Below are 120,838 nucleotides of genomic sequence, written 5' to 3'. Positions count from 1 at the left end.
ATCTGAAAACCAAGTCACTACAGAAAAAATTAGCTGGGATGGTGGTATCTGGACTCGTTTCACAGAAGAAATGCAAATTCAGGTAACTTTTGGTTTTTTGGGTGTAGTTTTATCTTCCATGTTTTCCACAAGACTAACCAATACAAAACATCACTATATAAAATAATGCAGTGAGTTCTTGCATTTAGAAAGATACACGATCAGACTCCGCATACGAATATCACCAAGTGAAATATGCACCTTTTTCATTCCTGGATAAGGAACAAGGAATAGGAGAGAACACAGGTTAAGAACCAGAAAGAGTAAAAAATCCCTCAGAGTCCAAATCCTCCGTCCTCATTTCAAATTCATGGGGCCCCTTAAACAAGATACTTTAGTTCCCATTTTACATCTTGTTTTCTTTCATAAAGAATATCATATGTCTACTTACCTCAATTACATAAGCAAATGCATGGAAGTTTTATTTCCTTCTTTCCTACTATCCTTCCTTTACTCCCTTCTTCTTTCCTTCCTTTCTGCCTCAAGAACTTATTGACTGTACACTCTATGTAATATATCATGCTGTGTTTAGGTAAACAGAGGAAGAATGTTCTAGAAGGGATCCATTCATTATTTATGACAAGATTAAGTATTACTCAGAATATCATTCTATTTTAGAGAATTTTGGTTTGAATTAATGAATAATTTCTAGTTGTTACTTATTGCTCTTTGTTTTCATGGCATCGTTTGAAAAAGAATTTTATATCAGTATGGGTACAGAATAAGAGCCAATTTATAAAGCACAGCATTAGTCTCCTCTCTATTATAACATAGTAGGGGCAGCAGTAGGGTGCAAATAGTTGATGCAAGTCTCTATGGTGGTACTGGGCAGGAGGGGAGAGTTTTGCCAGTAAAGAAATGACAACTGTGTCCCTAGGTGTAATTTTTCCACAGTTACTCCTTGATGTCGCTTATAGTTTTTGAAAATTAGTGAACACATGTCAATAATATGGGTGTGGGGTGTTGGATGAAGGGAGACATTTAATCAGACCAGGGAGAGTGATCCCAGTTTTTTTTTAAAGTGTCTGATGTCTTTTGACACAATCTGAAACTAGGTTCCCGGAACAACAAGGCTAGGTCATATCCAACACCATTGGAAAGCGTGGAACAAAAGCTCCTGGGCAAGGCACGGAGCAAAGGTGAGCACTAGCTACCATGGGCAGGCAAGCCTAGAAGGTGCCGTTGTCAGGTGCCTTGCTACAGTGAACAAGTGGCCCTTATTTGCAAAATTTAGCAAAAGTTCAATTAAGACTCATGTCTTAATTGCCCCTGGACTCCATTTGTCATCCTAAACCATTAGGTCATAGCCCGTGATAACTAATGAACAATGAAGTATTGTGGCAATATTCAGTTTGTGTCAAGATTGCATTTGAAAACTTATGAGGTTGAACCAGATAAAAATTGCTGCTATGCAATCATTTTTTGACCTACAAAAATGGCAATTTCTTACGGTTCAAGCTATTAGTTTGCTAGTCAATTCCTTGGAAATTAGGAAAGATGTTTCCCACATAAATATGTCATACATAGGGGCTGGCCCCGTGGCTGAGTGGTTGGGTTCACGCGCTCTGCTGCAGGCGGCCCAGTGTTTCATTGGTTCGAATCCTGGGCGCGGACATGGCACTGCTCATCAAGCCACGCTGAGGCGGTGTCCCACATGCCACAGCTAGAAGGACTCACAACGAAGAACATACAACTATGTACCGGAGGGGCTTTGGGGAGAAAAAGGAAAAAATAAAATCTTAAAAAAAAAATATGTCATACATAGTAAGACAGCCTTCAGGCCAGCTTACAGGAGCATATTAACCCATGATGTTGCTGAAATATTGTACATTTATCATGTAAAATATTAGGAAACAAACTGTTATAATGCCAGCAACTTACTGAAAACTAACAAAGAAGGCAATTTAATAAGAACCAGCTTTGACTGTATTGTCAGTGCTTGAGGAAAAGCAGATTTTAATGGAAGCATAAGAAAGTACATGGAACTAGTAAAAGGAATTTGTAGACACTCTGAAGACATTTAAAGGACATTAATCCTAGCTAACTAAAAATTAAGTCTACAGTATATTCACTGTCTTGGCTTCACCACCATCTACTTACTTCTCAACTCTTTGCATTCTGGTTTCCATTCCCATAACCCTGAGGAAACTGCTCCCTCGAAGGTCACTAGTGAATTTCTGGTTGCCAAGACCACAGCTTCTTTGTCCTCCCCCTCCTGAATCTCTTTGATTCATTTTACAGTATAGGGCACCCTGCCCCCCCTCTTTGATACACTTTCCCTTCTTGACTTTTCTGTGATATGGCCCTATCCATTTACTCCTCCTCTCTGTTTAACCATTCGTAAAGAAACCAGAGACGAAGGTGAAAGAGAAATAAATAAACAGGTGAAAACTGAATTATTTTGTGTAAAATTTAGTTGGCCTCTCAGTAGTGAAAGAAAGAAGAGAATTGCATCTTGTGCATAATGAAGGCAATGGAGAAAATACTTGGGGTTAATGGTTCTCTCTGCTGACCACCACCAAGTTGATTGCTATCCAGAGAAGCCTTGGCGTAAGACAGAAAAGGTGTGCAAGCAGTCATCGTGTAATAACTGATTAGTTGCTTCACACAGTGGTGGAGAACACCAGGGCTAGAGGAATACGTGTTCACAGTCCCTTATCTGCAACTCTAAATCCAAAATCTCTAAAAACCATTGGCAGCAACACCTGACCTGAACAGATACAATGCTCTTTATGATCTTATTTATCATACTTAATGGTCTTTATTTATTATACTTAATATTATTGAATGCAAAAATATTCAAGTGTTTAGTGATAGAATGCTGCCCCAGATCCCACTGGGGGTAGGTTGATATATGTTGTATACACAGTATTACCCATATTGCCTGAGTTCTAATCCCAACACCACAACTTACTAACTGGGTGGCCCCAGGCAGTCAGGGATTCATAAAAGTGGGGAGACAATCCGGTGAAATAACTTGTCTCCATTTGATGTAGATAGAGTAGTTTTAAGAAGGAACGAATACTTGCCCTATCTGCTCAAAGGGTTATTGTGAGAATAGAATGAAATGAATAACAAAAACCAGTAAAGTTAAGAAAGAAAATGTGCTCTGTGAATGAAATTTTTATTTATTAAAATTGATATTGAAACTACTCAACTTGAGGCTGTAATGAGGAATAGAAGAATTTAAGGCAGATATTTTACTATATGAACAATTCATAACTACAATGGCTGAATCTCAGAAGTAGATAACCTGCCCATTTGGAAAGACACAACCACACATAGATCTGGTGGGGAGACAGTGGGTGGGAATATAGATAGAGTATCTATTTGAATTTTCAACATAAAGAAATTTTTAAAAACCCTAGGACACTGTGCTAGTGTAATTGCAAAGAAAAAACTTCTAAGTACACATTACTTCTAACCTCAACAATACCCTCATTTTCCCCTGGAGGAAACAATCCTATATAATTCCTGAAGAAAGAGACAGAGATAGAGATGGAGAAAGACAGAGACAGAGAGAAACTTGTGGTAACTCAGCTAATTATCCCAGTATTATCTTCAACTCAATTAGGTGATGATGATCATGTTTTTAAGTAATTACTCCTTTTTAAACTCTATCACCAAAGCAGTTGATATTTGTTGAATCAACTGGCCTCCCAACCAATTCAGTTAAAAAATTCTATGTGACTGGACGGACACGCTGTTTTGTTGAATTAACTAATGAATATAGTAGAACTTTGTGCATCCGGTCAAATTCTAACGATGCTTCGACTCTTTTACATTGAAGATTGGTGCCTGTGACTTGTCTGCCAGGTATGTGGGGATGAGTCACTTATTTGTTCATTTCTTGGGACTCTTAAAGGCAAAGAGTCAAAGGTTCCTGGGAGGACAGGGCCACAAGCCAGCAGTGGAACAATTCATTCACATGATAAACCTTTTGGCTTTTATTTAGCACAATTCCAGGTAATCTAACATGTTCTTTGAAGAACTAAGGAAAATTTAAACCAATGGACATAAGAACTAAAACCTACTTGCTCAAAAGTGACAGAAGCTTGCCGATGTTAGTATCTTTGCCCTCCTTTCAAGGATGATTGAGGCTCATATTAAATTCCCATCACATATTGCAGTAGTTACTTGCTAGATTATCATTGGCTTAGCTATAAAGGGGGAATACCAAGGTTCATTTTAGTAATACAATAGTTGCAGAAAGCCTCAGGTTACAGTTTCAAATGCAGTGCTTTGACACAGCACATTCCAATAGATCAGCAAATAAAACGCCACTTAGAAAACCTCCCCAGCGATTATGCTGGAGTCCTTTGAGAAGAATTGAGGGTGTTGTGGGGTCTGGAAACCAGTGTACTTAGCAGTTTTTCACAGAGTTTTCTAGTTCTTTTTTCCTTTGTGTCGAGAATCCAAATACATGCCTTACACATCTATGTATTCCCTTTCACCACCTCTCTGCCAGATCTGTTTCTTTCCGGATAGATAGATAGTCTTACTTCTAAGATTCAGTCATTACGGATATGAATATTTGGCCATACAGTAAAATATTTTCCCTAAATAAATCTTTTTTTTCATTCCTTTGTGGACTCAAGTTGAATAGTTTCAATATCACTTTTTATAAACAATATGAAAGTTTTATTCACAGGTTCTTTTTTTTTTCACTAATTTTTACTTCTTTTCCTTATTTATTTCATTCAATAGCAAGTAGTACTAATCCTACTTAACAAAAGAAAAAATGGAGGCTAAGTGAATTTAAATATTTTACCTGAAATCATACAGCATTTAAAAATGTTCCCACATTATGTAGCGACTGATTCTTTTAGTTTTCATTATTATTATTCTACTTTTGGCTTATTTCCATTTAAGAAGCACTTTGCTATCGACTCTTCTTCCTGGAATAACTTGAACATGTCGTCTATGCCATGCCAGATGTGGACTCATTAGAGGACAAGAACTGGGATTACAGTGTCTGGAACCCCCTAACTCAGTAATGTGCAGAGCGGTTGCTAGGATTATTCTTGGTCCAAACCGACTGCAATGCTATGGGCGGTGGCATAGAGAGAAATAAGCATCTCAAACAGATTGGATATATTTCACAACTGGAAAAATCTTTCAATGAGGAATGTATTTTTGCTTCAGCATTTATATAGCACTGTAGATTATTGTTGGCCATTTCTGTGCTATACTTGATTCAGGTCATTTGCTATTATGCTTTACTTGTGGGTAAGGCAGGGCATGTTTTAGAGGCTATGGTGAAACTGCACCCAGAACTGCAACTTTCCTCATCCTACATCGAGTCAGATTTAAATGAAGGAAGAGCACTCTGGCACATCCTGTTAAAACAGAAAGTCAGGCCACAGCATTCCCTTACTCAAATCTCTCTGTGCCTACCCGTCTCTTTCACGGTCGGCCCCAAAGTCTCTAAATGGTGACAAGACCCTACACAATCTGCTTTCTGCCCCTGTAAACACCACACTACTTTTATTATAAAAACTGTCATACATAAATTGGAAGAATAATATAATGAACACCGTATATCTACCACCTAGATCTAACCATTCAAAACTGAAATTATAAAGGCCTGGGAGAGATGAGGTCCTGAGAGGATTGGAAACAAAAGGAGAGAGGATCCAATGGATCAGGCTGTTAGACATGCAACGGAGGGTGGGCTAGGCTGCCTATCAAACGGAGGTTCTTACATAGGGAGAGGAGTAGGGGTGGACAAGGGACGGGGGAAGAGGCCACAGTTGGGCTGTGGTTGGGGCTCATTCCCTGAGCAGCATTTGGTTTTGTTTATTTGTTTGTTTTCCAGCTGGAGATATAACTGATATATAACATTGCATAAGTTTAAGGTGTATGATGTAATGATTTGGTATATGTATACTTGCAAAATAATTACCACAATAAGGTTACTTAACACATCCATCACCTCATGTGGTTACAATTTTTCTTTTTGTGGTGAGAACTTATAAAATGTACTCTCTTAGCAACTTTCAAATATACGATACAGACTGTTAACTATAGTCACCATACTGTACAGTACATTCCCAGCACTTACAGCACATCTTCTTTATCCATTCATCCGTTGACAGGCACTTAGGTTGTTTCATATCCAGGCTATTGTGAGTAATGCTGCAATGAACACAGAAGTACAGATATCTCTTCAAGATCCTGTTTTCACTTCCTTTGGCTGTTTACCCGGAAGTGGGATTGCTGGATCCTATGGTGGTTTTATTTTTTAATTTTTTGAGAAAATTCCATACTGATTTCCATAGTGGCTGTACCAATTTACATTCCCACCAACAGTGGACAGGGTTCCCTTTTCTCTAGAGCCTTACCAACACTTGTTATCTCTTGTCGTTCTGATCCTAACAGGTGTGAGGTGATATCTCATTGTCATTTTGATTTGCATTTCCCTGATGATTAGTGATGCTGGACATCTTTTCATGTACCAATTGGCCATCTGTATGTCTTCTTTGGAAAAATTTCTTTAAAAAGAGTAGTATTTTGTGTTTCCATTTTCATTTGTTTCAAGATTTTTTTCTTTTTGGTGTGGAAGATTGGCCCTGAGCTAACATCTGTTGCCAATCTTCCTCTTTTTGCTTGAGGAAGATTGTCCCTGAGCTAACATTTGTGCCAATCTCCATGTACTTTGTATATGGGTTGCCGAGATTAATGAGCTTCAGGAGCAGGGTAGGTTCATGCCCAGGATCCGAACCTGTGAACCCCGGGCTGCTGAAGTGGAGCATGTGAACTTAACCACTACACCACCAGGCCAGCCCCACAAGATATTTTTTTATTTCCCTTTGGATTTCTTCTTTGATGTATTGGTTGTTCAGGAGTGTATTGTTTAATTTCCACACATTTGTGAATTTTTCAGCTTTCCTCCTGTTATTGATTTCTAATTTCATACCATTGTGGTTGGAAAAGATCCTTGGTACCATTTCAGTCTTTTAAAATTTGCTAAGGCTTATTTTGTGACCTATCATATGATCTATCCTGGAGAATGTTCTATGTACACTTGAGAAGAATGTGTATTCTGCTTCTGTTGGATGGAATGTTCTGTATATGTCTATTAGGTCTATTTGATCTAAAATATGATTCAAGTCCAACATTTCCTTGTTGATTTTCTGTGTGGATGATCTCTCCATTGTTGAAAGTGAGGTACTGAAGTCCCCTACTGTTATTGTATTGTTTATTTCTCCTTTCAGATCTGTTAGTATCTGCTTAATTATATGTAGGTGCTCCAATGTTGGGTGCATACATATTTACAATTGTCATATCTTCTTAATGAATTGATTACTTTATCATTATATAATGACTTTCTTTGTCTCTTGTTACCATTTTTGGCTTAAAGTCTATTTTGTCTTATATAAGTATAGCTACCTCTGCTCTCTTTTGATTTCCACTTGCACGCAGTATCTTTTTCCATCCCTTCACTTTGAGCCTATGTGTGTCCTTAAAGCTGAAGTGAGTCTCTTGTAGGCAGCATATACTTGGGTCTTGGTTTTTAGCTACACTATGTCTTTTGTTGGAGAATTCAATGTATTTACATTTAGAGTAATTATTGATAGGTAAGACTTACTAATGCCATCTCGTTAATTGTTTTCTGACTGTTTCATAGTTCCCTTGTTCTTTTCTCCCTCTCTTGCTGCCTTCCTTGTGAATTGATGGTTTTCCATAGTAGTAGATTTTCCATAGAGTATTTCCACAGAAAAAGAGAAGACTCTTCTCTTTTTCTTTTGTAAATCTACTGTAGGCTTTTGCTTTGTGGTTACCATGAGGCTTATGTAAAACATCTTATCATTATAACAGTCTATTTTACATGGATAATAATTTAACTTTGACCACATACAAAAACTCTACCCTTTTACTCTTTTTATGTTTTTGATGTCAGAATTTACGTCTTTTTATATTGTGTATCCATTACCAAGTTATTGTAGCTATAGCTGTTTTTTATAATGTTGTACTTTACCCTTTATACTAGAGTTAAGAAGTTAACACCCCACCATATTACAGTATTAGAGTATTCTGAATCTGACTATATACTTACCTTTATCAGTGTGTTATATATTTTAATGTTACTAATTAGCACTCTTGCATTTCAGCTTGAAGAACTTCTTTCAGCATTTCCTGTAGGGCAGGTCTAGTGGTGATGAACTCCCTCAGCTTTTGTTTGTTAGGGAAAGTCTTTATCTCACCTTCATTTCTGAAGGACAGGTTTGCTGGGTAAAGTATTCTTGGCTGGCAGTTTTTTTCATCCCATTCTCTCCTGGCTTGCAAGGTTTCTGCTGAAAAATATGCTTATAGCCTTATGGGGGTTCCCTTATATGAGAGAAATTTTTTTCTCCTGCTGTTTTTGAAAGTATCCATGTCTTTGATTTTAGACAGTTTTATTTTAATGTGTCTTGGAGAAGATCATTTTGGATTGAAATTTTGGAGTGACCTTTTAGCTTCATTAATTGGATGTCTAAATCTCTCCCCAGGAGTGGGAAGTTCTCAGTCATTTTTTCTTTAAATAGGCTTTCTATCCCTTTCTCCTTCTCTTCTCCTTCTTGGACACCAGTGATGCGTACATTGTTTCTCTTAGTTATGTCCCATAAGTCCCATAGGATTTCTTCATTCCTTTTCATTTTTTTCCTTTTTCCCAAAGCAGCATTTGACTGGAGCTCTGGCCATCCATGTCCTCCCCTTCAGTCAAGGCCACTTTCAAATCCTCTTTAGCCTATGAAGCCCTCCAGAGACAAAGATTGTACACAACACTGTTCAGTAGTCTGTGTCACTGTTTACAACTGTCAAGTGATTCTCCCTTAGGACTAAACATGAGCTTTTGCCATGTCCTTTCAGCCCATTTCTTCCTGTTCTTTTCTTGGGAGAGATGGCACTGTCTGGATAATATCTCCTACATATTGACATCAAAAAATTTCAAGGCAGAAGTGTTATATCATTTTCATCTATTTTTAAAAATCATAATTATTTTCTTCTTCAACAGTCTTACTAATTCTTTTTAACCTTTACCACATCCCATGGAAAGAGGCAGGGGTTGAAATGGAAGTCACACTAACGGGTTAAGCCTCAGTTCTCTTACCGGTTGACATAGAGCTAGTTAATAACCTTGCTGAGCCTTTGAAAAGTAACAACTTCCAGAAAGGTGGTTATGAACACTCAGCAAGGTGATATACATTGGTGCCCTGAACACAGTAAATACTTTTAGTGTTGGTTCTCCCCACTGTGATGTTCAAGTCAGGGCTAATTATTTGGGCTGGTATTTTATGTTTTATTTTTTCCTGCATTCTTCTACTTGTTATTGAGACCAGTGCATATATACACAAATGCACATCTAAACAAGATCAGATACTTTGTACTCCAATGCCTTGGCAGCTGGGAGTAGGTAATTTACTATTCTGCTTGGCCCTAATTGAGATGTGGAGCAGTGGAATCATGCACACACATTAGTTCTTGAGACAACTATGTTCATAGCATTATCTAGATCTGGATCCCTTAACCTCAGCACTTGATATATGAGGCCAAATAATTCTCGTTTGTGAGGAGCTGTCCTGTGTGTCGTACAACTTTTAGCAGCATCCCTGACCTCTACCCACTAGATACAGTAGCACCCTCGCCCAACTTGTGACAACCAAAAATGTCTCCAGACGTTGCCAATTGTCCCCTTGGGGGAAAAATCACTCTGATTGAGAACTACTGCTCTATATCACTGATATAGATTTGCTTTGAAGAGAAAATTAGTGCCATGCCATCTGAGGTTGTCATCTGTGAATCTATGATCTCTAATTACTCTCTATTCCTGAACATTCTCAGCCCACTGAGAAAACCATAGCTTTTTACCAAGAGAGGGTAGATGGTCTTCCCTCAGTGAAAACTATGAAGATAAATGCAGGAAAAGAAGTTCAAGGAGAAACTATGTTTGTAACTCATGCAAGTTTGATGTCATCCTGGGACCATTTTTTGAGCTGTCCAGCCACACCCTTTATGCTTCTTCATGCCTTGACTATCCCTCTCTTCCATGCCTGCCATAAAAATTCTTTCAAAAAGCCCTTTCTTACCACAAAGAGTCTGGGCTTGAAGGCAGACTGCTGAGGTTCGAATCCCAGATCCATTGTTTTCCAGCTTTGTGATCTTGATTCCATGCCTCGATTTCCTCATCTGGAAAATGAGGATGGTGCTATTGCTTACCTCATAGGGTTGTTGTGAGGATTAAATGAGGGAGCACAAGTAAACCAGTTAAACTCTGCATGGCACATAATAAGCACTCAACAAGGTTTGGGTATTATTATTGTTACTGTTATTAGTAATATTAGTCTCTATGATTCAGAGTCTAATCTCTTTCAGAAAGACTACTTAACTCTTTGAACCCACTCTAACCTCATATTTCTCTGAAATCATGAAAAGTTTTATAATCTTACAAATCAGTTTATTCACATCATCTTTTATCTGTGTCGTTTGAGTAAATTTTCCCAACAACACAGGATGTATGAGTCAGAGATTGTGTTCTATGTGACTTGCATTCTCTCATTCATCTCATTTATTGGGTAAGTAGTTGTTAACACTGTTGCAGCGGTGGCGGGGCAGGGATCTGTATCCCTGAAAAAATTGGGTAGTGGTTTGGGGAAGTATCTTCCCTCTCCTCTTAGGAATGTCTCCTCCTCTTTCCCGCTCTTATCTGGTTATATCATATATAGTCAGTGGGTAGCGATAGTAGCATGATATTAATACTAAATGGAAACTCCTTCCAGACCAAGGCACAATTCAAGAAGATCTTGGAAGTTCTGTCCTCTGTGTCTGAAATTCATAGGAACCCAAACTCAGGGTTGGAATGCTATCTCTACAGAAAATGTAGAAATAGCCCTTTCTACAGCAGATGGAACAAGCACTACCTATATTACCTGTATGAAAGACATTTTCTCCTTCCTCCTTATGGCAGAGCCAATTAGTTGGATGTCTGCCATTCTCCAACGTCAATCAGATTTAAATCTTGATTAGTCTAAGCCAAGGAGCCTAGTCCCCTGGGAAAGCGTCCCTTGTTTTTAAAAAAATTCATTAAAAAAGAGAGAGATTCACAGGAAGAAGCAGTTCTTCTTTTTCTGCATTGTGACTTCTAGATGTGATGCCTGAAATGAATGTAGCCATCTTGTGACCAGAAGGGGAGCTTTAATCATAGCAGAGGTCAATACGCTGAGAGTGACACAGTGGAAAGATGGAAGAAACCTGGGTCTTTGATGATATCATTAAGCCACTAAATTAACCAACGCTGGATTTAATGTATCGTGGTCTTTTTTGTGTGTGAGTTATTATGTTTTCCTTATTGTTTAAGCCAGTTTAGTAAGAGTATCTTCTTACTTGCAGCCCAGAAGCACCCTAACTGAATAGATAATTTGGAAATACCTTGGTGAAATTATTAAGAGAATGTATCAGTTAGCTTTTCCTACATAAAAAGCCACCCCAAAACTCCATGGCTTGAAACAACAGTCATTTATTTAGTTCGGCTTCTATGAGTTGACAATTTTGTCTGGGCTCACCTGAGAAGTTCTGGTCTTAGCTGTTCTCACTCATGCATCCACAGTCAGCCGCCAGGGAGGCTTGGGGCTGGCTGGTCTAGCATGGCCTCAGCCTTGTTGTCTCATCATTGCTCCAGTGGTCTCTCACTCTCCAGGAGTTTGGCTCAGTCTTGTTCACTTGGTAGATACTCAGGCTTCAGAGAGAGAGAGAGAGAGAGACAGAGAGTGAGAGACACAAAGAGAGAGAGAGAGAGAGCGGGAGGGAGGGAGGGAGGGAGCAAGCATGGACTCTTGAGGCCTAGATTCAGAACTAGCCCACTATCACTTCTGCCACATTCTATTGGCCAAAGCAGATACAAGAAGAGGGGAAATAGACAATATCTCTTGATAGAAGAGACTGCAAAGTCACCTTATAAAGGGTATTAATACAAGGTGGAGTGAAGAAGTAGTTCTGCAATGTACTACAGATGTCTTATAGTAAATATTTACAAAGCCCTCTCCCTAATTAGTTGAGCATCATGGTAAATAAATAAGTTAGAATCTAGGCACCTCCACTTGTTAATTAGACTTGGGCTTTTTAGTTAACCTCTTTAAGTCCTTTTTTTTTTAAGATTTTACTTTTTCTTTTTCTCCCCAAAGCCCCCCGGTACACAGTTGTGTATTTTTAGTTGTGGGTCCTCCTAGTTGTGGCATGTGGGATGCTGCCTCAGCCTGGCTTGACGAGTGGTGCTATGTCCGCACCCAGGATTTGAATCAGGGAAACCCTGGGCTGCCGAAGCGGAGCACGTGAACTCAGCCACTCGGCCACGGGGCTGGCCCCTGTAAGGTTTCATTTATACTCCTATTAAGTGGAAATTATAATAGTTCCTTACTCATAGGGTGACAGGAGGATTCAAGAAGACAATGCTTGCAAAGTGCTTAACACAGTCCCTGGCATATAAATATTAACCATTATTTGTAATTTATAAAGACAGGCCCATACTCTCTAGTTAAAGCCCTAGAATTCTCTCTCTCTCTCACTCTTTCTCATTCTCCTCTCTTCTCTTTGTTAAACAAAACTTAAGTAATTTCTTATCTGTTCTGCCACAACCCCTCACCCCATTACTGTTCTAGCTGGCACCTTGACTACAGCATCTCCATACCTGCCAGAGGCTCTGTGCCCGCAGTGGAGCTCCCCAAGTTTCTGGATTGCCAATGCCTAATGTTTGCTGATGGTTGTCTTGGGGCCTGACGTAATGCTTTGCCTTGTCTTGGGCCTTGTTAGCTCTGGTTTTTGATTGCCAGCAGCTGTTTCCCTAGAAGACTGTCAGGATTGAAATCTCAACTGAGTAAGAGATGGGTTTTTGCCCTCGGCCCCTGTCTCCGGGTTTCCAATGGAATAATACTATTAGGAATGAATCCAGACTACCGAAAGCGTCTCTAGTGTACCCCATGTTCTCAAGCATCATAGGTCTTCCAGAAACATCCTACGGAAGTGTTTGAGCTATCCCTGAATTTCAGGTTCATATTGAATTTGTGTGGAACGTGGACCTAAGGACTTCTTGACCAAATAAATTCAAAGAGGATTCTGAATCAGCTCCCAAGGATGATCAAGCTGCCCGGTGAGTTGTAACTGACTTCTGCTCCCCAGCTAATTTTTGGGAGATTCCAGTGTTATAACAGGAGATTCCAGTGTACAATAGTTATGATAGGCAACAAAGCTTTGGATAATACCAACCACAAAATCCAGTGAAAAGGCTGAGCAGAGAAAGACACTCAATATGAGAGTTCCTTCAAGTGTGTAGTCACATTTTCACTTGTCACAATTGTTTAGTGACTTTATCCTTGCAGAGGTTGCTGAGGCTTTGCCTAAACTTATGTAAACCAATGTTAAAACATTGGGAATCACTGAGATCCAGAAATAACATCTTGTAGCATGATGGCCTTATCCAAATTTGAAAGCCATAGAGATTTGATTCCTTTCGGGATGAAATCCAAATTAATATTACTAATACCTACCACATTCTGACTGTTCCCAGAAAAGATACAATGCTGCTTTGGGATTTATGTTGTATAGTTTCTAGGTAGTGAACATATTTCTCAGCCAAAGAGGGTTCCTGACAAGGCTGAAGACAGGCTGGTAAATCTTAGGAGGGTCTTTAGTGGCAAAGAGTGAAGTAATAGTAAGGCTCTTACCCAACTTACCTTCTAGTTTTTATATATTGGTGGTGACATTACATCTCCTGTGTCATCAAAAGCCGAGAGTTTTTTAATTTAAAATATGGTAGATTCTGAAGCCTCAGAAAAGTTCTTATAATTTCAAGTGCGTGTATCCACGTGGGCATGAGATTGAAGGTTTTACTCTTCAACTTTTGACTTCCAGACTGGTCTGCCTTGGCTCTCAGATGTTAGGCACCGGAGGATTTACAATGTGATTTATCTACTCCCCATCTCTCTGATTTTGGGAACTGGAGCCATTATATAACCTCTCATACTTTCCTCCACATCTCCCACTTGCTTAGGTTCCAGAGAGAGAGAGAACGAAGGAGCCCTGCAACCAAATAAACATTAGCATCCTTAGGCAGAGTACCACTCTTAAAGGATAACCTAGAGGAAAACTTCAAAGCTCCAATTAAGCTCCTTTCTCTGGTCCTATAGACCAGACCAGCAAGCTTACCTCTGAGCCTCACCCTGGTCCTTCCAACTCTCTAGAGCTCTGACGTCTCCAAAGAAGAAGGCTTCCCCAGCCTTGAAGCTTACAGCCTTTCCAGCACCATTGGTGTTAATCAGCTCTTATCTGGGACATTGTGTGTCAGAGAAGGGCACACACAGAAAAGAGAATTCTATACATTGTAGAATTGTTACCGTACACTCTGCCGTGCCATTCTGTTTCTACAACAAGCATTTTTCTCTATCTGGACTTTAGGAATATTTGTCTTGTGATGTACCAAACTATAACATAGTCAAGTATCTTGACTTTATTTCTGGGTCCTCACCATCACATTAATCATGTATTCTATTGTTGAATTGGCCACTCAACCATAAGTTATGAATAAAAATGTTACATAGAAATCGGGGGCAACATTATTATCCCATTGGGCATGGAAATAAAGCCTCAAAGGTTCAGCAGAGTTCTGGGTCATACTTGCCAGATAATCCTAAGGGTCTATGATTCAGAGTTACCTTACTTTTCTATAACCGATGTTGCCTAATTCATTCTGAAATTAGCACACCCATTCCAGTACCAGACTTCTTGTTAACAGATGTGGCACCTCTGAGAACTCCAGGTCATAATGATCTCAACCTAATTCTGACACATTGTCTCATGGGAGCAAATGTGTCTAACATGGCTACCAGAGCAGCTTTTCAGTTTAGCCAGTATTCTAGCTTCTGTGGTTACTTGGCTATCTCATCTTTGCTGAAGTTAATGGCTGGTTATGAGGGCCATCTTTAAGAACAGGAACTCCTCAAGTAATGTCATGGACTTTTTTTTTCTTTCCTTTTTTTGGTGAGGAAGATTGTCCCTGAGCTAACGTCTGTGCCAATCTTCCTCTATTTTGTGTGTGGGATGCTGCCACAGCATGGCCTGATGAGCAGTGTGTAGGTACGCACCCAGGATCCGAACCTGCGAACCCTGGGCCAGTGAAGTGGAGCGCTCAAACTTAACCACTACACCATCAGGCCAGCCCCTAGGAATGACGTAGCTTTTGATGGCGCTCTAAGCTTTTGAATTCAGAGCACCCCTAGATGGTGGAATAAGTTAGCAATGCTAGAATAACTAGCCTCATATTTTGCTGACTCAGTTTAAAGAGTGTGTACACCTCCTGACTTGGTCTAGAATATTTATTTTTATAGATAATTTCCTATTTGTGTTCTAGAATAGTTTTTTATGGAACACTTTATTTTCATATCCCAGTTAGAGTAATGTCTTTTATCTGGTTATCCAGGAATTCTGATGACCACAGCTGTGGGGAAATGAATGCTAGCTTATGGCCACAGATGAGACAACACTGGGTAGGAGCAAAAAATCAATGTAGTATTAAAAATTAAAAAGTAGATAAATGAATTTGATAATAAATGTTTTAAAAGATAAAAATTATTAATGAAATCAACTGGAGGGATTTCCATTACTTTTATCTCACTCCCTGACACCCAGCTTCATAGTCATCAATGAGTTTTTTCACCATGGTAGACATAAAGATGGTTCATCTCATACAATGCCAGAGTGTCCTCTCTTCTCTTGTTGCCTAAAACATTGATGGTGGGCTGAGATACTTGGCTCGGGGGAAAGATTGACCCACGTTCAACCCTTGCCTTTCTACTTAGTAATAGCATGGCCTTGGAAGAAGTGGCTTGATGGAGGAAGACTTCATTTTCTTCGTCTATAAAAAGGTAGTAACAATATCTTTCTTACATGGTCATTTGGTGGATTCAGTGACTTAATACATGGAAAGCATTTAGCCCAGTGCCTGGATTATAGTAATCATGCTATTTTTCTTCCATGTTTCCACCATATTAACTCAAAGCATAGCTTCCAAATCACATCTTGTTCCAGAAATTTTTTCCACCTTTTCTCAGCTGATACTAATTTCTGTCCATCACATCCTGTGGATGAACAAACGAACAGAAAACATATGCATTATTAAAAATGGATTATGCCACATACAGGGCCTACCCTCTTCCTCCTCCCCCTACTGAGTATATATACAATGTCTTCATTCAACAACCATTTATTTGGTACCTATTATATGCTAGGCATTTTTCTAAGCAGCTGGGGATATGGTAGTGAACAAAACAGAGAAAAATCTCTGTCCTTTTGGAGCATATGTTATAGTGGGGGGAGATATAAACAATAAATAAATAAATTTGAAAAATATGCAGTTATCAATATAGTGTAGCTGATGGAGGTAAGTGCCATAGAGGAAAATAATGGATGGAAGTTGTCGAAATAGTGTCAATACATGTTTCTGTGGTGGTAGTGGGAGGGGAGATCAATTTTAGTAAGACGATCAGGTAGCTTGAGCTCCACTCCTTGACTCATTAAAAAGAGAATCATAATATTTTTTTAAAATTCTGAGCTTTCAGATTGGCAGGAGGCAAAACAGCGTTTAGTAAAATTGAGAGGTTATAGTCTTGATCAGCGTTCCCAGAACCAACCTTAGAGTTAGTACAACTGGCTCTATCTGGGTATTGTTCCATTAGCTCTCTGGGAGGTCTTCTTTTCCTTGGTGGGAGGGACTCTGAGTGATAGAGAGGTTGGGGATTGAGTCAGTATCTAGCCTTGGCCAAGCCTCACTGATGGCACAGACCAGGCAAATCCCTTAGAAGATGAGAAGGGGAGGCTACAATGTCTCCAAGATGAGCCTGCTAGACCTCAAGAAGACAACTACTGTTGGACATTTCTAGTTGGATCAGAAAACATGGCTCTTATACTCAATCTGAAGACTGAGATAGAGGCCAATAGGGATGAAGGTTTATTCTAAGATATTTAGAGCCAATTAGGAAGTATTAACCACATTGTAAAAGTTTTCAGTCACCCTCAGACTCTAGCTGAAAGGCAGGAGCTGGCTCCAAAATGAATCATCTATGCTTTGAATGCTGTCAACATTTCAGCCTTGACCTAGACTGGGTCTAAGCCACTTGACTTTGACTCTCTCTCATGTCAACTGCCTTTTCTGAACCTGCACCTTGTTTCAGCTCAATCATCCTGTGTTCCTAAGATGTGTCTACTGTGCTATCAACCACTGAAGAAATGTGATGCTCTGGCCAAGTTCCTGAAACCCCCTTTTATCATTTCCCTGTTCAGTCCACAGATGGATCCTCTAGGGTGGGTTGTTGCAAGTAACTTTTTTCCCTATTTATCCATCCCATTTTCCTCCTGAGGGCTGGACTAATACTTTCTAGCACACTGGGATCCTGAAGAAGTATGATTTTTTTCTCTTGGTCTTAACTGAAAAGACATATTTGAGTAACCATCTCCAGATGAAAACTCTCAAATTTCCATCTTCATCCCTGACCTCTCTGCCAAACTGCAGATTTGTATATCTGCCTACCTTCTCAACACCTCCCCTTGGATTTCTAACAGATATCGCAAACTCCACTGAATTCCTAGTCTTCCCTCCAAAATGCAACCTCTGCCATCTAAATTGATGTCAACCTTGTCCTTTCAGTTGTTCAGTCCAAAAACCCTGGAGTGATCCTTGATGCTGTCTTTCTTTCAAAGACTACATCCAATTCACCAGCAAATCCTATTGGCTTTACTTTTAAAATGTATTCAAAACCCAGTCACCTTCTCACAAACTCTACTGCTACCACCAAGCCACCATCTTATCTCACCTGGATTATTGCAATAGCTTCCTCACTGGGCTCTTTGCCTATAGTCTTGCCCCTAAGTAGTCTGTTCTCCATACGCAGCCAGAGTGATTCTTTCCAAATGCAAGTGAGGTCATGTCACTCCTCTGTTCAAACTCTACCATGGATTACCATTTTACTTGGGATAAAGGCTCAAGTTTTGCTTTTAAGGCCTTAGATGTAAATTTATACTGGTGGCTCTAGTGTTACCTGATATTTTGTATAGTCTGGGTGTGGAAATAAATTAGGGTTACATGGCAAGCACTGTACTGTCATAAATTAAGACCAGTAATACTCAGCACAACCTCCCTGGAATCTACAGTTTGGCCTCACAAATTTGAACTCTGTCTGTTGAAAATATTTGTCAATTTGGTTAATGAAGATTATCTTTGCTCTATCTGTAGGGAAAAGGGACTGCTATGCAACTAGAAATGTAAACAGGAAAGAGCTTTAGCTTTTCCTTTGGGCTCAAAAGTCAACTTGTTATTTATTTTCTGTAAAGTACTTATAAATTCACTTTGTGTGATAAATATGTGGTCAAAACTAATTGTACTAAATGCAAATAGTTCTCGGCCACGTAAAGTTTTAAATTCTCTATGCTGTGTCTTCCTGATATCCTTTCTTATTTCTGTCAGAAGCATGACTCTATCCATTTTAAGATAAGAAATTGCACAAAACCTCCTTTTTTCTTTAAAGTTTCCCAAAGTTATCCTCTCAACTTAGGGAACTAGAGAAAGCTTCTGCTGAAGCTCTTTGGCAAAATCACCACTTCTGACTCAGTTTGAAGTATATGAAAAGTTGAGTGGTAAGGGAAATGTGGATCTCAAAGTCTATGCACTTTGTTCGAGCAGAGTGAAGATGCCCCCTGAGCTTCTGAAGAGGGAGCTTTCTGATTGAACTTTATGGTTATCTGGTTTCCATTTCAGTTTTAACAGATAGCAAATCAGAAACAGGGAGGGGATTTGTGGTGAGCAGGCTTACTAGAAGTAGAGTCTTCAAGAAGTGACAGGGAATTCAGAACCTGCAGAGACAGCAGAGTGAATAGCAATAAAGCAGTTTGGAGCCACTTAATGTAAAGCCCTGAAGACATTGTCACCTTATAGCCTAGTCAGTCAACAACGTTCAAGATGATGACACTGAGTCATCAGGAAAAAAAAGGCACAAAATAATGTTCAGGCAACATCCTGATTAGGATGGAATATATTTTTAGAAAATTTTTTTTACCGTAAATGGTTTAAAAATGCAAAATTGGTGTAATCAAAGCAGTCCATTTTAGTTTTGCTTATGTGGGCCTGCTTATTCTCAGAATATGGCAGTTTTCATTACAGAACTACTACAGACAATTCTCCCATTTCCCTCGCTTCTCAAAGTCCCCTAATTATTACACAGCTCCCCTCATTTTGAGTGGCTGTTATTACTAGACTCCCAGCATTCTTCTCTCTGTTCTCATGTATTAATTCATATAATGCTTACATCATCCTTATGAGATGGGTACAATATCGTCATCAGTTTTGAAATAAGGAAATTAGGTGTGGGGGGAATATTACCTGCCTAAAGCCACACAGCTAGTAAGTGGCAGAGTAAATCTGTTATGCTACCTAAGTCTTCTTCTAAATGACAGCCCCGTGATGGAGGAGAGTTGTACACCCTACATCTTCTCGTCCGTGTCTGAACTGTGCTTCAAATGACATTATTTTAGACCCATTTATTCTCTTATTTATTTTCCTCTGGATACTCTTCTGTGTCTCTCTAAAATTGTGGTCCTCAGAAATGAGCGTGAAGCTCTAAATTATTTTGTATCTAATACTTCTATTAACAAAGTCTAAGAGAGTCTACAATGGATTTCCCTTTTTTTGGACAGTCAAGTTGGATTTACAACTCCTACGAAGCTTTGACTCAACCCACTTGACTGGGCTGCTCTAGTAGCCCCCTGACTGTTCTCCCTGCTTCTACCCTTACCCCCTTAGTGTCTGTTCTCTAGCCAGCAGGGAGAATGATCCTGTTAGAACTTTTGCCAGATTACTTCTCTGCTTGAAGTCCTCTAATGTTTTCCCATATTACTCAGAGTAAAAGCCAAAGTCCTACAATTATCTGTAAGGACCTCCTGGTGTGACCTCCAGCTTCCTCTCCATCTTCTCTTCCTGCCATTTTCCCCTACTCACTGGTCTCCAGCCACAAAGACCTCTGATGTTCTTAAGACCTGCCTGCACCCTTTGCCCTTGCTATTCCTTCTGCCTGGAACAGTCTTCCCTCAGAATACACATGGCTTTCATCCCTCCCTTCAGGTTTTTGCTCAAATGTCACCCTCTCATTCCCACCCCATCATTCACCATCCTCCTTTCCTGCTCATTGTAAAGTCATAGCATTTATCATCAGCTGTTTGTTTCTTCCCTCTATCCTACCTCATATAACACGATATCCACAGGAGCTTTTTTTGTCTTATTCATTAGTGTATATCCAATATGTAGAATAGCGCCTGGCATATAGTATGTAGCCAATAAACAATTGTTGGATCAAGATTCTTGTTGTTTTGGACATGAACTGTTTTTGGTCAGAGAACTGCTTAATCCTATACTGTGTGGTTGTTTCAGGAACGTTTAGATCTAGTCGTAGAACTGTACATTTTGGTAAATCCCTTATTGAGATGGAAGATACACTGTGTCTTTGGATTTTTTTAATATTCTATTCTTTTATGAGAAAGAAAATAAGTCAGACAGCATCTGACTTTTTCCATTGAATCCCTATATATATATTTAGGACAAGAGAGATGTATTTTCCAAATGCAAACCACATTCTAAAAACTATGTTTTATAGTTCTGACAGGTGTCAACCTCAAACTCTTCCCTCTACCACTTACGAAATTCACCCTTCCACCCTTTCGAAAAGTAGGACAGCTTTCCTGCATCTCCAGTCTCCTAATTTTCCCTGGTTCTCCATTCTTTCTCAAAGACAGTCTGTACCTTTAGGCCAAATGTTTTTCTGGGTCCCCTCCCCTGGGTCTTTAGTGGATGATTTCCGTTTTCAGAATGGGCTCAGAGAGAACCTTCTGGGTAGCTATCAGAACATCAGCATCTTCTTAGTGGAGAGTGAACAAAAACTCCAACAATCCAGTCACTGCTTGCAGTTGGCCATTGTGAGCCAGCTTTCCTGCAGAATTATTGTGACAGTTCTCCCAGTTCCCTTGCTTCTCAAAGTTCCTTGGCTTCCAGAATTTTCCTGCTTCACTGTTATCTCAGGTTCCTTGTCCATCTATTTTTAGCTTTCAGATTTCCTATTTCACTTTCTCCATTTCTATTTGATCACGGTAATCTTATTTTCTGCCTCAGTGAATTGAAGTTGGACTACTCTCCCTTTTTTTTCCTAAACCTAGAGCTTCATTCAGGAAGTGACCTGAGTAGAGTTTTGTTTCGGCTTTTATTAAAGTAACATTCCAACTCTTTGTTCAGACCCTCACGTGCCACTCGCCCTTCTCTTGCCTGGTTTTTCCCTTAATGCCTGTAAGAAGCGAGTGGATCTCAGCTTCCTGGAATGTAGGAGGAGTCTTACTGAAACTTCACTGATTTTTCTGGCATCTCACTTTCTTTTAACATTCCTTATCATAATTACTTAAATTTGTCAACCACTTTATTTCTTAGAAGGGTTGCATGTTTTGATTCACACCCAGGGTACTAAGAATCCGCCTCTTTTTGATGTGGCAGAACCAAATCCATCGTCTTCGCTGAAGGCATGCATCCCTCTGAGGCTCTTTATCTACACCTCCATTATCGCTCTTAGATCCCTGACTACAACTTGAAGGCCTGTCCTCTAGAATCAAACTGCCTTCTTTCCTGTTCTTGCTCTATCACTTGCTAGCTGAGTGAGGTTTCGCAATTTAAGTTCTCTGAGCCTCAGTTTCACAATCTCTATGATGGTGATAAAAAAAATATTTACCTCAAGGTTTTTAGTAATGCTCAAATGAGATCTCACAATGCAAAGCACTTTGAACAGTCACTTATAATTATTTTTCCTATTTTACAGTAATACGTGCAACTTTGGAATGAGGGGAAGAAGCGGGAGCTTTTTTAAAAGGTTTGGTTGCTGCCATTTCACCTGGGCCTGGAAGACTTGTTTTTCTGGGTGAAGAAATGTTTTCCCTGTGCGAAGCTTTCGTAATCACAGTCAAGCAAGCCCATGAGTCCTGCCATTTAAAGTGGCTTCTGTCTTTTATCTAAGATGCTCACACCTCCACCCTGGGAATGAGAAAACTGATCCAGCACCTGAGATTCAACAGAATAACCACTCAAGTCCCTTTGAATTCTATGTTGCCATGATCCCATGGCGATGGGTGACCAGAAGTTGACATGAACACTTTTTGAATATCATGCCACGTGGAGGCATTCTTACTTCCTTGTGAACGTGACTGAGTTTTGAATGGGTAAGTGAAAGGGAAGAAGGGACACAATGAAGGCAGTCATAGAACCAGTGTTTAACATGGTTATATGAGAAATAGAAAATGAACCTTTTTAAGTTTTCCCAAGCCAGATCAGGAGCATTAACCTGTGGAGTGGAGGGTGGTCTTATAATCTAAAAAAATGGCCGTGGAAATTAAAATTTATCAGAAAAAAATGAATTCCACAAAGGCAAAGTCATTTACTTAGGAGGAGAAAATGTTACCAATGTAGAGAATTTCTGTGAATATGAACTTGAAATAAAAAGAAAGGAGGGATAACTGACTATTAATGGAATTGTCTGGAAAACATGTTATGTACCAGTATTATCCCCACGATCCCTAATTCTAGGCTTTTTTGGTCACTGTAAAATTATAACACCTTCAGTGTATCTTTAACAGTTTTTTAGGAACATATTAACCAAATGTACAAGTTTTGATTTGGCCGTAAAATGCTAGGAGAGCTATGATTCTCTAGGATTAATGAATAACATTTGTTTATTTGATTTACTTTTAAAATCATGCTAAAATCTGTTTACATATCTGTTCTCTCCAGGATGAACTTTATGTTGGTTCAGCAGATTGTTTACTGTTTTTTCTTCTTCTTCTTTTTTTTTTTTTCTCATCTTCCCTGCTCAGTGCCCAACCCGAGTTCAAAGGCTGATGAGAGAAAAAAACTCATGAGGAGGTTTTACTCTCGGGAAAGTTGTTCAGTGGATGTGATCTTGGCGCAGAGGGAAAGATGTCAGGCTCTTCCTGGCTCCTTCTCAGCCTCGTTGCTGTAACTGCTGCTCAATCCACCACTGAGGACCTAGCCAAGACATTTTTGGAGAAGTTTAACTCTGAAGCTGAAGAGCTGTCTCATCAAAGTTCACTTGCTTCTTGGAGTTATAACACCAATATTACTGACGAGAATGTCCAAAAGATGGTGAGTTCTCATGGCTACACAGGGATATTTGTTGCTTCTTACAGATTAGAATCCTGCCCATAAAATTGAGAAGGGAAATCAGAGAAATGCTCTGAGCTATGAGGCTGATGCTTTCCTCGGTATTTCTGATTCTGGAGTCCCAGATGTCTAAACTTAATTGACCTTGGGGTTGATTTGGAAAATTGTTACAAAATAATTCACTGGTCTCAGGTCCAGATTCTTGGAAACCAGTGAACATGCTTTATAAAGTTGCCACCATAATTCTCATCATAGTTCAGGGTTTCAAAGCATTTCATGGAAATGCCATTGGTTATTCAGCTAATTTCCTCAAGCATACAATGTCAGTAGGAATATCTAAAGACCCTCTACAAATGATATAGTAACTGAAAAATGCAGCTGGAGGCTTAGTGAAAGAGCAGGCTTGTAATTAAGCTAACCTTGGGTCGGGTGAGGCTGGACTTGGGAATTCCTTCCTTAATTGTTATGGAGCTCTGAGGGACTTCCAAAGGTCACAGAATCCATCCAGAGCCCTCCAAGAAAAACCATAATTAAACCAGTTCTGACAAATCTCAGAATACTCTGGGAAAGCAAGATGCTTTGTTTGACAAGTGCAAGGATTTAGGAATTTCTCTCTCACAGATCCCAAAGCAGTATTCTTACACATTTAGTGCTAGAAATTGAACAACGTTATTTAAGAAAAGATTTTTGTCGCACTTGTACAGCAATACGTTCCTTCAAAAATGTAGTTCAGAAGCTTATTTTTTCAAATGATTAATGGTTGTGTGTTTAAATTAAACTACTGCCATTCACTGGACAGATCAAATATGAGAACTATTGCCTCCTTTGAAATCCCACAAGAGATTTTTTTCTATTTTTTTAAAGCTCAAAGAAATCCAGGAGATTTTGACAGCACAGTGCTATCATAGGAGATCATTTTTTTTCTTGTCTCATGTTTTAGTCTTACCTCTCTTCATCTCTTCATTGTTGCTTTTTTTTCTCACCTTTTATTTGCTCTCTGTCGTAGGTACCTGTAGTGTATCATGTATTTGTTTTCATTCTCAGCTGAATGGTCCTGTGGGTGGTGGTGAAGATATACCAGCATCGTGCCTAAGAGCTCTGGAGCCAGACCGCCAAGGTCCAAAGCCTGGCTCTACCACTTTCTAGCTGGGTGAACTTGAGCTAGCTAATTAACCTCTCTGCACCTTAGTTTTTTTCATCTGTGAAAAAGAACATTCATATCTGCCTCAGAGGGTCACTGCGAAGACTGAATTAACACACAAAACAGCTAGAATAGTGCTCGATGCTTGTGAGCATGGTAGGACAATAAGATATCATTGCTATTAGTGTGTGAAGGAGTTATAATTGCTGAAGAGATGTGTAACAGTTCTGTGAAGCGCTCAGATGCTGAGAAGGCATGTTATAGGATGAGATGTAGTGATGTTGTTGAAATCGTCTTTGGATCATTAAGTGCTATCACTTTTGAATTGCACCAGTTGATTAGAGCAAAGGCCAGAAATGAAAGGGCATAAGTCACAAAGTGTGGCCAAATTGCAAGAACTATGGGCTCTTTAAAGGAAAGTGAAAACATTTGAATGCAGGAAGCAAGCAGGAGGCCCAATATCTCCTTCCACAAGCAGTGGTGAAGTGTAAATTAATGCATTTAGGTGCGTCTGTGAGGGTTTACCTGGGGCGGGGGGCAATGGGCAGGGAGGGAATTGACTCTTCCTTCTATTCTCTTATTACATGTACTGAGATCTCCTAATAAAATGGGCACTGTGGTAGGTGCTACAAGAGGTACCAAGGGCCGGCCCTGTGGCTGAGTGATTAAGTTCACACGCTCCGCTTCAGCGGCCCAGGGCTTCGCCGGTTCGGATCCTGGGTTCAGACATGGCACCGCTCATCAGGCCATGCTGAGGTGGCGTCCCACATAGCACAACCAGAGGCATTCACAGCTATAATATACAACTATGTAGTGGGGGGCTTTGGGGAGAAGACGAAGGAAAAAAAGAAAAAAGTAGATTGGCAACAGTTGTTAGCTCAGGTGCCAATCTTTAAGAAAAAAAAGATGTACCAAGATGAGCAGGATGCTGAGATAATGGTATGCTGTTGGTGGTCATGCTTAAAGAAAGAACTTTAGAAATGACAAATTTTCCCCTCAAAAGAGCAACTGGAATGATTTAAGGGGATCAGAGAGAGTTATGAGGGAAAGCAGAATTAGATGCACAAAGCCTGTCTCAAAAAGAAAAAAATATTAGTCTGAGATGGAACAAGAAAGGATAGAGTGTTCACAGTTGTATTGGCCAAATCTCTTCATACTAGAAAGGTGATGCCTTTGAAAGCTCAGAAGAGAGAAATTTACCGTAAATAGGAGGAGGTGCTATTTACCTTACAGGTGGTAAAACTGGTAAGACTTGTAAAACTGGGCCATTCTTTAATATAAAAAATGAGACATTAAAAACTCTAAATAGGTTTTTGAAGTATTTAAGCAAATGTAAGGACAGTAGATCCACCGTGGGTAAGGAAGTATGGTCAAGTGCATTGATGGACCCAGTTATTTACCCTTCTCTGTAGCAATGCCTTAGGTTATGTCACTTTGCAGTGCCATCCCACTGAAAATGATGTGACCTTGTCCTTGGCCATGTGACTTACTTTGACCAATGGGGTGTTAGTAGACACGATGCAAGCAGAGGCTTGAAACGGGCTTGAATAATGGGGCTCGTCCTTTGCGCTGTTGCCTTTACCGTGAGGACATGCGTGGGCTAGCTAGCTTAAGAACGAGAGACATTAGGAGTAGTTGTCCCAGCAGAAACCAACCACCTAAAGTTGTAAGTAAAACTTGCTGGCAACCCCCAGTGATTCTAGTCTCATAAACAATAAAGACTTATCCCGTTGAGGTTTTTGGTTGTTTGTTATATAGCATTATTGTAACAATGGATAACTAACACAGGAAAGGAAATTTGGGCTATATGACACCTGTATGTTCATATCTTATCAGGGTGACATTGTTGAGGACAATCTGCCATTTCCTAATTGTCCCTTGGTGTAAATTTCAGAGTCAGAATATTGAGCTTGTCAGCCTATGGATCTGACCTAATATGGCGATTCTTAGATCAAGTTGTGAGAATATACCTTAAAATAATAGAAGGCATCAAAACTTGGTCAGTGTAGTGTCCCCAAAGCTCCCTACTTGGGAGAGGTCCATCAGATAGAGATAGGAGAAAAACTTGGTTCACAACAGGTTTCTAAATAGTTCAGAAATTAAGTGAAAATTAATTACCACTTATCATATGCTATACAATAAATTGCCCCCTTGCTTTTCAGCAAATATACCTCTCATGTTTGAGATCTAATAGTCACCAATTAAGCTCTAATTATCGTCTCAGTAAAATGATATTACTTTTTTCTCATTGTCTCTTCTTTGCAAGTTTAATGTTGGTTTGAGTTTTGAAATGGAGTCCTTTGTAAATCAAAAGGATTATTTTTTTTGCAAAGTCAGAAGCTCTCTAACAATATGGTAGGTTCATGGGCAATTTTTATCCCTGAAAGAGAGTAAAAGGATCTTATTGCTGGCAGAGACACCCTGGTTCACTCTTCCAGGATTTGGCAGTTACTACTACAGCTGCCCCGAACTCCTGTCCACGCAGCTGAAGTGGGTGTTGAAGACTGCCCTGCTGGAGCCCCAAAGGTCTCTGAGAACATATCATAAATATTTCTTGATGAGTCATCAGAAGCTGTGAAGGGAGAGCAGGAGGCCCAGACTTACCCTTTGGGTGGTCTCTAGGGCTTCCTCTCCCCAGTTGCCAGGGCCCCTATTGTCCTTGGGCATGCCTGATTCCTGAACTTGTTTGTTACTCTATCTTTAGGACTGGGGTCACAGTGAACTCAGAGCAGGATAATTTTAAACTGCCATTCAATACCCAAGGGAAGAATGTAGATTTCATCCCTGTCCCCAATGAGTTTGTCCCACACTCCTCAGCACAAACAAATACTTACACACGGGTACAAGGATGCGGAAAGATCGCTGTGCTGCAAATACAGTGGAATTCAGGAAATCCAATGCTGTCTTGACTCTCCTGAGCTGGCTGTGATACCTTGGGCAAGTCACTCATTTCTTTGTCTCTTGAAACGTAAGGGAGTAGATGGGCATAGCCAAGATTTTTCAGTAGATAACAATTGTGAATGGGTAAGTTCCACGTGTGGAGGATTAACATGAGTCAAGTGCATTCATACTAGTTTTCCTTTGCCGTGAAAACTTGATAATGTCCCAGTTTAGTCATGTAATTTTGGTGAAATTAAACTTGAACAACTCAAAGTGGTAATGTTTAATTACATCCAAATTTGGCACAATTATTGATTTGAGCACTCTGGCAGGGCACCAGGCGGCCACCAGCTACACCCAAGGAGGGCAGTCTGGTGGTCAGGAGCTGCCACTGTTTCTTGATGTACGCCAGGTAACTGGGTAAAATTTTGGCTAAATCCTTTGGTTTGGAGCAATTCCATGGCATTTCAGATCCAGATATAGGATCTAGGGAATAAGGTGATTTTTTTCTTTGCTTTTACTATTGAGGGCTTTTAACAACAGCTTTGTTGAGATATAACTTACTAACCATAAAATTCACCTATTTAAAGTATACAATTCAATGTTTTTTAGTATATTTGCAGAATTGTACAACCATTGTCTAATTTTAGAACAGTTTCATCACTCCAGAAAGAAAACTGCATGCCCATTAGCAATCTCTACTCTTCCCCCCGACCTCCAGCTCTAAGCAGCTACTAATCTAATTTCTGTCTCTATACATCTGCCTATTCTGAACATTTCATATAAACGAATTATACACTGTGGTCTTTTGTGACTGGCTTCTTTCACTTTGCACGTTGTAGCATGTATCATTACTTTGTTCCTTTTTATTGCCAAATAGTATTCCATTGTATGAATTTTTCTTTACTTTTTAACATAAAAATTTTCAATCATGTATAAAAGAAGAGAGACTAGTATATTGAATCTCTTTATACCCATTGCCCAGATTCACCAATTATCAACACTTTGGCCAATCCTGTTTTATTTTTCTACCTAATCCCACATTTATTGGATTATTTTGAAGGAAATCCAAAATGTCAGGTAGTTTTATGTGTAAATATTTCAACTTGTAGCTCTCAAAGTAAGAATTTTTAGAACAACCTTAATCATAGTACCATGTCAAAAACTTAACAATAATTTCTCAGTATCGTCAAATATCTAGCCAATATTGAAATGCACCCTACTATCTCATCTATATTTTTAAATTTCAGCTGGTTTGTTTGAATCAGGGTCTAACAAGGTCCTCTCCTTCCAATTGTTTTGATGGATTTACTTTAAGTCTCTTTTAATCTATAGGGTCCTTCCCTCACTTTTTTTTTTTCTTTTTGCAATTCATTTGCAGAAGAATTGAATTGCTGGTCCTAAAGATACTCCTACTTTCTGGATTTGCTGATTGTGACACATAATGTTACTCAACATGCTCTTTTGCCCCCTGTATTTCCTATAAATATCTATAGATGTAGGGCAGAGGTCAGCACATGTTTTCTGTAAAAGGCAAGATTGTAAACATTTAAGGCTTTGTGGGCCCTATGGCCTCAGTTCAACACCACCATTGTCGACTGTTCAGCTCTGCCGTGGTAGCTCGTAAGTAGCCACAGACAATACGTAAATGGGTGTGACTATGTTCCAATAAAACTTCATTTACAAAAACAGATGGTGGGGCGGAGTCCTGATCTAGAGACTTGATCAAAATCAGCTTTCACTTGTGAGTTTTTTAATAGGTGTGGAAATTAAATTTACACTACTAGCGTGGTGCAGGAATATTGAGCCAAGAAATTAACAAAAAACTAGTTCAGGTCCCTAGAGCTCTGGAAAAAGGAAGCAAGTTAAAAAATCTGTAGGGTCCCTTTTATAACCCAAAGCTCAAGGCATTCCTCCTTTGTACAATAGACACAAATAAATTTAAAGGTTAAATAGAAAAAGGAAGACTTGAAATTTTATATGAAAATGTAGGTGACTTTTGGTTAGGAGTGAGTTATTAAATGACTTAGGAATGGTTTATTAAATAAGAGACAAAGGATCATGCTATAAAGGAAAAGATTGATCAAATCAATTGCATTAGAATTAAAAACAAACTTCTGTGCATTAAAAGACATCATAAACACACACACGCACACACACAAAGGACAAGAAGGAGAGCTCGAGAAAACATTTGTGATGCATATAATTAAGAAAGGATTAACAGCCAGAATATATACAAAATTTTACTAAGTTATAAGAAAAAGATAAAATCCACTGGAAAAATGGGGAAAAGATATGAGCAGTAAGTTCATGGAGGAGGAGATTTGAATATATATATTTACATCTCTTATATATCTCTCTAATTTCACTAATAATCAGGCAGATAACATTATAATAATAACGAAATGCAGAGTTGACATAAAATCAGATTTACCAAAATTTGGCAATATCTATTGAAGTTGAAAATTGCTTTAACTCATCAGTTCAACTTCTAGGAATCCCAACTGGAGAGCCTCACCTGTGTGCTCAGGAAACTTGGACTTGGCTGGAATCCTCTGAGATTTCCATATTTGAAGGTTAAAATTGAATGTTAGCAACTTCATATGGTTTAGCTTAATACAAGGATGGATACAATACAATATGGAAAAGAAAAGGTAATACTTAAAAACAGGAAACAATAAAATCCACAGAAGAGAAATTACAAATAAACTTGGACTTGGTCGTATACTTAAATGTTAGACAGCAGTTAAAATGAATAAATTACATATGCTTGAAAAATGGGACAAAATAGAATTTTGAGTGAAAAGAGCAAAGGGGTTTTATTTCATTTTTTCCAAACTTTATTGAGATATAATTGACATCTAACATTGTGTAAGTTTAAGGTGTACAGGGTGTTGATTTGATACACTTATATATTGCAAGATGATTACCATGGTGGCATTGCCAACACCTTCATCTCGTCACGTAATTACCATTCTTCTTTTTGTGATGAGAACATTTAAGATCTACTCTCTTAGCAACTTTCAAGTATATAATACAGTATTAATGACTATAATCACCAAATAAAAATATCTGAAACAAATATTTCAAAACATCAACATTTGCTAAATCTGAGTAGAGGTTTTCATGGTATTTGCTATGTTACTTATGCTATATTATATTTTTTTATTATGAAATATCTCAAATACATATGTAGTGGGCCACTTTCTGGCAGGACCCAATTTCAGGGGTGTTTTTTTCCCTATGAGATAAAATTCAGAAAAAATTAAAATGTCTATAAGCCATATCCCTTCCTTCCATCTAACATAAAGAAAAAATAAATTTTTGATCCCCAAAGCAGAGCAATGGAATTCATATTCTTATAATTTAGATTACCTACTCTGTGGAATAGAATAAGTGTTTTTTAAATTTGTATCTGGGCATATTTGAAAAGTAACTAAGGCAGCTTTTGTCTTTGAACCTGGTGTGGTTTTGAGGGCTATATCTGGAAACTGGGCCAGCATATGGGACCTGAGGGTGGAGGGTTTCCTGGGAGCTTGTTGGGCTCCATTTTACTGGGTGGATGCTAAGGTTCCAGTCAGTTTTTCGTCTTTTGTCTTCAGGGAACTCTCACACCTGTAGGAGAAGCAGTGGTTTAGAGGTTGCTGAAAGTATAACCTGGTTCAGGGGATAAAAATCTATAGAAAAGGAGAAAAGGAGATGTCAATACTTTAAATCTCAAACAACTTATCACAAGAGCATTTTAATTGTTTAAATAAAACTATCACAATTTGGGTAGAGACCACCAGACCTATGGCTTAAGGCAAAGCTCATATGAAAACATTTAAAACCATAATGAAACCGTTGTATTTAATTTGCATAGAATTGGGGCCAAAAAGAGCAGGATATCTTTTTGAATGTTTCAAAATATAATTTAGGATTTACACTTTCAGTCCTCGAAATTAGAAAGGATGTTTCACAGGATGAGAATATGGTATCCGCTACAGTTATAGGTAGGGGGTCAGAGAGGGTTTTAATGTCCTGTAATTGTACTCAACAACGTATGTCTTGACCCCAAACCCATATCTATGGCTGCAGGAACTTTTGCTGTTTCAGTTGCTGCTCTCCTACCTTTGCACAGAGGTAGTATGGGATGCAACCTATTTGATCTGTCATGGTGTCTCTGGGACTCCGTAGCTATGTAAATGACTGTACATGTTTCATTTCATTCATCATTCTGGTCCAAAAATTACGCATAGCTATCGACCACTGTCTAAGGTATCTAGTCGTTGTGTATGAACTGACTTTGATCCTCAGCATAACTGCTAAGCTGTCCGCTTTACTTAGGCTTGGGAGCCTTAGAGCGAGGGTATGGAATAAATTGTAAATAATATTAAAAAGAATAGCTTGGGGCAGAACAGTATGTCCTCAGGGGCCAAAGTTCAAGGCAACATAAAGTAACAGTTTTTTGTGCTATAAAGTATATTCGTAGTATGGTTGTAATAAATAAAATAAAAAAGACGTCTTTAATGTTCCCATAGGCAGTATAATAAAAAAAAAGTTCTAAGACTAAGACCTTTGAGGGATTGTGAGTAGTTTTCAAAGTAGATGGAGAATAAAATTATTTCTATAGTTTGGTATCAAAGTTTTACCAGAAATTTTGATTGACAGTAAAATCATCCTTGACTGGGTGAAGAAAGGTAAGGATTGAGAGGGGAGTGGTGGGTCACATAGATGAGTCTGTGCTGTAGATCAAACTCCTCTTTCCATAGCTCACTCTTTCCCACTCATGCATGTTAGAGAGAAGACTAGAATGTGTCGAATATGATCTATAGTCAATGGTTAAGAGCATTAACTTTGGAGGTAAACATATCTGGGTTGACACCCTGGTTCTCCCAATTACTAGCTGTGTGACCTAGGGAAAGTTATTTACCTGCACTGTGCCTCATCTCCCTCGTTTGTGAAGTGGAGACAAACACAACTACCTCACAAGATTGTTTGTGAAGGTTAATCGAGAGGTAGTCCCTGAGGGGTTGTGTGTGCCAATAAAGAGAGAAATCATTTTCCATTTTGCTGCCACTATTCTCTTTATCTCTTGTCTGATCCATTACTGTCACTTCCATGCACCGTTTCCATCATGTCACATGCCTGCTTGCAACCCCTAAGTGACTCTGTGGTATTCACGGGATAAGAGTAAAATTCCTGGGTCTAGAAAGTGCAATCATGCCTGGAGTCCTGCCTTTGGAGTCTGCACTAGTTATCTATTGGGTAAAAATTACCACAAGCTTACCAGCTTAAAACAACACACATGACCTCACAGTTTCTGTGGGTCAGGAGTCCAGGCATAGCTTAGCTAGATGTGCTTCTGAGTCTCATAAGGTTGCAGTCAAGGTCCTGGCTAGAGCTGTGGTCTCATCTGAGGCTCACCTGGGGATGAGTCCACTTCCAAACTAATGTGGTTAGTGGCAGCATTCAGATCCTTGTATGCTGCTGGACTGAGGTCCTTCAGATGTCAGTCAGAGGCTATCCTCATCATGTGGCCCTATCCATAGGGTAGCTCACGACATGGCATCTTACTGCAAGAAAGTCAGCAAGGGAGAGAGAGTCTTCCAGCAAGATAAAAGTCACAGTCTCATGTAACATAAACATATACATCCTGTCACCTTTGCTATATTCTACTGGTTCGAAGTGAGTCACAGGTCCTGTTTACACTCAAAGGGAGGGAAACGCACAAGGGTGTACCACTAGGAAGCAGGGATCATGGGAGCCATCTTAGAGTCTGTCTTCCACAGGATCCAGGATCCAAATACTGGCAATTGATTGCCAACTCCTCTGTTTATTTCTCTCAGCTCCTTTCTGCACATAAGAAAAATGGAGCTAGAATGATTTTCTATCTCATGGGGTTGTTAAGAAGATCAAATGAGGTAAATTATTTTGCAAAATGTTCTACATCCATCCAATTCCTACCTACTTTAAGGTCTGTCTTAAGTCCCACCTCTTCCATCAGGGCCTGGCTAAATCTGGTCACTTGCATAAGTCTCTCTTTTCCTATAACAGAAACTGATTGACCCACTCATAGTTTATACATTATCATATGCTCCTATGTTTCATTAATGAAACAGTCATGATGCATATCTTATCTGTCTGATAAAACTGTAAGCAACTTAAGGACAAGGACTTTTTTCCTATAACTAATAAAATAGGTAACATTTTGAATGCTTAGGATATATTTTTTATATTTTATTATTTGTTAATTCTTCTTGTCCTTACAACAATCCTTTGAAGTATGTGCTATTATTACTCTCATTTTACAGATAAGGTAATTCTGGCTCAGAAAGGCTAAGCAATTTGCCCAAGGTCACACAGCTAGTCAGCAGTGTCTGACTCCAGAAATGGAGCTCTTACTTGCCTCATATGCTACTTCTTTTGTCTGTATGGTCTAGAGAAGTACAATGTACAAAGCAGTCACTCGTCTTAGTGTTTGATAAATGGAAATAAGTTTGTGCATTGAGAGAAGACTGCATAAAGAAGTCTGGAGAAGTTCACTTGCCTACTGATGTTCAAGATGGGGAGCAAGTGAATCCTGGCATCATCACCTGCTTGTTGGTTTCTTTTGCTGGTAGAAAATCACCATGGCTACCAAATGGCCATATTCAAGGCAACCTTGTTTGGGGATCATAATTTAAGATCAGAATCTCTGGTAAGCCATGGCACCATGGAGCTTACTGCAATCTGGTTCTCATTTCTCATGGTCATGAGGCACTTTATCCCCATTAAGTCCACTCTGAGCTCTACTGGACTCTCCCTTTAGAGTATTAATCCTTAAATCCTTGATCCATTCACCCACATCACAGAGCTAAGGCCATAAATTCCAGAGCTCCACAATGTGAATCATCTGTGAGAATTCTCTTCCAGTTCTGGGGACAGGACCCTAGGGAAAACTAGGCACTGGGCCAGAAAGAGAGAGTGATAAAGAGTGGCCTGGTCGCTCTTAGCTTGAGCCTTGACCTTCAGCAAAGTAGAGAACTAAACCACTCAGGAAATATGAGACGTTGCAAGAGATGTTCTTTGGACTATATTTTCTGTTCTATCTGTTCAAGCAGTGCCATTCTGACTTCATTTTTTGTCATTTCAGAATGAAGCCGGGGCCAGATGGTCTGCCTTTTATGAAGAACAGTGCAAGCTTGCCAAAACTTATCCACTAGAAGAAATTCAGAATCTCACAGTCAAGCGTCAGTTGCAGGCCCTTCAGCAGAGTGGGTCATCAGTGCTCTCAGCAGACAAGAGCAAACGCGTATGTGAACATTCTAGCACTAATCCCAAGATTTGAAATATTTGGGAAATATTAAACATTAGTATCACCCATGGCTGCTTCTTTTATCTGCAAAGACAGTAATGCTGACATTAGAAAGAGCTCTGTACCTAAGGTAGGACGACCGCATAATTTATCATCCAAATTGGAATCCTTTTGAGAGTGAAAAAAGACACTGGTAATAATTATGTTAGGACACAGCGTTAAGGTGGGATTGTCAGGGCACTGTGGTGTATATGGGCACCCAATACGGAGGTCACCTTCCCGAGGATCAGGAAGCCTGAAGAATACACTTAGTCTATGTCAGTGATTCTCAAGTCGGGGTGATTTTGCCCCCCAGGAACATTTGATAATGTCCGGAGACCTTTTTGGTTGTTACAACTGGGAGTTGCTATTGGCATCTAATGGGTAGTGGTGCTGCTAAACACTCTACAATACACAAGGAAACCCCCAACAATAAAGAATTATCTGGTGCGAAATGTCCATAGTGCTAAGCTTGAGAAGCCCTGTATGTACCCTGATCCTACTCCCCTTTCATTCTTGACTCTCCTCTGCAACTTCAATAAGTGGCTAACAACCTCAGCTCAAACTGCTTTAGGGATGGGTGACTCACCTCTTTCCAAGATTCATATGAGGGTCCCTCTAGTTGATGGAAAAGATACTCCCTCCTTTGAGTGTTAAGTGCTTTACCCTGACTTTGTTCTGCCTTCTAGAGCCAAATTGCTCTTTTCTATAATGGTGTTTAAATAATGAAGGCAGCTAATTTTAAAAAACTAGTTGAGTCTTTTCTTCTCTAGGCTAAACCTCCTTCGCTCTGTCATTTTTCCCCTATACAATGGGTTTGAGTTTCCTAACCTCTCCTAGTTGCTGTCTTAATTTTGTCAGTATCCTTGAACTGAACACAGCACTCTGAGTTGGCTGTGGTCTGCATGGAGGTGAGCAGGAATATGACATTCTGCACCCTATGCTCTACATGTACTAAGACAGTCTAGAATGATAGTAGGTTTTTGTTTGTTTGGTTTTGGTTTTTTGACAGTCAGATTTCATGGTTGCTTCGTATCAACATCACTGTCATTGCAGTCTTCAAATCTCTTCCGCCAATGTTGTTCTAAAATGATACCTTTTAAAATTCTATTCTTAGGTAGGTAGTTTTTCCAAATTCAAGAAAGCCTATATTCACTCCTGTTAAAATAACATCTCTCGGGGCTGGCCCCGTGGCCGAGTGGTTAAGTTCGCGCGCTCCGCTGCAGGCGGCCCAGTGTTTCGTTGGTTCGAATCCTGGGCGCGGACATGGCATTGCTCATCAAACCACGCTGAGGCAGCGTCCCACATGCCACAACTAGGAGGACCCACAACTTGGAATATACAACTATGTACTGGGGGGCTTTGAGGAGAAAAAGGAAAAAAATAAACTCTTAAAAAAAAATAACATCTCTCATCCCGTCTCTCTAGCCCAGAAGTCAGCAAACTTTTTTCTGTAAAGGGAAAGATAGTACTTTAGGTTTTGTGGGCCATTTTGTCTCTGTCACAGTGAGTCAACTCTGCTGTTATAGTGGGAAATCAGCCATATCTAATACGTAAACAAGTGTTCCAATAAAACTTTACAAAAACAGGCAGCAGATAGGATTTGGTCTGCAGATCATAGTTTACATACCCTTGATCTAACCTATTGAAATATTTTTATCTAAAATATTTGGCTATTTAACATCAAAGTCTTCTTTCCCAGTTGCTTGTTCTCTGGAACTCTGTGTTCTCATCTGCATCTATAAAAAGAAAAAATGCATGATAAGGACAAGGATGAAACCATATGGCACATATCTTCCTACAAGTTGATATTTATTGCTCTGCATTCTTTGGATCCAGTTATGCAAGTAGTTACTAATCCACTTTATCTTATGCATTCCATGCTTCCCCATCTTTTTCACAGACACTGTGTGAAACTTTGCCCATTGGTCTTTTAGAGTCTAGGCAGTCTGATTTAGCCTAGGTGGAACCTGGACATTGTATTTTTAAAAGATCCCAGATAATTTTAATGGAATGAAACCTGCTGAAATGCATATATAAGAGCTTGAAGTGTTTGGGAAGAGGGGAGACTCAAGGATGCATGAATTCAGTGGAGAAGAAGGAGGGGAGATTGAAAAAGCAGCTACAGAAAGAGACCATGAGGGTTTTTGGCCATGGTAAGGAATTTGGGTTGATTCCTTTGGAGTATGAGATTTTGTTGAAGTTTTAAGCATAGGATCTCTTTCATCTTTTGAAATAATGACTCTTGCAGCAGAGTGAAAGAATAATGGAAGAAGGAAATAGGAGAAAGGAAAACAGTCTTTCAGCCAGTGCTTCTTAAATCATCTGTGGTTCTCTCCTTTCTCCCTCCTTTCCCCCCGCCCCCTTCTTTCCTTCCTTCCTCCTTTGCTCCCTCTCTTCTTCCCTTTTCTCCTTTATTACCAATCTTCTGCAGATCAGTACTTGGTTGAGTTCATTGATCACATGCTTGGATGTTACAGAAATATCAAATTGTTTTTAAAAGTTTATGAACATTTATACCCTCAATTCAGGTACTTATCACAGAATGGGAACAAACCCTTTGCTGACTTGCACTGGTCCATGAACCATACTTTGAGTAGCTCTGCTTTACTCTATTACCTTCCTTTCCTTTACCTACAGGGTAAAGTTTAAACTCTTTAGTATGGCATAGAAGGTCCCTTGTGATGTGATCCTTGCTTACCTCTCTGTTCTCACATCCTCCACCTCCCTCAATCAGCACCGCTACTCCAGTTTCCTTCAACATGTCACCACTCCCTGAAAATTCCTTGTCTGTCCCAACCTCCTTCCAGCTTTTAGGCTCTACCCTCCATGTCCCTTCTCTACTTGACCAATTCCTACTTCTCTTCCAAGGCACAACTCTAATGTCCCCTTCTCTTTGAAGCCATTCTTAAATCTCCAAGTCATTAACTTACCTACTCCTCCCTCATACTGCCACATCACTTTTTGGTGGCAGTTATAGCACTTGTCACATTGTCATGTAATTATTGGTTTCATGGCTGCCTCACTGTCCCATGACTGTAGAGTCCTTGAGGACCAGTGACTTGTTCGTGTCAGAATTGTCAGAGTGTAGGACATAGTAGATGTTCAATAAATATATACTCAATGAATGCTGAATGAAACAACAAATGCACTTCTCTGTGCATGTGCAGGTGGGAAACATTCTTGGGATTTTGGTAGATCTGTTTATTTCAATCACTCCACATATATCTATTATGTGTTTATAAGGCTCTATGCTAGTTGATAGTGAGGAAATTTAACTGAGATATTCCTACTCTACATAAAGGAAGATACTTGGCAAAGAAGATGTGAACTGCTGTATTTTGAGGCAAGAAAATCACATGGTCAAAAGGATATCTTTACATTAGCATTCTCTTTAGCGTATTTTCCATTTTTAACATAGTTTATTGCCTTTAACTTGCAGTTGAACGAAATTCTAAATACAATGAGCACCATCTACAGTACTGGAAAAGTTTGTAACCCAAGTAATCCACAGGAGTGCTTATTACTTGAACCAGGTAGGCTATTAATTTTGAGCAGGGATTATGAAATTTACTTTTTTTGTTGTTCCAAGTTTTAAAAATGAGATTGACATTAGATGATGACATTGTGCCTTTCATATGAATAATAACCAAAGGTGAGAAGATTCCAAATATGAGTGTTTCAACATGTAGATGAACTTTCAGCTTCTAACAAAACTTCATTGTAAATTCTGTCACATTCAAGTAATTTAATTATGTTAGTAGTTAAATGATTTATATGGTTTGTTTTCTCTGCAGAAATATTTTGGAACTTTAATAAGGATGAGGAAATTAATGAATCATGATATTTCATTTAATAACTTTAAGACCTTGATGTCTGTCAGCCTTGCTTTTAATTCTTTAAAGTTCATATAATTATTTACAAATAAAAATTTTACAAATGCATGTTTATTTCCCTTTGGGTGCTTTGCATTAACAGGTTTAGATGCCATAATGGAAAACAGCAAAGACTACAATCAGAGGCTCTGGGCTTGGGAAGGCTGGAGGTCTGAGGTTGGCAAGCAGCTGAGGCCATTGTATGAAGAGTATGTGGTCCTGAAAAATGAGATGGCAAGAGCAAACAGTAAGTTTGCTGGTTTGTAGAAGTCCTGAAGCTCTCTATGAGGCCATAGGACTATTTCTCATGAATTATCAAGGCTTCCCTTTGATATAAGAGGCATCCATAAATTAATGACTGTCTGCTGAACAATTCAGGTTACCTGTCTCAAATAAGAAACTTCTAGGAAATAAGGCAAGGCGCATTGACATTCTACAGTTTAAAGAGCTCAGGAGTGAGATTCAATTAGAGGGCGTCAAATAAATCAGTTATCTGGGAAGGTCTTCATCTCCTGGGGTTCCTGAAGTAGTCTGGGGATTGAATAGGGATTCTATTTCTCAGAAAGGATGAGGGACAGAGACACTGTCTGTCGCCCGCTCCCATCTGGCCACAGTTCATTCTCAAAGGTTGTGTGTTTACCTCAGGGTGATGTCCCAGAAAGAAAAAAATCAGATTCATTTAGGCTGGAAACCCATAATTTTCTGCAGCTGTAATTATAACTCAAATCACGTGATCATAAAAATCTTCACATGGGGGTGAATTTCCGTATCTCCTAACTTATTCTCCTGCCTTAACAATGAGCTGAAGTTACGGCATTATGAATAACTCTATGCTTTGATGATTCACTGCCTCCTGGGGTTGAGTAAGGAAGAATTGTTTTAACCTGTTGTTTTTAAATGTCTTTCTCTGCCACTTGAACTCGTATTCTCAAGCCATAGGCAAGATGGAGACAGAACTCTTCACCACATCCTTCCATCCAAATATTTGTTTCTCTTCTCATCTTCCTGATCATCCACTGCAAAAGTGGCTGTAAAAATAAAAATTATTAAAATACATTTGCAAATGTTATTAGCTAACACCCTAACACAAGCTCGTGTTTCTTGGTGATGAGACACTACACGAAGCACACAGAGATGTGCTGTGTATACATATAGTTTGCAAACAAACACAGACCCAGTGTGGCAACGTCTAAGATGAATTAGGTTCTATTTGAAATTATAAGGCCCTGAACAAAATGAGAATTTAAAAACTCAGATCCAATCACATGTTTTAAAGCTAAAGATGCGAATTGAACTACGGAGAGAGTAGACACCCAGGGTTAGGAGACTAGCAGTGTGTCTCAGCCCCTTACCAGTTGTGTGACCTGGGACAAATGATTTAACCAGCTAAGAGCAGACTGTTAATCTGCACAGTGGGGATTATAATAATATCAATCTTGTAGAGTTTTTGTGCTTATTAAGTGAGATAATGCATTTAAATTTCTGGCACAGAGCAAGTTCTTAACAGACATTAGCTAGTGCTGTTGTTCATTTGCATCCCTTTGAGTTGATATTTAGAAGGGCAATGAAAATGTGACAGATCTTTGGATTTTTTTCTAACCTCTCAGCAAGGCTAATATGTGTATACTGTGCTTTATCTCTTTATTTCCTTTACGTTCTCCTCTTTCAAAAACAGATTATGAGGACTATGGGGATTATTGGAGAGGAGATTATGAAGCAGAGGGGCCGAGTGGCTATGACTATAGCCGCGACCAGTTGATTGAAGATGTGGAACGCACCTTTGCAGAGGTAACTGAGGAAGTGTACCCAGACACAGATGTAGGGCAGTGTGTGGGAAGAAGGGACAGTGACCAAAGACGTTCTGGTTTGTCCTGAATACATTGGTCAGCCATTTCCAGGCCTCAGAGTTATGGAATATTAGAACTTGAAAAGATTTTAAAGAATCATAGGGCAACTCCAGCAGATGATCAGAATTGCTCTGCTTGTCTCCCCTTTTCATCCACTGACCAGGAATTACCAATAGCAAGATTATAAGAAGGAAAGATTATAGGAAGAAAAGGTCTTTTAGATTATAATAAGGAATGGCCTTCAGGAGCTACCTGGGGCTGGCACTGTCTTGTTTTGTTAGCAGAGTGGTAGGCTTTGCCTCCTTCCTCAGGACAATCGATACTATTTTTTCCTTGCCTTTGACTAAGGAAGGCTTTATAGGGAAGGGAGAGTCTTATGAGTAGAAGTGTTCCATGGACACTTCTCAATGTCTCCCTCTTCCTTCACTTTGACCCCTACATCTCCCCCTTACCCCTGTGGCTTCAGACTTCTTATGTGAAGCTACTCTGTCATAGCTATAGTTGAGCAGAGCTATCAAAAATGGAAGTAGGACAAACAACCCTGAAAAAAAGGATCGAAGGATTTGAACAAGTACCTCATCAAAGAAATTATACAACAGGCAAATAAGCAAGTAAAAAATTATTGGGGAAACTCAAATTAAAACCATGATTAAAAACCACTACACACTCACCAGAATGGCTTTGATTAAAGGGACTGACAATACCAAGTGTTGGTGAGGATGTGGAGACACTGGAGCCCTCCATACACTGCTAACAGAAATGTCAAATGGTACCGACACTTTGGAAAATAGTTTGGCAATTTTTTAAAAAGTTAAACACACACTTACCATGACTAAGGTATTCCACTCTTAGGTATCTATATGAGAGAAGTGAAAACATATATCCATGCAAAGACATTAATGCTTCATAGAAGCATTATCCACAATAGGCTCAAACTGGAAACAACCTAGTTGTCCTTCAACTGATGAATTTTACCCATGGGATATTAAATGAAGCAAACTCTGATGTATTCATACAATGAAATGCTACTCAGTAACAAAAAGGAATAAACTACTGATACATGCAATAACATGGATGAACCTAAAAAACATTATGCTAAGTGAAAGAAGCCAGGCATAAAAGGTCATATATTGTATGATTTCATTGATATGAAATGTCCACAATAGGCAAAACTATAGAGACAGAAATCAGTTCAGTGATTACCTGAGGATAGAAGTGGGAGTGGAATTGACTGCAAATGGGTACAAGGAAAGTTTTTGGGGTGATGGAAATATTCTAAAACTGGATGGTGGTGATGGTTGCCCAGCAGTATAAATTTACTAAAACTCATTAAACTATACACTTAAAAATGGATGGATTTTATGGTATATAAATGGTACTTCAATTTAAAAATAAAGGAAGTAGGGCCAGCCCTGGTGGCCTACTGGTTAAGTTCACCACACTCCACTTCAGCTGCCCGGGTTTGGTTCCCGGGCACAGATTTACACCATTCATCTATCAGTGGCCATGCTGTGGTGACAGCTCACATAAAAAATAGAGGAAGATTGGCAACAGATGCTAGCTCAGGGCAAATCTTCCTCAGTAAAACAAAATAAAACAAAAACAAAGGAAGTAGGCAGCACCTTAAAAATGAATATTTTGGGGGCCGGCCCGGTGGCACAGCAGTTCAGTGCGTGCATCGCGCTTCAGCGGCCTGGGGTTCACTGGTTGGGATCCCAGGTGTGGACATGGCACTGCTTGGCAAGCCATGCTGTGGTAGGCGTCCCATATATAGAGTAGAGGAAGATAGGCACAGATGTGAGCTCAGGGCCAGTCGTCCTTAGCAAAAAGAGGAGGATTGGCAGCAGATGTTAGCTCAGGGCTGATCTTCCTCAAAAAAAAAAAAGAATATTTTTTGCAGCTGCTTTCATTTTGGGACCTGTATTCCTCCAGATATGTTTACTGCTTAAGTGGTGGGGCTAGTCATCATCAATATCTGGGAAGAGGGAATGCTTTTAAACTCGTCAGAATATTTGAGAGGAAAAGAAATTAGAATTTAAAGAAATTCCACTTGTCTAAGGAAGCTCTTGTTCTCAGTGTTGGGGGTTAGAAATCGGAGTAGGCTACTCTTGGTCTTAAACTTTCTTCCCGGGCTTTTCAGATTAAACCATTATATGAACATCTTCATGCTTATGTGAGGGCAAAGTTGATGGATACTTACCCTTCCCATATCAATCCGACTGGATGCCTCCCTGCCCATTTGCTTGGTAAGAAACTCCGGGAATTCTTTGTGTACCCTGTTCTTTATTCTTTCCACCAATAAAGCTGTTTTTTAGAACGAGACCCAACATAAAACTTTTGAAAAATTCTGTGAATGAAGTGAGTAACATTATAGAAATCACATTTTGAAGGCACTTTCTTCAACAGAAAGCCATTTTAAATCGTTCTGTATTGCGTTACTTTATTTTATACATAAAGAGTTATTATGTTGGCAACAATCTAAAGGATAAAGGGGTATTTAAGATAACTAGAGAAAGAACACCAAGTTCAAATGAGAGTGGAAATGAGGAAAATAAGTTTTATCATTCAAGTTGGTTGGCTAAACTCTTGAGGTGGAGTTTAGGATTTTAGTTATATCGTCAGAGAAAAGAAACTTGGTAGGCTGGAGGTGGTCAGGGGCGAGAGAAAAGCTTTCTAGAATTAACGTATAGCCTGAGTGAAAGCTTCATTCTAAACTTCACCAATTACTTTTGCTGAAAAGTACTTGGTTTGGGATCATATGAATAATGAATGAAATCTTCATCATGAAGGAAGATGCCTAGTTTAAGAGGAGAATTAATCTTCCAAGAACTTTGGATTCTGCCACGGAGCCTCGTCGACCATGCAAGACCTGGGGCCCTTTATTAAACCTCTTAATTCCCCTCCAGAGAATAGCCATCCTCCCCTCCCTGCCTCCCCACCCCAGAAGCTGAGGCCAAATAAAATATATGTGTTTGAAAAGCTCATGTCATGCATACGTAGCATTCTGGATTAAATCTAGAATACCATATGGCACATGTGTGTGGTGATAGATTATAATTAGTCTTTGGGTGGTGAACATGATGTAATCTACACAGGAATCAAAATATAATGATGTACACCTGAAATTTATATAATGTTGTAAACCAATGTTACCACAAAAAATTAAAAAGTTTATTTAAACTAGGCATCTTCCCTCAAGATTATTTTTTATGGCCCATTTACCAATCCCACCTCTTTCACTATGTAAAATCAGGTCTATACTTCTGCTGTCTTTGTCATGTATTAATGAATCTTTTTTTAAAATAGGTGATATGTGGGGTAGATTTTGGACAAATCTATACTCTTTGACAGTCCCCTTTGGACAGAAACCAAACATAGATGTTACCGATGCAATGGTGGACCAGGTAGGAAGAAGAGGCCTTGAAAACCAAGTCTGAATTCTCAAATTCTTTTTATGCCATCCTTCTCTTCTTATCTTTTGCATATAAAACCATATAAATAAAAAAAATTCAAGCTAATTTAAACTTTTTTTTATGTAGCTATCTTTTCATGGAAAAGTGGTTTACAATGTCAGTGACACCAAGTACCTTGAATAACAGGTATGGTATTGATCTTGCTAAGAGATATTAAAAATGGAGATACCCTGAGTTTTCCATTAAGCAGCAAGATGTGGAATTATCAACTGATTGGCATCACTCTTTCCAAAGTTACTCATTGCTAAGCAATTAGTCAGTAATCTCTATGAATAGTAAAATAAAGGATATCATTAGATTTTTGCATATTTAAAAAATCATTGCTGTTAGAAATATTAGAAGAGTCTCTAAAATAATTTTTAAATCATGTTTTTGTTACCATCTTGGTAAAATTATTTAAATTCTCTGTGTTCCCTTCCATTGATGGAATCACATTATAGTTGTATATTTTCCTTTATTCAGCTAATAGTCTACATTTCTGGGTAGAATTCATAATCATACTTCTATTGGCTGTATAAAATCTCTTCAGATAGTTGCACCATAATTTATTTACTTTACTATTTATGCATTCCTGGACTTTTGCTTGCTAACAGTTTTAAATCTGTAAGCAGCAATGCAATGAACACCCTCACATACGTAACATACTCCTGGGAAAAGTCCACAGCAGAATAAAAATGTAAAGCTGCAGGGGCCTCAAAATTCTACAGCTATTCTAGCCTTATTTTGTAGCTGAGCAGCAGCAGAAGCCCATCTTTATGTCGCTCCTTAGCCTATCCACAGTGGTTTTATACCCACTACCTCTCCTAAGTTTATCTTTACAACAAACCTATGAGACTGCCAGGACAGATATTGTGATAGTTCCATGTTGTAGGTGAGGAAACTGAGGCTCGGGGAAATGACTTGCCCGAAGGCACAAAGACAGTCAGTGGCAACTGAGGTTTGAACTCAGAACTCCTAATACTTCCAGTCTGGTTTTCTATTCACTCATTCTTCACTCAACAGATGTTAACTGTGCTTACTAGTCTACGTTGCTTTGGTATACGTTCTCTCTGTATAATAATAAATACTAATTAATAATACTAATATTGCATGAAATTAAGCCTTTAAAGGTTAATAATAAAAAAATCCATAGCGTCATATCCTGTTTCAAATCCCCAAGGCTGACATAGGAGAAAAACCAGACTTCACTGATCTTTGAGATCAGAGGAAGTTTTCTGTGTCACTAAAAGTGATTCATGAAGTATCTGCAATTACATAAATGAAACTTAGTTTGCCTGATGTGGGCCTTATCTCCAAAGAGGTCTTGGTCAGCTCCAGGGACAGTAGCTCCCAGAGAGTTTGCTGAATGGCAGACACCTACTGCTGCCCCTCTCAAGTTCCAGAACATTCTGAAAGTTTAGATTCCCATACAGACTATGAAGCCAAGGCCCAAGTACTCATTGGCTGCTGGGTCACATGCAGGCCTTTTTGGTTCTGAAAGCCCACTTCTTCATGTCCACATTATTGTTTGTGTCTTCCACTGAGCCTAATACCAGGGCCTTGCCCCTGGAAGGGCCTCAATCAATGATGCTTGGCTTGAGGTGAATAGTTTTTAGCAAGGAGAAGGTCATTGTTGTTTATCTTTATACTTGAATATAAAGAATAAAGACAAAAAACATCACACATAATCTCACTCAGTCTACCGTTAATATTTTGTGTTTTTCCTCATTAAGATTATACTATATAAGTGGTTTGTATATTGTATTTTCTCTCTTACTATTAAATTTTTTTAAAAATCAATAAAAATTCTTTAAAAATCTAATTTATTTAGATTTTCCATTCCACAAAGGCATCACTTATTTAACCATTCTGGTGGTTGTTTCCACTTTTTTCCGTATTAAAAGTCATTTTACATGTTGTACACCTTAAATTTACACAATGTTATATATCAAATGTATTTCAATTAAAAATAATAAACAAAAAAACACATTTTTTTATTTTTCAAAAAAACATTTAAATGTAATTCTTGGACCTAATTTCTGAGAATTTCCTAGGTTAGTTCCCTAGAGACAGGATTACTGAGACAAAGGGCATAAACACTTTGAAAGCTGTCCATACATTTCACCAAATCACCTTATAGAAATGTTATGCTTATGCACATATCTAACAGAAACAATGCTTTTATTTTAATTCTAGAATGAAGTGCTGTTCTTTTTTTTCCAGAGCTGGGATGCAAAGAGGATATTCGAGGAGGCTGAGAAGTTCTTTGTGTCTGTTGGCCTTCCTAATATGACTCAAGGATTCTGGGAAAACTCCATGCTAACTGAGCCAGGCGATGGCCGGAAAGTTGTCTGCCACCCCACAGCCTGGGACCTGGGGAAGGGTGACTTCAGGTAGCGAGGCTGATACTCACATGGCTGGTACTAAAGTGGGAGACAATGGTGGCAGGGATGAGGATGAATTTGGATTACTTCTCTGCTTCTCTGAGCACAGAAGAGTTGAATGAACTCTCCTTGAACGAAGGCTGGGAGTCCGTGAGAGCACATCTTGGCTTTCCCAGGAAAAGGGGATTGTCAGCAAAATTGAACCCTTAGACAATTTACCTCACTTGAAATAATATGCACACATTAGAGTTGTATGGTCATGGGTATGGTGGGGCCCCCATTAGGAAAGGTTTGGTGCTAAGATTTATGGAACATGGATGTGTGAATCAGGAATTGATCTTCCCCTCCGTTTCCCTGTTGTGAGTGAGACAGGAGAGGATAAAAGAGAGAAAGTGGTATGCGTCATAAGAGAAACATAGAGAACATTCTATAGGGAACTGGAAGAGAACTGACCATACCTGGAATAGGGAGTAGGCTCAGACAGGGCTTTTCAGGTGGCATTTGAATTGGGCTTGAAAGACGAGAGGGGCTTGGGTAGATGGTGCTGGGAGGCAGACACTGGGCTGGGACAACAGCAGAATCAAATGCGGAGAGGGAGGACCTGACGTTGTTTTCTGGAGTCAGCAAGTTAGGCTAGTATAAAAGGCATGTGAAGAAGGGTCTGGGTGATATGGCAGAAGGAACATAGGCTTTCAAATTCCAGGTGTGTCACTTAATGACTAGGCAACCTTGGGCAAAGTATTTAACCTTCTTGGGTTTCAGTGTCTTAATCTATAAAGTGGAATAGTAATTTCTAGGTTGCAGGTTTGTGAGTGTCTTAGGTTGGGTTCCCTAGGCTGAGAGGGAGATTCTTGTACAAGTGCTTCACTGAGGGAGAGCTTTCAGGCCAAGGGGAGCGAGGGAAGCAGAATGGCGCAGGGGAAAAAGTTCAGTGAAGATGCGGTCTCTGCTGGAGACTTGGCCTCAGCCTGATCTCACAGGGCTCTCGGGAGCATGATTTGTACCACAGAGTTGGTCACACTTTTGAGACAAGAGGACTGGCCTTTTGTACCCCTCTATTAGTCAGTCATTGGCTGTGGACTGCCCCGGAGGGTGGGGGCACTTAACCTCCTGGCTGAGGCACCTCCCATTTAGCCAAAGGTGGTGAAGAAGGAAGCGGCCGTTGGTCTTTAACGACTATGACTGAGGCAACTGGGAGATGGGTGGATCTGCCTGATAAAGCAGATCTGGGTAGAGACCCAGCAGCATCCGCTAGAGTAGGGGTTGGCAATCCTTTTCTGTAAAGGGTCTAACAATAAATAGTTTAGGGTTTGCGGGTCTCTGTTGCAACTACTCAGCTCTGCCATTGTGGCATGAAAGCAGCCATAGATAATACATAAACAAATTAGTGTGGCTGTGTTCTAATAAAACCTTATTTATCAAAACAGGTGGTCAGCCACAGGCCATACTTTACTGACTCCAGTACTAGAGTGAGGCTTAAAAATGAGTAAGTATACGTAAGTTTCCTAGCACAGGATCGTACATACAGTAGACATTAAATATATAGTAGCTATTCTTATAATTGTTTCAAAAGAGAATAGAGAAAAACCAAGTTAGAAAAGCAAGTCCTATGGGGGTGTATAAAGGAGGTTGAGTTTATTCTTGAGCAGTGGGGAGTCCTTATAGGGTGTTTTTCAGAGGGATGACATGGTCAGAGTGGTAGGAAAATTAATTTGGGAACCTAGTGAAATGTGAGCCCTACACTCACCTGAATGAAACTGCTCTTGCCAAGTTGAAAAAGACCACCACCTAATCGCCAAACGCAGACCTTATTTCTTTGGGCCACAGCAGCATTAGACAGCATTTATGAGTTGTCTTTGAAATGCCATTTCTCACTGGCTTCTGCACTGTCATCTTCTTCTGGACGTCTTTGACTTCTCTCTCTGTCATGTCCTCTGAATGATCTTCCTCTCTCCACTCTGTAAGTACTGGGATCTCTTAAGGCTTTGTCTTGGCCCTCTTTTCTTGCCACTCTTTGCCTGCATCGTGGGCCGTCACATCCACTCCTTGACTTACATGAAATGATTCCCGAATATCAATTTCCAGCCTCTCCTCCTCCTCCTTCTCTATCCTGGCTATACCAAATTTCCTGCAGTGTCCAGAATGCCACATTCTTTTCTCAAGACTTTCTCATTGAGCACTTCCAGGAATGTCAACCACTTGTCCCTCCCTGCCATCTACCTGGCAAACTCCCGAATGTTGATCAAGATCCAGATCGCTTATTTTATCCTCAGCTATGCCCTTCTCGGTGCTTCTAGGAAACTGTGCCTGCATTCACTCATTTTTATGCCCAAGGTCAGGTCTACTCATCACTTACAGAGTACCTGCCTCAGAGTTTTTGTAGTAGAAGACTCTGCTTATTTCCATTAGTCTGTGAGCAGGAGAACAGGATTCACCCGCCCGTAACTTTATATTGAGCACCTAGTACAGTTTCTAGGACATAAAAGGTAGGTCCTCAAAATTCATTGGTGAATAAATCTTGGAAAGATGATCCATGCTACCCAAATCCCATACAACTCTACTGTGATGACTAAATGAAATTCAGTGAGCTTCATTTTAATCTTGCCCATTTTTGTGCAGGATCAAGATGTGCACAAAGGTGACAATGGATGACTTCCTGACAGCCCACCATGAGATGGGACACATCCAGTATGACATGGCATATGCTGTACAACCCTACCTGCTAAGAAATGGAGCTAATGAAGGGTTCCATGAAGCTGTTGGGGAAATCATGTCACTTTCTGCAGCTACACCTAACCATCTGAAAGCCATTGGTCTTCTGCCACCTGATTTTTATGAAGACAGTGGTATGGACATTTTTTCAGGGCTTGTTTTTGGGATTCTTTAGTCAAATGTGGGCCAAGGTATTTATTTTCACGCGTAGGATATATATTAATTTTTTCCACATATAGTATAAGGTATATATGGGTAACTGGGAATTGCTACTGGTAAAAAAATTTTAAGTATGTATCACAACACGCCAACTTGTGGTTCTGTATCTTTGAAAAGGGCATAAGAGAGGTAACTGAATGAATGGCCTTGGGACTCCAAGAAACATCTAACAGAAGCTTTTTCAAAAGATGCTAAAACGAGCCCACAGAACTGAAATGGCTTTTTCAAGGTCACCTAGCTAATTAGTGTCAAGAGTTCTGACTAGATCCCTCTGGTTCTAGGTAAAAACGTTCCAAAATGTTAGACCTGGAACAGAATCTAAAAACTGTTCTGCAGAGGAAGAAAACTAAAGACAGGAGAGGGAAAGTAACTAGCTTGAGGTCAAAAAGCAATGTGAGAGAACCAGAACCAGAGCCCTGATCTAAAGCTTTCCCATAATATTATGCAAAGCAAAGTGTAAGTCAAAATTTGGGAATTCTTAAAGAACAGGTGGAAGAATATTAAGATTGGAAGGGACTGAAACATTTTGTTCATACAGCTGAATCATGAAGTTGCCCCTCCAACGCCCCCTCAGATCCATCTTTGCCTGAGGCAGCCTGTTTCTCTTTGGATGGCTTGGACTTGATGGAACACAATAAATGTTCAAGAGATCTAGAGTCTTCAGTGAGGATGCCATGGCTTTTGGTTCTTTTTTGTAAAAGGAGGACACTTAGAGTCAAATATGTTTTTCTCTTTCGTGTGTTTCTCTCCACTCATTTCAACTATTTGGGCCATAAACATCAGCTCTGCTGGCTGGAACGTTTGGTCAATGAGGTCAAGGTCATGAGCTCCATCCTCTTGTGGGCAATTCACTTTACCTTGATTTCTGGCTTCAGACCTTGGTAATCTCACAAGGATCTGGGAATAGGTCAGTGTAAACCTATCATCATTGCTGAAAAAGTTAGCATAGGCTCAGACCCAGTGGGGAATAGACAAGTAGTGCCATCCTCCCATGAAGGGAGCAACAAAGGAAAGGGAGTTCACGGTAATCACACCTGTTTCCTAATTTTAAAATATCATTCTCAAGTCAATTAACAGACAGTTATTTGTTTTTATCATTTTTGATATTCCCTGACAGCAGGCAAAGATAGTTGAATCACTAAGACAGTACTGTACTAGACATGGTTAAACCATTGGTTTAAAAAACTCCTACCTCTTTCCTTGGCTCTGCCTCTGATGTGCAAATAAGGTTAAACAAATAAGTTCCTTCGTTCCTTCTCTCCCTCCCTCCCTCTCTCTCTGTTCCTTTCTTCTTCCAAAAATATTTATTGAGCACATAGTACGTGCAAGACATTTTTCTAGACACTAGAGATAGGGTGGCGTGCCAAGCAGATAATATCCCCCGATTACATTTCAGTGAGCTTCATTTGCACACTAGAGATGAGCTCTACTGCCTTTTTATGTCACTAATAAAGGATAATGGGATAACACAATTTGTTAAAGCATTTTAAACCCAGGTAAGGAGGATGCCAGTACGTTTAAAGTACATTGTACTTCTTTTTTTATTGAAGTATAATTGACATACAATATCCTATTAGTTTCAGGTGTACATCACAGTGATTTAATATTTATATGCACTGTGAAATGATCAACATGTTAAGTCTAGTTACCATGTGTCACCATGCAGAGTTATTACAGTATTATTGACTATATTCCCCATGCTGTACGTGACATCCCCATGACATAATGATTTTATAACTGGAAGTTGTACCTCTTCATTCCCTCCACCTATTTTGCTCCCCCCTCATGACCACGAGTTTGTTTCCTGTACCTATGAGTCTGTTTCTATTTTGTCTTGTTTGCTCATTTGTTATGTTTTTTAGATTCCACATATGAGGGAAGTCATACAGTATTTGTCTTTCCCTGTCTGACTTATTTCACTTAGCGTAATAGCCTCTAGGTCCCTCTGTGTTGTTGTAAATGGCAAGATTCCATTATTTTTGTGGCTGAGTAATATTCCAGTGTGTGTGTGTGTATGTCACATCTCTTTATCCATTCACCTATCTATGAACAATTAGGTTGCTTCCATATCTTGGCTATTATAAATAATGCTGCAATGAACATATGGAGGTGCTTGTATCTCTTCAAATTAGTGTTTTCATTTTCTTTGGGTAAATACCCAGAAGTGGTTGCTGGATCATATGATAGTTCTATTTTTCTTTTTTTTTTTTAAAAAGATTTTTTTTATTTTTTCCTTTTTCTCCCCAAAGCCCCCGGGTACATAGTTGTATATTCTTTGTTGTGGGTCCTTCTAGTTGTGGCATGTGGGACGCTGCCTCAGTGTGGTTTGATGAGCAGTGCCATGTCCACGCCCGGGATTCGAACCAACGAAACACTGAGCCGCCTGCAGCGGAGCGCGCGAACTTAACCACTAGGCCACGGGGCCAGCCCCAGTTCTATTTTTAATTTTTAAAGGAACCTCCATACTGTTTTTCCTAGTGGCTGCACCAGTTTATATTCCCACCAGCAGTGTACGAGGGTTCTCTTTTCTTCACATCCTCACCAACACTTGTTATTTTTTGTCTTTTTGATAATAGCTTTCTGACAGGTGAGAAGTGGTATCTCATTGTGGTTTTGATTTGAATTTCCCTGATGATTAGTGATGTTGAGCACCTTTTCATGTGTCTGTTGGCCATCCGTATGTCTTCTTTGGCAAAATGTCTATTCAAGTCCTCTGCCCATGTTTTAATCGGGTTGGTTTTTTATTGTACTTGTGATTATCCAGTGGATGGTTGCCTCCAGGGAGGCTTTTTTTCGTTTGCTTTTTTCCTCCCTGGTTTACTGGCTTTTGGCCACATCTGTTTAGTATTTGCTTATTTGACAAAGACTCACAGAGGGAATCATGAAGCACACACCGGGCTAGATATACAGTCTTGAATGAGACATGATCACTCACTGCCTTCATGGCGCTTACAAGAATAAACAGCATGACTGGGAAAGTAGATGAAATAGCCCTAATCAGCTCTGATGAGAAGTATAAGGAATGCAATTGAAACTAGTGAAAAAAATGAGGATTAGGAGTTACTTGTGGATTTATTCACCTGTTCTATCCAAGGCTTCACCCTACTCCAAAGCCCTTGGCTGAGAAAGTGAATATGTACATATTATTATGTCCACTGTCAATATTTCTCATGGAATCATCCTTATAGTAAGTATATTTGGGGAATAATATCTTGAGATTAGGAAATTTTCTGACACAAACATCCAATGTCATCCTCATCTTAATATTTATCCTTTTCCATTTTACTTTCAGAAACAGAAATAAACTTCCTCCTCAAACAAGCACTTACAATTGTTGGAACTCTACCGTTTACTTACATGTTAGAAAAGTGGAGGTGGATGGTCTTTAAGGGTGAAATTCCCAAAGAGGAGTGGATGAAAAAGTGGTGGGAGATGAAGTAAGTCAATGAACACGAAATCTGTAAACGTTTTCTCACGAGTTTGCTGTTTATTTAAAAGCATTTGGCTGGCCTGTATATATATACACACACATACATCACATCACGTATATAGTACCAGTATATGTATTTTATTGCCTGCAGGCTTCCTCTGACCCTTAGAACCCTCATGTGGCAGGAAGGACTGAGGAAATAATGCCACCCCATCAGCTCTTAACCAATACCTGATGGGAATGGGTGGATAAGTAATAAAATCAGCTTCCTTACCCTTTGCCGGGAGAATTCTGAGGTAGTGACTTGCTTGAAAACACCCTTTTTGGGGGCTGCTTTCCTTTCCCTGTGTCACTTCCTCATTCCTTTGCTAATGTGTCCTGGGATCATTTCCCAGGACCTTGTGTCAGGGTCTGCTTCTGTGAGAACTCAGTCTAAGACAACCGGGATTGGAGTTCTCAGAGAATTCTTCACAGTCAGAATAACTGGGATTTCAACAGCTAAATCTTGAAATCTGGTGATGTGGGGTTAAATATGGGAAAATGAGAGAGAAGTACGTTAGGCCAGGGGAATGCCATCACGCCACACACACGCACACACATACAGACACACACATATTAACAGCATCTTTTTAACTTAAGTCTCCATTTGGGTGCCTTCTCAGGTAACATTTCCTTGGCTCTGCCTCCTACCCAAGCAGGATTAGGTGACACTTCTTCTTATGCTCTATCTTCTTAAGTGTTGGGTCACCCGTTAAACTGTGATATTATTTAGGAAGTGAACAATTTATTCATTTTTATTTATCCTTTTATCCTCTCTTTTAAACAAAAATACTAATCTACATTTTAGGCACAGCACTGGGGAGCCAATGCTGATGATTTTAGACCTTCTCCTTGACTTCAAAGAATTTTTAGTCCATGGAGGGATATGGAAAATGAAACTACTGCAATGTGTTGTGTTGCGATGAGAGGGTATAGGGATCCATGAGCATCCACAGGGAGATCCAAGGCCCAATCTCGTGGGTCAGATGAGGGGAGGCATCTAAGTTGAGCTCTGAGAAAGATGTGGGAGATACCTAGGTATATGTAGAGGGGAACGGAGAGAATTCCAAGCCAGAGAGAGCCTGGAACATTTGGACAACAGATAGAGATCCCTTTCAATAGTTTCAGTACTACATTATTCATCACTGTATCCCAAGTGCCTTGCACAGTGTGCCTGGCACATGCAGATATGAAATAAATAGGTTTGGGATGGAAGAATTACAAAAGAAGACAGAAAGGAAGGAAGAAAGAGAGAGAGAGATAGAAAAGAAATCTTCTCCCTACCATGTATTAGTCAGACTCCTGCCAATTATTTTTCTTTGTTTTTCTTATTTTTCCTTTTCGTAGTGAAGATCTACCTACGTAACATTCAGCCTCATATCCGTAAGTTTAAGTCAGTGCCACTCTTCTGCCAAGATTCTCTGTTAACTTAAATCCTACTTGGGAGGAAGGAGGCAGCATCTGTAATAACTGTTTCTAGCGTTTGAGTGTTACTGAAATTGTGTCTATAATGATCCCACAATCAGAAAGGACAAATGTATTAAGTTTAAACAATGCCAAATAAATGGTTTCTCTACCTTTTTTTCTTATCGAATTACTTTTTGATCCCTTTTAGTTTATCTTTAAAGGTACATGGAATCAGACCCTTAAAATGATTCACTAATGCATTAATTACTCCATTCATTCAACAAATATACATGAAGTCTTTCCTTAGCATTAAGCACTGTTTGGCACTGGAACTATAAAGAAGAGCAAGACACAGCCTTGCTCTCTAGGACCTCAGGTCTACAGGGCAAGAAGGAGCTGTATGAGAATCATTATAAAATGGAGAGAGAAGTGGGAAGGAAGGCGCAGCTAGAGAAGCCGAAGGAGCTGGAGGGCTTCACTTGCTGGCAGGTGGGTGGGATCAGGGGGAGGCCTCACAGAGCAGGGGACATTTGAGCTAGCCTTGAAGAATAAGTAAAGTTTCCACTTTAGAAAATTCTGTCTGCCAGGAGCACATCAAGTGTAGTGCCAGAGAGAAATTGTGAGCACTTTCACTGTACATTTTTGGCCATGCAATGCACTTTATTAAATTAGTGTTTTGAAGACATAACTATTTTTCCAATAGTATATTCTAGCTGAATTTAAAAAGGAAGAGAGAACCACATAATGGGCTTTGTTCTGTAATTTTTTACACTGTTTCTATTTCACCTGACAACCAATTCCAGTATAAATGCCACTGGCTGATAAAGCTGCACTTAACCATGCCTTCTCATGATGCGTGACCCACGGCTGATGTATCTGCTTTTTTTCCCAAAGGCGAGAGATAGTCGGGGTAGTGGAACCTGTGCCCCATGATGAAACATACTGTGACCCCGCAGCTCTGTTCCATGTTGCTAATGATTACTCATTTATCCGGTAAATGACAGTTTTCTTTTTACTGTTTAGTTTCTATGGTTTGTAGACAGCTGTGCTAATGGCAAAGAAATAGGGATCTATGAAGTGAAGACTGAAATTTCTCTATCTCCACCCACCTCCCCCCAGAACCTCAAAATAGATGATCAATTTCAATTCAGTTTACCTCAACACGATTTATTGGGTTAAATAAAACTTGTGCAAAATCTCTTCTCCACTATCAAGGAGTCTATAGTATCCTTGAGAGAAATAAAGTATTTTTGTTTGTCTCCTTGTTACTGTCAGAGTTCAGAGTGATTGTAGTAGAAAGAGCATTTTTTACTTGAAGTCCAAAAACCTATGTTCTTTACCTATTAGTTCCAGATCTTGAATTTGCTGAGCCTCAGTCTCCTTATTGATAAAGTGGAAATAATATTATTGACCTGCCATAAGGATTGCTTGGCATCATTTATATGAAAGGGCTCTAAATCTGTAAAACACAATGCAAATGTAAGCTAAAATTTAACAAAATACTGCCGTTTCATCAGCTGATACAAAAATGCATGTGGGTTATGATGAGTCTGCAGGGTTCATGTTTGGGTCTTTCTGGAGAAAGAAATTTAACTAGTATCTCTTTGGTTACTAGGGCCTCAGAATTTAAATATATGCCCCAATCTATGACTCTACCACAGTAACTAAACATGGGACTGCTTTTCTGTTTCTTTATCTCTTTTACAGATATTACACAAGGACCATCTATCAATTCCAGTTTCAAGAAGCCCTTTGTCAAACAGCTAAACATGAAGGTCCCCTGCACAAATGTGATATCTCCAATTCCACTGAAGCTGGGCAGAAGCTGCTGTAAGAAATGCTTCAAAACAGTTGAAACTCTCCTATTATCATTTAATATCACTCCTCTCCATGCCTGTTTGAATTTGATTTCTTTGTTCTAAAAAGAAAATTTTTGGTCTCAAAGGGTCCTCATCCACAAGTTAAATGCTTATTTTGTGGTCACTCAGGAACCTAGACCATGTGAAGCCTGGACAGGGCACCTCCTCTCTCCATGCCATAACTACAGAGCTCCCTTTGTAGTAATTGGAAGGGAAGAGAGATTGAAGGATTAATCCATCCGTTAACACACCTTATTTTCTTATCTGCCAGGAGCAAACTTAGCCAAGCCAAAGAGGAGAAACTATAGATCATACATGTAAATATATGTACATCTGTAATTCCTCAAAAGGCCCTGAACCCGCCCTCCCCTTTTCTCATGTAGCCAAATGCTGAGCCTTGGAAAATCAGAACCCTGGACCTTAGCATTGGAACGTATTGTAGGAGTGAAGAATATGGATGTAAGACCACTGCTCAATTACTTTGAGCCCTTGTTTACCTGGCTGAAAGACCAGAACAAGAATTCTTTTGTGGGATGGAGCACCAACTGGAGTCCATGTGGGTACATCGAGTTGACACACTTTGAATCCCTCCCTTTCTGCTTCTCCTGGTCTTCTCTGGCCCCAGTGTTATGGGGCTGTGACATAGTATGTTCTCCCTCTGTGTAGACCCTGCTTCTGACTGTGCTATGGTGGCAGCTGCCATTTTATCTGGGAGGAAACACAATGTTTCTTGAGCACCTACTATGTACCAGGCACGGTGAAAACTGCTTCACACACACCCCCCCCTTCTCTTTCAAGTCTGCTTTATTAGCCTCATATTTAAAACAAAAGAGTATAGCAGTCCCCAACTGATTGTAATAAAATACTGCTCTTCAGAGATAAATACCTTTAACAATTTTAATGCTATTACAAATTTAATGCTATTCGTTCTGGCAGTTTCATATTTCTAAACAATGTGTTTATATTGTTATCTCTTTATTGGTCAGTTTTAGACATGCACTTCTGCCTACTCTTGCGCCTCTCTTTCTCATTCTCCCAATAAAGCTTTATCATAATTTTCGGTAAAGAAATCATCAATATTTACATCATTATGCCTGCAGAGCCAAGGAATCTATTATATCCTTTCTTACATGGCTTTTTGTTTGTCCTGAAGTTTCTACTGCCTCATTTTTTTGGCATGCTTAATTTGCTATCTATGTTGCATTCATCTTTTCCAACTATTCCAACATATCTATTCTTTTCAGTCTCATTTTTTCCTAAAGACTTCCCTCTTAGAGTCTTATGTCCTCCTCTCTCAATCTGGACCACAGTTTTCATCCTGAGTCGTCCCTTTGCCACTTTCCTGGGTTGAATCCACTCCTTCCTGGATTCCATGTCATCTTTCTTGGCTTACCTCTTGTTTTTGCCACAGCAGACTTTCTAAGCAAGAGCACGTGGGTTAGGAGGATCAACTGTTCCCCAAAGTGGCTTTAACCAAACCTTGGCTTTCATTCCCCTTGTTTTCAGTCTGATATCTTCTTTCCACCCCCTGCTGTACCTCAATCTCAAGCCTCTCTGGAATTCTCTGGGACTTTTTGGGTGTGTACCGCCTCTGTGTACACATTAGGCCATGGCTTCCTGACTCTTGAGAAAGCACTTACCCCTCCTCCATTACTTCTTATTTTCCAAAAGTGTGTTTATACCTTTTAAAAAATTCCTTTACTATCGCTTTAGTGGGATCTTGGGAGGGGAAGGAAATAAACACACATGGTAAATCTGTCATCTGTAACAACAGTCTTTGATTTCTCTTTGATCAGATGCTGACCAAAGCATCAAAGTGAGGATAAGCCTAAAATCAGCTCTTGGAGAAAAAGCAGTGAGTATTCTGGACAGCACATCCATTACTTTTCAATGCACTCCCTTGAGCAGGACACAATAAGCCCATTCCAGTGTGATCCAAAGGATGAGAAGCCACACGGTTCTCTTAAAAGCTACAAGCCCCAGGTTCTGGCCTTTGGCTTTTGGGTTTTTTTAGTAACACATTCCTTATTGGATTGGCTATGTCTACTTTTTCCTTGTTACCTTGAAAGTGTTATGAAGATCAATGAGAAAACATCCAATCTTAAATATCAAATACCCACCCTCCCAATTCACTCTTTCCACCATTACTTGTATTTGAGGAAGAGGACATGGTTGTATTTTGAGAGATTTTTTGTTTTTAAAATTAGTGTTGGTACTTTTGTTTTGTTTTGTTTTAGTCAATTATCTATATCCCGGAAGCTTGTTAAAAACACAGAATCTTAGGCCCCCACCCTGGACTTGCTTAATCAGAATCTGCATTTTAACAAGCCCCCAGGTGATTTGTATACACAATAAAGACTGGAAAGGTCTGATTTAGAACACTGTTTCTCAAACCTGGCTGCACATTGGAGTCATATGGGGTGTTTAAAAAATCTGAATGCTTGAGTCCCACTCACAGAGATTCTGACTTAATTGCTCTGGGGTGTGGCATCAAGAGTTCTAAAAGCTCGCCAGGTGGCTCTAATCACAGCAAAATCTGAGAACCACTGACGTAGACATGCATTTTGGGATAACAAAACGTTTTACAGAAAATCACATTATTTACACCTTCATGTGAATTGCTTTAATCAGCTGTTGCTTTCTCCTAAGTACCTGTTTCAAGTTATCCAGTCTGAAGAAGTAGTGGCTTTGACTGGGAAAGAGGAGAGGAGAGGGTATTCTCAGGCAGATGGGGCTCAAAGGCCTGGGTAGGGGCATGGCACCCTGAAGGCTTTGCAGAATTAGACGACAACCGGGAACTATTGGATAAAATAGTTCAAGGTGCTACAGAAAATTGTTATTTGCATTGGATAGATCCAAAGATTGCAGTTCTACCCCCTTACTTTTCCTGGGGAGTTAAATATTGTCCAAGGCTCTACAGTAGTTGTAGTGTAATTTTCATAAATAAGTAAGACATCTGAATAGAAATAACATAGTAGAAGGAAAAAATGAACATTTAAGGAAGAAACAATAAAAATGGAGATGTCTCACTTCCCAAACTCTAAAAGTTCAAGTTCCTATTGTTAACAATCATTGAATGTCTGTGGGATTATTTCTCTTTCTGTCGTATTTTCATTAGCTCTTCCTTGGCCTAATAAATTTTAATTACTTTAAAGTATCGAGCAGATCAGGATCCTTTTCAATTATCTTCTTTTTTTCTTGACATTTGTCCCCATGTCCTCTTTCCATGCAGTGAGGGATTTGTAAATAGTCTTCAGAGGGTTTGATGGCGTAACGTTCTGAGGCCAATTCACTGAGCAACGGGCTGCTCTGATGAGACCAAAATCATACTTTTAGCAAACCTGCATACCAGGGCCAGTATGTCTGCCCAGTTCAAGCTATTTCATGGCAAAGTCCAACTGGATCTTTGGCATTATTTTCAGAACTCAGCCTTTAATTTTATTCATATATAGAAATAGTAACCAGAAGATTATTATTAGTAATATTAATAATATTATTACTATTAAAGCAACTTTCCCCAAAACCCCAGTGATATCAAGCTGAAGTGAATGCAACAATTCTTTTGTGAAATCTTGTAATTGTTTTTCCTAAAAGGGAAAGGAGAGACGCAAAATTTGTGCCATTCATTGATCTCTACTGCCAACTACTGGAGGAAAGAGTGAATGCTTTTCATAGACTATGCAAATACACATTCCTTTAGCACTGAAAGACAAGAACAAACAAATTACCTTGTTGTTTACAAAATTATTTTTTCCTTGGATCTCAAGTTTCTTCTTCTTTTGCACTTACGCATATCTGAGAACTTACTATAAAAATAGTAAAAACTCAGCATATTTGTCTACAATATATGGACATTTTAACCAAAACCCATGAATCGCATGACTCCCATCTATAAACCTGCCCTTAGGGTGTTTATTTCAGCTTACATCAAACTAAAGTAAAAGGGTCAGTGACCTCAGTGGGTTCTTAAAGCGTGGTTTCCTGACGAGCAGCATTAGCACCACATGGGAGGTTGTTAGAGCTGAAAATTCTTGGATCTCTTCCGAGACATTCTGAATGAGAAACTCTGAGGGTGGGACCCAGTATTCAGTGGTTTAACAAGTCCGCCAGGTGATGCTGATGCATACTCAAGTTGGAGGTCACTGACTTAATAAATAGCAAGAATCTTAGGAATATTGGAAAACTTAAAAATAATGCTTGTGGAATATCAGGTTTTGAATGTATCCTATGATCCCCACTGAGCAGTGTTTTTCTTTCGAATTTGCAGTATGAATGGAATGACAATGAAATGTACTTGTTCCAGTCATCTGTTGCATATGCCATGAGAGTGTATTTTTTAAAAGCCAAAAACCAGACAATTCTTTTTGGGTAAGTTGAGTTGCTGTGCTCTCAAGTTACTCCAACCAGTACTTCTCTTAGTCTTGGGTCTGAGAAGATGTTATGCTTAAACTTTAATTCAAGTGAAATTAAGAGAAAACTCCTAATAACTTATAAACTCCTTTGATATCTTGGAATTTGGGCCCTCTATTTAGGGATGATTGTGGCTTATTTGACTTGTAAACTGCAAGAGCATTGTTTCTATGAAAAGGCCCTCCCCTCTCCTCTCCTCTCCCCTCCCCTCTTTTTCTCCTCCCCTCTCTCCTCCCCTTCCATCTCTTCTTTTCCTCCCGCTCCCCTCTCCCTAATGCTCTCATCCACCCTCTGCACTGAAAGAAAAAGGCAGAAATCTCTGCCTTCGTTGAGCTTATATTCTAATACATATGTTTTATGTGTGTGTTACAGACAGTCAACAAAATATACAAGTGAAATATGGCAGAATTAGATGGTAATAAGTGCTAGGGAGAAAAATACAAGTGGAAAGGGGCTAGAGAGTTCTGGTATATATGTGTATAGAGTTCCACTTTTAGCTAAAATGATCAGAAAAGGCCTAATTAATATTTGAGCAAATGTCTAAAACAGGAGAGAGAGCCAGCAATGCAGACAATGGGGGAAAATGTTTCAGTTGGGGGAAAAAAGCAGGTAGAAGGAATGAATATCCTTCACCTGTTGAAGGAATGAATATCTTTCACTTGTTGAAGGAACAGCAAGGAGGCCAGTGTGGCTGGAGCAGAGTGAGCTAACAGAAGACAAGTGAGATGTGGTCAGGGTGGGACTGCGGGATGGGAAGGGGAGCAGAAAGTTCACATAGACCTCACAAGCCATTCTAATGACTTTGGCTTTTATTCTGAGTGAGGAGGGCCGTAAGCCACAGGATCTGCCTTGGGTTTTATTGGAATCACTCTGGCAGCTGTCAGAGCACAGTCTTGTCACATTGTGTTGTAAAGCCCACTCCTTACCCTCGCCCATGGGTGTATCATTAGTTTTTACTGGGTGGGGCAAGGTTGGAGGATGTAAACACACCACCTCTGTCCATGGTACTGAGCCATTGCAGCCCACCTTGTTTTTTATCACAATCCTGGGTCACCAATGATTCCTCGCTGAGTCTCCTGTTGCTTTCGGCTTGAAATTTTTCTTATCACTGAAAAAAAAAAATGTGTTCTTATATGGTGGCAGAAAAGGTAGTGCCAAGACTTGCTGCCACACCTTACATAGTTGAGTTCATGTGCTTTGGGCAGTGTTAAAGGTTTTTGGACAATTACATCCTTCCGTTGTTTGACCTACCCCATGTCTCTCTACCCTGTGATCCTCCCCCTAATCTCCTTTTCACCAGCAGAAATCTTCATTCTCTTTACTGTGTCCTCTGTGCCACAACAGAAAATGTTCCTTTCGTTTCTCCACAGGGAGGAGGACGTGTGGGTGAGTGATTTGAAACCAAGAATCTCTTTCAACTTCTTTGTCACTTCACCTAAAAATGCATCTGACATCATTCCTAGAACTGACGTTGAAGAGGCCATCAGGTGATATTTTACTTTAAAACAAGCTATATAAGAGGGAGGGGGTTAACAAATGCAACAACAAAAATAACTAACATTTAGTGTGCTCTTACTGTGTGCTAGGCACTGTTGAGTCATTTACATGTTTTACCTCATCTTAAAAACTTGGGTTTTAATTCCAGAAGGATCTCATGGCAAGGGAATTGTCTTGATTTGGGTTCCTCCAGATACAGGCCCTTGGACAAGGATTTGAATCTAAGTAGTTTATTTGGGAGGTGATCACAAGAAACACTGATAGAGAAATATAGACATGAGACAGAGAATGGAAGGAATATCATAAACGACATGTTGTCAAGCAAGTTACCACTGTGAACAACTAGAGCTCCATTCTGCTGGGGAATTCTGGGAGACTGTAGAATATGCACCTTAATTTTAAAAAAAAATCTTTTTTATGCTTTTTTTGGTGAGGAAGATTGGCCCTGAGCTAACATCTTTTGCCAATCTTTCTCTTTTTTTTTCTCCCCAAAGTCCCGGGACATAGTTGTATATCCTAGTTGTACATCCTTCTAGTTCATTTATGTGGGACACCGCCTCAGCATGTCTTCACAAGCAGTGCTAGGTCCGCACCCAGGATCTGAACTGGTGAACCCTGGGCCACTGAAGTGGAGCATGTGAACTTAACCACTACGCCACTGGGCTAGCCCCTAGAATATGTACGTTAATTGTCTCATTAGAGCTGGGGTATTTATTCACCACCTCCTGTCAGTCACTGGTTGAGAACTGCCTTACAGGTGACATTAATTCCCCAGCATTTCTGGCCTGCAGGCAGGACAGAATCTTGTGGCCTGAGAATGCTCTCAGGCAAAGACAGCAGGTACTGGCTGAAGAAAGTCTGGCCAGCAGGCATGGAAAATGGTAAGTGCAGAAGGGACATGGGCAGATATTGCCATCATTTGCTGAAGGGACTTTGGTGTAGGATTCACTTAGCTAACCAAAGGACTTTTGAAACAAGGTAGGCAAGAATAGGATTCCTTAGACACTAGGAGAGGGACTTGCTATTGGCAATGGGTGTTTAGAAGGAACAGTTTGCCCAGTTTGCCTCAGCTCTTTCCCAAAACAACAAGAGTGAGGAATGGATAGATGTAGATGGTTCCCCTTGTCATTAAAAAAGGCCTAAAATATCCACTGCTACGGGGAAGCTCACTAGGTGGCCCTCTTGAGCTGCTGTTCATCTTTGGAAGCAGAAGTAAGATCTGCTGGGCAGAGTGTGCCTAGAAAATCTGGCTTAGTTGGGGTGTACAGCCCAACCATACCCAGAGACTCACTGAATGCCTCCAAATGACTTGTCTCTGTCTGGGGGGAAAAGTGCCAGCTGAGATCATCAGGAAAGAGCCAAGCCTTCCTGCAAGCTGCAGGGGACTTCAAACTTCCTGTTTCCAGAATTACTTGAGACACTTTCAGGCTAAGCTTGCCAGGGGTTACATGGCTAATTCTGCTTTGACCTCTCTCCTTCTCTGGGTGGACTCTGACCTCCTAACCTGCGCTATACCCAAGGGTAGGAAGATGGGATGTCAGACACTTTGGTTTTCAATCCAGAATATTCTTTATTTCACTATTTTTTGTTTTGTTTTAAAAACAATCTTCATCCTTTTTTCCTCTATAAAATTCAGCCATATCCCATCCCAGGGCTGGAGAAATTGGCAAAGGCCCTTTTCCTGTGGTCCTCCCCAGTGCTGCCTCCAAATCTCAACGCCTTTCATTTGGAAAATACAATTGTTGTGACTTGGGTATAGGACCTGATTCATTTATTTGTAGATGAGGTATATCCAATCGTCCTTTCCATCATTTGACATAAAGTCATATTCTAAGAGAAGGGAAATTCTTGCCAAATATGCTAACTTTGCCTTTACAACACAGTAGTCATAAATGAGCAAATGCCAACCACTTGCACATTTCCACACTCGCAACCCAATTTTCCAATGAAGCTGTTGCCAAACCTAATCTAGGATGCAAGATATGAAAGGTGCATCATTATCAAAACTCATATCTTTCATTGGACCTGGTTATGTACTTTGATTTCGTTGCTATTTTAGGTGTACATTCTTAGGATAAGCCTTATCAAATCCTTTCTGGAACAATGATATAAGGAGTAAATTTTATTTTGCCTAAGTGTTTTTCTTTTGGGAATAGGATGTCCCGGAGCCGTATCAATGATGCTTTCCGCCTGGATGACAACACCTTGGAGTTTCTGGGTATTCAGCCGACACTGGGACCCCCTTACCAGCCACCTGTTACTGTATGGCTGATTGCTTTTGGGGTTGTGATGGGCCTGGTAGTGGTTGGTATTGTCGTACTCATCGCCACCGGCATCAGAGGTCGAAGGAAGTAAGTCACCTTTCCTAGACTTCTCTATCCTAAAACAGAAAGGTTTAGTGAAAACTAACCTGAAAATTTGCAGTAAGTGGTAGGTTGTACAAACCAAAAACTTATTTGAACAATTTTGTACCTAAATATCGTGATGAATCCCCTAGAAATTTACCAGATTTCATCAGAACTTCACCTTCCTAGCAAGCCATACCATGCAGTAGATGTCCAGCCTGGGGGTTACTACTATGCCCTGGTAAACTCCATCTTGGCCACAGCATCATTTCCCCGACTGCCAAGAGGCACTGCAAACTCAGCAAGGGTGGGCAGCCTCAGGGGATTATCCTTACTGATGAGTCCTCCTTGGTCTATAAGTGACCCTAAAGACTGGATTGGTGATGGGTTTGAACTGTGAAATAATTCAAAATTGAGTTCTGAGATTTGCTTCGAGCTGCTACTCTTTAATCATCTTCATTCCTCCTCAGATAGCCCTGACTCCCTATCATCTCCTTAGTTCATGGGTCAGGCACTCTTTAATTTGTTCTTGAGTTGAAGATCCAAGTTCACTGAGGATTTAAATCCCTAGAGACCTGATTTATAGTCTTGCTCTGCCACTAGATTTTTCTTTTCTTTTCTTTTGCAGGGAAGATTGGCCCTGAGCTAACATCTGTTGCCAATCTTCTCTTTTTTTTCCTCCTCAAAGCCCCAGTGCACAGTTGTATATCCTAGTTGTAAGTCCTTCTAGTTCTTTTAAGCGAGCCACCACCACAGCATGGCAACTGACAAACAGGTGGTGTAGTTCTGTGACTGGGAAGTGAACCTGGGCCACTGAAGCAGTGACAGTGCTGAACTTTAACCCCTAGGCCATCAGGGCTGGCTCTGCCACTAGATTTTTCTTTTCTGACCCTAAGAAATCATTTACTTTTTTGCACTTATGTAATTAAGGTTAATAATATGTTATAGAACCTAACAAAACCCTATACACACTTCAGGTTGTTTAATCATGTTCTTGATTGAATTTTTACATGCACTAGTCTATTTTGCTCCATTTTCTACACTATAGAAATTTTTAGTCCCCCCAAATAGCTTCATTTAAAAAAATTAGGCATTGAATAGAATACATCCACATGGTTAAAATTTTAAAAATACAAAAGGATACATAGAGTCTCCCCGTCACTCTTTGCCTCCAAGCTCCCTTCCCAAAGCCAACCAGATTGATCAGTTTCTTGGAGACCTGGTGAATCAGAAGTTTCATTTCAGCAAGACCCCAGGTGATTCATATGCACATTACAGTTTGAGAAGCACTGTTCTACATACTAAAAAGTTGCACATGAGATACTATTCCAAAGTTAATTCATTAAATAAATTATTTGAGGGCACCTCTTTCATGCCACACACTATGTTAATAGAAGGCACACAGACAAATAAGACTGGCTACCCTGCTCAGAACTTTCACACATTAAATACATTAATGTTCTCAGCAAATTTACGATGTAAATAGGTAATTATCTTCATTTATATATAAAACTGAGATTCAGAGAGCCCAAGTAACTTTCTCAAGTTTACACAGCTGGTCAGTAACAGATTGGGATATCCACCCAGTTTCCAAAGCTGGTTGTTGTACTACAAAGCTGTCCTACCCTGATCTTTATTCTTTGGAAGTTGATAATTTATTAGGAAACTCTTTAAAATGAAGCAACTAGCTAAACAACCACTGAGTTGCTAAAAACAATAATAATGGTTAATATTTATTGAGGATTATATGCCAGGTACTGTGAGTGCTCTGCCAGCATTATTTCATTGCCTTCACATTGCCATCATTTTCTGAATAGGCAAACTGAGGCACAGAGGGCCCCTCTCTCTGACTCCAGAGCTCACACCCTAACCAGTCTCCTCCTCTCTGCCAGCCAAGGCGCCAACTAATCACAAGGCTAAAGAAGTGAATCCAATGCCCTCCAGGTGTTTATAGTCCATTAAGAGGGCACGGATATGCAAATGATACTCCAGTAATTAGATGCTGAAATGTAGAGGATGCCCGGGCCCAGTGGAGTCCAAGGGAGGTAGTGTCATTCTGACATCACTATATTAAGGTGACTTCACTTTTTAACAGGAAAAATCAAGCAAGAAGTGAAGAAAATCCTTACGCCTCTGTGGATTTGAGTAAAGGAGAAAATAATCCAGGATTCCAAAATGGCGATGATGTTCAGACTTCGTTTTAGACAAATCTGTTTTATTTCCTCTTGAGGTGATTTTGTCGTATGAAAATGTTAATTTCATGATACAGAAAATATGATATTATAAAGATGTCACTAAATATCAAAACTATGGCTCTGCTCAGGAAAAGTTGTCAAAGAAGACACGCCTGAGGAGAGGGCATCTTCACTTGCATTGCTTTTAATATTTATTTCTGCCTCAGAATTTGACTTCTCTTCTGTTTCCTAAAAGAGATTTTTTTCTATTCGAGAATAATAGGGAAAGTGTGTCTTTGGCCTCACAGGCTCTTCAGGGGTGACGGAAATGGAAATGTCTGTTGCATTGCTGGAGTTAAAAAAAAAAAAAGGTTGTATGGTGGGAAAAAGTGTTGGGGCCTTGTATGGAATCTGGACAGATCGCTTTTAGGGACAGTGCCCGTGAACTGATGGAGCTGCAGGGATTAAGAATGGCACACACTGTTCACTTCTATTTAATTCAAATGTGTAGGATGATACACTCTCTTCATGTAAACTTAACCTAAGTACTATAGCGATTTGCCCACAGTGATGATTGAACTGGACCATCCCTTCTTCAGGGTGACAGGTCTAAAGAAGAGAGAAGAATCCGGAGAACAGTTAGAGGACATTGACTTCTGGCTTCCAAGCTGCTTAATCATTGTTTCCCTGACAACATAAAATTAGCCCCAGGGCCCTCCATGCCTCCGCCAGGGCACACCTGATAGAAACTCACTTACATTGTCCTCTAACTGGGGAGTGAATGGAAATCCCAACTGAAAGTCACCCTCTGAAGTAGGCACCCAATCTCTTAAATCTTTTGTATTTATTCACAATGTTTGAGTAGTACTGAGCACAAAGCAGATACTCAATAAATATTCACTAGATTTACACACTCCTGTGGTCTCATGTGTGCTTATGTGCTGGGGCTTCTGTGGTTTCTGTCTACTTTTCACTTCCAGGAACAAAGTTGCTGTCTGACTTCCCGGGGACACGACCTCCCAAATGTCTTCAAATGTATCCTAATTTCTTAAATTCCTTTATTGTACAAAGCAGTTGTAAAATCAATCCAAAAAGAGTTGTGTTAAGATTGTATACACCATCAGCTTAGAAACCAAACCTGATACTGCTTTTACATATCTCAGAGCCCCCAGCCCAGTTCTGACTATAGCATCCGTTACATACCTGAAGACTGATTTAAAATAGATTAAAATATTGAAATTCTACCCATCAACTTACTCTGTGTGCTGACCGGCATAATGTTAGAGCAACTTTGTGCTTAATAAATTCTATAGAGATAATAGTAATGGTGGATCAGTTAGCCAAGTCAGGGGAAGATGACCTTTTTCTTCACTTCCAAGAGAGTACAGGCAGGCCTCTGGTTAAAAACGACAATAAATGCCAGAAATCACCACTAAACACAGTTTAACAGCATTTTAAAAATTATTATGCATGTTTTAAAATAGTATGAAGACCGTTCCTTTACTTGGCTTCTCCTGGCTTCACTGAACTTATTTTCTGATAAACCTCTACTGGTACCTTAATATCTTGCTTGAACTTGATTTTTGAAGCCAGGTTTCTAAGCAAGGCTTTGGCTTCTTTTCATAGAGAGACAATTCTATATTGTTTGAATTTTCGCAACAACCATGTATTACTTTAGTTACAAAGAGGATTATTTTTAGGAGATCAAGTATATAAAAATAAGGAGAAGAAAGGAAAACAATCTTCAAGGGGGGCGGGGTCCAGGAACACCTAGTTCGAGCTGAGAAATCTTTCTCTGGGGCGTTAACTGTCTGAGGTACATGTCCCTGGTGGACAGGATCAGAGAGAGCAGCAAAGGCTGGCACCGCCACCTGACTGTGGGCCCATCGAGGGGGAGGGCTGTGTCACTTGTTCCTTCTCTTCCTTTGGGTAGGAAAGAACCTGGCACACAAGACACCCTAAAGAAATGCTTGCTGAATATATAAATACCCTAATGGTTATTTTGAAAGTTCCATTTCATTATAAATTGAGATTTGTGTACCTGTGTAAAAAATAGAAGGCTAGTATCATAAGTCAATTCTGCTGAATTTAAAGAAATCATTATTTAAATGTCAAGAAGCAAATAACCAAGAGGGATCTTTCGAAATAGCTGGGGGATGAGGGAGTGAGTGAGATGAGGGAGGGCGTGAATGTCTCTGAAGGGAAATTACTAACTTATATCTAGAAAATAGTAGCGGGGCTTACGTAGGGCGTCTTTTCATTTTAACAGTGCCCTCCACATCACCCTTCTCTTTCTCTTCATGACGTTATAGAAATGACAATGAAGTACTCCAAAACAGAGTAAAACCTACGGGTTCCGCAGCCGGCGTGAAGGAAGGCATTCCCAGGAACGGTTTTAAAGCTAAAGTACCTTTGAGTAATAGCCATGAGAAGCTAAAATAGTACTTTTGTACTTTCGTGTCAAAATAGAAGACTGAAATAGAAACTGCAGTTATCAAACTAGCCAGAAGCCCCAGAGCCCTAAACTCAAGGATTGAAAATGATTAGAAAGCAACGATCTAATCAATTCTAGATATAAGTTCATGGTTGCACTTGTGTTGAGATTGGTAACAGTTAAGGTTAAGGAAAAAGACATCAAGTTATACCTTAGCATCTTTTGAAATATGCTCTGCGTGAAACAAGGTTGCTACATTATTGAATAATATAATTTAACTTTAGTTTTTTATTTGTGTACATGGTGACGTAAAAAGTCATTGTTCTAATCCAGATGTCAGAGGAGAATTGTGTCATTTGGATTGGATTATGGACCACCTAATGATGCTCACCACATGATGAGGTCCCCTAGGGCAGTTTGGCCTGACTACACGGGGACATGTGACAACTTGTTAAAAATTCAGATTCTCAGGCTGCACTCAGACCTGCTCTACCAGAATCTCTGGGGTAGTTCCAGGAATCGTGTTTTAATAAACTCTCCATTTGATTCTCATGCATGCTAAAGATTCAGAACATTGAAACATCACGGCAAGTGTCCACCTTTCTGTACTCGATAATAGTATATTTAATTATCATGAGAGTGACAATTAAAGAAAAGAACAAATATCCAACAAATAATTTTTCAATTCTGCTCAATCTTTGCACACGGTACACACCCTCTTTCTATTGCAATCAGAAAATGTGCTTCTGCTACAGGCTGGGGAGTGTAATATTAAGAGCAGCATAAACAAAATTACTAATTAGACCTAAATTTCACGGAAATCTTTTGTTTCCTACCTTGTTCATTTCTAGATAAGATAATAGACAAACAGCACACAGAATACCATTAAGAAGAACTAGCTAAATTACATTGTCTGTGCCTTGCTACTTTCCTTAAAAAGAATGAAAATGTTGGCCAACATGTACATTCATTCTCATCAGAGCTCCTAATTTCTTCTTCAAGGCTTGTCTTTTTCCCGAAGTGGTTCCATAGAAGATAGGAGTTGCTGAAATGTGGGACGCTTTTCTGGAAGCTAAATAAAAGAGAAACCCAATGGTTTAGTCTATGAAGGTTATGATTAAAAACATAAAATATAAAATGTTTTATACCTCAGTCCTAAAGCTAGTGACGTTTAAAATGTGGAAACTCTACAGACATTTCTACTAAAGAGAAAACTAGAGGCCTAAGAATTGGAAAAGAAAACATAGAAGTATTTTTTTTGCATAAGATATGACAGCAAACCTGGAAAAACCAAGAGAATCAATGATAGAACCAACCCAAGTATTAAGGAATTCGCCAGGAGACCAGTATATAAAATTAATATACAAAATCAATAGCCTTCATATGTACGTACAACCACTAATTTGAAGATATAATGGAAGAGAAAACCCCATTTACAATAGCAACAACACCAAAATAAAATACTAACAAAAATGCACCCCGTAAATGAGGAAAACTTTAAAACTCTGCTGAAAAATACAAATGTAGACTTGAAAAACATAGAAAAGCAAACGGTGCTTGTTCTGGAATAGGACAAATCAGTATCATAAAGATGTCAATTTCCCTAGGTTAGAATATAAACTAAATACAATCTCTAGTTCATAGATTTTTTTAAATATTCAAAAATAGCTGAGAAAACTATAAGGAAAGATGAGCAATGAGGGAGTGCTAGCCTACCTAGTGTTGAAACATGTTCTAAAATCTTTATAATTAAAACAATGCAGTGCTAGCACATGAATTGAGAACAGAGAACAGAGAAAGTCCCAAAATAAACCCAAATATGTATGGAAATTTCGTATAATGTTAGGGGGTATTTTGACACCATTAGATGCTATCTTATCCCTGAGGATAACATGGTCTTTAAAAAAATGGTGCTGCAACAACTGGGTAGGCATTTAGAAAACAAGATCTTTGAGTCTATCCTTTATACCATACACCAAAACAAACACCAACTAGATCAGAGACTTAAATGAAAAAGAATGAAACCAGAAAAGTACTAGAGGAAAATCTGACTGAATGCCATTATAATCTGGTGTGGGAAAGCCTATCTCTCACTCAGTTTTCAGAAGCAATAAAAGTAAACATTGATATAGTCAACTATACACTTTTTAAAAACTTTTGCACGGCAAAAACCACCATAAATTAAATCAAAAGATAAATGACAGACTGGGAGAAAATAATTACAACTTGTGTCACAGATAAAGTATTAATCTCTTTAATTTATAAGGGGATCTTTAAAATCGAGATGGGAGAAACAAAAACCTGATAGAAAAAGGGAAAAGACATGACATATAACTGTCAGAAAGATATACAAATGCCCTTAAAAATACACCTCACTCATAATGGAAGATGTACCTATGCAAGGTGCACTACAATGCCATTTCTCATCTGTCAGACTGGCAGGAATTCAGAAGCTTGACAATGGTTTGTGTTGGTGAGACTGTGGGATACTAGGCACATTGTTAGAGGGCCAACACCTGTGGAGAGGAATGTGCTACTTTTTTTAAAGACAGAAATGGAAACAAAAACACATATACGTACATGCGCCTTTTTATGCAAAGAAATATGGGAAAGGTAAATTGGCATCTAATGAAAATTGTGAATGTTCTTCCAAAAGTTGCAAAATAAAATATAAAGGGGAGACCAAAATGTACAGAATGCTCACTATATGCAGACCCTTCAACTGGGGATTGTCTCTATGCAAACCCCTCTCAAAGGATTCTGCCACAATTCACCCACTTTCCCGGACCAGCTGTGAAGAAGGAAGAAGGCAGTTGCTTCCTGTTCCGGGCACCCTGTCCATCTGACGGTGCAGTCATATCCCCAGGAGCTAGAGTGGGGAGGGCCAGGGAAGTTCCTGGCTTCAACTCAAAAACCCCTTGTCTGCTCCTCTTCTCCATCTGACAGGTGAGAGCAGTAAGTCAGCCTGATTGTGGGCAGTGATAGGTCTCTAACTCCCCTCTGACCCAGTCTGACCCTCTAGCTCTGCCTGGGGCTCTCAGCACCTCAGACATTACACTTGGGGTAAAAAGGGTGGGGCAGCCTTAAATAGTATTCAAAGCGCCGTAGGATGGGAAACCACGAAGCGTCCATACTCCAAGAGATAATTTAAGGCTAAACAATAAAATATTATTATGTGATGCAGTCAGCAACCCTTCCAAAGTGGGACTCTAGGCTCCAACACAAGAGATTAGCAACTCTTTAAGTCGTGTGCAGCAATTTATTCTGAGCACCATGCATAGCGCCTGGTGCATAGGTACTCTGTAAATATAACAACAGCAAACACTTAGAGTACTTACTGTGTACCAGGCACTGTTCTAAGGACTTTATAATACTAACTCATTCAATTCATACAATAATCCTATAGGTTAAGTACTATTTCATAGTGAAGCACAGAGAAGTTAGGAGGCTTGTACAAGGTCACACGGCTAGCATTCAATCCAGACATTCTGGTTCCAGAGTCTACATGCTTAACCACGACACCAATCTGCCTTTTACCAGTGAATGAATGAATGCATCAAAGCATGAATGCAGCATTAGGCCCCTTTGTCAATGAGGCGGTACCATATAATGGCTATGAGCTATGGGCTCTTAGATCAACGTTCTTAAAAGTCCTCTATTGTCATGTCACCCTCAAAAGCCTTCAGTGGCTCCCCATTGCCTATAGAAAGCAAAACTCGCCCTCCTCTCCCTGTCATTCACTCTACAGAATCTGGACCAGATCTACTCTTCCAAATGAATTTCCAGCCCTTCCAACGATAGCTATAGCCAAGCATCACGCGCATTCTTGCCTCTGCAACTTTGCCTGTGCTGCTCTCACCTGGACACCCTTTGACAATGTCTCCTCTCACACACCTCTGGACATTCTGCGTGGATTTCCTGACCTGGTCGGATAGTGATGCATTCAGCAGGCTGGTCTCCCTCTCCTTTGAACTCTTCTTGTACTCGCCGATGTTTCCATTCGGTATGTATAATTATAAACTGCTTGGTGTTCTCAGTCCCACAGTGTGCGTGTGTGTGTGTGTGTGTAAAGACTGAGTTTGGCGAGGGCAGAGATGGAGCCTCATACTTCCTTAACATCCCCCTTAGTTCTACAAGCATAGTAGATGCTTTGCAAATTAATCTCTGCAATTTCAGCTCCATGTCTACCCCCAAAGATACTCTTACTCTCTACCTGCATGGGATGCTTTTATTCAGCATTTGGGAGGCATGGGAAGAGAGGATGGAATGGTGTCCATTACATGTTCTCTACACATGGTTGTATGTTCTCTGTTACACATATTCTATTTGAGGAGAGACCCCATAGTGTGTGGATAAGAACCGGCACTCTGATACTAGCTAGCCTGCTTCTTAGCTGTGTGACCTTGGGCAAATCACTCAACCTCTTTGAGTCTCTGTCTCCTCCTCTGCTAGTTTTAGCCATAATAGTACCTACGTCATAGAGTGTTTCCTCATGGATAAGTGAGTTAATATTTATCAAGTTCTCAGAACAGTGCCAGACATAAGCTGTTTGTTAAATTTTTGGCATCTACGTTGCTTGTTTTGGATTACAGACACTTGAGGGCGGGGTCCCAGGCCCATTTCCACCTGCTCTGTAGCAGGTGCCTTCCCTCAAAAATGCTTTGCCCAGCGGTGACACAGCAACCAGCCTGGATGTGACTGGCACCCCTTCCAGCTCCCCCTGGTGGTGCACTTGCCTCGTGCCAGCAGCTGTACATGATCTGGTAGATGGTGTCTGATGCCAGTTGGGGCCGATAGAGCCTGTGGCCCTGGGAGACCTTCACAACCACCTGGGAGTTGTCATACAAGTCGTAGGGCTGCTTCCCCAGGCTGAATACTTCCCACATCAGGATCCCTGCACCGCACCAAGGGGTGGCCGGCAGACAAAGAGGAAAGAGAGCCAACATCAGAAGGGACAGAGTTTGTCAAGTGAGCTTCACGCGCCAGGTCAGGAAGGCTATGGGTCAGAGTGAGGGATCCTTGGGAAATGAGTCCTAGCAAAACGGGCACGGTATGGAAGGTGAGCCTGTACCATCATTTCTGGAGCCCAGGGCCTCTTCCCGATGTTCCCTGAGACCTGGATGCTTGTTCTTGCTGGTAAACAACCAGCAAGGGCAGCTGCAGAGGGAGCTACCTGGGACCAAGATTCTTGGACTGCTTCCCAGAGGCAGTTGGGGCTTCAGCCCACAGTGATGACCACCCAGCTCCCACCCTTAGGAGTGGTTGACTGAAGTCTTTGCCCTTTCTCTCACCCTGCTTGGGCAGTTGTGTGCAACGATTTCACTGCACAATCAAATCACCTCTCAGTGGAAATGTAAAGACAAAATCATTGACAACATTCCTCCTCTTCCTATTGCCACAATAGTTCATAATATGCTGTGGGTCTTTTGAGAATCTGATAAAAGCCATTGGCTCTCCCTCGGGAAAGTGAACACACAGTACTTCTGAGTTCCCTGTCTGGAGATTCACAGTGCCCCAACAAGGGCATCACAGACTCCAGGTTAGGAAACCGAGGTCCGGTCATGGTGGTTAAGAGAGTGGCATTTGGGGTCAGTCAGATGTGGCCTTTGAAGCCCAGTCCTGCCACAGATAGGCGGGGCAAGTTTCTTAACCCTTCTCAGCTCAGGTTCCCCATCTGTAATATGTGGATATTTGCACATCATAGAGTTGCCGTGAGGATTAAATAGGATACAACATGCAGAGCACTTACAAGAGCACCGGGACATTTTAACTGCTCCCTAAATGGTGGCCATTTGCTGTTCTACTGGCCGAGCCGGAGAATTTCAACAGTCAGCCAGTTTGAAAAGCTTGGAAAACCAGAAATACGTAAGAAGGAAGAAAATTGTTCTAGAATCATTACTGAATTACTACCTTCAACTCTTCTTTGACTTTAAGGGCTACAGATTTTACGTAAAATATTTACAATAAGGCAATATTACAAGCTGTTATGGCTGTATTTTTTTTAAACTTTCTAAAACAATCATCCAAAAGCATGTTGCCCCCTTCACAATTCTCTCTTTGCAAGGCTATCCACTTATCTCAAAAATAGTATCATTGCTTCAAATATCTGTGGGACTCCTCCCTGAGAATTGCTTTCAGAGGCCCTGGTTCATTTTGAATAACCTCATCGGGGACAAATTTTTAAGAATAGATTTAACTTTTGGAAACAGCCAGAAAATTTCTTTCATATCTTTCATAAGGCATATCCATTGATACAAGGAGACTTAAACTAATTTTGGCAAGTTAATCAGCACAAAATGACATAGATATTCACCAAAATGCTATCTTTGTGTTTTTTCCTTTTTCCATGTACATTGGATTATTTTTTTAATGAACAATACCACTTTTACAAAAGGAATAATTATTTTTAAAAATTGTGTCACATAGAAAAATGAATGGCTACCTAAATTTTCCCTTTTTTCAGACAGTCTTTTGGATGTCACATAGAAAATCTAATTATGCTTATGGACTAAGACAGGCCAGAAACAGGTCTCAGTTGCATTTAATATATTCTGTAACTTTCTAATAATTGGGATTATTTATCCTAAATCCATCTGACAGTGGTTGTAAACAGGACTGACATTCCTCACCATGTAGAAAAATATCAGAAAATCTATAAAATCGCAATTTAAGAATTGTTTCTGTTTTCTAATTACTTTTATTAAATTTCAAAATAGATCTTTTAATAAAATAGAGGTCAGCAAAGTTTTTCTGTAAAAGGCCAGAGAGTAAGGATCTTAGGCTTTGCCGGTCACGCAGTATCAGTGGCAAATACCCTACTCTGCTGTTGCAGCGCAAAATCAGCCAGAGACAATACAGAAATGGATGGGCGTGGCCGTACTCCAGTAAAACTTTATTTACAGAAACAGGCCACTGGATTGGGTCCTGGGCTGTGGTTTGCTGACCACTGATCTAAACGATGAATTTTAACGAGGACACTAGTTGGAATTGGTATGGTCCAAAGAAAGCACTGAGTCACGTTTGGTGTTCACACCAGGCATGCCGAAAGAACCCATCAAGTCAGGAGGGAATGGTTGTCACAGCTGCCTTCTCACAGAAACTCGATGACTTCATTTTAAGCCCTTCAATGTTTCGGACTTCGCGCAAACTCGGTTTTAATTTTTAATGACTACTTTTTAAAAACTGTTTGAAATCTTCAGTGGAAGAGCTTTTATCCCCTATGATTTGATGAGAAGGTGCTAGCAGGATGCAGATTATACAATATGTGGCAGACATCTAACACCGACCCAAGAAAAGGTCATCACCATCTTCAATCTCTTGCTTGTCTCAGGCCACACAGGTAATTTCGTAACTGCTCAGAGCTTTTGCTAAAAATGGATGTTGCTGCTCTTGTGGTTTCCTGTTGTGGAAACCAGCTTATGCAATGGGGCTGGGGCCTGTGCGGCCACATTCTTACCAAATGCCCATACGTCTGACTTGCTGCTGTATTTGAAGTAGTGAAACACCTCTGGGGCTGACCACTTGACTGGAAACTTTGTTCCTACTGAACTGACATACTGGTCATCAAGAACATACCTGCAGGGAAGAATCAACATAGATCTTAAGCCACTTGGCTGTGCAAAATGGGAAGACCTCTGCTGGCCACCATTGTCTCCATGGCGGTACAGGCTGCTGAAGGACATAGAGCCATCCAGCCTCAGCCAAACGCCCCGGTTTTCTGGATCTTTTGCTTCCTTTCAATGTGCAAGCTTCACTAGAGGCTGATTACGACTTGTAATCTTTAAAAAATGATATCTAGGGGCCAGCCCCATGGCCAAGTGATTAAGTTCTCGCACTCCACTTTGGTGGTCCAGGGTTTCGCCGGTTTGGATCCTGGGCACAGTGCAGACATGACACCGCTCATCAGGCCATGCTGAGGCAGCATCCCACATGCTACAACTAGAAGGACCCACAACTAAAAATATACAACTATGTACCGGGGGGCTTTGGGGAGAAAAAGGAAAAATAAAATCTTTAAAAAAAAATCTAATTTTGAAAATACCAAAATCTGAAGGCAAAATGTTTAGTAAATATCAAAAACCACCAAAATGTAAAACTAAAAGCACTCAGAATCCCACCCCCAAAATAACCTGTAATTCTACCATTCAAGACACATTTTTGCTTGTATTTTCCAATCTTTTTTTTCTATATATAATTCGAACAAAATTGGGTTTCTGTTGCATTGCAGTTTGCTTTTATTTTTCTTCTAATGGCATATCAAGAACATTTTCCCCATATGGTCACATTTCTTCTGCAGCATCATGTTTATTAGCTGAATAGTATTCCCTCTGATGGATTAACATAACCTGCTTAACCATGTAAGTTGCTTCTAATCTTCTGTTATAAACAATGATGAAAAACAATATCCTATGGAGATATCAAGACCATAATATATTCAAAGATGTGCCCTATACTTTTGTCTGTAATAATGATAAAAATGGAAGCAACCTCAATGGCTATATGTTGAGGAGCAATTAAATATAAAATGGCAAATTAATGCAATAGAATAGTGTGCAGCCATGAAAAATGAGATAGTTCTATATTTATCAAAATAAAAAGATGCCCATGGTATATGGCTATGTGCAAAAGCAGGTATATATAATGTGATTCCATTTTTGTGGGAACAAACGGTAAGTGTACATATTTGTGTATATGATTGGGTATACATAGGAATAAGGTGTAAAAGGACATCCACCAAATGTGTTAGCAGTAGTTGGTCCCAGTGCTGAAAACGAAGTGAAGGGGTCAGGGGCAGATTCTACTTTTTACTTTATACACTATTGCTGTATTTCCTATAATAAGCATGTATTATTAATATAATTAACAGAGGGGAACCTTGTATATTTGCCCACAAAAAAGAACAACAAAATAACAACTCAACTCAAAAAAATAGGAAAATGAAAATTATGGAAACTGAAATTTTGGATACACTTTGTAGGAAACTTTACACACCAAAATGTGTTAGAGATATTTACTGTAATTAAAAATATCAGAAAAAGCTGATTTGGCAAATCATTCTTTGAAATATTAACAATCATAATAAATAAATAACACATTCATAGGATTATAGACAGCACCTTCCATACTTCCCTCCCCAGGCCCCCCTCAGCTTCTCAGACACCCGGAAACTACCCTGGCACCCCTGACTGGGTTCTGCTCATGGCTTAAAGCTCCCTTCAAACCATCAGGACCAAGTTAAGTCACAGGCATCTGAACGGTGGGACCATAGATCTTCATGACCAACAGGGCCTGGTGCATGGCCTCCAGGATGCCTTATTCAGAGCAAGACCTTGTGTCTCCCTTTTCCTAAGCTACAAAGAACTTGATGGTCTATTCCCTGGATGCTAGCATACCAGCCAACGTTCCTGCTTTGAGAACAAGGTGGGGATCAGTTCCCTTGTCCTGGGAGCTTCCCCTGCCCTAAGGAGCCATGAATAGCTTTTACTCTTGCGCTCCCGAGAGCTAGACATTTGGAGTGTCAGTGTAGGAGACTCAGTGTATGATGGTTGGAGTGATGGCAGGTAGCACACACCTAAAGGGATATCTTGCCAATATTGAGGGGTCCCAGAAGAGGAGCATTTCCTAATACTGAATTTTGGGGAAGACTTAAAAAAATAGATCCCCCTATAGTGTTTTAGAGCCATGTTTGCTAAATATAGAGCTGGCCTTAGCCAACACTTCAGGTCTCTTTGAAACTGCATTATTCTTTCTCAGAATTATGTGAGCTTATGTTGAATCAGCACAACTTTATAGGTGTATTTTGTCTCAACATTAGGGACATCTACTTGCCTTCTGGACTAAAATGTGAGCATATGAGGGCAGGGACTATCTGACATATCAGTATCTCCCACAGGCCCAGGTATCTAGTAGGCACCCAATAAATCTTTGTTGAATGGAAAGGCCAACATGTATGTCTTCATTTCCCATGTAAAATCATGAAAATTGACTCTGAGGCTTAAATAGCATGAGGATTCAGAATCAAGGAAACAGAATACTCTTTTAAACTGCTGTAAGAATCAAAATAATTTCTCCAAATCATGAAGTGGTGATAGAATGCTCACCAAGAGAATTTCCGAGTCTACTTCCATGTCTTACTTGGTGATACATAAAATGTAATGACACGACAACAAAATCTTTCCTAGTGGTAATGCTATGCCTATTTGAACATATATTGAGAAAAAAGCAGAAAGGGCTAAAGGAGCCTTGATTGAATTAAAAATATATGTAGCCAAATAATCTGGCTGTAGCATGTTATATTTAAATATTTAGGATCTCTCATGGAATTTATTCCTAAGTTTAGAAAATATTTATTAGAGTGTTAGAAGAACTAAAAGGGACTTTGGATGATTTCTGAAGAACAAGTCCATCTTACAGGTGAAGAAATGAGGTGAAACATGTTTCACAGGTAGTCAGAGGTAGTATGGGGGAGGGGATCCAGGTTTCCAAGGCCCTAATTCAGAGCAGATTCTACGCCCCCACAAAGTCTTCAATTATGATGGCATTTAGATGTGAATGGAAATCTCTCTTTCATAGGTTGCCCCTTTGGAGCCGGCTTACCTCGTCATTCCAAAGTCAGATACTTTCACAGAGAGATCACTGTCCACCAAGCAGTTCCGAGCCGCCTTTGGAGGAAAAACAAAATTACCAAGTAGTAAAAGTGACCAAGAATCCGATGTCAGAATCCAGCATTTTCCTTCTCTTTGGCAGAGTTCTCAGCAAAATCTAAGATTGCCTATCAAAAACCCAAATGTTGAGAAGCTGTCTTTTTTCCTTTGCAGTTTTCAATTTTTTGAAATGAAAATGTGCTTCCCTAAGTGTTTTCACCCAAGCATCCATCCTTGTCAAACAACATGAAAGGTATTTCACATTAAACACAGAACCTCAGCCCATCAACGAGAAGGGAAAAATTATTTCTAGGGGTTTCCTCTCCACCACTAGGATACCGTGCATTAAGAAGGGCTTTGAAGGCATGATGCTGCACTGAGACTCAGAGAATGCACTGGCCTGGTGTGCATGGCATGTTTGCTATTCAGGACAAGGAAATCTCTAAAGATAAGCACCAGTACATAGCAAGCTGAACAATCCCCACTCCCACCCTGACCCAAAGACACCAATTTTATTTCCTTTTTTTTTTCTTTTGTTTTTTCAGTTATCGTATTAAGTGACTGCTTTAGCACTAAGCCCTTCCCGGAGTAAAGGTCAACTTGGGTTTAAAGGTTCCGAGAAACACTAAACTGACCAAAGCCTTTCCTTTCCATCTGTTTTCCTTCATAGCACAATGCAACTACATAGATCTTGATGGCTTCTTTGACTCTTTCTGTACTTTAAATATTTTATTTTGAAATTGTGGTTTTCATTACAAAACTGTCATGTATTTAAGCAAGTCATAAGTAGGCAAAGTAAAAGTGAAGATGCCCTCCTTGCCATCCCTCCTGATGGCCCACTGCTGGAAGCGGGAACTGTGGATTGCTTTCTTTCCTTTCTTTGAGCTTCCAATGGCTTTGCTTACCAAGTCCCGATGTATGAACTGGTGCCTCTCCAAGAAGGCCATGCCTTCACAAACGTCATAGCACATTTCCAAGAGCTGGGAGGGTTCAAGTCCTTTACCATGACTCTTCAGGTAATTAAGCAAGCAGCCATTGGTTATATATTCAGTCACTATGTATATAGGGTATTTCTTTGAACACACTCCGTAGAATTTCACCAGCTTGGGATGGCTGAGTTTCCTAGAAACAACAGATTTTCAAAGTTCAGTACTGAATTTCCACACTCCATTTTCCAGATGTCCTGAGGAAGAATCATTCTCAGATTTTTGTTCATTTTAATTTCCCCCTTCTACTTGATCAGAGAAAGAGAGAGGAAAGTTTAGGATTTTATTTTGTGAGCGTTAGCCTTTGGAGGCAAACAGTGCTGCCTCACATTGGACATTGACAACCCCAGCAGCAGTTTAGCAGTTGCGGGGGCTGTGTTCAACTTACCTGCAGAGAATCAGGGAAGCAATGGTCTGTTGCCTCAGAAATCCTGTTTCGTCTCGTGGCACTTGAGAACTTCCATGACTGATTTGGAGGAAGCTATAGCGTAAGAGCAATCACTTCCATTTTAAAGCATCTAATTTTCATATCTAAGTATTTTATTCTAAAAAATTTGTTTCAGGGGCCAGCCTGGTGGTGCCGTGGTTAAGTTTGCACATTCTGCTTCAGCAGCCCGGGGTTCGCCGGTTTGGATCCTGGGTGTGGACCTACACACCGCTTGTCAAGCCACGCTGTGGTAGGTGTCCCACATATAAAGTAGAAGAAGATGGGCATGGATGTTAGCTCAGGGCCAGTCTTCCTCAGCAAAAAAGAGAAGGATTGCTGGCAGATATTAGCTCAGGGTTAATCTTCCTCAAAAATTAATTAATTAATTTAAAAAATAAAAATAATTGTTTGAGAATATGAAGGGCATAGGAAAAATGGAAATAGTTGCCATGTTAGGGAAGTGAGATTAGGCGTTATTTTTCTTTCTTTTAAAAAAATTCATTTTATATTATTGTTACATTATTCTTTCAATAATAAATTTAGAAAATAGTAACCACATGTCACAGCACTTCTGGTAGGTCATGATGGATGGACACTCAGCTATCATGATGTTCACCAACTTGTCCTTATGTGATTGATCTATTCTCAATAGATAGATTCAGGTAATTAAGGATGATTCTTTAATGTTCAGATGCGTAAAGTAAATCCAAATTTAACCTGTTAACTTGTAAACTTTTTAATAAATAAGGGTTTATGAAATATTTAGTTATTTTCTTCCTTCTTAGTTTAACTATAGGGACATGACTTATCATGTTACTCAAGGCAATGAGCTCAGTTATGTATCTTTCAGCAAGTTCAGAGACCTGCATGGTACTCAGCATTGCTCCCTTCAGAGGGAGGGCTTGTGGTGGGACAAAGGTCCACCACCCCATAAAAACTGTTTCTTGAGCAAATTCAGTCACTGACTGACAAGCTTATGGTGGGAACACCATGTCAACTGATATGTCCCACATGACAGGCCTCAGTTTCACCATTACATTTGGGATTTAACAATTTCCCCTTATGGTACAGTTTGACCTCTTTCGTTATGACTAAGTGATTTGGTAATGACTTTTTATGATTCTTTATGATTACCAGCTTAGTAATAGCAAAAAATATGTTTTAAAGTCACACCAGGACACAGGGGTTACACCATGAGCCTAAGGGAGTTTCAGCCAGATTTTTTTGTCCTACACAAAGAAGACATCAAGGGCCCTCTCCCCACTTTTATGACAGCACAATTGCCAAAGGCAGAACCAGCGACATAATTTGCAGGGACTAGTGCAAAATGAAAAGGCAGGGATTCCTGTTTAAGAATTATTAAGCATTTCAAGATGGTGACAGCACAGCATTAAACCAAGTGAAGAGCCCTTCAAAGTGTGGGGCCTCTCCACAGGGCAGGTTGCATGCCCATGAAGCCAGCCCCAGCCAAAGGCTTATATTCACATGGTACCTTTGCTTCCAAACAATTCTGCAATTGTGGTAAAAGTGATTGTTCTGATTCTCCTGGCACCTTTGGCCTTCATAAAGGAATGACTAAGGAAATGGACACTGGAATGTCTGCCCTGGTTTGCATCTCTGCTTTGCCGCTTTTACTAGCTTGGTGACCTTGGGCAAGTTATTTAACATTTCTGTGCTTCAGTTTCCTATAAAACAAAGATAACCATGGTACATCTCTCATAGGCTTCTTATGAGAACTGAATGTGTTAATATCTAGAAAGTGCTCGGAGAGATGCCTATAAATACTACCTAAATGTTTTAAGTAAAATTTTTTTAAAGTGCTATTATTCTGTAATGGGCTAGGATTTGTGATTTCAACTATCTTTGACCACAGTCCTGCTATAGCATTGTTTTCACATCATGCTGATCGGGTCCCGAAAAGTAGGATGACCAGCTGTGTCAGTTTACCTAGCACTGAGGGGTTTCTGGGATGCAGAACATTCAGCACTAAAACCAGGCAAGTCCCAGGAAAACCCGGATGATTGGTCACCCTTCAAAGTCTGATTCACATGTTGACAAAAAGAGGTAGAATCATCAAAATAATTCTTTGTGGGGCAGGCCCAGTGGCATAGTGGTTAAGTTCGTGCACTCCACTTCGGCAGCCTGAGGTTTGCAGGTTCGGATCCCAGGTGCAGACTTACACACAAGCCATGCTGTGGTGGTATCCCACATACAAAATGGAGCAAGATTGGCACAGATGTTAGCTCAGTGACAATCTTCCTTAAGTGAAAAAAAGGAAGATTGGCAACAGATGTTAGCTCAGGGCCAATCTTCCTTACACACACACGATAATAATAATGACAATAATAATAATAATAATTCTTTGTACTTACATAGACGAGAGAGAGAGAGAAAGAACAGAGAAAGAGAACACATATGTATTGCCAAGAACTGAGGACAGTGCTTGGAGCTGAGGCCCATTAGGAAGGGTATCTTCACTTGTCAGGTGAGGAAAGAAGTAGGGTGAGAAAGGGATTTTTACCAGACTGTACTGAAGCTACCAGGAAGGAAAAGGATACTGTCCATAGGGCGTTAGTGTTCAGTATTGCTTTAGTCCTGGCCACTAGAAGCTCCTGCTCTTGGGCATGTGTTTTACAGGGCCCCACTCTGTTCCTCATCCCACTATGCACCTCCTCACAAGGCAAGGAGACCAAAGGGCCAAGAAGACATACCCACTCAGAACCTGTCCATCTCTTTCTCTATCACCCTCAGGGTACCAGGACTCTGGAATCCCCTGTCCACATGGTTCTGAGGCCTCTGCCAGGATCCGTGCAGACTCTTCCTAGGTCTGTCCCCCTAAGACTGAGCCATGCTGTTGAGATGCCTACCCCTAACCAAGATAATTAGCCAATAAATATTTATTTGCAGGAGACACAGGGAGTTTGGATGTACTGAATGCTGTGTCTGCCAATAAGTACTGAGTATAGGGCAGGATGGAGCTGGGGTTGGGAGGAGAAAAGACAGAAGTGGAGTTTGGGTGGAGGGGCACGGGCCAGAGGCTAGTTTCTCTAGAGTCTGAGAACTCTAAACTTGAATACAGCCTTTCAGGTTGTTATGAAGGTATACTTGTCAAAATAGGAGCATAGAACCGATTTTATTTAACAGTGTGTTAGCTTGTTTATAATTTCTATGTATTAATATCTATGATCTGTGGAGTCTTGCTCCAGGCGTTGTAAATATTAGGGACAGGACTGTTAGCATGAACGTCCTCTCACGGTGAGGGCTAAATTGTCATTCCTCAGAAGAAACTTACATCATGGTCTGGGCCTCCTGGAAGAATTCATCCTCTGACATGGAACCCTCCTTGATCATCTTAACAGCAACATCATACTCCCCCTTCCACTTGCCCAGATGGACCACTCCAAACTGGCCACTTCCCAGCTCCTTCAGCAGGGTAATCTCTTCTCTTTTCAGTTCCCAGAGTCCTAATAAGGCAAGACAGGCATTCTTTAGGATGGGAATAGAAGGCTTTGGGGCTAAAAGCTCTCCAAGAGATTTTCTCTCCAGTGAGAGTTTCCAATTGATAATATGAAGGATAGCAAGACTTTTTAAGTAGCCCACTTAAAAAAAAACCCTTAGTGATGTGGTCTTATGACCTATTAGACCACATGATAATGCCACCTGGACAATATTGTTCTTGAAGCAGCTATAGTTATTAACAAGAAAGCTCTGAGTAAAAACACTTTGCCAACTAGAGGCAACTTGGAAAGGTTCAGTGTCAAAATGTGCTCAATGCCCTTAGCCTGGTAAAACATTGTTACATTTTCTTATAAAACAAATTAAACCATGATCTGGGTGGATGTCATTATCCTAAATACTCAAGGTTGAAGACTGGTTCCCCTGAACAGGCACAGAATCCCGGAAGAAGAAAGGAGAGGCAATGGGGTTCTAGAGGCTGATGATTGGGTTTATCAAGAGGAAGAATTTGACAATCTTTTTGGTAATGCTGGGGAGATTGCAGATTTAGATTGGGAGGACAGAATAGAGTTTGTTTTTTTTTTTAAGAAAATGAACAAATACATTAGAGCTGAAGCCCTGCCTGGTACAACCTGAGCAGGGACCTCCTTCCTGTCTTCCCTCCTTTTTCAGTAAATTAACTATATATATATACATTTAACCAAAAATGGTGGGAAATGGAGTTTAAGAGCCCAAGAGTGTGTCCATACCACTTCCCAAGGACACGGAGATGGGAACCTTGTTGGCCTTGGTCGACACAGGGTGGCGGAGTCGTGTGATCATGCCTGCAATGGAATCAGCACCACATCATCACATCATCAAACCATATCACACCAGATTACATCCTAATGGTTCACACCTCTGCTTATGCTCCCTCCAGAGCAGCTGAAAAAGCGCAGAGTTCAGGTTGCTGTGATGCAGACAGAGAATCCATCCTGACCATATTCATCCCGTAGTTGTACTAATTTGTTTTTGACTAATTAGCTCAGTGTAAAGCAAAAATTCAAAGAGTAAAACCAATTTATTTGACTTCAAAAAAATCCCATCGAAGTTAGTTGCTTGATGGAATCTTTCATTTAAAAAATTTTCCCTTTTTTATTTTGCTATCTCCTTATAGTCCTATATTTAAATATGTAAACACACAGCACATACATTTGGCAAAAATCCAAACAATTTAGAAGGGTGCAAAATAAAAAGCAAACCCCTTGAATTTTTAAAAATTGAACACATTACTAAATTGCATTAAGTGGTAAAGGCATTTTATTTGTTTACATCAAGTTATGGTAAAGCTGGGTTAAAACAGTCATAGTATTTACAATGGCTTGAAAGAACTCATTCAAAAAAATATATTTCTTGCTTTAAATGTGTGACGTTTTCCAAGTCACGAGAACTACCACACATGTCCTTTTTTCCTCCTTCCTTTTCCTATATATTTGTTTACTTTTTATATGAGTAAATCCTGAACCTTTAATAGACCAAAAAAAATTAGTGCATTCCTCCAAAATATGTATATATACAATTACTGCTTAATTGATAAATTATGTGAATCATAAAATATACTCACAAATAGAAAATTTAAGAGAATGAAATCTAAAAAAACAAACCTAAATAAACACTTTAATATTTTCTTCCTGTACTCTGTGGAGTTTCTTGAGCATCCTCTGGAGTGGAATCATTCCACTTGGATATGTCTATTTATAAAATACCTTTTCCAAAGGGTACTTTTGAGGTGCTACAGGTTAAAATAAACAATCGAGGAAATTTAGACAAAGGAAAAATGCAAGAACCAAAATGAAAACCAGGAGTAAGGCCAATTCACCAATGTGCACGCAATCAGGTCGGATAGAGTTGCACAAATTCGACGCTGAGCCCACAGTTTATTTTAACGCATTGTTAGAAATTCATCCAGTCACTGCCCATAAGCGGCACTGTTCTAGAAAAGACATTTAGAAGGGATCTCTTTTTTCATTTCTTTTTTGTCCAGCGTTATTGAGATGTTATTGACATATAACATATGTAAATTTAAGGTGTACAATGTGATGATCTGATACATGTATATATTGAGAAATGATTACCACAATAAGGTTAGTTAATCTCCATTAGAATGTATTTCTATATACATTTTCACTAGGTGATTAGGCAAAATTTGAAAAGAGTAAAAGCACCCAGTGTTGGTGAGGATGAGGGAAATTGCTGTTGGTGGGAGCGTATATTTCTGAAAAGCATTTGACTATGTCTAAATTTTAAATGTTCTTAGCTATTACAAATTCCACTTCTAGGGAATTTGGCTACAGAAACACTCTTACAGGTACACAGAGCTACATGTGTAGGACCTTGCACTGAAACATCGGTGTATTGTGAAAATATCAATAGAGGGTTAGGTGAATAAATTATGGAGTAATTCTACAATAGAATTCTATGTAACTGTTAAGTAGAACAAAGTAAGCTATGTATATTTGCATGAAAAGACCTCTAAGACACATTGAATAAAGAAAGTAGGCTGTGGGGCCAGCCTGGTGGCGCAGCAGTTAAGTGTACATGTTCTGCTTTGGTGGCCCGGGGTTCGCCGGTTCGAATCCCGGGCACGGACATGGCACCACTTGGCAAGCCATGCTGTGGTAGGCGTCCTACATATAAAATAGAGGAAGACGGGTACGGATGTTAGCTCAGAGCCAGTCTTCTTCAGCAAAAAGAGGAGGACCAGCAGCAGTTAGCTCAGGGCTAGTCTTCCTCAAAAAAAAAAAAAAAAAGAAAAGAAAGGCTGAAATGTAGTATGTGTTGAATGATCTCACCTCTGTAAAAATATAATGTGTATACCTACATATGCAAAATTTATCATTATATATATAATGACTAATAACTGTTAGTATCAGCATAGAAAAAAATTTTGTCAGAATAGACATCAACTTGTCCATGACGATTACCCTTCCAATGATATACATTTCTATTATGTTCAAATTTTGCAAACAAGTTACTTCTACAGGCAGAAAAAAACCTGCAAATATTTTTATAAAGAGAATCTCTATTTCTAAGTCACTCAACTCACTCAACTCCATTTTTTCTGGCATTATAGAGTACATAATGTTATATTCCAGGAAACGTAGGTGAAAAATCACAGCAGGCATAGGGCTTGAGAGCATTCTTTCCCTACTTTCATGGTTCCCTATATAATTGAAAATATTAAGAGGATCAGTAGTATCCAAGAAAAGTGATATTTATCAACAAGGACTTATAAAAGAAAAACTGAAAAAAAATTACCTGCTGAATTGTGTTGATGATAGTGAATAAGCTTTGGAATGGAATCAAAACAGTAGTTTTCTGCCAGGTACAATTTGTTCTCAGCATTTGTATGCACATGGTAATGTTTGACGGTTCCTTTCTTATCACTGGTAAGGAAGAAAGAATGTTAGACTTATTTTTTTTAATGTTAGTCGTTTTTAATAAACAATTGAAGCTTGATTAAACAATGGCTAAATAATTAATTTAGTTGCATTTGTAAATCTTGGATAGGGAAGTCAGAGACGGTTTCTCAGTGTGGGCATCTGGTGTTTTTCTGGAGGCAGCCATGACAATCAGGAATTATGGAAGGCAGCTCCTCTGAACTCAACCGATCCTTTGTGCACATACAGAATTCATGCATAACAAAATTCCAGCTCTCTGGACTGTTCCTTCCCTAGTAAGTCTAAAGCTGGAATCTTCCTTTGATGATCGAGAGCCCTGCAGTTCTTTACGATCATTATTCTGAACACCAATTCTCTTTTAGGATAATAATAGAGATAAAAATCTGGGAGGCAAAGGTGATTAGGCTGTGGGTGTTCTCACCCAGAACATGGATGGGAGGCCCTTTTGGGAGTGGAATATGCAAGATGAAGTGGGTTAGGATATCCTTTAATTCCTCAGGTGAACTTGTATCTTTTTTGTATGAAACACTTTTTTTCTTTTGCTCTACTTTTAGAAAATAGCGGTGAATTGATGCACATTGGTTTAGGCTGATCAGGAATGGTATGCCTGTTTTGGATTTCAGAGCATGGTATAGCGTCAAGAACCGGGCTTGACTCCAGTTCTACTGCCTGCTAGCTACCTCATCTGGGTGTTATAAAGATTGAATGAGATTATCTATATATCAGTTTGCACTATGCTTCATGCATAAGAAACTATTAATAAATTGTGTTGCTGTCATGCCAGCCTAGTTAAAACTGCAATTAGAAAAAAGAGAAAGGGTATTTCTCTTTGTTGCAAATGGCTACTTGGCTCTTGGTCTCAGCATGAGAGTCACTCAAGCCCATTGATGGTGTTTCATAAAAGACGGCTTCTGGATTCATTGATTGGGATTGTTTTAATGTGATTCCTCATATACTTGCTAATTTATCTATTTGACCACCTTCAAAAATGAGTTTCGTGTCAAGAAGCTTGACTAGGAGGACTTCCGGTATCAGGTTTGGCTGGAACTGCAGGGCCAGAGTGCCACAGAGATTTTGCCAGTTAGTGAACCAAGTCTTCTCCCGGTTCTTACGTGGTTGGCTTTAGCCAGCATCCAGGTGCGCAACCTAGCACATGAGATGCCCCTAGGATGTGGCTTTTGGCATTGGAGAACGTCATATGACCGCTTAGGATACATCCAATTACCTCACATTGGAGGTAGGTACCCTAAAAAAATTCTTGAAATAAAATAGCTTTTTAATTATTACAAAAATATATATATGCACCACAGGGCAGGGTACATGAAGAGGGCACCAAAGCAGAATGACCATTCAATTCCACCATTAAAAAAGGATCACACACATAGAAATATTTTCTTTCAAAAGATCATAATCAAGATTTGGCCAGATTCTTATTCCGAAACATTGGGAATTTCAGTGTAGAAACAGGAGTGTGGTTGAAGGAACATGAACTTGGCTGTTGAAGGCCAGGCTTCAAGTCAGTCATTTATGAGCTTTGCAGGCAGGTCTTTGTAAGCTCTCTGAACCTCAATCCTCTTATCTGTAAAATGGTGCAAATAAAAATAGCTTTCCTATTTGCTTTGCAGGATGATTAGAAGGAACAAAAGAACTAATAACCAATGGGAAACTGGCTTGTAAAACTCTGGAGGGGGATCCTGATGTTGGTGACGATGACTTGCATGAGATGACTGTGGGTGTCTTACGTGCCTTAGTGTTGAGGTGGAGGTATTGGAGCAAGGAGAATTACTCTTTCTCAGCAACAGCAACAATAACAGTAATTGCTGTTAGTTTATTGAGTGCTTACTATGTGCCAGGCGCTGTTCTGATCCGATACATGAATTAACTCGCTTCATTCATAGAAAATAATAATCATTATTATGTCCCCTTCCAGATGAGGAAGTTGAGGCACAGTGGTTAAGAAACTTCCTAAATGTCATAAAGCTCTGGAATGGTAGAGTCAGGATTTGGACCCAGAAGTACAGCTTCAAACCAGGCCTCTTAATCACAGAAAGAGGATAGCCCACTAGAAGGAAGCTGTCCAGGAACACAGCTACACTGATTTAACCTTCTGCTGACTCTGCCCCCACTGGAAAGACTCGCTAAAAACCAGACTCTGGGGTAGGTTTCTCAGCTCAGCAGGTGGCTCAGGCCAAGAGTGTAGAGGCTTCATTGCTGTTTTTCTCTCTTTCAGGCTTATGACTGAATCAAGGAAAATAACCCAGGATTTCTTTAGCAAATGTTTACTGAGGGGTGCTGTGCGCTGGGCACTCTGTTGCTGCCTGGGACAGGCAGGAGGGGATCAGCCACAGCACAGCCTCTTGGAAATTGTAGGGGAAAAGGCAACTGCAATGGTCACATCCAATAGAAATACTTTGATCCCAAATTCCAGGCTTTAAAGAAGATGTCTTACCCCAAAAATGTGACTAAGTGACAGGCATATTCAAAGAACATACTCAAAAGATAAAAGAAATAAATTCATGTCATACTTACTTTACAGCCTTACTAAATAAGGACACTGTGTACATTCCCGCCTGGCTGGAATTTCTAACCATAAACGCTCCTTCTTTTCCCTGAAAAGAAATGTAAATGCGGAAGGAACAGAAAACGTTTTCATTATTCTTGAAAACTATTTTTCTTGGTAGGTGGTAGGAAATTAGATCTTTTAGATCCACTTTAAATGTCATTGATGACACAGATTATCCAACAGTTGGCACAGAAGGGGACCCACGGTTTAGCTTTCCTCCTTTTCTCACTCAGTTTCTTTACAGTTCTACCCCGTGTGCCTCAACTTTTCTTTTCTAGTTAATTTTTAACCCTCTCTGGCAATTTTCTCTGTTTTGTGTTTGTGCAAGCCTAATGTTTTAATCTTTCAGAAATAAAATTTAAAACCGGATATCGCCTATCACGCTCTTTGAAGGTTTTAGAAAACCAAAGATGCAGAATAAATCATTTGTTAAAATTCTATGCTCGACTTGTCTTTCTTAATGACTTGAGCTAATTCTAAGCAGATCCAGCTTCAGAAAGAGCAGATAATAAACTATGAATGTGACCAAATACTGAGTTAGGTAGTGAAGTCATCACATTCTCACTAGTACCCCTCAAAGAAATAATGGGTGTGTTTTATTAGGTTGAACCATATCAAAGTGTCATTTTTGTAGGTCAGAAGTTTGCTCTTGGTAATTCCATACCAATTGGTAAGAAAATCAGGTTGATTTATCCCCTGTTACATCTGCTGTACTCTGGTTGAAGTCCTAATGAGCAGTGACAGAGCTGAGGTAGACTCTTACACAGATGGCCCCAATGAGTCATCTCTCTGTGTTCGTGCCCTGTGTAGTCCCCTCTCACGTTAACTCTGGGCTGGGCCACGTGACTTGCTTTGGTCAGTAGGATATTAGCAAACATGACAAAAGCAGAGACCAGATAAATGCTAGCACTGAACTGTGGGGCGTGTCCTCTTCAACCACTGTCTTGAGATCACCATGCTGGGAGGAAGCCCAAGTTAGCCACATGGAAAAGAATTATGGCACCCCGGTTGACTGCCTCAGCTGAACTCCACCCTCTTGTCAACCCACCAGCTAAATGCAGCCATGTGAGTGACCCTAAGCAAAACTTGCAGAAATGGTGAGAAATCATAAATCTTGTTTCAAGCCACTAAATTTTGAAGTGGCTTATTACACAGCAATAGATAATGGATCAGAGGAAGTGGCTATATGTGAAGGGCCTGGTATCTCATCTGCTGGATGACCAACGCTATGGTGACTTGACTATCGTTAGCAATAAAGTTTCTATGACAGGTGCACTATCCTCTGGGCCCAACAATAGAAAGAGATTCTTAAAGCCTATTTTAAAGACTAGATTATTTACCTTTTGTCTCAGTAACTGCTCAGATTGTGACCTGGAGATGTCACCTGCAAACCAGCTGCAATAAAAAGGAATTCCGTATTTGAGAATTAATAATTTTTAATTGCATAAGTTGTCATCAACTTTCTAATCTATAAAATGAGATGTTGGCCTAGATCAAGGGTTTCCAAACCTGGCTGCTCAAGAGAATCTCCTGAGGAGCTTTTCAAAAGTTCAGATTCCTAAGTCTCCATCACCCAGTTATGATTCTGGGGTGGGGCCTGCATATCTGTATTTTTAAATGGGCTGGCATTTAGAAACCTTTGGCCTCCTTCTAGGCGATCTCTAAGTTTTCCTACATTTCACCATTTTCCATGAGAGCCAGAGATTAGACCAATGAAGAATATTCCAAAGGGAAAGTCAGGATTGCCAAGGATGAAAGTTCCTGTCTTTCAATCCTATAATTTTCATTTAGTGATCCAAGAGAAACACACCTCATAGCATCTATTTTTTTTTAAGATTTTATTTTTTCCTTTTTCTCCCCAAAGCCCCCCGGTACATAGTTGTATATTCTTCGTTGTGGGTCCTTCTAGTTGTGGTATGTGGGACGCTGCCTCAGCGTGGTCTGATGAGCAGTGCCATGTCCGCGCCCAGGATTCGAACCAACGAAACACTGAGCCGCCTGCAGCAGAGTGCGCGAACTTAACCACTCGGCCACAGGGCCAGCCCCCTCATAGCATCTATTTTTAAAGCAAATGCTTCTCTAAAAATATATATATTATTTGCCGAATAGCAATAATAGATAAGCATCTAAGGTTATATTAAGACAGAAGCAATTGTACTTAACTGAGAAAAAGATGATGTGGGACAGCCAGGTGTAACCTTTACATACTGCCATTTTTACTAAGTTAGCCAAGGACATCATGTCTTATTTTATATGTGGAGCTCAACAAGCCACAGAGCTGTTTCTTATGTGAGATCAACAATGTCTGTAGTCTTTTGGCTTTGGCCAAAACATCATACTAAGGAAATAAACAGGGGGTGAAGTGGGATGGGGCATGGGTTTGGGGGCTTGGGAGGACCCTCTGGCTAGAAGGTAACACCTAAGGAGTAAAGAAACCATGAGGAGGTGAGAGTGTATTAAGTGAAGGTGGGGTGTCAGTTGATGGCTAGTTCAACGAAGTGGAAAGAGCCTTAGACCAGCCAGCCTGGAGATTTGTGTTCCAGACATAACTTCCTAATAAGTAGCTGTCTGGCTTTGGAAAAGCCACTTAACCTCTTTGGACCTTGGAATTCCTTATTTGTAAAATTAGGATGCGGGTTGAACTTGATAAGTTTAAAGTCTCTTTTAACTCTACCCTTATAGATACTGTATAATTAACACTTGAGATATTAACTGATAGTTTTTTTAGTGAGCTAATAGTTTAAGATAAGCATAGCTAATTAAAAGACTATTCAGGGAATATGATCCAGGATATACGCCTATGGGAGACAGAAGAAAGAGACGATCAGGAATAAGGAGAAAGGCCTGGAGAGGCAAGGGGAGATTGTGTATTACACTCCCCCTTTCCCTGCCCATACACACACACACACACACACACACACACACACACACTCACACACACACTATGCCTGTGTCATAATTTTGCTAAGGCCTGGCTCTGTTTGTTTTAAAAACTATTTCAGCATTTCAATGTCAGAACAGTAGAGATTTAGGCTTAGTCTTAAGTGATCATTTTCCACCTAAACCTCAGAGCCTCAGTCTTTAATGGAGTGGAGTAGAGTTGCTCATGAAGTTATGGCCATAAAATAAATGCTTCAGTGACACTGATAGAGCAAGAAGCTGAGGGCACCAAGTACAGGGTAAGAAGGCTGAGCCCCAGATCACACAGCCCTGCAGTCCTGATCTCCCTTCAGCATCTCTTTGAAGAGGGCAGGTCTTTCCTGATCATTTCTCCAATGTACATCTCACACCATTTGAATTTAGAAATGATGGAGATAGAGACTATCTATATGGTCAGACGTGAGTTTTCTGAATCAAAGAAAGACTTCCAATTCATCTAAATGCTAAAGACTAAAATCCGTGATTAGAGGTTCACTCCCATTGGCTTAAGTCTTTGTTATCTGTTAAAGTGAAATTATCTTTGGATAATTTTCGTGCTGGTCTTTCTCAGTCTTTTATGTCTTAGTTTGAATTATTCCATCAGATGCTTTCCTGAGGGTAGATGTTGGGGAAGAAAACAGGGCTAAAGAAGAGCTAGAAGGTGGCAAAGAGACCGTGCTGCGAAGCGGTGGGGGGTACAGCATGTCTTCCCTAATGTGACAGGTATGCCTAGGGCCAGGCTGGGTTAGAGGTAAGAGGAAAAGTCAAAACAGTGGCATGTACTTTATAAAAGCTCTCATTGCATTTATAGCCAACATAGCACTCGTACAAAAACAGAACTAGAAATATGCATAATCCTAGTGTTCAAACGAATTGGTTGCCATTGGATAACAGGTGTCTGAGAGATGCAGTATGCCCTGGTACTCCCACCTCTCCTTAATGCCAATCTTGAAGTCCAGGAGACTCATTTGTCCCTGTTTGTAGAATGATAGAATCTTAGATTTTGGAAAGGACCTTAATGGCCACGTAGACCAACCTGTCTCAGTATAGTTGGAGTGGTCACACATTCTTATTTGCCCAGAAGAGTCCAGTTTATGCCTGATGTCAGGTGTAACATTTAATAGTACACTCTTTCTCTCTCTCTAAAGTGTCCTGCTTTGGATGTTAAATGATAAGGTCACCCTAGGAATAGGACTCTCTCAACATAAATGTTATCACGTTCAAGTCTCTGTTGTGCTACCTTGTAAAATTACTGCATCATAAATAACTTCAAAAGATGGACTCAACGTTAATAAGAACCTTCAGTCATCACCTGGTGAAAGGCCTCCAGGGAAGAAACAATCAGCAGAAATGTCATATGCTGTATCTCTGAAGACAAAGGGAAACGAAGAGGACACCAGGTATATGATGAATCCAATGAGTACGTGCAGCCAATTTAGATAATCCAGATCGGGAAAAAATATTTTCACTAGTAACAACCCAGCTCCTTGTCACCTGTCCTCCAGATAAATGGCCCAAAACTTCACCTGTGTTTACCATGTAAACACAGCCTCCTGAGCGAGTCTGAGCTATCCGTTTTAATGCCTTTGGGGAAGAGTAGAATAGCAACATCTATATTTAGTTTCCAAGGAACATAGAGGACTTTCAAAACTCACTCATAGTCATCCAGGTTTTCCTCTTCTTCAGATGAACTTGACTCAGGGAATCCCCTTAAGAAGAGAGAAAACAACATGAATACAAAAAACCACCATGAAATCTTCTAAGTGCCTAGCAGTGCAATATCAAATCCCACCCTGCTTTCATCCACATAAATAAAATTCAGACTGTCGGGTTTCCCTTTTTGCACTTGGGAAGGAGTCAGTAAAGTGAAGAGAGAGTCACTCAAAAGTTGAGCTCATGCCCAGTCTAATGAGAGCATGACCCTTTGATACAGGAGGCCCCCAGGAGGGCCCCAGGCATGTGAGTTTCTTTGACTCTTAAGAAGAGTGGGATCATGAAATAGATGAAGATGTCTTCAGAGGCAACTGTGGCATAAAGTTGAAAAAAAGATCTCAGGTTGTATATAGAGCTATTCTTAGAGGAGAGTTATTCAACTCAAGGTTGTTTTTTCTCCTGCTAGAGATGCCTGAGCTAGGTGTATTAATGTTCATATTGACACCAGTGTAGATTATGGATGATGGATTGGAAAAACCAGTGTGAGGAAAACTGTAACCTATAAGTCATCGACTCAGACCAACTTAAGGGTTGGGAGAGGCAAACTACATGGGTTTTTTTGGTTCATATTTACTTTCATGTAAAGTCTAGTTGCAAAATCATTGAAAATTTGGTCAGTTTTCCCGCAAATGGAAGTAAAGGAATATCTGAGTTTGATTTACCATGACATCTTTGAGGTGCTGTGATTTACAACATCTCTTTCCCTTTGGTTACTGCACGCAAAATCTTCACTGCTACAAAAAAGACACATTTCATAAATTTATGTTCATTTATGAATGTTAAATGACAAAAGAAAGTCATTAGATATGTTTTAGCTTTATTTAACATTTTGACCCATACATTTCACTTGTTTTGGAAATTTAAGCTAATGAGTCATTTTCACATTTTCATCCTTGCAGGACTCCAATAGAAATCAGTAGTTCGACAGTATTCCTAAACAAAAGAGAATTGTTAATAAAGGCTCGTAATAACCCCAAACAATAGAAGACTTGGATTAATAAATCATCTTGGTGGGTTTTGCCCTGATTTCCTTGTAGATATGCAAGCATTCTGTCACTTACATATTTTAAAATGTTATTTTCCTCTATACTGTTGTGACTGCAATTAAAAGTCTTGAAAATACTGAACTTTTTTTTTTAAGATTTTATTTTTTTCTTTTTCTCCCCAAAGCCTCCCGGTACATAGTTGTGTATTTTTAGTTATGGGTCCTTCTAGTTGTGGCATGTGGGACAACGCCTCAGCATGGCTTGATGAGCGGTTCTATGTCTGCGCCAGGATCCAAACCGGCAAAACCCAGGGCCGCCAAAGCGAAGCACGCGAACTTAACCACTCGGCCACGGGGCCGGCCCCCGAAATACCGAACTTTTAACTCTGTGTGGACACAGACAGATCTGCAGGATTTTCATCATTCTCTGCCACTTGTCATTTTCTCTCTTTCGTTTTGGGTGTTAAGCAGAGCATGAGAAACTGCTTACCTCTCCAAGTCCAAAGGCTGTTTTATTTGGAATGTAAGACCTATTTTCTGTTTGCCTTCATATCCCAGGCTCTTTTTCAAAACCACGCTTCATAGTGGCAAGCTTCCTTAAGTAAACGCTCCTCTGGCTCTATTTCAAGGCGTGCCTGGAGAAAGCCCTCAACACTAGAACGCCACCCTCCCCGCCCTCCCAAAGAGCCTTGCTCACCAACATAGCTTTTTTACTTCATCTCTTCATAAGAAAATTCTTATTTAAAAATGCTATGCAGTTTATTTAGCATTTTCATTGTTTTTAACAACACGTGGAGAATGTCCATCAATGGTCCATCTCTTAGGTTTATCCATATAATGGAATACTATATAGACATTCAGAATAATCAGGTAGGTTGCATAACAACGTAAATGTACTTGACACTACTGAACTGTACACTTAAAAATGACTAAGATGGTAAAGTTTATATTATGTTTTGCCACAATTAATTTTTTAAAATTAAGTATATTGTGATGTATTCGAATGGGAAAGATGTTCAGTGAAGAGAACAAGTGGCAGAGAAGACTGTGTGGCGAGAAGCTGATTTTTAATTCTATGTATCAGGTGGCATGCACATAGCAAATATTTTAGAGGAATGTACACAGAATATTCTGCGATGCTTTAATGGGAGCATGGATTATTTTGCTACTCAGAAAAAAACCCAAAGATTAAAAGGCAGCTCAGGCGAAGATAGCACAAATGACAGAAAGTTGATAAAAAATATTATCTAGTTATGTGAGCTGAGAAACATGGCTGCGTTTTTAAAGTTCAAGCCCTTTTAGCAATTATCATAATTCACTCACACACGTAACGCTGCCATGCTAAGAAGTGATTAATCAATCTTTTGTTCAGATAACTAGCTTTCTGAAGTTCTAGGGAATAACCTAGGGTCTGGACTAAATGTTGGGTGCAAAATTGAAGGGTGTGTCAAAAAACTCAGTAATTGAGGTAAGTAGTGTTTTAGTGGAATATTTTAAAAAATAAACATTAATACAAAAAATCCACGATGAACAAAATATCAGCATTTTAAATAAAGATAGGATCTGGTCATCCATGAGTTGGCAGCTCTTCAGGAACCCCATGTGAATCAATAGTGCTGACCTCTTATTTGAAAACTGGTGGGTCAGTCTCACTGTACACCTCCCTCAGGGAATCCCTGGGGCTTCCGGCAGGGAGGGGACCCGGCACAAAGTTGACGTGACATCCACTCTTCTTGGTTCTGGGCTTATTGATTGTGTCCTTCCACAAGAACACTGGGTTTCAGGCAAATAAATGTAACTCCTTCCCTCAGGCACCAGATATAGATGAATATATTTAGATTCTAGCTCCGCTTTAGATTGAAAGGCATCATGACTTGTTATACTGAAAACAACTGAAAGAATTCACTTATATCCTTTCAAGTTCCGTATGGCCCTGTGGCTGTATCATTGGTACAGTGAGGCATTTGCTTTAGGTAAAAAGGATGAGGATGGAAAGAATAGAAGGACAGGGGAGCAAACAAAGAAAAGAGATACACGGTGAGTCAGAGAGATGCCCTGCTTCCATTGTGGGGAAAGACAGACGTTGGTACCCTGTAGAGATGCTAATAACTGGGTGAGAAGATGTCAGACAGTGAACAACATGATGAGTTGGAAGGATAAGGCAGCAAATAAGGAAGGGTAGTCACCTGACCCTTTCTCTATTGTCATATTGCAGTTCAATTCAATATATTTTGAGCATCAAGTGTGGAGCCAACTTGGTGCCAGATCCCAGAGACGTACACAATTTGCCTTCAGGGTACTTTCAATTTTGGCTTTTGGTAGCATCTTTTGGCTTAAAAAATCTGAGAAAAGTAATCATGTCAGGAGAGGCAAAGGTGTACATCCTGAGAAAGCAAGCCATGGTCTTGCTTGAAATGCTACCTGTCATTTGGCCAGTGATGTCCGAAGCACATTACAAAAGTAAGCCCACTTTAATCTTTTTCAAGTAAAGGATATATTTTAAAGATTCAGAGTTCTGGAATGTGAGGTTATTTGGGAGAAAGGGGGAGAGAAAGAGGAGGGAACAAAATGCTCAAGCATTACAGTCATGTGTCACTTAATGACAGGGACGCATTCTGAGAAATGCATCATTAGGTGATCTTGTCATTTTGCAAACATCACAGAATATAGTCACACAAACCTAGATGGTATATCCTACTACACATCTAGGCTATATGGTTTTAATCTTATGAGACCACCATTGTACATGCGGTCCATTGTTGATCAAAACGTCATTATGCGGTGCATAACTGTACTTAGATCATGAGATAGGATAATCTAAATGGAAAGTCTGAGCTGCTCAGTCCCAGTGGGGCCACTGTTTGCCTAGACTTCTGGCACTGAACATTTTCTGAGAGGAGAGCCCTATCTCAGCTAAGGCCTGCGTGGACAGTGTTGAGGCTGAGGTCTAAGGCAGTGGGGTAATGTCTATTCTATATGCTGGACAGCCAGACTAAAAGAGGAGGCTTACCTTTTCAGTTTTCTGACTTGCCACCAGTCAGGGAAGTCTTCTTTCGGAATATACCGCATCTTGACGTTTGACTGGGAGCCATAGTCTTTCTTTGAGTCACTGTCATACTGAGCTAGAGTGGTACTTGAAGATGGTTCATCCATTTTGAAAACAGGAACTGCTCGAGGAATCTTCAGCTTTGGAGGACAAGAGATTTTAATATATCACAGTGAGGCACAGATTCATGTACTGGGAACTAACAACCAAAGTATATCAGCTCTTAAATTAAAAAGAAAAGAAAAAGAAGGAAGGAAAGAAGGAAGAAAAGAAAGAAAGGAGGGAAGGAAGGAAGGAAGAAGGAAGGAAGGAAGAAAGGGAAGGAAGGAAGGAAGAAAGAAGGAAGGAAGGAAGGAAAGGAAGGAAGGAAGGAAGAAAAGGAAAGAAAGAAAGAAAGAAGAGAGAGAGAAAGAAAGAAAGAAAGAAAGAAAGAAAGAAAGAAAAAGGGAAATACGAAGTATTGGAAGAGATATGGAACTACTAGGGCTGGCCCTGTGGCAAGGGAGTAAGTTCGTATGCTCTGCTTCAGCAGCCCAGGGTTTGCGGGTTCAGATCCCAGGCACTGACCTACGCACTGCTCATCAACCCATGCTGTGGCGGTATCCCATATGCAAAAAAGTAGGGGAAGATTGGCACAGATGTTAGCTCAGGGACAATCTTCCTCAAGCAAAAAGAAGAAGATTAGCAACAGATGTTAGCTCATGGCCAATCTTCCTTATTAAAAAAGAAAAAAGATTTGGAGCAACTGGAACTCTCATACTTTGCTGCATGGGGTATGAAGTGGTATAATCACATTGAAAAGCTGTTTGCAGACGAATGGATAAAGAAGATGTGGTACATATATACAATGGAATACTATTCAGCTGCAAAACAGAACAAAATCATTCCATTTGCAATAACATGGATGGACCTTGAGAGAATTATGTTAAGTGAAATAAGCCAGTGAGAGAAAGATAATCTGTGTATGACTCCACTCATATGAGGAATTTAAAATTATGGACCAAGAACAGTTTAGTGGATACCAGGGGAAAGGTGGGGTGGGGGGTGGGCACAAAGGGTGAAGTGGTGCACCTACAACATGACTGACAAACATTAATGTACAATTGAAATTTCACAAGATTGTAACCTATCAATAACTCAATAAAAAAAAAAGAAAAGCTGTTTGCATAATCTGCTAAAGCTGGACACGCACATCCCCTGTGATCCAGAAAGTCTATGTACATATCCAACAATGAAATCAAAAGACATGTAAAAGAATGTTCATAGCAGAATTATTTCAATTAGATAAAAACTGGAAACTACTTAAATACCCATTAAAAGGATAAAATAATAAAGATATTGTAGTTGTAGTAGGGTAAATACTGTGTCGCCCACAAAAGATGCTCATGTCCCAGTTCCTGGAACCTGTGAATATGTTACCTTACATGGTAAGAGGGATTTTGCAGATGTGATTAAGTTAAGGATCTTGCGATGGGGAGATTATCCTGGATTCTTGAGGTGGGGCAGATGTAATCACAAGAGCCCTTAGAAGAGGGAGACAAGAAGGTCAGAGATTAGAGGGAAGATGTGAGGATGGAAGCAGAGATCTCTCTTTGTGTAGAATTCAGTGACTATTAGAAATAGAAGTTTTATCAAGTTGCGATTGCCCACAATCCAGTCTTAACACATTTCTATCACTCCTATAAGATCACTCATGCCCATTTGTAGTCAATCCCCATTCCCATCCTGGCCCCAGGCAACCACCAACCAACCTTTTGTCCCTATAGATTTGCTTATTCTGGACATTGCTCTTAGGTGTTTTACAGGGTCATAGTTTTCAAGCTTCAGAACTGAAGCACATATTCAAACCGAAACAGCAATATTGCTGATATCAAAATAAAATCCCCAAACCTTAATAATTCTATTAGTCTCCTAGGGCTACCATAACAAATTAGTACACATTTGGTGGATTAAAACAAGAGAAATTTATTTCCTCACAATTCCGGAGGCCAGAGGTCCAAAATCAAGGTTTCAGCATGACCATGCTCCCTTTAAAAGCTCTAGGCGAGAATTTTTGCTTGGCTCTTCCAGCTTCTGGTGGTTCTAGGCATTCTTTGGCTTGCGGCCGCGTAACTCCAGTCTCTGCCTAGGTTTTTAAATGGACTTTTTCTCTGTGTATCTCTCTGTATCCTCTCATCTTCAAAGGACATCAGTCTTTGGATTTATGGCCCGTCCTAATCTAGTATGATCACATCTCAGTTCTCAACTAATTATGTCTGCAGAGACCATTTCCAAATAAGGTCACATTCTGAGGTTCCAGGCAGACATGAAATTTGGGGGACACAATTCAGCCTACTACAGTAATGGATTTCCTTTTGCCTTTCATGTTGGTTCACAAAAATTATGTGGTTTTTACTTAGATAGAAAGATAGAAGTAAGTGTGTGTGAGTGTATGTAGCTGGAAATAAGTACCCAAGACACCATAGAGCCGATGGATGCGTGGAGACACTCCCTTACTTTCAGGTGAGCTCCCAGAGAACCACTGGAAGGCCATTGGATGTGTCTCCTGGCATTTGAAGAGGCTGACACCTGCCTGAGAAGCCTAAAAGCAGGAGGCTATGGCTATGACCCCAAGGAAGCAGAGCAAAAGGAGAGCAGCAGCCTGTACTTTGAGAGCGAGCCACATACGGTTTTACTAACCAGAGCAGTCAAGGTTTTGTTTGTTTTCCTGTAGGCCAGCTCCACCCTTGGGAGAGGGTTGGCTGGGAGCTATCTTGAAAGAAACTCTGGCCAAGTTGGTAAATTGACCCAGCAGAAAGATTGAGGGCTAGAAAGCTAAGAACTAAAGGTCAGGACATTTCCTATGTCGTAAAACTACATTTGGATCTGCACCCCGGGGGGAACCCCACGAAAGTCTCCCCTAAAGCAAAGAATCAAAATCAGAAAACCGTCTTACCCAGAAGCCACCACTACCAAATCATGATGGGACCAACCATATATGACTGTCTCTTTTTCATTTGACCCACTCTTCCTGGGCCCCAACCCTGAAAGGGTCAGAAATTTTTAGCCTTTCCATGACCTCTCCGCCAAAGCAGGCTGCCCTCTGCCGCAGACTTGAGCTAGATAGAAGGGGAAAAGCTCTAACTTGGAAAGATGTTTGCAGTAGCGTGATTATAACATTGGTTGGGACAATTTAGAGGCTGTTCTCATGACTGCTAGTAACTGGGAAAATTTATGTCATTTGAGAGTGACTGGAAAACTCTGGAACCTCCCTGAGATTCTATCCAGGGACAGAGAAGAAAGCCCACCGAATAGTTTTGAAGGGCTAATGGAGGGGAAGAATTATGCTGTTTTCTGCTTGTGCCCTGTGGAGCCCCATTCCTTCACCAGGATACTTACAGGACGCAGTCTTGGCCATGCTGGTGGCAGGGGAGGAATGACAGCTAATAATAGTTGCCTGTTATGTGTGATGCCATCTTACGGACTTCTCCCATAGGCACCCATTTTTTGGTGACCACTTATATGCTTACAGGTTAGAAAGAGGCCCAGTTATTAAAAGAAAAAATATAAAATGGTAAAATGGTTCTACATTTGAATTTATAATTTGATACTGCTATTGCTGTTGGTGATAGCTCACGTTTTTTCTCTCTTTGCTGAGCAGTCTTAATGAAGCCCATGCTTTCTTGAACCTGGCAACTCTCGCTTTACTTAATACTTTCTGCCTAGGAACAAAAATTTAAATGTTGACTTACCACTCTGTCTGGGAAGGTGGGAGCTCTGTGTTTCTCTTCATTGGTTGCAATGTGCAGATCAGCATCTGAAAAGTAAAACCAGTAATGTCAGAAGGAACTTTACACAAAACGAATCAAAGCACCCAATGTTAGGAATCAAAAGAATGAGCTAGTTTGCGTGAGCAATACTCCAGATTAAATGAATTTAAACACAGCATCTAGAGTGATTCTGGTACTATCCTGTATAATGTCCAGCTCGAACACTACGCCTCCACCATTGATTTTCAACATCCTGTCAAAATGGATAAAAAATTCAAGTTCCTCTACATCTTATAAACTGGTAATTTATACCACATTTCCAACTTGTATTTGAGTGACAGATAGCTAATCTCGTTGGGTAGTACCTGTGACCCTAGGATTCAGAATCCATGTCTGATTCCTCTTTGACTGGCTCATACAAGATGCTTATAAATAGCTGATTTATAAGTGAACACCTATCCCATGCTTTTTTTCCCTCTTCTTATGATAATTGTTGGTTTCTCTTTCTACCCACACACGTAGGTAGATGTCCAGGCTGTGAGTGTGAAGCCGTTATATGCTTTATAAGTGGGGTGGCCACGGTCAACTTACGTGTAGGCCATGTACCCTGGAAAGAGGGTGGTCCAGGGCATTTTGGAGACAGAAGGAAACAAAGACACTCAACTGTTTCCTTCCTAGCAGCTGCGCCCCTGGGGTGTCCTGTAGCTCAGCAGAGGAGGCCAAGGGAGTTAATTACACTTGGGAAGATAGACAATATCACAGCTGCTTGTGAGCCATGACACCTTTACATTCTGTAGTTTTCTTCAGAGGCTGGCAAAGAGCCTGTGGCACCCAGGGCACATAGCAGGTGCCATCCAGACAGAGCCTAGGAAGAGAATCCTAAGGCAGTGCTCTCTCTGGCCTTTTTCCTGCTTTTTCCCAGGGAGTTAGGGCATGGTCAGAGCTGGAATCTGGCCTGCTGGGTAATGATGCCAGACCACAGACAGAATAATTGGAGGGAATGATTAATGCTGTAAGGACACATTACTTCTCAGCTCCTCACAGTGGAGGGAAGATCTGCGTATAGTAAATTCTGTAGAGTTCATTAAATCACTATAATTATGAGTATAAAGAGCAATATGATCCAGTTAAGGTTAACAAATAGTCATTGTGTAGTTTGAGATGGAAAACACGACAAATATTTATTCATTGATTTTGTAAAATTATCAGTAGTAACGTTAACATAATTGTCGGTTGTTAATACTTTATGGAGTGAATTTGAGCAATATTTCATGTCCCTGCGTGTTCTAAGTTCATGAGATATTATCATGCAGCTGATCTCATTCAGTTCTTTAAAGTCATTGTAATCCAAGCATATTTTGTCCAGGTTGGTAAAATTGTTACTAAAATAAATTCTCCTTTTTATTTGTTGACAACTTCATGTTGTTAAACAATGATACACTTCTAAAATATCTAAGACTGCCTCATGTAGGGATCCTGCTGGAGGAAGGGGACTCCATGGGGCGCAAGCAGAAAACAATACAATTCTTTCCCTCCATTATCTGTTCAGAGCCAGTCAGTGGGCTCTCTTCTCTGTCTCTGGATAAAGTCTCAGGCAGATTTCCCTAGGACTATAACTCTGGATAGAATTTGGTTGCACTTAAAAGCAAATCCTTCACTACCTTCTCTGATGTTATTAAGAAATCAACAAACATGTACAGAATGGTAAGCCACCTTAAATATATCTTTTAAAACTTGGCCATCCAGCATTTTGGTATACATGGTGATTAAAAGTGTTACTTAAATTTTATCATTTGATTTTTTAAAAGGATGTTGGTTTTTGAGTTTATAATTTTAGGTTACGAACCATGATGATATGTTCACCGCACTCTATCTATTTGGAGTTTATCTTAAACGAGGAAGAATTATTGGAGGTAACAAACAGCTCCTTGCTTGATTCATGATTCCAATTTAAAAAATATTTCTCATGAAATGAAAGAATGGCAGATGTTAATATTGTTATTATTTTAACGAATATGACTCAATTGACCCTAGACTTAGACTTCATTTGCCAGATAGCATCTTCGAGTCTGGATTTTCATGATGCCAACCAATCTGGCACATCTTGTTTTCCTGAACTGGCAAGCTGTTCTGGCATGTGGCAGGTTTGCCTAATGGGACACCATCCACCCAGGGTCCAGCCCAATAGAGAGGTCACATTACATGCTTCCCAGAGTGTACATCCCGGGGCCGCTTTGCAACTCTGTTGGCAGCACAGGAACTTCCCGTCCACGAAGAACCCACTATGGTACTTGATCAGCAGGTGGGGGTTGCCCCTTATCTCTGGGGAGCAGGCAGGAAGAAAACACGACATGAGTAAACGTTGGCCCAAGAGAAGAAACATTCAGTAAGAGCTGTTATCACAGAACAATGAAAACCTCATTTTGCCAGCAACAAGAGTGAGGGCAAATGGTTCCCAAAGGATGTGTCTTTCACTTAGAAGTTAAAAAACCAAAAAGAAAAGTCTAACTACGTGTATCGTGAGAACAACACAATAACTTACATCAGTCTTAAAAAAAACTAGTAGGAAATGCATGTACAGATCAGCTTGGTGTTAGAATTTTAGAAATACATCCATAAAGGAAGGAAGTGAGTTATGGCACATGGTGTTCTCTTGTGGCCAAAAGAGGCTGGAGGGTAGGACCAGATCGTAGCAAAAAGAAAAAAAGTTCTAATATACATTCCTTCCACTTTATATTTTGAAACATTTCAAATGTACAGAAAGGTTGCAAGAATAGTACAATGAACGTCCATATGCTGTTTACCCAGGTTCACCAATTTTTAACCGTTTGTCTAATTTGCTTTCTCTTTCCCTCTCTGTGTATACATATTATGATTATTTTTAAATTTTTTATCGTTGTATTTTACTCAATCATTTGAGAGTAAGTTGCAGATATTACGACCTAAATAATGTCACCCATAAATACTTCAGCACGTAACTTCTGTTAACAAGGACATTTCCTTATATAACCATAATACAATGATCAAATTCAGGAAATTTAACACTGATATAATACTATTACTTAATACATACTTCATATTCAATTTTTTTCACTTGTTCCAGTAACGTCCTTTATAATCATTCACTTTCTTCTGATGGAGGATTCAATCCAGAATCACTTATGGCATTTAGTTAATCTAGTTTTCCTTGATCTAGAACAACTTCTCATCCCTTCTCTGTCTTTCATGACTCTGATCTCATTTACGCATACCAAGGAATGAATGGTTTATGGGACTACTTTTCTAGGAATATGTGCATATTTTAAAAGCCCGTGGAAATAGGACAAAGAAAGCCAAAGAAATGAAATTCCAATATTGGAATATAATACTGTGTCAACAACAATCTAGCCTCTCTCAACATACAGCAGAGGAATCTAAAAGGTCTTCGTAGAGTGGTTCAAGAAGGATCTCTAGGTAGGGAGGGCTAGTTCTATGTGCGGCTTCAATTCTTTACTTCTTGATTTTATCTTCATCTTGAGGATCCCTAACTTGATCCCAGGAGAATTCTGCTCCTCCTTTACAACTCTGACTCAAGGAAGTCTAATCATAATAATTACTTTATTATTAGATAATAATAACTACTTTACTGGGTCATTGGAAGGATATGAGAAAATGTATGTAAAGCATCCAGCACAGTGTTTGGCGCAGAGTGGGTGTTCAATGAATGGTGGGTTTTAGTTATATCATTCCCTTAGTTTAACTCAGTTCAGCTTACCTGAAAACACTGCCGTTAAAAAAGACCTTACTGGGGGCTGGCCCCGTGGCTGAGTGGTTAAGTTCATGCGCTCTGCTTTGGTGGCCCAGGGTTTTGCCAGTTCGAATCCTGGGCGGGACATGGCACCACTCATCAGGCCATGCTGAGGCAGCGTCCCACATGCCGCAACTAGAAGGACCCACAACTAAAAATATATATATATATATATATACAACTATGTACTGGGGGAAAAATAAAATCTTTAAAAAAAAGACTTTACTGTATATTAATGGGAATTAAAGGAAAGTTATTACCAAAATCACAAAAAGCAAAAGGAGTTAAGATTACAAAACACTAGTTTCTGACCTTGACAACGGTCATTACAATTCCTTGAGCACATTACTTGCCTTCCTGCTCCCTAAGCTCCTGTGTGCCAAGATCCCTATTATTTCCTACTACATGGATTTAGTTTCCTGGGTAACCAATTCTTTCCCAACGAAGTCCAAAAGTCCACACTGAACAGTGCTACCATCTAATAATGACAATAACAGGAAGTCATAAATTAATATGTGTATAGGACTTTAAATTTACATATTTTTCCCTCACATATATCGTCTCATTTAATCTACTCAATAACCTTGGAGTTGTTATCATGGCTCTTACAGGGTTAGGTAAACTGAGATGCCGAGGGGTGGTGTAACCTGCTCAAGTTCACAAAACTAATAAAGAGCGGATCTGAGACTCAGCCCTAAGCTTTTTCTACTATGTTCCAATGCACAGATGCTAGCTTCCCTGCCAAACACCTTTCAGCTGAATTCAGAACCATGGTAGCTGACACTCCTTAAGTGTCCGATGAATCAGCCCAAACCTCCCAAGTGTAGGTTACCCTCTGGAGAATTCTGTATCTCCAAAGTCCATCTCAGTTTATAATGCCTGAGCTAAATAACAGACACAAAAGGGGGGAGGGTCATTATATCACAGTGAAACTTCACAGGGGAGAGGATTTGAGTGATGGAACCTCTTTGTTTTCTTGTGGCAGGTTGGTTTGCCAACCTGACAGCTGATACTACCTTCCTTCTCTCTTGTTACCTTCAACCTGACAGCCGATCCCAACCATCTTCTCCCTTGGATTCCAGCATAGAGGCTGGAAAAGCCAGATACTGTCTTCCAGCCTCCCTTGCACATAGAGATGGCCGTGAGACACAGTTCTGGCCAATGAGACATGAGCAGAAGGTTGCAGAGGGGCTTCTGGGAAAGCTCAGAGCCTTTCCAAGAACCTCTAAGGATGGAAGAGCAGAAAGCTAGGAGGAGCCAGGGGCCCTACTGATTTCATTGAGCTGCTGCCCTAGCCCTGGACTTGCTTACCTCTGGATTTGTAAGAGGAACAACCATGTATTTGTTTCAGCAACTGCTTGGTGTCTTTTCACCTGTATCCCAAAGCATTACTAACTGATACAAATCGCTTCTGGCAGCCCTAGTAATAGGGTCTCTCTGCAGTTTTATAAGAGGATAAGAGATTCACTCCCCCTTCTCTCTCTGCTCTCCTTTCATGTTCCATGTGCCTTAACATGAGCTACCCAGGGCCCACCCAAACCTGTCTACCACATACAGTTCCAGAAGGGCCCACAAAGGACCCTAGTGCATGACCAACAGCTGCGCACAGGAGGTGTCTACATAGGAGCTGCTCCCAGGAAATCCCCCCAAAGTAGACTGAACGGGAAGCAGCATCTTAGAGCTCCTCCTGGAGGCCCCACTATAACCACAGTGACTCATGTCTGTGTGCAGGATACTTTAACAGATTTATGATTCACTCATTTGCAGCTCATCATCATTCTAGGAGAAAAGAAATGTGATCTCCCATTTTACAGGCCAAGAAACTGAGACTCAGAGATGCTGGATGGTTTTATTAGATGCTATCGTGAGGCAGGACTTGGATGCAGATTTGCCTGACTCTAAAGGGATGACTTTCTCACTTCACCAAGCTGGTGGAGGTGGAGGGAGGCTTCTTTCCTTACTGGACCACTTGACTATCTTACAGAAAAAGTTGCTAACTCCTTTCACGCAAAGGGAAAATTAAGCCTTATGTGTGAAAAAGGATGTATTTGCATTGAAGTGGAGTAGGTGATTGTCTAAAGTAGTGTAATTTGAGGTGTACTAAGAAAGAGCCCTAATCTAAAGCTTAAATGAAATAAAATCTTTCCCCATCTGGGAGCTTAATATCTGAAATTCCGATAGAGTCATCCATTTAAGTTAAATATTGTCCTCACACCATTACCCGCATTTAAAATAAAATTATTGCAAGGAGAAACATCATAGTGCCAAATTATTAACACAAATTCTCTCTCTTCGACCAAAAGCTGTTACCAGGGCAGCCTAAGCATCACTGAATAAAAGCTCCATTAAATCCCCAGTTTTGCCTAGCATTTTACCATACTCGTTAAAAATCTGGGTTTGGGTAGTTGAATTATGAGTTCTCCATTATTAGGTATGTGACATTGGCCATGTCTTCACTTACCTGGAAAATGGAGAACAATATTACCCTTTCCATAGAGTTCTCAAGAGGATTACCCAAGAAAATATTTTGCAGGCACTCAACACAGTAACTGGCAAATGGTTAAGTGCTTAGTACGTATTAGATACCACATTCTGTACACATCCAAAGTACAGTAGCTACAGGACCTGAGGAGACTAGACTTTGCCCTGGCAAAGGCAAGCACTGTGGGTGGAGAGCAGGCAGCCCTGCTTCCTCCATGCTGCTGGGAAGGCACAATAGCCAGCTCTGTGCAGAGTGGTGAGGAGGGCGGGGAGGAGAGGGGTATCTGATCCCCAGGCTTCCTCTATGTAACAATGAGAATGCAAAATAAGGATAGCATGGCACATTCTCTGAGGCTGGTAGGAAAATCAGTAGATTCTCTCCTGGGCTTGGGTCCCTTCCTTCACTAAGCCTCAAAAAAATTCAATCAATAACTCCCTTTTAGGACTTTTTAAATTACCTTTTTGTAATGCTTTCAACCACTGACTTCGGCTCTTTTCATTTGATGCATAGACATAGAGAAGCCCATCTTTATAGACAATCTGGAAAGGAAAAGATTTGGTGCATTTAGATATAATTGCATCATAGTTCACTCTGGCGCAACTGCGTATTTTCTGTTATTCAAAAGAAACGTTGAGTTTGCTTATATAATATGCATTCACTCTGGAATTAAATGAGAAAAAATCTAGTTATTTTTATCCTCCATCCCTCAATTTGTTTCATCCCAGACACCTCTACACTTTGGAAAATCACAGCAATGATGCATCTGACAGCAGTGAACATTGAGGTGTCAGTAGAGATGCCCTAGACCATGGAGAATTATGAGAGTATAAGATGTTAGACATTACAGGTGTATTAGGAGTGTTCTGATCCATCCACCCATGCAGTGCATAACTTTCTTTACAGCCCGTTGGAAAATGTTTATTTGCTCTATTCTTAAAAATATCTTCAGGGATAGAATGTCCTTTACTTTTGCTATGCCATCCTTGTCAATTTCCATATATTTTGATCATTATATAGTTCATGCTTATATTGAGTAAAAATATATCTCCCTATACTTCATTCCCTTGGGTCATGTCCCACCCCAGGAATCCTAGCATAAATCATTTTCTACTCTTTAAAACACTTGTTTAAATGTTTGAACATTGCAATGTCTTCCCCAGATCCTTCTCTATCCCACTTTTGTGGGTAAATAATACAGACATTTAGTTAATACATTTATTACATTTTAATGTAATAATACATTACATTTATTAAACATTTATAAATACACTTATTAAACACCTACTAGTTTCTGGGCTCTTTCTTACTTTAATATTTTAATCCTATTTCAACGCTACAAAAAATATATGATTATGCCCATTTTTCAAGTGAAGAAATAAACTCGGAGAGAGGTTGATACTTTGTCTGTGGTTACACAAATATAGGCAGTGGGGCTAAGAACTCTGTAGGGCTCCAAAGCCTGTGTTCTTCGTACTCTATGCCTGATAAGAAACTGAAGCATCTTCCATGAGCACACACTCCCTTGGTTTCTTCCAGTTGGGTAATGTCCCTTTTTAAAGTGGAAAGTATGGATTGCTCATTAACTGGATTATTTTATTTTATTTCACTTTTGGCCACAGTTCCCTCATACTAGCCCTTGGTAGTCTGGCTATCTGAAGGTCAGTCTGCCTGCCTTTAGATCAGAAAGATAAGTATTCATGATATAATAAAAGTAGGGCATGACTTCAATCAAGCCACTTCCAAAGGGTACTGTAGGCACACTCTCTGTAGCATACCATTGTTTAAAATACTTCAGGGTAAAATTAAAACTCCTCCGCGCGTGCGCTGTGCGAAGCCTTTCATGATGGACCTTGCCCACCTCTCCAGGTTCATCTCTTTCACTCTCTCACGGAGCTGCTTTATTCATGAAGGCTACTTGGAGCTCTCCAAATGTACCATACTCTTTCACGTATCAGTGCCTTGACACCTGCTATTTCTTTTGTTTTGCTGGGCTAAACTCCACTTGTCCTTCCCACCCGAATGTCACCTCCAATAGAAAATCTCTCCTACCTCTTGGAGTGAGGAGTGAAGCTTCCACTTCCTGGGGCACCACGGCTACTCTGCCAACCCTCATCTTAACACTCCCCCTCACTGCATTATAACGATCTGTGAATGCCTTGGAGACAGGGACGGCATTTTATTTCCTATAGTGTGCCTAGTACTTGCAGCACATCAGAAATGCTCAGTAATGTTTGATGAAAGAGATTGTCAGACTCTGAGGCAAGTCAGGCCATTGCTGCTTACATGCTCTCCCTCTAGGAAAGACAGATTGGTGGATAGAATTTTAGCAAACTGCCCAACTCCCATCTGGGGATGTTCCAAGCCTTGTCATTGTGTTAGTGAATCTTTGCAACATCATTATTTATCTCAAGTATATTGAGTTCATAACAGAAAATATTACAAGAAGAGCCATCCATCCAATGGAATGGGTCCCCGCCCTTACCTGAAATGGGTACTGCCTCTCCGCAGGGGTCTGCTCCTCAACATTTACTTTCTCCACGCATCTGATCTTCTTAATCTCGATTGATCCTTTTCTGCTGCCTCTTTTCTGAATTAAAAAGCAAAATATAACATATCTCATGTGACACACAGTGGTGCACAAAGAAAAGCATGAAGTTAAGGTTATGCTTGGGAGGGAGATTGGAGATGGGATGGACATGGGAGACTCACTCCCAATTATTCCATAATAGTCAAAATCCAGAGACAGCAGAATATATCTCTTGAGTGTGGGCACTAACTCATATACTCCTCCGAAAGCAAATCAAGGAGCACTTAATAACTTTGTTTAATAATCTTGAAACACATTTCAAATCACCTGGTATATGGTTAATCTACTCAGGAAAATCAAAATTTAACTCCACAAAGCATCTTCATTTGGTTTTAATTTTGTGTATTTCAGTATTCCTACTGCTGTAGAAATTCTCAACTGTACAGAAATATTCTCATTTTCAGCACTGTGTTAAGGCAGTGTTTCTTTTCTTCAGCACTATTTGGGGTTAGACAATTCTTTGTGGTGGGGGCGGTCCTGTGCATTATAGGATGTTTAACAGCATCCTTGCTCTCTACCCACCAGACTCCAGTAGCACACCGCACCCCCAAATATGAAATTATGACAACCAAAAATGTCCCCAGCCACTGCCAAATGTCCTCTGTGTGGCAAAATCACTCTCGATTGAGAACCACTGTTCTACAGTTACAGTTTGCCTTAGTAACGTTAACCAATGCTTTAAAAATCTTTATCTTGAATTAATTATACCTCGGCTAAGAAAAGACAATGTGATAAGTGAGTGCAAGTTGATTTTTACTGTGTAAGTTAAGAAACCTGATGTTGTTTCATTATAATTAAGTGCGTTGTGGAGACTTAAGAAAAACAAATAATATAAGAACAATGGAATAAATAGGGTCTCACCATTTTGTCATATTCATAGTAGGAGAGGTTTGTTTTGGTCAAAACAAAAAGCCGCTCTTTGTAGTTATTTGGTGACATTTTCTTCTTTTGCTGTGACCTTTTGAGAAGAAGTTCTTCTAGGATGGATTTTGTATCCATATTGTTGTCCTAAATTTAAAAAAAATAATTAAAATGAGTGTTCACAGCATCTCGCTAGGTTCTCTCTTAGCTTTCATAGTTTTTATTCAACTGCAGCTCATTCAGGGATAATATAAATTCTAAAAATTAGATTTAGGGTTATAGAGGAAAACATAATTAGGTAGACTCTTAAACACACACATACCTGCACTTTTTTCTACTGCTTTGACTTTGACCTTTATAAATATGTTGACTTTTTATATCTCCCACCCTGGATCATAAATTCACCATCTTTGCGCTACCCTCTAGACAACCTTATCAAAAGTCTCCTTATTCCTTAAGCATCCTATAGGCATTTGTTGAATTGAATTGGATATAATCAATCTCTTAAAAATTGAGCTCCAGACAGCTCACCATGCATGAAGTAATTGATCAACTGAAATTTCTCTCCATGAATGTGGCAGGTTGTTTGGGCAAATTAAACCACCGTAAGACTCTGATATCATTGTAAACGACACCCACAGCCCCTGGTTATGATCAGATCTTTAACATAAAGGACATGGGTAAAATTTTCAATGTTTCTGAGAACAAAACATTAAAAAAATGCTATCAGAAAAGATTTAAAAGAAATGAAGAAAATGGATTTTTGTAAGCTAAAAACACTTCTGCTTTTCCTTTCAAGCCCACGTAAAACATTAAAACTTAGGGTATTTCTGGAAAATAAATGCACTGATTTTCTGGTTCTACTAAGACTGTTGCTTCAACTCTCAGTCTGATATCAGGTCTGAGAATGAAAAGAAGTAATGTTAAGCAGTAGGCCACAAGAAGTTACACTTTCTTCTGTTCTTCTTTGCTTTGTGAAATAACATGGTTATTAGCAGTCAGATGCCCAATAATTACCATCTTTCTTTATTTATTGATACCCTGAGAGTAATTAACTTTACTTACCTTGCATTTGATCTAGCCAAAGTGTGCTTGCGGGTCCTTAACTTTAACTCTCAAGCTCTAAGCAAAAAGTTACTGCTCTGAGGCACCATCGCTCATCTTCCCTCTATGGCTATGCCAGAGTCAAGCACTAAAAAGAAGATATTTGCATCCTATTTATCACTCTCTATCAGGAAGCACCCACACAGGCATTGCTCTGTCTGGATGGAGGCGGATGCCAAGTGAACCTGTCCAATCACTAAGGGGTACTTCTCACTGGCCCAGGAGTGTGATGGGCCCATGATGGCAGGGGAGTGGAATAAAGGGAGACTGAGAAACAGCCTGGAATTGAATAAGCCGGTCAGGCCCAGCCAGCTTCCCTCCTGACATAGACCATACCACTCTAGAAACGGGAATCAAGAAAATCAGCTTTTATTTTTTATTTACACAGATCAGGTGACTATTTATTAATCCTTCAAATGTTCTCCAAGGGCAGTGTTTGATTTATAGGCAGAAGTAGCAGAAATCTTACCTACTAAATATAATAAAGTCCCGGTCACTTTTTGCTTTGAATATTGTTTTATCTAGGAAAAAAGTATAATTCTTTTGTGAAAGTAGAACAGGTTTCTTTTGAGTACAATGGGTGCTATTCGCTATGGTCACTGCTTTCTTTGCCCCGGATGCAGAGACAGGGCAGAGATCAGGGTGTAGCAAACCCAGCAGGACCTCGGAAGGCAGGTATGCCTACCTTTCACCTGTGCCTCCATCATAACCTCTACACACATGCTTGTTTAGATAAAATTATTTTCCACACCCAAAGTCTAAGGCTGGAAGAGAATTTGCTTGAAGACTGGTTGAAACCATGGGGGGTCTACTTCTTGTGTGTTACAGTCCCCTTTGGGGAGCCACACCACACGAGGCAGAGTTGTAGGGCACTTGTGCCTTTTACACTTAAAAAACTTACTAACAAAGCAGAAAGAGAAAACTACGAACACTCTTGCCAAATGTGTCTTATATCCACAGCTAAAACGTTACACCTCAAACTAGCAGAGTGCTAGTTACATAGATCTGGTTAGTGGAATAGAAAGTTTACTTTTCAAATTCTTTTCAGATGCTGAATCCATTTGTAACATTAAGAACACTGTCTTGAAAATGCAAATCCCAATGTCCAAGGTAGTACGCAGCCTTTCCCAGTACTGCATGATGATACACACACTTTTCTGTTTATAGACTTTCACATTTATCACATGAAAGATGGTTTTGGAGGGAATTTTATCTAGAAATTCATATGGTGAGTCACAGAAATCATTGACAAGTGAAATCCACAAAGTTGCTTCTGTATGTCGAAGGGAAGAAGAACATTGACTAGGAAGGAAGGTACCAAGTCCTTGAGCACATTTTCTAATAAATCTTCAAGGGTTTATACACGTTGCTGTATCTGATGCAATATAATAGTCAAATTCCAACAAAATTGTTCATTCTAAAATCTTGCCCTTTGTGAATTTTTTTGCTTTCATTTTAAAAATCATATATGGGGGCAGGCCTGGTGGCATAGTGATTAAGTTCACACCCTCTGCTTCAGCGGCCTGGGGTTCACGTGTTTGGATCCCGGGCACAGACCTACACACTGCTCATCAAGCCATGCTGTGGCAGCATCCCACATACAAAATAAAGGAAGATTGGCACAGATATTAGCTCAGCGACAATCTTCCTCAAGCAAAAAGAGGAAGATTGGCAACAGACGTTAGCTCAGGGCCAATCTTACTCAACAACAACAACAACAAATATATATATATGGTATGTTTATTCTACAAAACCAAGAACTATGGAGAAGTAAAAGAAAAAAACTGTTAACATTTTGGTGAACATACCTCTAGATTTTTTCAAATATATGTGTGCACGTGTTTATTTTCACAAAAATGAGTTCATATACTGTGCACATGAGTCTGTAATCTGTTTTCTCACATAACAAGCACCTGGAGCCACACTTCTTTGAAGTCCTTCAAAGCTCCACTCTCTGCACTAGACTCCCAAGCTTCCTGCTTCCTCACAAGCTTGAAGAACCCCATTTTGATGACTCACACTTTTGTCATCCGCAGATTGGTTTCTTTTAAGACAATACCTGATTCCTGCTCAAGTTTGGACCTGCCTTTCTCATTCTATTTGCTTCAGTCCCTTTCTTGTACTTCTCTCCTCCCCTAGATAGCCTAGATTCTAAATTGAAGCCATTTCTATGGTCTCTCTTGGTATAAGAGGTGATAATTGGTGATGACTAATTTTTAAAAATGTAATGTCTCCTGCCATGTATTAGGACCATAAGTCAACAGGGCTCAGGTACCACTGTTGATTCAAATGCCCGTCCAGCAACTAACAAACTCAGCTCTGCCTACCCTTATTTTAAGGGAAGGGAAAAAAGAAAAAAATCTTTCAAAATAAATGAGATCCTAAAGCTAGCCAGTATTCACCAGAAATCTATTTCCATAGAGGAGCTGGTGGGACTTGTCTGGACTCTCATATTACCACCTACATAGAATAGACACATCAATTTGCTTACCAAATATCCCAGGCTGCCTATTTCCATAAGGGCAGGAAACTAGCAAGAGATTAAAGTGCAGAGGAGGCAAAGAAAAAAAAGAAACCTGGCAGAAATCAATACAGTATTTTCTATAAGGAAGCCAGCAACTACTGTGTAACCTATAACATACATAAAAGGTGCATGCTGAACTAACACGACTTGGAATCGCTATGGTTATTTAGCGATAATAAGGAAATGTTATCACAAGAGTAAGGAGTTCAACTGTGCAGGTCTACGTAGCACACTTGATTTTGAGCCTAAGTGTGCCTGACAACAAGTGACTGGTTCCAGAAATAGAAATCAGCTCTCCACTGCCCTGAGTGACAACGACTGAGTTTGAGAGAGAGGTTTCATAACTAATTAGCATGCAACGTTGCTGTGGGGTGGTAGACTCAGAAGGCTTGGAGGAGCTTACAGGACTGTCATTTGTGAGCTGTGTCACCTTGACCAAGCCCCTTCCCTGCTCTGAACTTCAGTTTTCTGATCTGTAAAATGTGATGGGTAACAGCTCCTCCACTTTATAAGACTTAAATGAGAAACCTTATGTGAAAATACTGGACACACTGTGGGCAGTGAATCCTGATTGAAAAAGGAAAAGGTGGAAAGAAACAACTGAGGTGCTAGAGTGGAGTCCATTCTCTTTGCTATGAAAGGCCTGAGGAAGGAAAAGTTGTTTTCTTCCTTAAGATAATCAAGGAAAATATTATGGAAGAGAGGGCATTAAAACTGGACCTTGAAGGCTATGAGTGATCGTAGTAATAATAATTCTAGCTAACACTGAAGGAGGGCTCACCATGTGCCAGGGGCTATTTAAAGCACCTTAGAAATATACACTTGTTTACTGGTCACAAACACCCTATTGGGTAGGTCATGATACCCCCACACTATAGTATAGGTTGTGACACCATACCCTATTGGGTACACAGTACCCTATGGGGTAGGCCATAACAACCCAATCCTATGGGGTAAGTTGTAACTAAGTTACCCTATGGGGTAGGATGCTACACCATTCCTTGCTTATAACTGATGAAGCTGCCATAGGTAAGTCAATTGCCCAGGCCACACTGCTAGTGTGTGGAGCTGGGATTTGAATCCAGGCAGCCTAACTCCTCTTAACTCCTGACTATGATGCTAACGTTAGAGAGGGACATGCCAGCTGTGTAACCCACCTCCTCAGAGAAGGCTCTAGCCTAAATATAGGAAGGCAGCCGTAGGATATCAAGGCTGATAGGAATCTTAGAAGTCATTTTACAGATGCAATACTGAGCCTCAGCAGCGTAAGTGACTTAGCCAGAACCACAAAGCTATGACCTAAGAGACACAGCCCAGGGAGCCAGTGGGGCACTGTCTACACCATCTTGGCACTAAACAGACTAAAAGAGATCTATGTGTTCAGCTTAACATGCTATAGCCTTGCTAAGTCATGCTGTCTGGGAAATCTAGGCATAAATTTGAGTCTTACCAGACCCAGGCAAGGGACCTTTTATTGGAAATAGCAGAAAAATGTCACCTAAATAACCTTTCAGCACGAACCTCCAAGGCAGTGTTAAATCACAAAACTCTAGCCCACATTTTAAAATAGGCAAGAACATACAACCTCAAAAGTTGGAATAAATTCTAAGTGGTGCAGAAGGAGGAGCAGGAGGCAGGAAAAGAAGGGAGAAAGATATATATATATAGTCAAATGGGGCCACTGGATAGTTCCCTCAACCAAAAAGTTGACTGGCTCATCATGGTGCCTTTAAAGCTTTATTTTTTAGAAGTGAGAGATGTACGCCTTTACTTGATTTAGTTATCTTCTCTTACTTTACATATCATTTAACTAAGATTTTGATAGGTGTCAAAATATCATAATAATACATGTTGTGGGAGGGCAGTGGAGGGGTAAGGTGAGAAGGAACAGGGAGATGCACCAAGTGCGGACGGGGGTAGAGGCTTAGACGAGGGAAAATAGAGGACCCTGTGACAAACTCCATCTTCAAATATTTGTCCAAGGCCAGGCCTGTTTACTTTCCTGCTAAATAACTGAACAAAATATGTTGGTAAGTTAAACAGGAACAAAAAGCTGAACTCAGAATCGGGTAAAGTGGTTCAAAAATATCTCTTAAGATGCTAGCCAAAGATAAACACGGGCTCTGAAGAATGCGATGTGACAAATTCCTGCTTCACTTGATGTTATGCAGGAGAGAGAAAGTTACAACTGATCTTGGCATGACATGGACAGAAATCCTTTAACATTGACACCCAAATTCTCGGCATTTTGAAACACCATACCTTAATGCTCCAAAATAAATTTAGGAAAACCAGACATTTTGGGAAGGCTATTTTGCACAAAGAATGTGAGAATTCCAATGCCATTCCTGTTGGAGCTAAAATTTGCTTTAGGTGTGAAATTCATGTTCAGTGCCTGACAGAGCTTTTCTAAGCCCTTCCTTCTTTTCAGCAATGTCTTTCCTTCTGCTCTCTCTCCTTTGCCAGGGGCACTCCTCTGGGCACCCTCCTTAGGAAAAAAGCAAAAAGTGGTAAATCCACGTCTTAACACCTTATGCTGAATTAGTTTAACACATAACACTGCTTAGGTGATACACGTTGGTGTGAGCGAAAGCACCAAGCTGGTAGGTCCAGATCCCTGCTCTGTCTCTGTGCAACCTGGCGTGTTGCTTAACCCTGCTAACCTCAGCTTCCCCATCTGTAAAGGGAGTGAAACAATAATCCCCTCAAAGGGTTATGAGGAGTCAAGAGAAAATGGTGGTACAATGCCTAGCACTCTAGAAAATGTTCCCAAACCCTGTATTCCTTCCCCTCATCACTCTGTAGGTAAAGTTTTTAAAAAGACTGTAGCAAAGTTTAAAAACTGAAGACAACAAAATGACCCTCAATGATAAAATTTCAGTCCTCATCTCTCTTCCTCCAGCTCCTGGGGATAGGAGATAAGGGGAGGGCTCCCCACGTATTCTCCAGTCAACAAGCACCTGCTCTGTAGGTCTGTCACAAGCTTTCAGTCCTGGGACTGGTTACCTTAAAATCAGGCTGAACCAGCCCTATTGACTGTGTATTTGTGCCAGCAGGTTTCTTACAAATCAATATGTGGATGTTACTCAAAGTGTGGTCCATGGATGAGCAGCATCCACATCCCCTGGGAGCTTATTGGAAATGCAGAGTCTCAGGCCCCACCCCAGACCAAGCACATCAGAATCTCCATTTTAGCCAGATCCCCAGGCGCTCCCTGAGCACAGGAGAGTTTGAAAAGCACTGACCTAGACCACATTACTGTTGTACTACTTTTTAAATCCAATGAAATCATCATGGTCCATAGAAACTTTCAAAATTATATGGATGTGGCTGTAGCTGTCTGGTTCAACTCCTTCCCATCTTTCTGCGTCCATCTGAAATAGCCCCAAGCTCCCGATTGAGGGAGACTTTGGGAACCTAAGAACAAATATTTGTAGCTAAAATAACGTTAAAAAACCACAGATAAATAAAAGCAGGTATGACTAACATTTCTTTGTCTTTTTGGAAACAGTTATGAAGCCAATATGAAAAGTCACAGAAAGTCAACGCCTAAAGAATAGTATGGAGAAAATCAGCAGAGGAAACGATGCAAAGCTACATAGACCTGATGCTGATGTACACACAAACTGACAGCTTCCCTGAACGAGATTTTGAGCTGGGGGAGGAATTTACAGTGAAACTATAGCAGTCCCCCAAATTACCTGGTCCCATCCAAAGTCCCTGGAGGAGCCCCAGCAATTTCATATGCATAAATTTTTAGTATTTTCATTAAAGGGGGCTTTCCAAATTTTGTGAACTTCAGGCTCTACCACACCCGGATCTGAAACTATTTTCCTGTAGGATATGACATTGTGTAGCCACCTGCTGTTTAAACGCACCATTTTGTCTTGTTCCATCGCCGGGTCCGCTGAGGTGAAGTTAATCTGCCCTTGCAGGAACACAGCCCCACGGTCCTCCTTCCAGCAGTAGCAAATCGTCTCACATTTTCCCGGCTGCTGGGTCAGAAATGGCTACATTACTCAGTGCCCCCGAAACGTTTATTGTCCTGCAAGGCCTTACACAATCCCACAGGAAACCACGCTCAACACTTAGCCAACACTTGTTGATCTGATTGAACGCAACAAAAATGGAGACAAAGCATATTTCAGAAAGGTTCCAACTTTGATAACTACAGCTCCTGCTTTTCCCAGGCAGCTGTCGGGTACATGTGATAACCCTGCCTTTGTTTATAGAGCTCTGTGCTGGAAAGGACCAGAAAATATCTCCGCAAAACCCCACTTCTGACGCTGACTTCTCTCCCACGAGCCAGGAAACCGTGAGGTAATGCCACAGTGCGCAGAGAATCAGCAACGAAAACTTCAGCTCGACGCTGGACAAAGGGAGGTCAGAGAATATATGAGAGAGAAGGACAGTTAATGTGACCGAAAAGGAGCACATTTCCGCAACTTAATTTATCAAGAGATCCAGAAACGGAAAAGAGATCGTTTTTGCTAATGTACCATGCACCAAGATTGCAAGGAAAAGGTGTGATTGTCACTTGACATCATTGATACAACATCACAACTTTTGGTTTTACTGCTTCCACCATTTTCTCGGGTGCATGCTGGCTGGTCATAGCTAATAAACCTAATGACTTATTTTAGGCTCTCTTATTGACAGCCGAGAAAATGAATCATCCTTTTAGCATGCATTGACACACTGTATTAAGTTATAAATTGTTGGCTATGTTAATTATTTGTAACCATCTAGGGTGTGGTGAAATCTTGGGTTGGCAGAGGAGAGTATAGCTACTGACTTTCAAAGAGGTATTCTTTTCAGTGGACACAGGATTAGCATCATTTCTACTCATTCGTTCAAGTCTTGTTCAGAACGTGCCACGTGCT

The 120,838-nt window shown here is 40.0% G+C and overlaps 2 protein-coding genes across 4 annotated transcripts; one reads left to right on the top strand and one right to left on the bottom strand.

Annotated features, from left to right (window-relative positions):
- Positions 1–21,587: 21,587 nt before the first annotated feature.
- Positions 21,588–67,162, top strand: ACE2 (angiotensin converting enzyme 2). Of its 2 annotated transcripts, XM_008544773.2 has the most exons (20): positions 21,588–21,615; positions 21,909–22,305; positions 22,957–23,245; positions 34,399–34,557; positions 38,042–38,135; positions 38,578–38,721; positions 40,150–40,262; positions 42,462–42,567; positions 43,628–43,725; positions 45,997–46,166; positions 48,777–49,003; positions 52,381–52,525; positions 54,859–54,957; positions 55,672–55,794; positions 56,207–56,379; positions 57,620–57,678; positions 60,091–60,191; positions 61,604–61,720; positions 63,887–64,081; positions 66,171–67,162. In XM_008544773.2, exons 3-20 carry the CDS (start codon positions 23,060–23,062, stop codon positions 66,277–66,279), a joined length of 2,418 nt encoding a protein of 805 aa, XP_008542995.1. In that variant the 5' UTR covers positions 21,588–21,615; positions 21,909–22,305; positions 22,957–23,059; the 3' UTR covers positions 66,280–67,162. The 2 variants fall into 2 exon arrangements, with proteins under 2 accessions (XP_008542995.1, XP_070459854.1); XM_070603753.1 differs by lacking the exons at positions 21,588–21,615; positions 21,909–22,305 and having other exon boundaries at positions 22,851–23,245.
- A 2,121-nt stretch (positions 67,163–69,283) lies between these two features.
- On the bottom strand, positions 69,284–120,280 carry BMX (BMX non-receptor tyrosine kinase). 2 transcript variants are annotated; one of them, XM_070603754.1, is made up of 19 exons: positions 119,834–120,280; positions 112,328–112,474; positions 111,362–111,466; positions 109,337–109,418; positions 104,813–104,932; positions 102,593–102,657; positions 98,826–99,001; positions 95,493–95,564; positions 94,773–94,826; positions 91,539–91,593; positions 90,165–90,244; positions 87,493–87,620; positions 84,945–85,019; positions 84,032–84,203; positions 80,232–80,448; positions 79,280–79,344; positions 76,140–76,258; positions 73,420–73,577; positions 69,284–69,755 (listed from the first exon to the last, which is right to left on the bottom strand). In XM_070603754.1, the coding sequence occupies exons 1-19, from the start codon at positions 119,849–119,851 to the stop codon at positions 69,681–69,683; spliced, it is 1,983 nt and encodes a 660-aa protein (XP_070459855.1). In that variant the 5' UTR covers positions 119,852–120,280; the 3' UTR covers positions 69,284–69,680. The 2 variants fall into 2 exon arrangements, with proteins under 2 accessions (XP_070459855.1, XP_070459856.1); XM_070603755.1 differs by having other exon boundaries at positions 95,493–95,561.
- Positions 120,281–120,838: the final 558 nt, after the last annotated feature.

This window comes from Equus przewalskii, chromosome X (assembly GCF_037783145.1).
Source record: "Equus przewalskii isolate Varuska chromosome X, EquPr2, whole genome shotgun sequence".
NCBI lineage: Eukaryota > Metazoa > Chordata > Mammalia > Perissodactyla > Equidae > Equus > Equus przewalskii.
Note: the sequence above shows the minus strand (reverse complement) of the source record. Positions and strands in the feature narration are given on the sequence as shown.

Excerpts from the sequence above, each read along its gene's own strand:
- ACE2 (XM_008544773.2), top strand. The coding sequence starts at position 23,060 with ATGTCAGGCTCTTCCTGGCTCCTTCTCAGCCTCGTTGCTGTAACTGCT. Across the intron at positions 23,246-34,398 it reads ACGAGAATGTCCAAAAGATG|AATGAAGCCGGGGCCAGATG; the intron begins GTGAGTTCTCAT and ends TTGTCATTTCAG. Across the intron at positions 55,795-56,206 it reads GAAGCTGGGCAGAAGCTGCT|CCAAATGCTGAGCCTTGGAA; the intron begins GTAAGAAATGCT and ends TTTCTCATGTAG.
- BMX (XM_070603754.1), bottom strand. Across the intron at positions 109,419-111,361 it reads AGAGGCAGTACCCATTTCAG|ATTGTCTATAAAGATGGGCT; the intron begins GTAAGGGCGGGG and ends TTTCCTTTCCAG. Across the intron at positions 104,933-109,336 it reads GTTGAAAGCATTACAAAAAG|AGATAAGGGGCAACCCCCAC; the intron begins GTAATTTAAAAA and ends CCTGCTCCCCAG.